Here is a 144,179-nt window from a genome sequence, read left to right as displayed (position 1 = left end):
CCTAATGCCTGCAGTAAATCAAATGTCTTTGTTGTTTAGATTTTAGCCGAACGGGTCCATATAAAAAAGGAGTTTTAGCACTATTTATAAGAAGAATTGTCTCTCCAAACCCATCCAACAATTTTTTCATTCTTTAGGTAAAAACTTCAGCAGGAACTTAAGTGGAGTATAGGCAGGCTACCAATAATTTTTGTGCCAGAAGTTACATAACAAGGTCAAATTTTAATGTACACACAAATGTACAGCAGCTTAAAAGAAGCAGTTGTTCAAAAAAAGTATTCGATAAATCATTGCCTAGGGGCTGGGAGGGACGGGAGGGCATCTGTGTTAAACCACAGCTCTGTCACTAGTATGCTGTGTGACTTGGATATATCACTTAACCCCTCTGCTTCTCAGCTTCTTCTTACATGAGCTCTCTAACTACTCGCCCTATGTTTTTCTAGGTCCAACTCTATAAGAACAGTCCATGTGTTCTTTTACATTCTTCCAAAAGGCATTGCCTCGTGACTCTACAAATCTGTTCTAAGAAGAGCATTATCCTATGGCTGTTCTTCTGTAGACAAAGCACTCCAAGTTCACTATAAGAAGAAAAATGCAAACTAAAACCACACTGAGATACCATTTTTCTCTCATTGGACTGATAAACATTTAAAATCTTGACAAAACATTTTGTTGGCCAGGTTACAAGGGGAAAGACTTTAGAAGTAATAAACCCTAGAAGCAACAAGCAGCATGCCTAGGGCCTCATTCCGTTTTCCTTACTTAAAGGAAACAGAGTTCCTAGGAGAAATGGCTGACTTTCAAGGCTGTCAGGAAAAGTGTAATATGAGCTTGAAATGTCTTCTTGAGTAGAAAAAAATAAGTGCTCAAGAAAATGATGAGAGCATATCAAAAAGACACTAGAACCATTTTGAAGGAGCTTCAACTAGCCAAATTATAATAATTCAAGCATGAAAAAAAATAAGGCTAAATAATAAATTATAACCCTTTAAATAAAATAGGAATTCATAAGTTAATATTGATAATAAATAAATAGGGGTACAAAGAGGGTCCTTCCTTACAGTAAAATTCCAACTGATAATTGTGAAGGGAGTAGAAGAGTTTAAAATCAGTATTTAACAATCATCACAGTAATAATTGGTACAGGTAAGAATCATCAAATGTTGCTAAATTTTGATGAGAAAGATATTTGTGTGGTCTCAGAATGTCTCCTCTATTGCATATTAGTTTTATGAAAGAAAATAGTAACTATGCAGTGGAGAAACCAGGGAATGCTTTGACCAAGTTGTCAAAATTAACATCACCAATGAAAAATAGACCAAATATCATGTACTTCCTGATTTGATAGCCTGAGAAAGATACATCCTTATGGCTGAAAATGCATAACCTGAACTAGATCATGATGAAACATTCAGAAAAATCCAAATTAACAGACATTCTATAAAACACTTGGCCCATTTTCTTCAAGAATGTCAGTGTTCTGAAATGCAAAAAAAAAAAAAAAAAAAAAAAAAAAAATGCTGAAGAACTGTTTCAGATTAAAGGAAAATAAAGGATCGGAGCAATTAAATGCAATATGTGATCTTAACTGAATCCTCTATTGAAAGGGGAAAAAAATTAAAAGGACGTTATTGGGGAATGGAAAAAGTTGAAGTATAAACTGTAAATTGATATCATCTTGATGTTAAATTTCCTAAAATTGATATGTGTACTATGGTTATATAAGAGAATATACTTTTCCCTAGTATATATACATGAAGATTTCAGGAAATAAAGGGGCGTGATGTATGTAACCTATTCTCAAGTTGTTTATGAAAATAATAAATTAGAATAGGATTTTTTAAAATATACAATCTATCACATAGTGGAAAGGGTAGAGTATGAGGTTTAAAGACAGACTTTGATGCAAATCCTGTCCTCATCACTAATAATAACTTTTGGCTTTTGACTTTTGACAAGTTTTAACCATTCAGAGCCTTAGCTACCTCGCTTGTTAAACTGGAATAAAAGGACCTATCTTATAGTAGGTTGTGAGTATAAAGAAGATCATCTATGTCTTAACAAAGTGCCTAGCAGCATAGAAAATACTGAATAAACGACAAGCTTCCTCTTTCGGCCACCTACCTATCCCTTCTAACTAAATGCTAAAACATTTTAGAAACTCATTAACTCTTTTAAGCTGCTAGGATACAATGAGGTATGTACTAGTATAGTTGTCATCAAATGAATAGAAGCAGCCTCAAACAATTAACACATAGTGTGTCAATCTAAAGTTCTGTATCATTTTCTGTGTAGAATAGTTTCATGAGGCATTGGAACATTCTATGATGAATTTGGGGTGACCTGGGATACTAGCTTTACCACTAAGTGTTAACTTTCCAAACCTCAATTTTCTCACCCATAAATCATACATAATATTACCTTGCATGACTGTTATAAGAACTAGAAAGAATGTATGGAAAACACTTAGTTCCTAGCCCAAAAAGGTGATACAATAAACAGTAGATATTACTATTATGGATACCAGTGAATGTCTACTGATTCAATTTACAATCCCTGACAAGAGATTTGTTTGTTTGTTTTTTCATGTGTATGAACACAGTTATGTAGAAATATAAAAGAACACATTTACATAGAAGAAAAAAAGTAAGTTATGGAATTTTCAGGGTTTTAGTGCTCAATTCTTCACATTTTCTCCTTAAGGCTGCTAACCAAGGGCACATAAAGTGCCCCCATTATTCATAGTTTCTCTTTCCTCTGTTCTATTTTATTACTAGTTATTATTGCTACTCTTTTACTGTGCCAAATTTATAAATTAAACTTTATTATAGGTATATATGTATAGGAAAAAACATAGTATATATAGGGTTTGGTACTATCCAAAGATTCAGGCATTCACTGGGGGTAAATAAGGGGACTACTGTAGTTGCTAGTCAAGAAAATAACAAATGAAAATTGGGTCCTGATTTATTAATTGCTGGGAGAGAGCCCAATAATCTACAGTTCCAGAAACTGCTGTGTATTACCTACAAAGGTAGCTAGCGATGTAACTAAGAACTAAAGAAAGATAAAGGATTAGGAACGAAAGAACTTTTAATTGCTTTCCTTAGTTAGGAGAAAGTAAATAGTAAAGGGCTAAGAACAAGAAAATGGCCACTCAGATAAAAGTCATGAAAATGAAGTACCACCCAAATGACTTGAAGGGTATTCTCCTGAAAAACTGAGAGCGGGTATCTGGAAAAGAGCCAGACATCACTAAAGGCTTCAGGATTTTCAGGACCAGAAAGTCTTTTGGTCTCCTTTAATGGCCTGAATGACCCCAGATGCTACTCCAAGATGAACTCTCAGTTCCCATGTATATTCCACAGATTCATTTTTTGGAGTGGTAAACAAGAGGGAAGGACTTTCTGCTAGTGTCTAAATCACTATTTATAGAACTAAATTACTGAGCTTTCCTCTTGGGTGGATTTTTCCCAAATGTGCTTGTGGAGACTCAGTCAATAAAGTGTGATTTCCCATCCAAGAGTCTATTATCACCCCTTGGTCTGAAGATAAGTGTAATTAGGAAAGTTCACAAAGTAGATGACCAAATTCCATTGAACACTAAAATCCCATGAACAGATATGACAAAACCACCAACTATGTAATTATAGATTCAAATACTAAAGAAATCAAATAATTGAAACTGAACCTCAGAATCTTTGAAAGATCACATCCAGAGATGTCAATCATACTGAGGCAGACAATACCACCATAATAAAGTAACTCAAGTGTGATATAAAACTCATCATTGAAATTTTAAAATATATTCACTTTCCAAATGTCAGTATAAACATCCAGGATATTAAGTGCCTCTTCCATTCCACACTTGAGATAGGCCCCATCCACTAGACTTCTTGGACTGCACCAAACTCATCCAATCTAGAGGGCACTTCAAGAAGCTAGACTTTTGTCTTTTTCTACACTATGGTTTCTTTCAAGCAATAATGCCAATTAGAAGAACAGGTGAAGCAATATGCACATTCAGTTAATGACATGATCTACTAAAACTGGATCAGTCAGTAGGAGAAAAAGAAGATATCTAGAACCCAAGAATTTCCTGATCAGGCAGGCTTAGTTTTACATATTTATATGAAACCATCTCACCTCTTCCTCCCTTACTTTCTTTTGACTTGATCCAGATGCCTTTTTTGTACTTGAAGATTATACAAGGTTACCCATCTTGGACATAACTAGGCCAGTTCTTCCAATTACTTATTAATATTATCATTTTAATTTAGGAGGGGTTTGGAGTCCCATTTAGTTAGGAACATATGTAGGACTTCCTTGGTAGCAACACTTAATAACTTTAAACCCAATTTTTTTGGTCCCCATATTATAATTCTCTGATCAAAACTTTAGAAGAGCTAGGTAATAATTGCATTATAACTTGAGATGTCAATTGGTGTGAAGCTATTTCTCACGGTCCTGTACTTCTGTTATAGTTTCCTGGCAAAGGTCTCTATTCTTAAATTATCTTTATACCTTGCACACATTGCTAACACACTATCAGACCCGCTTTATATTTGGTCTTACTCCTGTCACATGAGACTCTCCCATGTCTTTGGTCAGTTGATATTGGACCCTGGGTACACCAGATATTTTGTCCATATTGGACCAGTCAGAGAAACCAGAGAAGTTTGAAATCAGAGACAAGCTTCCAGGAGAGATTCAAAAACATAGAAACAGGTCACACTGGCAAAGCATTGCTAAGTATGACTCTGAATTAGATGCCTACTGCTTCACATACTTGAATTAGGCCTCAAGTAAACCATGATCATTTTTGTTTCCAACCAAGGCAGCTGTATTATCAGAGATTCTAAAGATAAGAATTCCTTCTCGACTTTCTAGACCAAGAGATCATCATCTAAATAGTGCTATGCATACCAAAGAAATGCAATAGTCATTAAATCCTTAGCCAAGAGAAGAAATTTATATTAGTGAGAACCAATAGAACCATCTGAAAAAAAAAGATATAAAGACAATACCTTTTAAGATGTTTAGTATAGCTACTGATCTATGAAAAGTACCACATCCAGAATAAGCACATAAAAAATAAAAGGAGCTTCTAAGTCTCCAAGTTTCTAGCCAAAATCAGTAAGATAAACATATGAAATAAAACAACTGTTGAATTTTAACCCTTTAACAGTTCAGCTGGAATACCTTGTGCTAGAAAGTGAATAATTCTGGAACAGAAAATCTCACTTCAGGTCATGTATTTGTTCCTGCCTATGAGCAAGGTAATCAGTTCCCCGTGAACTCATTTACTTTCATTGTCAAATGTTTTCCTATAGTTCTTTGAGTAGATCATCACTATCCATGTTTTTCAAGCATATTTTTCCAAAAATAAAATGGTTCAGAATTCATTTTTGGTTAAACATACTGCTTTCTAATAGAGATTCTTTTATAGTCTACATGGTCTCCTTATCCTTCCGGAACTTACTATTTATCATTCCAAAGCCTTCAGTAAATGAAATGAATGTGAGAAAAGTGAAAAGCGTAAACTACATTAGTACCTAAGATAGCTCCTAGGACACTAACCATCAAAACAAGAAGCCCTAGCCCTCTTCCCACAAGTTCATTACATACATATTTATGCCCCATGATGATTTATTCTTGAACCAGTGTTCTCCACCAAACTATGCTATCATACCCCAGCCCTTATCTGATTCATCACTCATTATATAACAAACAGTGCAAGGATTCATTTTATGTTGCTCCATGACTTGAAGAAAATAAATTTCTGTTGACCAGGCCAAGCATTAGCGTTCAGTAGAACATGATATTCTGCAGTGAAAGGTGTAGCTGGATCCAGAAATTGTTTCTCATCTATCAAACTCTATATGTTTATCAAAGATCTTTCATTATTATTCAACAAACATATATGGGAGTGAAACTTACAGGTCCCTCAAGGTTCCACCCATCTTCCATGCTTCCCATTTGAGTTCTACTTTTTCAAGCGCCAGGATAACCCAGGAGCCTCTCTACTACTGAACAAAATTAGGGGTGAATACCAGAAGATAAATTTTGGGTCTTGTGTAACAAATTCATTCTTCTCCCAGCACCCCTGACCTCAATCAGACTATAAGTTTCTTAAGGGTAAATTGCAGTAACCTATCATATTATGATTTATAATAAGAAATATACATTTGGTCTCCATTCCATTTCTGGCAGAAAGCTCCTAAAATCCCTGGAATTTCCTAAGTGATGAAAGTCTTAAAGGTCTCTTTTGTTACATTAATGAGGTGACTTTTAGATCCCCTTTAAGGATGGGGGCCGGTTGCCAGGAGACCCAACCATGGGATTAGAGGGTTGGAACTTGCAGTCCTACCCCGCATACTACCACCTCCAGGGAGGGGAGAGGGGCTGAAAGTTGAATCTATCATCAATATCCAATGATTTGATTAATCATTACTATGTAAAGAAGCCTCCATGAAAACCCAAATGGACAGAGTTTGGAGAGTTTCCGGGTTGGTGAATACACGGAAATTCTGGGAGAGTGACATGCATGGAAAGAACGTGGAAGCTCCTTGCCCTTTCCCCATACCTTGCCCTATCTATCCCTTTTGTCTGACTGCTCTTGAGTTATATCTTTTTATTATAATTTAGGTGATCTCGTAAGTAAAATGTTTTTATAATAAACTGGCAATAAGTGAAACATTTCTCTGAGTTCTATGAGATGCTCATTTCTCTGAGTTCTATGAGATTAAATCCAAGGAGCGGGGCCTGGAAACCTCTGATTTATAGCCAAGGGGTCAAAAGCACAGGTAACAACCTGAGCTTGAGACTGGCACCTGAAGAGGGGAGGGAGGGAAGGCAGTCTTGTAGGACTGAACTCTTAAATTGTAGAATCTGATGCTATGTCCAAGGTAGATAGAATCAGAAGTGAGTTGAATTCTCGGATATCCTGCTTGTATCTGAAAATTGCCCCTGCAGCCCCCAACCCCACCAAAACCCTGCTGGCTGGAAATTGAGTCTCAGAACACTAAAAAAAAAAAAACCTGTATACTTTATTCCTCTTTTCTCTCATATGGAAAAAAGAAAAAAGAAATTTATAATACTGAAAGATCCCCCAGAGTTTAGTTAATTAAGCCCCCTCCAAGAAAAAAAAAATATTAAATAAAAGAGATTACCCTTTCATGAGATTAACGTGATATTGTATGAAGCCAACTTTTTGAGAATATTTCCCTCATCTCCTGTCTTTTTCCTTATGCCTGGCTAATGTCCCATGTTAAAATCATATTCTTGCCTATGCCTAGCTGCCTCACCTAAACCTCTGTACTAAACCCTGTCTAGGATTCCTGAATACAAACCTTTGTCCACTCCACCAGGCTGCTGCAGACAGTGAGTTCTGCAACCTCTAACCATGGATTTACCAATAACCACTGCTCAGTTTGAAGCTCTGAATGTCCACCCCAAACTGTCTTTCAAAATCCAAAAAAGCCTGGCTTGGCTTAACCTCTGAGGCTCTAACCTCCAGTGTATCCCTAAAACTCTCATTAGTCCCTCCACTCTCAGCCATGCCTTCTTCTGGCCCTCTTCCTTCCTGACCTAACATTGTTGACTGCTTACCACTAAGTCCAGATGCGAACTTAGAAGACATCATAAAACTCTTCAGCCAATTCTTCAACTTAATGAAGAAATGATGCGAAGCCTCCAAATAGTTTCCATCAATTCTCACATAAGCAGAAAAAGGATCTCACCTGATCATTTCAAACAAGAGTTATAAAGTGACGTGAGGAGAGAATTGACAGAACTATATTTTTTGGCAAACAATTTTACCAGTTTGTAAAGTTGGGTTTTTTAAATGATTCAAAGAAAGTACCCTAGCCACATGTGTGTGCACATGTGTGCAACATGTGTATACACTTGTTAGAGTCAGGTTTTAATTGTTGTTGCAATATAAAGTGCTGCTTTCACAAGAAAAAAATGTTAATCCTTTTTAGGAAATTGACATTACATAACCACCAAATATTTCACCCTCATAGGTAATTTAAGACAGTTTTTAAATCTTGTTACATTCTTCCACAGTTTTCTTCATTCCAATCTTAACATCAAAGGTGAAATTCCTGAATGTGTAAGTCAGGTCTTTACATTACATTTTAGTAATACCTCTACACAACATCACTAAATCATTTCTTCCTCAAGGTTCACCACTGGTCATTTACTGTGTGAATAGTGAAATACACACTGTTTTGCAAATGGCACAATATCCCAGTGGAAGGACATAATGCATGGGCCCCTCGTTCCATCTGCTTCTGGTTTGTGTCAAGCTGACACTCTGTGGGTCAGTTCACTCATCCTTAATACATTGTTTAAATATACAGTAAAAGCAATACTCATAGAGTGGTATAAATATCATACACCTAAATTACAACAGTTTTATTTAAATACTTCCATCTTCTACAGAACTCACGGAGATTTCAATGTTTCCGTAATTTGAAATTTAAATAGACCAAAAGAAATGCTCTGAGATGGAGGATACGAAAGCAAAAAAGGACAAGTGACATAGGTGCTTTTTCTTTCAATCTCTTTTTCAAGCATCATTGCTTTGCAACTTTTGGGGAAAGTGCCAGTGAATACATGATCATCATAAGAGGTAAAAATCTGTTCTATAAAATATTTCTATTTGTAAAACCTTTCTCCATTCCCAATGAGGAAGTCAGGATGATGAAAAGAATGGGTATTAGTGTCAGCAATACCAGTCTACATTCATCATTAAGGAAACAAGACTACAAAAGAATTAAACTTCTCCATGTAGAATGAAACTACAGAGATTGTTAATTTGCTGTACTGATTTCACGCACAGGTGAATTATTGTAACATGTGATCAAAAAGTAATGTATATTATTAATTACCACTCTCACTAATGAAAAGGACTGAATTTCCATGTCCCTGCTGTCTGTCTTTGCTGATATTTAAACAATATGAAATTGACATCGAGTCACTGGACTTCTAGAAAATGCTCTGAAAGGGAAAAACATCTTCATTTTCATCCCAAATAATTGCTAAATAAATGTGTGACTTAGCTCAGAAATTAGAGAATAATTTGTTAAGACTCTTCTTGCAAATGTTGACCAAAAATAATCCCCAAATAAAGAATAAGATATTTCCTTACAATATGATAATTTCTGAAGCCAAAACCTATACTTAACATTTTGAAAATTGTTATATTTATCATAACACGTAAAGATTTCATTTGAAGAAAATATAATCAAAATCAAAATTAATGTAAATCTTAATGTTTCATTTACTCAGTGGTAGTACATACATTACCTCCTCACTTATGATGATTTATATAAAAATAACAACACAAATACATATAAACAAGCTTGGTCGAAACAAGGCACATTAAAGTAATGTTTATTTTGGGAGGAATGTATGGCATATCTTAACAAATAGTTTCAGTAAATGAAGAGCTTCTTGACATGAGATAGCAACAGATAGTCAATAAAATAAGGTAACACTGAGTCATAAAATAAAACTTTAGCTGAAAGCTTCAAAGACCCAAAGAATTACTAGTGAATAACATTTAAATCCATTGATATGAGAAGAATTTTAAGTATTTTTCAAATGCAGATGTCTGTAGAATAATGAATTCAGTGAATACTTGACTTTTATTGCGAAATTTTTAGAAGAAAACCTATCTCCTGATGGCTCATACAGCAAAATTTATTGAAATTCAATTGTTGTCAAGTGGGGCCCCCTTCCTCTGCTTTTTGTAATTGTGGGCAATCTAGACACAACATTTTCTTGAAGTGTAAGCCAAAGCCCCAGATGCCTGCCCAGATTCCATCCTTTCCAATTTACTTTGACATCCTCAGTTCCTTTCATAGGAAATGAACATTAGCCTCTTGTGCATCTCTCTTCTTTGGTAATGTCCCGTCTGAAAGACCATTGTCAGAAACCAGCCAGTTCTTACCTGACCCAGACATATAATTGAAATGCAATTCTACAGGTGTTTGGCAGATGAACTAAGGGAGAAACCTCTGCAATTTCCATTGTCATTCTATAACCCTGCTGTCTGGTTCTTAAATCATTTTTTCCCTTCCTCATCTTGAATTTAAGTGAATGTTAAAACAGTTAATAAAGTGAGACCGTATTGTAATTTCTGCCATTTACTGAAATCTGTCAAGTTCGTGTATTGTTTTCATCATTTTGTGACCCATTCCACATCCTGGCAAGGGCGTACTCTCAGTCTGACATGACAAGCGGTGGCATCATTCATGGAAGGATGAAGAACTTTCCCAAAGGTCAATTCCCTCCTAAGATGAAATATCTTGTAAAATTTGGCCAAGGCTTCAGGAAAGCCAGAAAAAAGGGGGAGGAAAAAGTTACATTTTTCTTCTTTATACAAAAGTTACCTCTGGTACAATTTTCTTATGAGCTCGAGGACAATGCTAAAAGAAAAGAGATTATTTTGTTCCTCTGTGGAAATTTTCAAAGCCACAGGATAATGGTTTCAAAGAAAGGAATGAGGAATGATGAAATAACAACAATGCTATTACCCTTTCAAGGAGAAAAACTACCAGCACATTTCAACTGGGTGGTCTAATTATTACAAATGAATATTTATTTTTTATTTGTTTGTTGGTAGTATGACTTACTCCAAAAGGATTTAAAGAAGCTTCAAAAGAAACTTATAAGATAGCAAGATAACTTTATGGAAAAGATAAAGGATAACTATATGGAAAAGAATCAAAGAAAAACTAAGAGGATAGAAAATGAGAGGGAGAAATGAATTCAGTAAATAAAATTCATGTTGTGTCCTTTGTCTTGCAAAAGGTGTATCACAGATTAGTACAATCATTAATTGTTAATTAACTATAAATTACTAAGTCCACTGCTTATAGAATGAGGATATGAGATTGAAGACCTCTAAAAGTTGTTCTCAATGTGAATATTACAGCATTCTTTGTAGGATAGCCACAGGTATGACTAACAGATGAACTTAGGTTACATTGGAAGCAAACGTGCACATGCTATGACTGAGATGCTCTTTTGCACCTAAATATTAAAGCTAACCTGAAAGAGTAGCTTTCTTGAAGCATACAAATTCCCCATACACATATTTATGATTTGTATCCTGAAAGCTCATATCCTAGTTTCTCGTGACAATTATAGATGAGCAGTGGCCCATCAAAAAAATGCTTGTGATCTGGAACCAGCCCTAAGGCTATTGAATGAAAAGCAGTTTCTTGTACACCTACAGAAGAAAATTCACTATTGAATTAAACATTGGGGGGTGGGGAGGAATTACTCTCCCAAAAGAGCAGTCAATACTCTGTGGGTTTGAATGATTTATTATTCTGCACTGTGAAATTGGCACCTAGGAAAATGACTCACTATTCATGAAAGCATTCTATTCAACAGTCCTGTGCATGACATGTTCTTGACATGGTGGGGTGATTTTTCAAAATTACTAGTGGCAGTTTTTCACTTTTCCCCTCAAGTGGCAAAGAGCTGAGAATTGCACTGGCTCCTCTCCCATTGCTGCTTTCTCTGTTCTCTAACTGGGCATGTACAAAACTGGACATAAAGAGTTCAACTGATTTTAAATGCTTCTTGAGGCCTTTTATGCTACTTTATCCCTTGATGACATCCTGGAACTGTCTATACTGGGCAAAACACTGGTAACATTTTATGCCAATGTTAAATTGTTCATCTTAAGGCATTGGTGGTTTGTACTGGCCTTTTTCTTGGCCCCAGTGGGGTGGGATGTGATCACACTCCAGTGAACATCAGCATGCTGAGTAGTGTCCTTGGAAACATAATGCTTCATTTCACAGTATAGAGCTGAGAGTTCCAAAATTGCTTCGAGATTGGTTCCAGCACAAAGTTGAATATGTCACAGAAGATGGCCAAATTCTCCTTGCTATGAATGAAATGCTCTGGTTATTTCCAGAGGCCTCTTTGGTATATCAAGGACCAGAATAACAATCTACCTGTGTGCTCTTTCACACTAATCCCGATTCACTCATCTATCTCTTGTATCCATGGAAGTAGAAAAAACATCTATATCAGTCTAGACAAAATAATCAAAACATAAATAATAATAGAAGCAATTCCTATTAACAAGTCTACTTATATACCTGGCACCATACTGGATGTTTTATTATATTATTTCAATTGGTCCTCATGATAGGTTTATGAACCTGATCTTATTACTCTCATTTTACAGAGGAAACCAAAGTTAGAAAAATAAAATGATTTATCTAAGATCACTCAATTAGAAAGTGCTTAGATTAAAAAAATGTGAAGCCATTGAAAACTTTTTTCAACTTCCTCAAGAAATGTACCATATAAATTATAAATTATTTGAAACTTTTGAATAAATGTTATCCCACCAACCACGACGTTATTAGGGAATATAATTAATGAAGCATAAAAGGCCACACGGACAGCAGAAGATTTGTCTCCAGTCCAGACAAGGCTGCCCAGCCTGGTACTAAGTTAGTGAGTCTGTTGCAAGTTGCCACTTGTTAGTCTATACAAATTACATAATGGCCAACTAAGTTTCAGTAAGCTTCAGGTCTTTCCAGTTAGGTAGGACCCACAGGGCACAGCACACAGTCAACTGTTCACCCAGATATTCAAACTAGCTCATGCTCCCTGAAAGCACATTATTTGTTTGAAGTAACCCAGCAAAAGTCTATCCAACTGAGGGCTTAGCAAAATGCCTACAACTAATCCAAGGCCCACGGGTTCATTGGGTGCTAGTTTGAGAGGTCAAAGCTTACACACAAGGAAAAACAAAACATGTGCAAATGTAGCTGAATCTTTCCTTCCAAAGCAATGCTGGAAAACTCATGTAAATATACAAATACACTGAGCTGCATTGTGAAAGGAGCCATTTGTTTTACTAACACAAGTTGGTATGGTGCAAGATTTTTCTTGGCAAATAAACAGAACACAACGGAAAAATTTGTAAACAATGGGGTTTTCTGGCAATTTTTTAAAAACTGAATGAGCAGCCTTTCCAAAAGGTAAAAAAATCTTTGCCTTTTCCTCAATCTCCCATGAGTACTACTCACATATAATGACTTTAAAAGTCAAAGCAGATGAAGAAATACAGCTCAATGATCATCACAGCTTGTTAAAAGGACCATTTGGTCACTAGTGAGCTAAACTGCCAAATGCTCAACTTGGGGAACTATGTAGGCCAAGTCATACTAGCCCAAATGAGAAGTCTCTCAATGACAGTCACATGCTACAGTTCAGAAGGTGAAAGTCAAAAATATAGAGGAAAAAAGTTCCCCAAAGATAAGGTATGTAATATTGGCTGAAGAAATCTTAGCCTAGTATGGCCACACCTGTCTCCTGAGCAGATTTCAGGCAAAATGGATGAAGTCTGTCCTTAGCAAACTAAACACCTTTCTTTCTGCTTAGTCATTCGAAATGGCTGAACACATACACACCATTTTGGAGACACTGTCTGATTCATTTCATTTTTTAACATGCTCTTACATCATAATTTATGATATATATAATAAAGATGCAAAGGACTATGAATTAAATCTTTTCTTAGGTCAATTCATGTCTGAAATGTTTTTAAGTGAAAACGTTACATACTCTACCATACATAATTGTACACAGCTACTCATAAAAGTTATATATTAGGTTTTACTGTCCAACTCTAGTTTCCCCTTCCTGAAGAACTGCTAATAGCCCTTAATGATTATGATTAAGGAACTAATTCTGGACAATTCTCTATATTCCACACTAGGCCTGTTCCACTTGGTTTGTACCAGGATATATTCTTACTTCAAGGTTTCTGCCATCAAAGTTCATCAATGCTACTTACATATTTAAAGTCTCTCTCCTCTCAGGAGGGTGAAGTGGGTAAAGGGGATCAAATATATGGTAGCTGAAAGAAACTGGACTTTGGGTGGTAATCACACAATAGAATATATAGATGTCAAACTATAATGTACACCTGAAAATTGTATAATTGTATTAACCAATGTTATCCCAATAAACTTACTAAAAAATAATAATAAGTAAATAAATAATTTTTTTTAAAAAAAGTCTATCTCCTCTCAACAGTGTAACCAAGGTCAACAATCTGTTAACAACATGTGTGTACATTTTATACTCTTCTACATGCTCATATATTCATATATAAGCACATATATATATGTGCATATACATAATTTGATATACACCAATATAGGGACCAGGAATATTCTTTGATTTTCAAAGATGAAGCTACATACATATATTTTTTCCTCACTTAAGAGTATATCATGGAAATCCTTCCAAGTATTAATTTAGCTCTTCCTTTTAATGGTTGTTTAATAGCTCAAAGTAAATATTTGCCACAATTTAATTAATCATTTCTCTGTTGATGGGGATTCAATTTTTTGCCTGTCTTTTCCCACTTAAAACAGTACAATTCAATTAAAAGTAAAATGCAATGGGATTATGTAAAAGCTTGATCTGTACAGCTAGGGTGCGTGAGGCCAACTACAAATAGAATACAAAAGAGGGATTCTTCAGACATCCCTTCTATTCCTTTGTCCCTCCCCAATTTCACATCACCACACAAACTGTGTAATAGTGCCCCAATTGGTCTTCATTTCCACTCTTGCCCTTTTACATTACATTCCACAGCAGGCAATGAATTGTGAAAATAACAAATCATCTTATTTTATTCCCTATTCAGAACCTTCAAACAGTTTCCATTCACAAAAAGAATGAAGTCCAAAGCCAACCAAGTCCTACATGATCTGGTCCTTGGCCACCTCTCCAACCTTATCACCAGACCCTTTCCCCACACTCAATTCACCCTCCAACTACTGACCTTTGCACCTGATGTTCTCTATGCCTGAACACTTTTCCCCAGAAGTCCTAGGCTCCCTCTTTCAATTTATTCAAGCTTCAGCTTAAATGTCCTTTCCTTAAAGAAGCTTTCTCTTTCCTTGTCTTTGAAGTCCTGATCACTACCTGACATTACATTACATAATTAAATAATTATACCTTTTCCTCCATTAGAATGTAAGCTCCATGCCTTGTCCTCCACAGTATGCGTAGGCCCTATAACAGTGCATGGCATGCAGTAGGTGCTAAATACATATTTGATATACGTATTTGTTGAAAAAAATGAATGAATGAAAGGGGTTAAAAGGAACACTATAATATAGATACAATACATGTAGACTTTGAGTCTTACGAGAGTTGTAATTGGAGGCATTTTGCCTGGATTGGCTCTAACATGTACTTCATCTTGTATTAGTACTGTATGTTACTAATCTTTTCGACAAGCATAAACAGTTAAAATTTTATATGAAGATAGAATGGTAGGTAATGGCCCTAAAGATTCATTATGCCATTTGTACTACTGCATACAGTTACTGGAGCTTCCACTTAATTTCACCCTTTGTGGTCTCCCTGAGCATGAACTGCAGAGTTATTAGTGGGGACCAATGACAACACGGGAGAGAAAAATATCCCTACATGTGAAGGGTGTTCTGTTCACTTTCGGAGTAATATGAAAAGGAACAATAGAAAATGAATGCTGAGTTGTATTGTTCCTCATGTTTCTTTGAGTCCAATATAATCCAAAAGACAGACATTCCCATTATCTCCTATTTAGAAATAGTCATACTTTGCATATAAATTTGAGCTTCAGTAAAAAGAGCTAGTTAACCAGTAAGTAATAGGCATTCTATGAAATGGAAAGTGGTTGAGGATTCCATTAAGCAAAATATGACTAGACAGGGTTAACTCTATTTTTAATGGAACAGCTTATTTGCTGACTTGTTATGGTTTTACTATTGTTTCTGTTTACAGGGCTTTCCTTCAGAGGAGGCAAAATTGAGCTGATTGCTTCCACCACAAGCTTTGTGAAATTCTACTTCTTATACTGAACAGACTAAGAGAAATTTCCCAGCAGATGGAAGGAAGTAGGTTTACCAGATGGCGGACAGACATGGGATTTGTATGAGAACAATCTGCCTGTGAATCCTTCCACCATTACTATCTATACCAAGTGTACTACAGCTGTGCCTTCCCCAGCTTGGGTTTTCTCCTTTCATCCCTACTCCTATCTGAAGACATCTTTGGTGATGATGTTGATTTAACTTCATCTGAACCAAGATGCTGACAAAGACAGTAAAGTGGAGTACACACATTTTCTTTTTAATTTATTAAAGAGTTATATAGCTTACTATTTGTCAGACATTGCTCTAAAGATTTTAAATGATATCTCATTTAATCTTCCAGTCAACCCTATTAAGTCAAAGGTATGATTAATTGGTTAATTGATTCATTCAAGTCACATAGCCAGAGACTAGCAGACCCGAGATTTGATCCTAGCAGTGTAACTTCAGGGTCCACACTTATAACCACAACCATGCTGCCCTGTACGCCACTTGCCTCTGACAGTGTGAAAAAAGCAAAATCTTATCTATAACTCTTTCTTTTTAACTGAAAAAGCTATTTGTAAAAATTGTCAATGAAAAAGTAGAATAGCAACAAAAAGCAACCACTACCTTCTGTTTTAAAGTATATTAAGTACTTTAGCAAAAACCCAGTTTAAGGAAAAAAACTTTGTATATGAAGAAAACATGGGTAAAATATTAATACTTAGTGTCCTGGATTTAGGTTACATCACAACTATTTGCCAAGGGTAATTTCACTTGCACTGATAATTTAAAAACCTGTTCCAGAAAGAGGTTCTATTTCATAGGAACACCCATTTATAAGCCTTGTAATCTGTGGTTAATTCCTATAGGATTTCATTTACCCCAATTTGTACAAACAAAATTAGGCTAGGTTTCTGTTGTATATATATTTGATTATATGTAATTAAGAATGTATGAGCTCAGTTTTCTTAATATATCTAATAATATTTTATAGCAATTTTTCAGAGTGTTCTGGACCGTAGGGAAGTTGTCTTATGCCAGGGATATGAGGCGAAAATTGAAAAAGAGATTATGTGCTTTGAGAGAGGAAAATGTTAAGGAGAAACTATTTATAAAATATATTAACTAAAATGATGAGTTGAAGAATATCATCCCACTAGCTGAGATCTCAAACAAGATCAGCTCTCTTCATGTCAAAAAGTAAAATTTGGTTACAGATTAATCAGTAGCCGGTTTGTGATAGAGTTAGGACTCAGATCTTCCACTGATTTTTAAAAATCAGTAAGAAATAATTCCTGCCTTACCAAAACAGCAATAATCCAAAGCATAATTTTAAAGCAGGTTAGAAAAAATGTTCAAAACCTATTTGAGAAAAATTATAAAAATTTCTGAAACTCACAAAAGCAGAAGAAATGGAAAGACATACCATGTTCTTAAAGAGACCCCATATCATATAGATGTCATTTCTCCCTACATTTATTTATAAATTAATAAAATCCAAATAAACATAGCAAAATCTTTTTCAAAAGCTAGACAAATTTGTTATAAAGTTTGAAAGAAGAGACAAGATAAACAATAACAGTAAGCAATAAACTTAAAACAAGAGCAATAAGGAGTGGTCTTACAGATATTAAATATATATATAAAGTCCTTATAATTAAAATTATATAATATTAGCTCATGAATAAACAGACAAATGAAATAGAAAATTTAGAAAGAGACCAAAGACATATAGAAATTTAATATATAATAAAAATAGCATCACAAAGAGGTGGGTGAAATGGGTTCTTAATAAGTGGTTTGGAGACAACTAGAGTCATATGGGGGGGGAATATATCCAACTCTCACACTAAGTGAATCAGAGATCTAAGTGTAAAACAACCATAAAAGTACTAGATTTTGAAAGCATGACCAAATTTCTGAATAATCTGGGAGGAAAACTTTCCTAACCACGACTCAAAATCCAGAAGCAATAAAGAAAAAGACTGATGTATTTAAGTATATTTTTTTACAAATTAAAAAATAATAATAATACAATAGTCCCCCCTCATCCATGAGAGATACATTCCAAGACCCCGAGTGGATTCCTGAAACCTCAGATATGTAGGTACCAAATCCTACATATACGTTATTTTCTATATACACATACCTATAATAAAGTTTAATTTATAAATGAGGTGCAGTAAGAAATTAACAATGATAACTAATAAAATAGAACAATTATAACAATATACTGTAATAAAAGTCATATGAATGTGGTCTCGCTCAGAAATTTATTTTTCCTTCTTTACAATTTCAAAAATAGGAAATTTGTTCTTACCGTAGAGCTTAGCAACCTCAGCATACGATTTTTTTTTCTTTCCTTATGAAGTCCAGGACGTTCACCTTTTCACTTGAAGGAAGCACTTTGCGGCTTTTCTGGCATATTCGAATTACCAACATCACTACTATTCCACTTTAGGACCACTATTAAGTAAAATAAGGGTTACTTGAACATAAGCATTATGATACCTCAACAGAACATCTGCAGCGTACACACCGTTGAGACGCTAGAAAAAGGGATGATTCACATCCGGGCAGAATAGAGCAGGACTCGCGAGATTTTATCACGCTACTCAGAACGGCGCCCAATTTAAAACTTGCGAATTATTGTTAGAATTTTTTACCTAATATTTTTGGACCACAGGTAACTGAAACCTCAGAAACTGAAACCACGAATAAGGGGGACTAATTTTTGCAAGGCAAAAAACTCCAGGAGCAAAGTAAAACCACAAATGATGAACTGGGAAGATTATCTGAAATCTCTATCACAGACAAAAAGTTAATACCTTAAGATAAAAGAATTATATCCATCAGAATAGGTTAGACCTTGTTCTAGTAACAATGTGAAATATTTCAATGACATAAAGCAACATTATTTCTCACATTATATGTTCGGTATTGGTTAGCAGGGGGCTCTATAATCATATCGCCTTACCAACCCAAACTAATGGAGGCTTCCTCTCAATACTTGCTTCCACAATGGTGGAGGCAGGGGAAAGGAGCATACCCAACAGAGGGCTGGTTCTTTAAGCATCTGCTGAGAATACCCTTCAGTTATATTGGGCAAAGCAAATCTCATGAAGATGCTGAGTTCTATAGGTAGAAGTATCAATTTTTGTGAATAGTGATAACAAACCCCACGAAGAGTTTCTAGCAATAAGGAAAAAATAGGAAAAAAAATTCTATACGAGAGATAATCAATAGATATGTTTTTTAATGTTGGCACTATTGACATTTTCAGCCAGATAATCCTTTGTTGTTGCCTTGTAAATTATACAATATTTAGCAGCCCCTCTGGCTTCTATCCATGAGATGCCAACAATACTACCCTCCCATTGTGACAACCAAAAATGTGTCTAGATACTACCAAATGTTTCCTGGAGGCAAAATCTCCTGTAGTTGAGAACAATGGTTTCAGAAAATGGAACACAATTGATCCTTAAACATATGGATATCCGCTCAATCTCACCCATAATAAAAGAAATGTAAATCAAAACTGCAACATACCATTTACCACTCCTAAAATCAACACAATCTTGTCACAAGGCTTCACTCCAGAATATATTACATAGAAAAAGCAAGGTACAGAAAAGTGTTTAAAATATGCTACCTTTTATCCAGAAAAGGAAGGAATACAAATGTATATTTGTATTTATTTACCTTTTTAAATACAAAACAATATAAGAATAAACCGAAAACTAAAAAAAAAAAAAAAGATCACCTATAGGGGGTGGGGGTAGGTGGAACTGGGAAAGAAGAGTACAGGGTGGAAGACAGACTTACCTTGTTTTAGGGTTTTGATTTTGGACATGTTAATGTTTCACGTAATCAAGAAACAAAAATTTAAAAAAAATAAATAAATCCCCCAACTCTTTTCCGGATCTGGTGGAACAAAAGGCGCCATCATGGGGCTTGACATCCGGCACAACAAAGACCGGAAAGGTTTGGCGCAAGGAGCTCAAGAGCCAGGACTTCTACCTAAGGCAGCTGGTCAAGGTGCACAGGCTTCTAGCCAGACGAACAACTCCATCTTCAACCAGGTGGTGCTGAAGCGGTTGTTCGTGAGTCGCACCGACCGGTCCCCTCTGTCACTTTCTCGGATGATCCGGAAGATGAAGATTCCGGGCGGGGAGGGCAAAACCGCTGTGGTCTTAGGGACGATAACCGATGACGTGCGTGTCCAGGAGGTCCCCACACTGAAGGTGTGTGCGCTTCGTGTGAGCAGCCGCTCCCAGAGCCTCATCCTTAAGGCCGGAGACAAGATCCTCACCTTTGACCAGATGGCCCTGGACTCCCCCAAGGGCTGTGGCACTGTCCTGCTCTCTGGTCCTCGCAAGGGCCGAGAGGTGTACAGGCATTTGGGCAAGGGCCATGAAACCCCGCACAGCCACACCAAACCCTAGGTGCGCTCTAAGGGCCAGAAGTTGGAGCGAGCCAGAGTCGTAGGGCCATCCACGGCTACAAAAACTAACCCTGGATCCTGCTTTGTTATTAAAAAGATTTTGGATGCGAAAAAAAAAAAAAATTAAAAAAATAAATAAATCTCTCAAATATAAAAATAGATAAGCTTAACCGAATATAAAGTTGATGGCATAACCAGATAGAGAAGAATTATTCCAATATTTTTAAATGCAATATTTGTATTATATATCAATACTGGAATATATCCTAAGGACGCAAAGTACCACAAAAATATCTTAAATTACATTTAACTGTCTTATTGTTAGTAGTGATATCATTATTATTTTGAAACTATTATATATAACTAATATTATATATAACTCTAATATTACATATATAGTAAATGAAATATTAACGTCATTAGGAATCGATATTCAGTGTAAGAGAAATGGATATTTGTAAAATTAGAGTTATTAAATAAAAACTGTAATTTTACATTTGAATATAAAATATTATATTGAATTCATGATTTACTTTTTTTCTAAAAAATATTTGAAGGTAGCTCTGACTACTAAAAAGGCCTGGGAACAAAGACAACACAGTAGAAATGAGCACACCTAACACTTAGACCTCTAAACACCACTTGTTGGGCAAGTAATATACAAGATGAGCCTAAGAACTTGTCATGCCAGAAATCAAGAAGATTGCCAGAGACCACCAGGGTCATGCCATAAGGACATAGAAACTAACTTGAATGAGCTGACTGGCTGAAGAGGGCTCTTAAAGAGTGAAGAAATTTTTAGAATGAATGAAAAAAATGAATGAATGAACATCAACTATATAAAAATCCATGAATTTATGAATACTAGATTAAAAAATCTACACCCACCACCTTCTTGGTCACTGTTGAACTTGTAGGGTACCAATTCATTCTGAAATACTCAACTGATAATAAAGGAAAATAGTTAACTATTTATCCTGTCTTTTCTGCACAAACTCTACTTGAGAGCAACCAAATTGTTGATAAGAGTAAGAATTCTAACTCTAATGTGGAAGGAATAATAGAACTATGCAATCATCATTAATGGCTGCAAAAACCATTAGGTAAAGGTCGCTGGGAAATTTTAAAATAGGGATCAGACTGAAAACACCCAAACTCACTAATCAGTTTTAGCATCATTAAGAGTGAAACAATTTGAGGTATGTGCCTCCTGATGTGAGGCGATTAGAAGTACACAACACCTCCTGTAAAATACTCTCGATTTTTTTTTTAATTTGAATATCATAGCCTCTAAATTTAACAACCAATTTACAAGAAGGATGTGAGATAAAGGAACAAACCAAATGATGCCATGAAGATGAAACCAGCCCAATCCAGAGTGACATTCATCAGCACCAGTGACTTCGTTTCTTCAAAATATTCATGGCATTAAGGAAAAAGGAGATAGAAGAGGAGAGACCTGTTACAGATTGAAGAAAATTTAAGAGACATCAATTAAACATAAATCTAGTCCTTATTTCAATCTTGCTTCCAAAAAGTCAACTGGAAAATTGGGAAATTTTTAAATGGCCTTAGTTTTTAGATTATATTAAAGAATTGGTGTTATTTTTATTAGGTATAACAGTAGCCTTGTGATTATATTTTTAAGCCATTATCTGTTAGCAATACCTACTAAAGTGTTTATAGATGTAATAATATAAAGTCTGGAACTTACTCTCAGTCCTTGGTGGGAAAGGGAAGCAAGCTGAGGCATAGAGGCAGAGATAAAATTGGCAAAGTGCTGGCAATTGTTGAAGCTGACTGATGAATAGTCTGGAGTTCGGTAAACTAATCTCTGCTTTTATGGATGTTTGAAAAGTCCCATAATAAAAGGATTTTTAAAACTTTTGGTCAAGTTCAGGTATGACATCGTCATTTATCAACAGCTTCTTCCAGAACCTGTCTAATTAATCTTCCCTGATATTTCTAAGAAACATAGAGCATGATCATGTTCTTGACACAGTCATATAATGGCTGTTGATCTTCCATCTTTCTTACTCATTGAGTATCCAAATTCTACATTGCCCCCAGGCCAAGAAAATAAGGGATTTAATATAGCTCTAAAAAATAATAGACAACATGAGTTCAGCTGGTGGCACAAGCTAGTGGCATCGTAAAAGCATTGATCGAGGGCCAGCCTGGTTTAGGGTACTATTGAGTTTACTTTGTCGGATGAGAAGTGTATTTTTCAGGACCCTTAATGCAGATGTTCCAGAACAATGAGAATATTTAGATATCAAAGCTAAATGAAAAATGAAACAGTCCCAAGATTCATAAACTGGATTTACAACCCCATTCTGGCACCACTGCTTTCTTTATGGAACACAACACAGAAGGATCTCATTAAAATGTAATACACAGACAGGTATGTGACAACTTTGCAATCCTCTAAGACTTCAGGGCTAGTGAGCTGGATGTGCAAACAGCGCTATCAAATAATCCCCAAACAACATCTTAAATATCTTTAGGAAATATTTGGTGCTGCTGAAAAACAGATAATTCTGACACAAAGATTAGCTCTAAGAACAGTTATACCACTTTAAATGATAAAAATTAAACTTCTGAAAAAATACTTCTGAGGCATAGAAAGCACAAAGATTTTGGAGTCAGGCAAAGCTCGATTTAAATCTCCTTTCCATCCCTTGACCGAATGTGTACTACATGGGCAGGCTATTTGACTTCTCTAAGCTTCGCTTTCTTCATTTGTCAAGTGGATGTGAAAATGCCAATTTAACAAGGCTGTTATAAGGATTAAAAAATGTTTACACAAGCTCACACAAAGTGCCTAGTAAAACACACAATGAGGACTAAATAAATAATAGTTATTACAGTTAAATGAGTTAGATTGATAAAACATTTCTAGCCAGTTAAGACGGGAGGCTCTAAAACTACTTTTCTACAAAATTAGAAAAAAAGAGTTCAACAAACCATTTTAAAGACTATTTCAGATGCATAACAAAACAAAAATACTTTATAAATCATTTATCGATGCTGAATACATGTCTCCTCTGATGTGGTGGGAACAGATATCTAACTCTACATTTTAAAAAAGCCAAAATTATATTACCGAAAATGGTAAAGAGAACAGTCACTCAGGAGAAATCTCAGTTCTCCAAAATTGCAAATCATGAAATTTCCATCAATCCATTTGCCACATCACTTTGCTTCTCATTGATTCGTGCCAGCCTGGTGTACAATTCCTATGGCTATGCCCACCTTGCATGCTCACACATTATCTGGCCTCTACAATGAATTTACCTTTTTCTCTGTGTCATTTAAATACTCGATTATTCATTCTTTATAGCATACCTTCATCAATATATTAGTAAGGTCATTTCTAATGTGTGATAATTTGAGTAGGCTCACTTTTATCTTTCCAACTGATCATTTATAGAACAAACTAATAGGGTAAACATGCCTTCACTTGGTTGTTCCTTTGGCATTTACAAAACACTATATAAATTTGTATTAATAATGATAATAGTGGGGTGGCTCCATAGTGTAGTGGCTAGCACATCTGCTTTACACGCAGAAGGTCCTGGGTTCGCACCCCAGGTGGAGCCACGGACCATAACCCCAGGTCCAGGCCCCAGGTGTGGGGCAGCACCAGGTCCCCTAAGTGCACGCTGCCAGTGTATATGAGGAGACGCCCCGCCTTCAGAGATCCAGTTCTTAAAGGGGAAACAGCAACATTCGTAGGTGGGGGGGGAATTAAAGAGGGGAAAAAATAATAATAATAATGATAATAGCTAATCTTTGTTGAGCATTCATATGCTGATAGCTAACTCCACTGTGTCTAACATGCATTAAATAGCATAATCACAACCCTATGAAGATGGTACTATTATTATCTCCTGTGTATAACGTGGAAACTGGGGCTTTGAAAAGTTGTTACTTTCTGCATTTCACATATCTAGTACATGGAGGAATTGGAATAAGAGCTCAGTAAGCCGGGTTTCAGAACCTTCTTGTTATTCCTATCACCTATTAGTATTTAGAATTTTATCTTGTAAATACTGTACAAGCTCTTAATATTATTTATCAAATAATAAAAATACAACTCCAAGCCACTAAAAATCATATTTATTCATCTGTGTGTCTCCAGTGCTTTAATCTAGGCCCTGGCACATATATAGACAATCAGTCTTTGAAGAATGAATAATTCAATTGATATTACAAAAAAAAAAAATGTAAAATCTTCAGTAAAATTGTTAGATTTTGCTTTGTTTTGTGTTTTAACCAAATCTGAAAATTTTAATATTACCCACTTACCAACAAGCTAAATATTAAGTTAAAAAACATTCTGATCTATTAATTTAATACAAAACCCTGAGAACCTTACGTGAGCAATATTTTAGTAGCCTGGTATTGTTTAAGTACTTCGAAGTTAATGCCCTTGCCCCTCTCATAAATCCCCAATTCTACTAAAATCCATCTCTCTGTCTGCTCTGCACATAGCCTGGGAAACTCATTGTGGCTAGAGAAAAGCCAACCACCATGCACTTTACACTTATTTCCAGTTACCGAAAAAGAGAGCCTGATGCTGCCTGGAAATTCTCATTTCCCTAGTCCATTCACTGTCCTAATCTCCAAGAGATCTATTTCACACTTCCTGTTCAAACAGCAAACACCCACTCTGCCTCTTCCCTATCAGTTCTAGGCATTAGTTCCAATTTCACTGAGAAAACAGATGCATAACTTCCACATATTCTCCTATCACATCTACTGCTCTATATACTCTGGCTTCCTTTCTGTTAGAAATGGCCAACTGCCTATGCCCATCAAGGGCCATTTCCTTCCTGTGTACACAGTTCCCATCTGCTCTCACGTAATCAAGGTCAGGGCTTCTGCTGTTGCTCCTACCCGCTTCTGCACCACAAATTTTGCTCTCTACTGGATGAGTAGCATTATTTTCTTCTTCTTGAAACATTTCCTTGGCTTATGAGATATCACTCCCTTTTGGTTCTTTTTCTACTTCGTGGGCTGCTCTTACTCAGTTTCCTTTGCTGATTTTTCCTTATCTTCCAAAACTTTCAATGTTGGCATAATAAGACCTCTTTTTTTCTCTATCTAATACTTATTCGTAGGTGATCTCAAGTCTTATGCTTAATAGGCAGATTAGTGAGTGTTAAGTATGAGAGACATACTAGTTCTGAAATCAAACTTCCTGCTTGATATATCAGAACATTTGGTAGAAACTGTAAGTGGATAACATTCTCATCAGATGAGTCCACATTATTTAATGACATGTATTTATCACCTACATCATCTTGTTTATGGTCTGCGGTATGTGCTCCATCCTTTGGGAAACAGTGGTTTAATGAATAGTCAAACAGTAGACACAACCAGCAGAAATTTCCATGAACCTGACAGTGCCAGTATAGACATTATCAATGGTTGTTTTTGACTTTACTTCTATGCTTCCAAGCCCTAGACTAATGGTCAAATTTTTTTCTTTGCAATGGCAATCTTTTTTTATCAGGAAATAGTCAAATCTTTTAAACAAGGAAAGAATTTGATCTCTTCAAGGTAAATCTCTAATCTGATATAGTATGTGCTTATTATGCATTTTAACTCTTAGAATACAATCTACTTTCTTTCCTTTTAATACATTTACAAGATCACTTACTATTACATCTGTTTTCTACTTAAAATACGTAATACTATGGCAATTTATTGGAGCAGAAGTAGGTAGGTATATGAGCAATAGCCAGATCTAGTGCCATAGAAAAGGTGACATTAGAGTTTAGGCTATAAAGATTAATTTGCTTTCCTTAGATGAAAAGAAAAAGCAAAGTTAATCTAGACAGAAGAAATAGCATGTGCAAGGGCATAGAATTATAAAAAATAAAATATATTCAGGGATTGGAAGTACTTAAATATAGTCTGGGAGGAGACAATTTCAATTTAAGCAGTGGATTATCAGAGGACACAGCTCCTGCATAAATAACAGAACCCAATTCATATAGTAGTAATTCATATAGTAGTAATTAGTAAAGCATGGAAGTAAAAGCCATCAGAATTTGGAATCAGATTTTTGCTATTGCCTCAGTTTCAGAAATTACTCTTTGTGTGACTCTGGGCAAATTACTTGACATTATAAGCCTACATTTCCCCACTTGTAAAATGAGAAATAATACAAACCTATTTCATAGAGTTATTATGAGAATTGAATTAGGTAATATCTTAGGCCAGTGGTTCTCAATCCCTGGGGCATTTAGTATATCTAGAGATATTTTTTATTGTTATGACTCAGGTTGAGGAGGAGGCTGTTACTGGCATATAGTAGATAAAGGTCAGGGATACTGCTTAACATCCTACAATGCAATGCACAGCACGGTTCCCTACAGCAAAGGCTTATTTGGACCAAAATATTAAAGGTGCTGAGGTAGAGAAACCCTAACTTAGCCTAATGCCTCATTTATAGTTGCAGTCAATAAACATTACCCAGAAAGAGGAGGAGGAAGAGGGAGAGGACAAATACTGTTGTACAAAGGAGATGAGTTCACCACAGCTGCTTTCTGTTATGGGAAATGTCAAGCCATCATGACCTGCTGTCATCAAGGGCACCCCCTAATCCCAGAACCAGCTGTCTTTGTACATGGACGATTGGTCATAGGATGTCTAGATAAGAATTACAGACTGGCAGGCCTTGAAAGAGCCCTGACCACGATGCAGTTTTATAAAACAAGAAGAGTGACCAGCTCTCCTTATAACTCTAACACAGCCACCATCTCCTGTTCCATGAACAGTATCTCAGGCCTGAGAACAACAAATGGCAAGATCCATGGTTAGCAATTCATTTGATCCACTAGCTTTGAAATAGTGAATCATCACAACCCAGGTCTAGCAGACTAGACATGGACATAAAAAGTACCATAGCTCAGTATTTAAAAAGTACCATAGCTCAGTCTTACATATAAAACCTGGGAGGCCAAAAGACTTCTGATGATTCTTCAGTTTGAAGGATGGTGTATCAAGGCTAAGAATGGCTGGGGATAAGAACAAAGGATGCCCTGATGAGTATATAGTAAGTGTCAGCTAACCACACTTTGGCAGAACAAAATACAGAAGCAAGTCTCCGCCAACAGAGGCTTGAGCCACAAACCAAAAAGCAATCTGCATGTATACATAATGTGGAAAGAACTGCTTGTCAGATGTTGGTTTTTCTCAGCCACAGCCTCACATGCAGCGGTATCATCTTCAAATTAGGAAAGACAGTTTGATTCTTTAACTATCCAGGCATGAGGGAAACTAATGAAGGAAAATGCCCTATGTTGACAAGTTAATGTCTCAGCAGGGAAGACCAATTAGGAAATGTGTCATTTAAGGTGCTGCCTATACTTTCAGAATCAACTCAAACAATGTTTTTGTTTGAACTGACATCTTGAGGTGATAGATAAATGCTGAAGCTCTGGAGTCAAACAGAACTGGGTTTGAATACTAGCTCCATCGTTCACTGACTACCTAATATTTCCTCAATGCTAGAATGGGGATGATAATAATGGCTATTTTGTGGAGTTGTAGTGAGGATTAAATGTGATATTTCAGGTAGAATTCCTACCATCGCACCCAGCGCAGAGTAACTCTTGGTTAAATACTTACTGTCTTGTGGCTCTGGATGTCCATCAAAGAAATCACCATATTTTCACTTGACATCTCCTATTTGAGAGCAAAGGACATATGCCCTGTCAATTACATCACATGTTGACAACTGTGAATTGGGGTACGGGGGTCCATATACACTAAAAATAGAACTGTAAATGAAAACTGGGACTCATGAATTTATGATTCTTCCCAGATGTGGACACAGCCTTTCTTCAGCTTTTATATATCTACTCGAAAGTTTGGCCTTCTATGGTTTTTTTTACATCCATATTGCCACATTTTTGAAAAGAAAAAAAGAATGTTTATTTTGAATGATTTCTTCCTCATATACTCTTCTTCCTTGCTATGATATTGGCCAAACATCATGGCAACCTTCAGACATCCATCAGCAACAGAAGTTCACTGGGAGAAGTATGCTATCAGTCGCTGTGATCACTGAATATCAGCAACTATATCACAGGAACAAAACCATCTCTTCCTAAAATTTGGAAGAAGCTAAGCTGTCCCAAACACCACATATTAGAATATAAATGCTTCTACTAAATTTTAAGAGACGGTTTGCTCCCTAAAGAAATACTTGGTAAAATATTTCAGTTTCATAGATAGAGACAGAGTACTAATAAAATACAAAAATACAAAAAAAGAAGGAGGAGGAAGAGGAAGAGGAAGAGGAGGAGGAGGAGGAGGAGGAGGAGGAGGAGAAGGTGGTGGGAGGAGGAAAGAAGCATGAACTTAAAGTGATATTTCCCGTGATTGTTTTGTGACTAACAATGAGTCAGTCTACTAACAATGTATCAGTCTACGTTAGTAATGGAAACATAATAAGGAATGACATGAAAGTTAACATTTTTGAGGGCTTACTATGTGCCAGACACTATTTTAATTCTTTTACATATATTGTCACAACAATTTTATGAGATGGAAACTATGGCACCCACATTTTGCAAGATAAGAAAAAGGAAGTTTAGAGAGGTAAAGTATCAAGATCACACAGCTAGTAAATAGCAGATCTGGGGTTTAAACTCAAGCAGTATGAATCCAGAGACTTCCTTCTTAACTTTCAAACTTTAATCCCTCTGAATAAAAGTAAAGGAATATTATTTATTAGACACTATTTAAATCTATACAACCTGTTTCATAAAATAACGTTACAAAATAAAATGATGCTCTCATTATATAACAATTTAAATAGTTTTGCTTCCAAAGATTACTGTTGTGTTTTAAGGAGAATAAAGAGAATTTTTTAATTCACTAAGCTTGGACAGTTAGTCTATAAAACATTCAGAATTTGGTGACTGTAATGATCTTAATGAGTATTTTTTTCTTCCAAGGGTTTAACATTTTTACCAGAAAGGAAGATGAAATTTTCTTTAAGTAGTCTAACAATGACAAAGAACTCTCTTAGATTTTTCTGGTTTTTCTACTTTATTCTATTTAACTCACAAATTTCCTTTGTTTCCCCTTAAATGAATAAACCATAAATTCAATCTTTTTTCTAATTGGCTCACAAGCACCACCTAGTGAAGAAATGGAATGATTACAGAACGATTCTGACTGGTGATCACAATTTAATCTATACTGAATAAAGCCTAAATGTGCACATTTTACTTATCATTGTTCTAAAACAGAATGCAACTGTTACATGAAGTTAAGAATATTGTTTATTTCGAGTTCTGTTATTGTTTTGAATTTTTTTAAATCAGCTTGCTTTCCATTTCCGCCTCCCATTGGCCTTTCTATTACCAATGACTATGGTTTCTCAGATAGAATTTTAAGTGGCACATTTCACTATACCAATATCCCAGGGTGGTTTTTTAAGTTTGGTTTTCTATATTAGCCCAAACTCTGCTTTCTTCCTCCTCCTTTTCATTTATCATACTAAAAAAAAAAAAAAAAAATTAACATATTCACCTAATCATTTATCAAGGACAATCTCTGCCCTCAAGAGGCTCACAGTCCAGTAGATGCAGACTTTAAGGAAATAAAGTATTACAGGTGTTATGACAGAGCCTACTATAGTGTAGAATTAATTATAACTAGAAGGGTTGGAAAGAGTTGGTTACATTTTGCAATTTCATCAGAGGGCAAGGAGTACATCTTTTTCTACGGTAGGAGCTCTCCTAGTCAACCTTCATTCAACCAACTCACCACATTAACTGACGCTCTCCATTACAGCTATAAAATATACTGACTCATGCCCTCTGCACAATAAATACTTAGGACTAGAAGGTTACCCTAAAACACTCATGAACTTCTGTTCCTACTAGCTGAGTAGAATGCTTAACAAGAGGCAATTGGGTTTTGTTCCTAACTACATTTATGCCAGTTTTAGCTGTAGTTACACAATATTAATCACACAATTTAAGTAAATACTGTATCGATAGATCAAACATGTTCAAAATTCATGTCAAATTAGGTGAGAGTGAAACAAGTACAAAGGACTGGAGAGGACTTATACAAACCTGGAAGGACGCTGATTCAGATCGGTTTGAAGATGTTTTTAGATTCTTGCTCTAATTTTTTTAAAACCTGGAAATCTTAGCTGATGCTTATGGGTATGTTTTATGCAAGAAAGACAATGCACAGCATTCCTCAAATTTCAGACTTTAAGAGGAAGTAAACAAAAGATGATAAAAGAATGCATTATCTAGAACAGTATTTAAAAGTGGCATAGAGGTAAAAGAATGGTGCCAACGAAAGCAAAGGTACAAAATGAGCTCAAGATTGTGGGAGAAAATAACAATAAGCTGGGCTCTGTAAATTGTATTTAGAGAATAATAAGAGCATAAAAGGTACAAGTCTATGGTAAACATCGCCATAATAACAAGGATTAGAAAGTTGATTTCCTTAAGTCCTGTTTTTTTTTTTCCTTCTTGTTCCAGTGAATCTTAGCTGGAAAGGGTAGAAGAGAGGACTTAATAAAGAACTTTCTAACACCTCTAAAATGTGTCCAAATGAGATTATTTCCAAGTATATATTATTTCCAAGTATTTCTCCAGAACATGCCTTGAGATTGCTGAATCTGTTGTCAGTCATCTTTGAAGAATCAAGACCAGCAGAAAACGTGCTGAGATTGATAGTGGGCAAATACATTCCTGACCTTCCAAAAATGGCAAGAAGTAGATATTGTAAATGGTGGACTAGAAATATACTGATCATCCTCAACTACATTCTGATCCAACTATTAAAATGTGAAGCTACAATCATTTAAAAAGGGAAGAGTGTTGAGTGTGAATTATAATTAGTTCATAAGAAACAAGTCCTACCAAAACTAAGTCATTTGTTTTTATATGTTTATGTAGTCAGTTTCTTCTTTCTTTGTATTTTCAGAAGACATTTGACAAAGCTTGTAAAGACATCCCTCTGAGCAAAAAATGAAGAAATGTGAAAAATAGATTCATTGCTGTTTGTACCTAAATTGTCCTGATTAGCAGATCAAAGTCAGCCTTAGAGAATAGTCTGTGGCATGTATTGTATTGTCCAGTTTCATCCTAAGCCCTACAAAACAAGGTTGTTATTTTGTCCTCATGAATTCAATGAAAAAATGATGCCATATTTGCAGGTGGCAGTTAGAAGGACTGGTCAACCCATTGAATGGCTGACTCAAGATCTTGATCCCAAAAGATAGAACATGGTCCCAAATGAGTCAAGGTTAAAAAAAAAAAAAACTAAAGAAAGCAAATGGAACAGAAATTAATTATTAGCATGTGTGAAAAAGAGTTAAGAGTCTTAGTTAAATCCAATATTTTAAAAAATAGTATCAAAAAGGAAATGTACTCATAGACTATTAATTACAGTAGTAGTACCCTAGAGAGGACACATTTTATAGTGGCTGGTCAGTGGTGTCAAATGTTACAGAGATGTCCAAGAAAATGAGTTCTGAGATTTATATCTGGTGATAAGGAGGCCACTGTTGACTTTCAAGAGGATGGCTTCAGCTACACAATTAGGATAGGATCCAACAACAACAGTTTTTGAGGAATATAGAGAGTGTGAGCAGAAATAAACTACCCATTTGAGAGCTTTGATTGATAAAGGAAAGAAAATAGCTTTTTAGTAGAGATGATAAACTAATATTGAATTAATGTTAATTTCTTTTGTTTTAAAAAACTGATAATTTTATGCAATTGAGAGCAAAAATGAAACTATAATTAAAACTCAAGAGCTGTATTTTAGTGCCTTGGATTATTATCCAATTTCAGCTGTGTTCTGCCTCTAATAATCAATAAGTTTTTGTGTTTTATTTTACTTTTACATTTATTATATAAATTAGCATATTAGAAAGACTGTCTCTGGGTTAATACAGAGAAACTAGAATATAGTTTAACAGAATTATTGGGCTAGGAAAAAGGAGAGAGGAGTCTAAAACTGAGCAACTGCAGACGGAAAGACAATTTTCTGCAAAAACTCGATCAGCTCTAACATAAAGAAGCAAACTCTGCAGGGAACATGGACCAGCTGGGACAAAGAAGGTCAGAAGATGATGAAGAGCCCAGATAATAACAAAGAGAAGGACCAGAAATAAAGGCAGGATGAAGACACTGCCCAAACCAGACTGGACTACAGGCTTCATAACTATCTAGGAGAGGAGGAATGGTAGTTAACACCAGAACCATCTGTGATTTTGTAGTTGAATGATTTGTAGCTCATTGTGTGGATCTGAATGCTTAAGTACATAATAAGGTCTACAGCTACACCATTGAAAAAGAAACAAAGAAAGAAAAGGAAAACTCAAGACCAGCCTGTACTTAAAAATGAGTAATTTGTCCTAGGAGTGAAGCACATGATCTCTATGGCACCACACCAAAATGACAGATTCTGTATTTCTAAAAGGTGAAGAAATCTTTCGGAAAAACTAACTCTGCCAAACACATGCATGAAGTTAAGCAAATGTCAAATTTGTACATTAAGCTGTACTTCTTTGCTTCTTTGTTTAGCAACCTGAAGAGTTTACAAATTACAAGTAGTTCCCAACTACCAAGAAGTTGTTTTCTAAAAGTTAGTGGCAAATCATTTCTGTGACAGCATAGTATTGTGGTTCAGAGTGGAGCCAGTCCACCCAGGTTCAAATCCTGACTCCACCACCTACTTATTCATTGGACTCTGACTTCCACAACTATAAAATAGGATACCTATTGAAAGTATTGTTCCGTTGTGATTTATAAGTTATTATATTGAAAGTTTTTAGAATCATGCCTGACTTATAGATAGGATTCAACAAATGTTCACTATTATTATAATTAATGCACATACAAGAGCAGGAACACCGTAAGTAGTTTCTAGAACAGGAAAATCAGGGAGACTGTAGTTATGGGAAAGGACAAGAGAGAAATGTGTCACTAGGGATTAGATAAGTGTCCATACCATTCCATATAAATGAAAGGAAACTTCTCTCTAGGTTATATCTCCCAAAGCAAGTAGCAAAACACATTTTTAAACTTTTGTGACCATAGAACCCATTTTTCTCTTATCTGCCATTAGCACCACATTTTGGGAAATGCTTCTCCAGGTCAATTACTTCCCACATATTTTAAATTGAAGAACAAATAGTAGTTATCCCTAAAGAAACAAAAGTAGCGGCTTTGACTCATAACCTTCAGAGAATTATAAAATTGCTATTCATAATTTGAATATTGATTAAAATATGATTGCTATGCTTGCTCAACCCATTCAAAGTTAGAATAGCAATGTTAAAATAAAACAAATATCCAACACATCCTTTTCTCTGCTCATTTTAGTAAACCCACTATAAATAATTTTTCTATTTAAGTTATTATGGATGTTAATAAAGATAAATCTGAGAATCGTAATGTTTATTAAAGTATTATAGTATTATAGGTCTTTCTTAATAAATACAAAATTGTTTAATTATAAAGAAAGGGAAGCTTTTAACTATTATTGAATGAAAAAACAGGAATAATATTTATGGCAGACCAGTGATATTTTGGCAATGCATGCTAGTACTCATGTTAGCTCTTACTAGTTTTCTTGCTTCTGGGAATGTTTGTCTCCATGGGTTCAAATGCATCAGGCTTTCTAAGGGAGCCCACATTGCTTTAATAAGTCTTAGTTTCAGCATAGCTTCCTTAGCTTTAATTTCCCTTCTTTAAATGTCTCATAGAGCTTTTAGAATGCCATGTACCTGTTTTCTTGCCCACAATAATAATAAAACACGTAGCCCAGGCACAAAACTTTCTGACATAAGAAAGCAAGTGAGAATTTAATTGTTTAGAATCTCAGTTCATTTATTCATTCACGTAGTATTAAGCACATTCCATGTGTCAGAGTATACACTAAGTATTTAGAATACTATAATGAACAAAAATAGACAAGATCTCTATCCCATTGTAGCTTATAGTCCCGGGGGTTATAAATGATTATATATAAAAATAGGTTGAAATGAAGTTGCTTTAAAGAAGAGATATTTGGTTCTATGAGCGCTTGTAATAGAAGATTGACTTAATCAGGGTGTCTGGGGAAACTTCAAGAAAGTATTAATGAAGTCAAGAGCTGAAAGAACAGCAGTAGTAAATTAGATGATAAAATAGGGGGAAAGCCTAGCAAGTAAACACATGGGCAAGGGCCTCTGACAAGCAAGGGCCTGGTACCCATCCCAGTCAGTTAGCCATTTTCTTGGAGAGCAAACAAACTAATTCTGGCTTACTGGTGAGTGACCAAAAATAAATGTGTCCAGGGATAGCTGCATGTTCATTCTTGAAGACGGAAATTCTTAGCTTTTTGGGGAGGTGTGGGGGAGATTATTATTTAAATAATGCTGAAGTTTCAGTTAGTAAGACAGGTTGATATGGAAGATATTCTAGAGTAAGCAGGGTTTCCAGTGTCTCCCAACTCATGTTGCCTAGAAGAATGACCATCCATGCTTCCATGGGAAAAGGGTAAGTGGAGACAATGGGAAGAATAAGGACTCTAAGAAAGGGGTAAAAAGAGAAATAGTCAGAACTAAATTATACCTAGTTGTTTAAAAAAAAAAGTTTGTTATTAATACTCTGTCATAGCTTGTTTCAGTCTTCCATTGCTGTGTAACAACCCATCCCTAAACAATAGGTTATTTCTCAGAATTCTGTTAGTTAGAAATTTTGGAAAGGTTAAGCTGGTGGTTCTCCTACTGCACAAATGTTGCTCGCGTAGCTGCCTTTAGCTGGTAGGTCCAAGACAAGCTCTAATCTAACAAGACTCTCCCCAGATTGCCTCTCATGATTCAGACCAAGTTTCTTTGTAGCATGACAACAGACTCCCAAGGCGGATGTTTTCAAAAGGGCTTGGCACAAGCATTAATCAAGCCTCAGGCTGCATGTCACATGCTAACACCCCACTGGACAAAGCAAATCACATGATCAAGCCCAGAGTCAAAGATGGATTGAGTCACGTATGCAAATACAAGTACTCTTGGAATTTCTAAAAATTGTGTAAGTCTTTCTCTGTATGTGTTCATATACTATTGCCAAATCATCATTAAAAATATCTAGCCTCCTTTTATCATATCTGCACACATCCTCCACACACACACCCCACTCCCTGCCACAAAGAAGCTAAATTTTACAAGTGTTTTCAAGTTCCTCATGTCGTTAAATTGTGCTCTTAAGATAAAGCAATCATTTATATAAGAATCACCAACTGAATTCATCATTCAATTCATTTGTAAAAGGTGGTGAAATGTGAGTCACCGAATTTTACAATTCGATAGGAGAAATTATTAAGACATTTAATAATTTGAAATTATTAAGACATTTGAGCACCTGTGATTTCAATGACATGCCATCCCAATTCCTTAAGGCCACTAATAACCACAAATCGGCTATGTTAGAATTCATGATGTGTTATAAGAGAGTTGTTACCAGTTACAGTGCAATCAAGGAAGCAGAACCACTACAAGTGATAGAGAAAAAGACTTACTAGGAATTCAACTTTACACAGGGGTGGATGCTGCGATGAAGGCTATGAAAGGCTATGGGCTATGTTTCTGGTGGTGGGTGTGAAGTGACTATAGGTGTGCAGGGCTGACAACTGGACATGAAGTAGCGGAGAGCGAAGACAAACTGCAACCTTTGTCTCTCACACTGAACCACACAGGTAATCTACAGAGGCTGGTGTCTTTCACCGCGAAGCTGCACATGTGCCTTGCCCAGACGTCAAGATGCTGAAAAGAGATCCAGCAGGAGCAAGAGGAGCTGGGGTCCCAGCTAGAGTCTCAGCTAGTGTGCAGGGCAATAAGTGGCCCTGGAGACCAGTCACAGTGTGCACAAAGATTCAGCAGTGCCTGAGACTCCGAACAAACCCTCAGAGTGAAATGGCTGCCGCTTCATTTCATCTTCCAAATCTCACTCAATTTCTCTTAGGGCTAACTGAAAATCAGACAAGGAAGGAAATTCTGAGAAACACACTTCCATTTTAGCTTAAGATGACACAAACTACAATAACTATGCTCATCACCCATCAAAAACAGGGTTGCTTCTGACCTAACAGACTGATCTTCTGAGATCATCCCAGAAGATAAAGAAACTACTACTACTGAATTGCTGCTGCCCAGTTTCAATTGCCTCAATATTTTCTTGGACACTTGAGCCTTCCATAATGCAAAGAACAGAGTTCCTCCTTCACTCATGCTCTGACAAAAATGAGGTAAGGAAAATACTAGAAACGGGGTTTTGTTTATCTTTTTGTTTTGTTTTGTTGTTTTGTTTGTTTGTTTTTGTTTGGCTTTTGCTTGAGAGCAGCATAGGGAAAGGAAGATTAGTCAGTACTAAAATCGACAAATGACTATTGAGAGGCATTTCAAAAAATGTGACTATTTCAAGAGTCATGACCCCAAGCCTGATCTTCACAATCACATAACAATGGTAGTACCATAGCAAAATAATTTTATTTAAAACATTAATAACTGTTAATTAAAAATCAATACTGTTACATATTTGAAGAGAATTGCTTCCTTTGCAATTTCTTGATTCAGTAAATTTTCACATGCTTTCTCCTCCATTTAAATGCCTGTTTCTTCCTTGTCTTATTAACCATCTCTCATTCATCTTCCAGAGCCCTTCTCAGCAAAAGCTCCCTAGAATTTCTCACTCTTACCCCATGCAACAATAACCAATCTCTTCTATGAGCTACCTCCACAATTTGCAAATCATTTGATTTTTTTACTTATATCACATTATAATTTTATTGTCTTTATATGCATTCCATATTACACTGCAAGGGATCATGTCACATATATCTGTTACCTGGCACAACACGTGACTGGTAATTAATTAATAATAAATGGTTGGGCTTGTCATTGCCATTTGATCACATATTTTATAGATGAGAGAGCAAACCATGTCAATGGTGGAGGGAACAGAATTTAAAATATTTCAAATAGAAGCAATTTCTTAAATCACGTTATAATTTAGAAAATGCCACTTACTGCTACCATTAGCCGTTTTTATGGCTTCTTCTCTTTTGATTTGCAACTCCTCACTCCACGTCCCTTCCAAAAATCTCATGCTAGTGGTCTCTGATTTGCCGCCCCTTTAACATCCCTTACCTCCATTTGAAATTTTTAAAAAATTACCATCATTCGCATTTCACCCATCTCATGAGTGCTCCTTTGGTCCTTCTCTTTCCAGAGGCTTTCCCCCAACACATTGTAGGAAGCGAGGGTTCCCCCAAACTCAGCAGTGGCCACCTCACTCTTTTCCTCTTGACAAGGCCCTCTCATCCCATAGGCTCATTCATTGGTAGTACCTATTATGCTAAGCTCTACCTTATTGCCCCATGTTTTCCCTTGTGTTTATGTAATGGCATGAAAATATTAAATCATGACTGTTTTAAACTTGTTTTCTTATTTCATTTTGCTCAACTTTCTTTCTTTCTTTGGGGAAAACAAATATTATTCCAGAGGAGCAAAAAAGCTTATGCATAACCATGACATTTATTGAAATGACCATCCACTTGTAATTTAAAAAAGAAATATAATTAATTGGCAGAAGTTATGGTTCTTGTTCCATAGGCCACAGGGCAATTATGGGAAGATTGTAATGTTTCTGTATTCCAATTTCTCCAGTGAAAATTACTATTAATAACATACAGAAATCACTATTTTAAAAAAATTGCATTAGTACAAAAAAATTAGATGGGCAGCAAATACTAACTTGTGTTCTTATAAAGACAATAATTATCAAAAGAGTTGTGTTTTGACCTTTCTGTCTTTGTTTCAGATGTGTTCCAACTATAAATGGTTCTTTTCAATTTTTGGCTATAGATTTAATACCAAAGCACTACTGATACACTAGTAGAAACTAAATGATAGAGCATTTTATATTCCTCACAGGATAGAGGGACCTTCCCCAGAACAACTCAATGTCCCACTAAATTTTTAAAAATACAGATATCTTATGCAATTCAGTCTCAGGAGAATAATTAAATGACTTCTTAAAATGCCTTTGCTTGAAGCATTTGGATCAAGTCCATTTCAAAACAGTTAAATAATAGAGCACCTACTACATTCTTTGTAAAAATAACATTAATATTCCATTTTCACACAAAAGCTTTAAAAAGTTTCTCTGCAAATATAAATTGTGGTAATAGGATTAATTTGTCCAAATATGTTGAGATTATCATACCCTCCGCCTTGTGAATTTCTTCCTTCCTATTCCATATTGTTTTAAACATTTTAACTTTTTAAAATTTCACTTAGACCAAAGAAGAATTAGAGAATGTCAACGTGCAAAGATATTAATAACTAAGATGAGATAGGACAACGTACATCTCAGAGGACGCCAGACTGGACACATGAAGACCAAGGACCCGACCCACTCCAAACCTTGATGCTGTGTCATTCACTTTGTTCTCCACCCCTTTGCTTCTGAGTGAAGATGTGTTCCCAGGAGTAGGAGGAGGAGAAGGAAACACCTTTAATTAAGGTCATCTCCAACACCATAAAAAAATGGGAGCTTGAGAGAAGAGTTAAGTTCAGTTACAGAAAATAAAGTCATATTTTGGCACATCTGAGTTTGTGGCCTGGGACATGAAAGTTCACAGCAAAAAGCTTTGGCCTGACTGGCTGTCAGGTGGGAAGGTGTCAGATGTCAAAGCAGGTATGGAGGTTGAGCTGGTATAGTCCTGGAAAGCAAAACCCAGAAGGATAGAAGATCTGCTGCAAAGCCTCCTCTTTCTGCTCCTAAGTAGAAGGCATCCTCAGGATTTAGGCTTTTGTGTATGAGACAAAAATGGCAGCAGGTGCTTAAAGAGAGAATGGTAGAAGGACAAACCATGACTGGACAAACACAGCTTTTGTAGTGTTATATACAAACAGCAGGCTCTTGTTTCCTCTATGATGGTGTTAACTTTTCTGTAGTCTGTAAGTAGTTGGCATCTTCTTGCTAAAATTTTAACTGGGTTAAAAATATGTATATTTAATTAGTTTAGTGTGATATGGTTCTTCCCTTTCATAAATGGCATCCTTTTTTTTAGCTATATCTAATAGACATCAATAAGTGGTTCAGTGGACCTTGCTTTCAGCCAGATCTGAGTTTGTTCCACTCTGCCACTTTCTAATATGGGAGGCACTGAAAATCCACAGGATGCATGGAAAAAATGTTATTTAGCACAAAATGAGTCCTCATTAACTAGTAGCTACTCTTACTATTACCCACTCATTGAGCTACTAAAATGAGGGCAGAGTCTTTCCATCTAGAACTTTTAAAAAGCTAAGATAAACTTGCAGATAATGAGTACTGAATGTAGAGTCAATGTGGAACACACATAATACAGTCTCCTCCCTCTTCCCTGCACAGCAATATATTTATTAAAATGCCTATATGCTTATTTTATCAAAAGGTGATACACTCTGACGTAACACCTTCATAGTGATGCCATTATAGAACTACTCATCTTGGGCTCATCACTAAAATCCACTCTTTGGTGCTCCTTGTACAGACAGTATTCAGGATAATGTATTATAGCAAGGACCAAAGCTAGCACAGGTACTCTGAAATTCTTACGTGTACAGAATCTTAATAATATTTTCTGTTACAGTCTTTGAATGTTCTATTAGTCTCATTTACAGTAATGATTCTAATCTCTATATGACCACATTTCTAAGTTACTATAATTATACCCAACACTAATGAAGCAGTTATCCCCAATCAGACATAAGGGTGTGGATCTGAAGTATGTCTAAACTTCTGTGCTGATTTAGATCCCAATGGTACAAAACCACAGAGCTAGCTATAATTTACAAGAACAAAATTTTCCATGAATCAGTAAAGCCCTGAATGCTTTAAAAGGCCTTTAATAGGAGTTAACTTCTGAAGCATAGTGTTCCTGTAAACTCAGAGAGTATAGTAGCTCCCCATATCTGCGAGAGAGATGTTCCAAGACCCCCCAGTAGATGCCTGAAACCATGTATAGCACCAAATCTCATACATACGGTTTTTTCCTATACATACATCTTCTTACTAAAAAGAAGCACTTTACGGCTTCTCTTTGGCATATTCGAATTGCTGGCATCACTACTCTTGGACTTTGGGGTGGGCTATTAAGTAAAATAAAGGTTACTTGAACACAATGTCAATCTGATAACCAAGACGGCTACTCAGTAACTGACCGTCAGGGAGCTTATACAGCATGGAGACGCTGGACAAAGGGGTGACTCACATCCTGGATGGGACAGAGTAGGACTCACAAGAATCCATCACGCTACTCAGAACAGTACACAATTTAAGACTCATAAATTATTTGTTTCTGGAATTTTCCATTTAATATTTTCAGACCACAATTGACCATTGGTAACTGAATCCATGGAAAGCAAAACTGAGGATAAGGGGGGACTACTATAGCGACAAAACATTCTAAAGATAAAACCGTGACATTCTGTTTCATCCTTCTGGGGAAGAAATCATCTCCTTCCTGACATAAAAAGGCGTTACTTCGTCACATTCTCTCCCACTTCTCAGGAGAGTTTTAGATGTGACCTTTCAGTTCTAAGCCAGTGATGATGCTGTGTGTGTACCAGGCGACTAGAATCAAAAGATCTAAATAGAATTAACCAGGCACAAGATCCTGCTGTATTAGTTTAAGCGCTGTACTCTCGTGAAAATGTACTCCCTAACTGGGTGGGGGTGGAGACAAGGCTGGCTGATAGCAACTCATAGAAAATCGTAGAAAAATCAGAGAAAATCGGTTCCAGAAAAAGACTGGTTTAGATAAAAGTTCGCTGGCTAAATCTGGTTCTGCAACTCATTGTAGAAGTTTCCAAGTCATGCTTTTTCTGTAGTAAACCAAAAACAAAGTAGGAGGACGGGGAAAAAATGGCCTTATTTCAATTTCTAAATGGTCCATTTTCATGGGATTTTCCTATTGTCTACATCATATCATATTGCTGCAGTGTTTTTCATCTTCCCAAATGCACCAGGAGGGAGGATGAGAAAAATTTTACTAGATCTTCATATTTGACCTTTACAGGGGGGAGATAAGAGCATCTCCGGCCCCCTGCTCTGAGTTCTCATTTCCCTCTTTCCTGTCATGGGGGTGAGGAACTAACCACCACCATCCCATGTGTCACCTGCATACCCCTAATCCACATCCTCTCCTCAATTCTCCTCCAAGCCCAAGACAACCACTTCTGCTCTTCACCATTCTGTTGTTGCCATGTGTACTTCCTTCCTGAACTCAGTCACCTTAGGTGAGCTACCTACTTTCACCTTCTCCATCCAGTACTTTCACATCTTCGTGATTCACAGTGACCCAAACAATGTCACCCTAGTACCTAGCTCTCCAAAGTTTTGGTCTATGGGCGATATTTGAAATATCCAGGGGCAAACTGGACTCTACATCCTTGAAGCAATCTTTCTATTCATCTTATTCTTTACAAATAGACTTTTGGAAAGAACTGGAAAGCAGAACTCAAGGTTGTAATCTTTGGCAAGAAGAGCAAATATTTTATATAGAACAAGGCAGTCATATGCTTTGACAATCAACATGACAGAGATGTAATATCTCCTTATTACTTAGGGTTCAAGCTTTTAAAGTTCTCCATAATCATAAACTGACTTTTCTCTACCTATCCACTACGATTTCCACTCTTGCCCCAAATCTACTATGATCTCACTACTTTTTCCTATCACTATCTGAATCGTTATATGTAAGAGTTTCAAATATTGGTCATTCCAATTACTGTCTCATTATCTATATCACTATTTTACTCGCATCCAAAATATTTTCATCTGGAATTACAGTATGCATCATGTTAAATTTCTATAATCACATAAATTGTGAAGAAAACAGTGCAATTCCTTAGCCCAATAAGTAACTGAGAGATAGAGTTTAAGAACAGCAATCTTAAGTGCTTCAAAATTCAAATGTTACCATTTCTACTGCTTTACTAAACCAACACTTTAAAAGTTTCACTTAAAAAAGTGGGTTTTTTTTTTCTCATTAATTAACCTCTTCTTTCCTTTAAGACTCTAAAGAGCAGCTGGATTATGCATGTTGCTGCCACTGGAGTGAAGAGATTGGTTTTTGTTTTGTTTTGTTTTGTTTTATCATTTTGACCCAATAATTTTTGTTGGCAAAGACTCTCAAACACCAGCAAGAGCTATAAATTAGATATTTGAACTATTCTCCCTAGCTGTACCAAAGAGCTGTCCAACTTTCCAGTACTAAAATGCTTTAATTCATAAGACTTATGCCATAGGGGACTAGAAAACTTGCCTCTAAGTCAGATGAACACATGGGTTTGTGAGTTATTAATTATACAAAATAAGGATATGGGATCAGATAAATTGAACTAAACCTTAAAGCTGACTGATACATAATACATCCCATATTTGCGTTGGATGAGAAAACAGCAAAATCTAAAAGTTAGGGTCATGACCTGGATGGAATCAGAAAGGCCTAGGCCCACGTTCCACATTCATTACGAAATACTTAACTGATATCCCCTGACTCAGTGAAGACCTGAAAATCTACTGCATGAAGAGATTAGTCTTCTCTATTAGTCCTCTCTACTCCAATCCCTAGGAAAAAAGAGTATATAGAATTTGATTTATATACCAGAAGACTGTCCAAAGTTAGATAGATGATGATAGATGATAGATACATAGATAAATAGATGATAGATAGATAGATAGATAGATTGATAGATTGATAGATGATAGATAGACAGACAGACATATGCATAATGTGTAAAAACTTACACATTTAATAATATTCACTCTTTCCTTAGATGAGTAACTTAAACACAAACTTCCAATTTAAGACAAACAAGAGAAAATAAAGGATGGTTAATAAGGCCTAAAAGACAAATCAATATTAGCATTTCACTAAGATATGATCCTTTCGTTGGTACCAGACTGTAGGATACAATGGATTTAAAACAATTTCTTATATTTGAGTATCAAAAAGATACAATGAGCAATACAAGAATAAAAATAAGTCATATCCATCAGTTGTATGACTGATCAGAAAAGGAGAAATAATAAAATAGGATGGGTGAAAATTATTTTTGTTGATTTTAGACTTCACCATAATTAATAATACAACACTACCAACCTTTTGGAATATTAATTTAAGAAATGTTTCCAAAAAAATAGTTTAAATATCCTAACAAAGGGTAAAATAAAGGCAAACGGGGCATAAATTTTCAAATCAATTAACTGGATTAGTGAGTATCAAAGAATGAGATCATCCTAAATTTTAAAAATATACAAAAATGCTTACTACAAATGATGAAAATAAATTAATAATTCCAAGTATATTTATTTTTTGTTTAAACTGAATGCAAGAATTACCTCAAAAAAAAATTCCAGTTGCTGCTTTCCAGATATATCTGCAGCTACTCTGAGAAAAGGAAAAGGGCATAAAGATACTACCTACTTTCGTGTAATAGAATTTTCATGATATGATTCAGATTTGAGGTTACTAATAACCTGAGATGCAGTAACAAATTGCATTGATCACTTAAAACTTAAAAGGAGTCTTTTCTGCTTTAAAATGCGCGCGCGCGCACACACACACACACACACACACACACATCTTAATTTCAGGCACAGCAGAACAGAAATTGATTACCAAACCAATAGATATTGTGAGTTGTAAACTCAGTAAACATGAGTATTATAGTAAAAAATATTGCGCCAGTTATTTCTTATTTGGGTTTAGAGATAGTTTTTGTGTGTTAATAATTGCTTCAAGAAACTCAGCGCCAAATTACACAGGAGACATATTCTAAGTATTCATCACACATTCAACCTATATCGAGTTTTCACACTGTAGCAAAGTCACAAAGAAAATCTATACTTTTACTGCAAAAAAGACATGCTTTTTACTAATGCTTATATAAACAAAGAGGTAACTAAAAAGAAGTGCCACCATTTCTCCCAAATACGATCAATTATGTAAGACCTCAAAATATACTCTGATTGTAGGAGAAAAAATCTTGAAAACAGTTAAGACAGATTAATTTCATCTATTTTATAGTAGCAAGTCTTCCCCAGATGTTAATAACAGGCAGAACTATTAGACTTTAGCCTTTTGTCGCCAGAGACAATTGCTACATCACTGTGCAAACATAATAAACTCATTTTATTAGGCAAATAGTTGAATTCCATTCAAGTGCACTTAGTACAGTACTACATATTATAAATTGATTGAAATTAAAGAGATCTCCAATTAGAAATGGGGTTTTAAAAAATACAACTAATACTGATTTCAAACTATATGTTTCGTTGGTATTCTAAACGAAACAAACAAAGCAAATTATTTAACTGTTTCCAGCATCTCTGGAAGATTATCTAGTCCTTTAATGTATTAAAACAGAAGTAGGAAAATACACCCCTGAAAACTAGAATCGAAAGTACAGTTTGAAAAACTGAAATCCATTCGATATGGTTGATTTTGATTATAGTTAAATGGTAAGTATCAGCTCAGGAGTTGATAAAAGTTTCAAATTAGTCATATTTGTTGAAAAAACAGTAATGCAGGTGCCTATAATGTTTACACTATGTCAGATTTTTCAGATCCACGTATAGTGTAAGTCTTAAAATCCTAAAGACTTTATTTCTTAAAACATTATTGGCTTCTGAGGAGGAATTTTTTAAAATCCAAATGGATTACATCTAAAATGAGGTTGTTTTTCTCCTTTTATAAAATACTTTTGAGTTATAACACAAAAAAATATGCACAGAAAGATGGTTAGAATTTTCAATCCTTTTTTTAAATTGAGGAATCACTGATCATGAAAAATCTCCCTGTCTTTTCTTTGCATTCTTCAAAGTCTTCCTTTTCTTCCAAGAGCTTTGCTACAGATATGTATATCAGCTATACATATTAATACTTTATTTGCCTGTTCCCACAACTGAAGAGGTGGCTTTGTTAGACAACAGCTTGATCTCTTAAATTTACTTCTGGTAGGATTCTCTAACTTTTGCCTGCAGTGCATCACATGTCTTCTTTGCATCTCCTAGAAGCATGGCGGTGTTAGGTTTGTAGAAGATTGGATTGTCCACTGCAGCATAGCCAACACCCAAGGACCTCTTCATAACAATGACCTAAGAACCAGAGTAAGTGACAGAGTGTATTAACAGACCTGGCTCAGATGTGTTAGGCACATAAACATTGCCTTGTCCTAACTTGAACAAGATATATACCACTATTAATTCTTTAGTACAGAGACTTTTAAAATACACAAGGAGTATTTTTAAATGCATATTTACATTGCATTAACTTTAATTTTTAAAATGTACCCATACTCATGAGAGAAAAAGTCATGTTAACAATAGTTTATGTGTGAGTGATAAGATTATAAGTGATTTTCTTCTCAGCACTTTTCTCTATAAAGACTATGTATAATATTTTCTAGTCAGAAAAATAAGCATCTTGTGAATGTGCTAAAAAGAACAGTGCAAAAGCTTCTACTACAAATCCTAACATAAATTTAGTTGAGTGGGAAAATGGTACACTTCCTATTCCATCACTTTAAGGTAAAATATATCAGAAAGTTCTAACACGACATCCCAAGAGCAGCCTAGCTTTTCACAAGGAGAGTGCTATAACTAACATCATGCTCCTACAGAGCAAAATGGAAGGGCTAAGTCCATCTCTAATATTGATGTGGTATAGACATTTATAATTACACAGATGACAGATGTTGCTGTCCTGTTAAACATCAAGTCAGTGCTTAATGAAATGAAAAGCCTTCCTACGGTTTTCTAGGACATATCGTCTATCCAAAAATGGAAGATGTACAAATATGTCCATTCAAGCTGCAAATAGCATTAGTACAATAATGCACACTGCAAGCTCTCAAATATTAATGACTGATACAATATATTTTCATATACATGTGAACAAGTGTATGAGATATCTACTCAACCACCACAAATACTAAGTTTTAAACTCACATATTTACAATAAAGGGAAACAAAATGAGAGAAAATGTATATTATGTAATTATGGTTCTTAAAATGCAGATACGACTTAGGATCGGTAAACATACATGCCCACTGCTGGGGCAGAGAAAACTTTATAAAACTGAGTTCTTTACAATCTAGCAATTTGCTTTTTCAGAAGTAATGTGCACAGACAAAGCTTGCTTCCTTATGCCATGTTGTTATTTGGATTTCCAAATCACCTTCTTTCAAGACACCCCATAACAACATACCAATTCTCTTTCAAAAAAATTAAATGAAAAAATGTGCCCGTCGTCATGCATGAAGGCGATGATACTGACGCACTGTCCCAGAGAAAAGCCATCTGCTTCACTGGACTTGATCTGGAATTCTTCCAAACTCATTCCAAAAGCTCACAGCAATTTTTTTAGCTGTGGTTAATCTGTCCACATAATATCATCTAATTCTACTCATCAGGGCATTCATTCGGATTCTCTGGTGACCACAGAACAGACAGAAGCTACATTTAGAGAGCTGGACCCTAAACATACTCTAACTCCTGGGCTTCCTAAAAAACTTTGTCATTTCTCATCAAGTGACCAAGGAAAGTGCTGTGTGTGTATTTTAAGAGATCTTTGATTACTGGAAAGAAACGCAAGTCTGAAACATTACCTGCTTTGATTTCCAGACCTCGAGAACTGGCATGCCTGCAATAATAGAGTTGGGGTCTTCTTGAGCAGCTGAATTAACAGTGTCATTAGCTCCAATTACAAGGACCAAATCAGTGTCTACATAAGAAAAGAAAAAAGAGAAAATGTAAAACTCAAAGGAGCTACTTTCATTTCTTTTGAGGCAAATTAGAGTGACCTGACTTTATAACAACAAAAACAACAAAAGTTAATATTTATAGGACCCACGCCTGTGTCAGGCACTGTACAAAGAGCTTTATCAGAGGGGTTGAGTAACTTAGCCAATGTCACACAGCTAAAAAGCAATAGGTCCTACATCTGAACCTGAGCATCCTGACTGCAGTTCGCATTATTATGCTTTACCTCCCCACAATGGAGCTATCTAATGTGACTTTATAGTTCCTTCATTATCCCAAATGATCTTGCCAGTTACATTATTTTATAATATTTGCATTCCATTTTCAACTTCTAAAATCACCACTTAAGATGCAATTTGATATCTAAAAGAAAATAGTTTAAGCGTCTGTACTATATTAAAACTGTTTCTATAATTCCTGGAACTGGCAGGCTTCACACATAATTTAGCAACAGTGAAATCTGAAAGGGGGCATAAAATTAAAATGGCCTAAATATCCTCTTTAAAGACTATAATATAAACCATCTTTGACTTTAATAAAAATGCCACGTGAATCCAGACATATACACAATTTCATTATTTTTCTCTAATAAACAGTATTTTTAAGTTTATGGTGGATACTTGCCAGAGGAAACTGGTTTAATTATAAACATGACCCTGGGCCAAATGTCACTAGCATTCAACATCTACCCAATGACAGCCATAAAATACAGTACCTTAGCTAATGAAGACCCAATACTTTAAGAAAACAGAAAACTACTTTACTGATCACGAACTGGTACAATTGGAAACCAGTAAACATTGCAAAAATCAGATGCTAAATTATCAAGAGAAGCAATTTTATAAATGAGGCACCTGAGTACCTGGTTCAAGGTTACAAGTCAGAACTTGGATTCTAAAGCCAGGTCTGTTCAGAGTCCCTCAGGTATACACTCCACTGCACTGCTCTCAGGATTTTCATGGTCCCTCAGCTCTCCTTATAGAAATAAAGTTACTCATGCTGCTTATATATCTGGAGCACCTTATTTAGTACTATGGTTCGCTTATTTAATTTCAAGTACGTACCTACTAGGAGCGGGTTACTCTACATCTGACTAGTGGGTCTTCAGTGATTCCACAGTTTATATCTTAAGACTGGCACTGCTTTCTTCACAATAAGAATAGTTAAATTCCACCATCACCCCCATCGCTCACCTGGGAAATCATGGTTGATCTCATCCATTTCCAACACAATATCATATGGCACCCCCGCTTCAGCCAGCAGCACATTAAGCTGACCAGGCATCCGGCCTGCAACTGGGTGGATTCCAAACCTAGACATGAAACAAATGAACAGCTGGCCTTATTTGATGGGCCAAAATGTACAGAGACCCCAATATCACCGCCAAATCTGCACACTTTGTTCTTGGCACCTCTGCTTCTTCTTAACTATCTGATCTCTACAGGCAGGAATAGACTAAGCCCAGATATATAGTCAATCTATAAATATTGAAGTTGGAGATTTAATATCTCAGTATACACAAACTATAACTCCTCTCAGAAAAATAAGTGTAATTTTAGAGCCTGACTCTTCTATATATGTTTTAAATACAATGAACTTCCAATAACACTAATATATAATATCACCTTACATTTAATAAGCATTGTGTTTTCTCATACTTTCTGATAAATCTTGAATTTTAAAAACTTATGTAAGTCAGCATGGAATTAAACATTTGCCACAAAAAATCAAGATTATTCCTTCAAAAGCTGACTCTACATTTGATTTTAATCCCTATGTTTAAAGATGGGGAAATAAAATATTGTCATGAAACTAAGCTAACAGCCTAAAATCTTAGAGTGATATGAAGCGCTACTCCATGTCACAGAAGAAATATGATGATAATACTCTGGCATGTTTAAGAAGCAGAGTAATACACAAATCAGAGCTCCATGCTTTATTATGGCAAAAAAAAAAGTGAAGCATCAAGTGATTTCTTTTAGCCACAGCCATAATGGGATCTTTAAAGTCATTTAATCTGACCTCTTACCCACTTTACTTATCTTTGTTTCCTTAGCACTGGGCACAGTGCCTGGCACATAGGAAGGACTCAATAAAAAGCAAACAAATGAATGAATTAATCCAACAAAGAAATGCATTTTATAGTATCTCTTGGTGGGGAGCTATCCAATCTCAGCTTAAATACCTTGAGTGACCAGAAACTTATCTCTTCCTAAGGTCTATTCCATTACTAGACAACTCTGATATTCTAAAACATAAGCACACACACTCACACACACACACACACACACACACACACACACACACACGCGCACACACTATATTAAGCCAAAGAGAGCCCTTATCTCATTGCTTTCCAAGGTATGTAGTTTGGCCATGTAGAGCCATGAGTCTACTCCCTTTTTCACATGTATGTTCCTTTCAGCTCTCCTAGGATGCCTGCTAAGCATAGCATTCTCAATTCTTTCAACTATTCAGTGACTGACAAGATGACTATACCCATTACTCTCCTAGTCTCCTGTTCCTACACGGCCAATGCCCAGCTCAAACCTCAGTCCCCCAAAGTGAATGAAATATGCTGGATATGAATGATCTAGATGCATAAGGCACAGCCAGAAAATCACATCCTCAGATCTTTCATTGATGAAGCCTAAGTCTGAATTAGCATTCACAGTTAGCACAATGCATTGCTGTCTCAGCAAAACTTGTGCTCATTTAAGAAGTCCTGTTACTTTTCCCAGGAACTGCTGCTAGGCCTCCCTCCCCACTCTTAACACAGGTCCTGTTAGGAACAGAAGCATAGAAACTGACCCCTCCCAAAAGCAGGCCTGAAAAGAGTTATAAGATGCCATTTATATTGCCCAGATAATTGATAAATTGTTTTCTACACCATTAAAACTGATCATGAAAAGCCTGAATTATTATGAGTCTTGCAATTGGGGGAAAAAAGACTTAAAGTGACAGGTATTCTCTTTTATCAAATTCCCCTTTATATAACCTTCTTCCTGGGATCACTTAATGTTTCTAACTAATATATGTTAAAAAAGAAAAATAGAAACTTGGGGCTAAAAGTAAACAAAACAGTTATCTCTAGGTGGTTGTACAACAAACAGATTGTCATTTTATTTCTCTTCTTTTTTTTAAATATATTTTCCAAATTTTCTATGAGAATGTATATTTTTTATAGTAGGAAAAAAGTTAACTTCATTTAAAATAAATTAAATGTTTCATGCTTTTATATTGTGGCATAATTTCTAAATAATTTTTCATTTATTATTTCATTCTATCTCTAATCATCTTCAACAATCACCATCAAGAATTAGCATTTAGGGCAGCCAATTCAAATCTAGTACTTAGTTAAATAAACTGGATTTTAGAGCTGAATTCCTATATAAAAGAAGAAGAAGAAGAAGAAGCAAGCAAGCAAGAATGCATATAAGAGGGGCTGCTGGAATACATTTTGACATAATAGCTAATACTGACTCTTTCGGATGTGCTATGCAATTTGCACAACCGTTTTAGTAAATAGTCCGGGATTCAAACTCACGTCCTTCTGCTTCAAGAGTCTGAACTTTTAACTATTATACAATAGTCGTTCAAGTTGAGCAATTTAAGAGATGGTTTTGTTTAGTTAACAGCTCAGGTTAACCAGTTGTGTGATGTTGGACAAGTCACTTAATGACTCTCTCTTTCAGTTTTACCATAGAGTAGTAACCAGATGTTTTTATAAGCTCACAAATGCCAAGGGCTATATAAAACTATGTAGAAAAGATCTGAGAAATACTGATCTCTGTTCGAATGAATAAAATAAGGAGTGACAATAATTCAATTTATAGTGTGCTTTAAGAAAAATTGAGAGCCAAGAAATTTTCGATGATGCTATAAATTATAAAATTTTTTAAAAATTAAATTTTTGCATGGATAAATAGACACAGGAAGGAAAAAAAGATCTTTTACTACAACAATGTACAACATTGACCAGCACCTTTTAAGTGCTGAGGATGTAGAATCTGAAAAAATTACTAGGAGTGGGAGGTAAGAATGAACAATATAGAATGAACTATTAATAATCTAAGATTCTTTTTAAAGGAATTCATCCTCTCTTTCCTCAGTGGACTATCTGTAGTTTTATTTTAGTGAGAATAAAATTAAGAGCAGTCATAGTTTGCTCCAGACAGCGATCACCCAATCTCACCATCTCATAGGTTTTAAGTCCCTCAACTATAAATTCACCTATCTTTTTTGTGAATGTAATAGTTCAACACTTAAGTAAAAACTTTAAAATATTCCCTAAAAACAAGATTGCTTTTTTTTTTAAACTAGATATTGCTATCCTAATGTCATCCTCTGTACCATACCAGAGTTTTCAACCACTCCTGAATACAAAAGAAATGAGGCAAAATACGAACAATTTATGTTCACACTTTTCGTGTAGCTATATTCAGCACTACTGCAGCTGTTTTTAAACTGCCTAAGAGAAAACATTTCCAAAATGTTACACAGATTCTTCGGTTGAAATATCTAATTTAAAAAATTAATGTTTTTACAGTGGCAATAAAACAAATGAAAAAAAATTTCTCCAGGCACCAAAGCATATGTTCATTAAATGAGAGTTATGATAACTAAACCTCAAATCGAAACATAAATATCATTTTAATATTTTAATGATAATACAGCATTTTAAGCATGAATATAAAAAATAACTTGGAAAGAAAATGAATTATATCAAAATAACCAAAATATACAATTTTATGTACAAATTATATACAAAATATAAATTTTAATACAAAAATTAAACCTGCTGATTGCCATGAATTTAAGAAAAGAAAAGACATGATGAATGAAAGATTCTATGAACAAGCAACAGTCTTTTGGGTTCAGAGCTTTGAACCTTTTCTTCTATGATGGGGATGGCTGAATAATCAATCCCTTAGGTTCATGGGCAGTAAAAGAAGCAGTAAGAAAAATCAACAATCAGGCTCAGAGAAAGTAAAGTTCAATTAAGTGTAATAAACAATTCAAATTTTTAAATAGAGGAAACATTGAATTTGTGCAATCTTTGCATAAAGTGAGAAAGAGGGTAGAGCACAAAGCAAAATAAATGCACATAAGAGTGTGGCACGAATATGTGGCTTTAAAAGCACGCGTGACATTAAAGTATGTAAAAATAAAGTAATATGAACATTGAAATAAATAAGGAACATTGAAATAATAGATTATAAACCCCTGGAGAAAATGGAAATTCATGAGGCAAGACTGATAACAGATTCATAAGTCAATAAGGAAGGAATGAAGGGAAGAAAAAAAGGAGAGAAGGAATGGAGAAAAGAAGAGAAGAAGGGAGGGAGGGATGACTCACACTCTCCCCGACAGTGGTAGACATCGACTGATAATTATGGTGGGGTTACAAAACCACCATTTTGCAATAAAAACTGGTTCATAATAAAAACTGGTTCAGATAAAAATCATCAGCACATGTTCAATCTAGGGAGTAAAGTTGGATGAGGAGCAGGATATTTGCAAGGTCTTAAAGAGAGCTCAAAATAGTTTGCCCCTGTCCCTTACTCTTACCTCAAAAGAGAAAAGAAAAACAAGGCTTTTGATGGTTTCTCTGAGAGCTACTTTATTGAAATTAAAATTGATTAATAATGAGTAGTTGTTAGAAATAGTAACCATCTATACTTTTTGCTCAACAGGCATTTGAGTAAGCAGACAGGGTCCATATTTCTCTCCCCCTCCAATTAATGTTCTTTGTAAATACATAATAAAATAGATTACTGAGATTAACAAACTAAATCTCAGCTAAGAAGAACTTAAATGGAAACTTTTATGTGTTTTTTTATGTGTTTTGTGTACTCATGTATACCAAATGCACTGTTTGGTATACATGAGTACTGACAGAACATTTTAACTCGATATTCTTCTAAATATTGAGTGGGGGAACCAAAGACAAAGAGAACATTCCCCAACAAAGGCAGAGGTCTTATAAATAAATTTTGGGGCCCTGATCTGTCATTTTTTTTGAATAATGATATAACAAAATAATTTACAAAAGAATATAGCTTAAAATCAAAAATTTTAGCTTGAAATGTCGTTCTACTTTATGCAGGTTCTTACTGACTAATATATCTAACATATTATTAATCAGCTGATTTTCATTCAAAATTAATGCCAATTTGTATTTCAAATTAACTTTCCAAATTAACACAGTTCTTTCCTCACATGCACAAAAAGGTATTCTAACTTCTATCACTGACAAGACTCAATGATATAATTAAATCACCAGTTCAGGGAGATGCTGCTGAAAAGGATCAGACAATACTTGGATAAGGTACAAGAGAAACACAAAATACCTAACAACTTAGAAAATAACCCCCTCTAAGTTTTAGAAAAACTCAACTGGCTAGAAAGAAGGCAAAACTTCATTTTCAAGCAGATCAAATAAAACAGAAGTTGACCAAATAGTCCTCATTTTCAAAAAACAGAATAAAATGGTCTTCAAATGCAAAAGAAAGAATTGGAATTAAGTTTTGAAAAAAAGACTTTCTGTTAATTTAAAACAAATGCCCCAGTCAGGGAAAGTTTCAGGCTTCTTTTCTGTTGATCAGGGAGAGAGACACTCATTATTAATCTGAGCTGATATACTAACCACCCGTTCACATAAAAATGTGAAGGACAGTTGGTTGGCAGTGGACATAATCAAGACAATTACAGTAGCTGAGACAGCCTTTCGTGTGCAGGAGGAGGGCGAGGGATCAAAACCGATGGTCTTGATATGAAAGAGTAGCAGCTTAGGTGCAACTCAGGACTTCCAGAACAACGTAAGACATTGCTCTACCTCACTCCTATAGTACTAATTGCTATGAATTACTCATTTGTGCTCTTTTGAGATGTAACAGTAATCTTAGACAACAAAAATTTTCTCTTAATCTTAACTTCTGATCACCAATAAGTTTCCTGCTTACCACCTTAGGCTCTTGCCTTTTCCCAAAACCTTATTGGTGAGATTTAAGAATGACTAAGACTCACTGTACGACATGATACTTAAGGTTTATATAGTCTCCTATTGCTGCTGTAGCAAATTACCACAGATTTAGTAGCTTAAAACAACAGAAATTGATTCTCTGACAGTTCTTGACGTCAGAAGTCCAGAATCAGTTTCCCTGAATTAACGTCAAGCAGTTGGCAAGACTGTATTCCTTCTTGAGACTCTAAAGAGAAATCTATTCCTTGCCTTTTTGAGCTCCAGGAGGCTGCCCTCATTCCTTGGCTCGTGGCTGCATTACTCTGACTTCTATTTCCATTGTCTCATTTCTTTCTTTGATTCCAACTTTCTTTCCTCTCTCTTTTAAGGACCCTAGTGATTATATCCAAATATCCAGGATAATATCCCTATCTTAAAATCCTCACCTTAAATCTGCAAAGTCTCTAAGAATTAGAAGGTGAACATCTTTCGGGGCCATTATTCAATCTACTTCGAACTCCCTTTCCAGTCCTCAAATTCCATGAACTAGGGCTTATCTTTTATCTGAATAAATCAATATATATACTTTGTGATTTACTTATGGATTTCAAGTTTGTATCCCTCCTTAATTCCAGTATGTTTTTGTTTAATTTTATTTGTTTTTAATGCAGCCTTTGCTTATCTTTAAATTAATCTATCTGGCTATCATCTTTATGCTTTAACTGAGGTGTCTTGGACCAAATTAGAAATCAAAGACCTCTAAATGTATTTGTTATTATTGTAACATTTGATTAGCTGCAGACTTCAAAAAAACAATGTTTCCTGCACTAGTTGCAAAGGGTAAATAATCACGAAGCTAACCAACATGTTATGCTGAATATCCCAAAGGACAGACCACTTTATATCTGTTTGCATAATAATTTATTATACTAAACTTTAAGATTCTAAGATTAGAGAAAAATATATGCAAGGCTATTACCAGAGAATGCCAATGTTTGGGGAGAAATAACAGAACACGCTAAATTTATAAAACTATGTATGTGCATGTTGATGAGTCAATGTGAATTTATAACCATCTTGGCCCATGTAACTGGCTAATCTCCAAAGTATGTATTAAAGTTAATTATATCAGACATTGGTGGGCCATGACCAGCAATTTCCAGGAACTGACGGCCAAAGCTCATCAAAGTTCCATCATCACATGAAGAATATCCAGAATTCCAAAATGCAAAGCCTACTAGCCTTTTAGTTCTTCCCTTTGAACTATGAAAATTATTTTTATTGTGTGCATGCTTAACAAAACAGAGCCAGCTGTCCCTGACCACAACAAGATTCTACAGAAGGGAAATAACTACTAAAATGAGATCACAGAATGATCTTCCATGCTCCCAGAACTTTTTCCTTATGTACCTCCTCCTTACAAGGTACTGCATCATAACAACTGGTTGACATGACTGTGCCCTCCAGACTGAGAGGTCCTTGAGTACAGGAACCATGTCTTATTTATCAATTCTCACAATACCTAGCACTCTACTGTAGGTACTCAATTAAAGGTGACGGGGGGAGGTATGGGTTTTAAACAACATAGTGTGCCCAAGAAGGTATGCTGACTCATAAACTTTCTAGGCCTCTTTTTAGAGAAAGAATTTAGGGAAGTAGTATAGGTAGCAGTTAAGAGCTCTGCAGTCCCACTGCCTGGGTTCAAAACGTTTGGACAATTTACTCCTGTGTGCCTCACTTTCCTCATGTGTACACTGAGACTGACAAGAAACCCTCTTCAGAGAAGTATTGTAAGATTTAAGTGAGACAGTTCATGCAGAGAGCTTTTTATGCAAAGCACCTTAGACCAATGCTTGGAACATAAGCCTTTAATAAATGTAACCTGCAATTATGATATTCTACTCAAATACATTTTTGTAATATAAAAGTTCATCTGTATTTTTCAAATAAATGCATATTTTTAATAATCATTTATATAAAAAGAAATAAGTTTTTCATTAAAATAAGTTTTAGTTTGATATCAACATTTTCTAAGTTGGTTTTCTAATTTTTACCTTGAAACCCCAGTAAATCTCAATATAGTCCACTAAAAGCCAGATATTCTTTGTACTCACAACTACATCAAAAGAGTAGAGAAATTGTACAGTCAATAGAGGTTGAGAAAAACAATTGAACACTGGACTCTTTGAGAACTTGGTCAAAACTAATATTCGAATAGTTAAATTGATACATTTAAATTTCGAAAGACCACATTTAAACCTTCCACAGATACTATTAAGCAAAAAGGTATTGTTTCCTCGACTGACAACAAATGTCATCAAGTCAGGGCAATCTCTTCAATTATCTTGAAGCAAGAAAAATTTTAGCACCTTTTGATATGTTCCTCTCTCATATATGAAAGTGATGGTTTTCCACAGAGCATTATATAATAAAAGCTAAGGCCTTGGTCACCAATTAAAAATAGACCTAGGCAAAGTTTTAAAAAAAGTGGAATAATCTACTCAAATGAAATAAGCTAATCTTCACAGCCTTTTAAATTAACCAAGAAAAAATAAAGTAAGAGTATATAAAAGAGCTATTCATGAATACTGCATGACCTAAGTAAAATTTTTAAAAAACCATAATTTGTTAAGCCTCTTTTATAATACATTATGATATAAATTCTATTCTTAAACTTTTTTGCAACTTCACATTAGATTTCAGACACCACATGTTCTAAAGAAGACATAACAACGAGAACTCCCATGATCATGGGCAATGGAGACAATATGTCCTGACCAGGATGCACTATAGCAGTTGTGGACACGTGGGACTATTAAAGAATATAAAACATTCACCACCTACAGCCATGCCACCCTGAACAAGCCCAATCCCATCTGATCTCAGAAGCTAAGCAGGGTCGGGCCTGGTTAGTACTTGGATGGGAGACCACCTAGGAAGACCAGGTGCTGTAGGAGTAAAAAATAAAAAATAAAGGATTATAAACTAACAAGGTCCTTGCAATCTGTGAGGTCAATCAAGGGTTGCCTGCCTAAAAAAATTAAAATAAAAATAAAACATTCACTACGTGGATCCTACCACAACTGTTCAAATAAACTATATTTTCCTTCTTGCATTATGGAAATATCCAGATTCAGTCTAGCGATAAACCAGGAAGAAGAGTCAGGTACCCCAATTCGACAATAAGACAAACTACAGGGACAATTGCACCCTGTTCTAAAGTATTTAGAGTGTTTTCTCCATTTTGAAGACTCTTGCTATTATAAATAGTGAAAAGAATCTCCAGATTAAATATATATATATATATATACAGTTTTACAACCTTCTACTGTTTGGTTAAATGTTTTCAGAGTCACTGTGCAAAATCTATTTTCATACTCAAGATTATTCAATGGGTTAATTTCTTTTCTTTTACTGTGTTTTATATTTTAAAATCAAACTGTATACAGGACAATGTACATTGATAGCATTCTGGAATTCTGCCTTCCCAATAACATCATCCCACAATTTACCTAAATATCTTATTCTCAGCTCCTTGGAGGAAGATAAATTAACTAGGAAAAAGACATGACAAAAGGAAAATAAAAAGAGGGTTCATTTATTAAAAGCCTACTTATTCTTCCTGTTTTTAAACATAAATATTTACAAGTCAATAAAACCTTATGAGTTAAAATAGAACTTAAAGATTCTCCAATACAACTGCTTCCTAAGTAGGAATTTTTTATTTATAATACCACTAAATATGTGTACCTACTGTTCAGTCACAAAACAGGCTGGAAATTCCCCTGTAGATGCAATAAAGAGTCCCCTGTGGGGGTGACACGTTAAGGACCTTTGTATCTATGTCTGCATGTAGCAGTGCTCCATTCTGAGGAGGATCCATGGAGATAATGAAAAGATGTGTTACTACATTCACTATTTTTTTAATTTAATTGTACATTTCACCTGTGAAAAATATGACAGGATCTGAAAAGGCAAGTTTTTTTGGTTTATCACATTCTGATCAGAACTTCTGATTGACATCTACACTTATTAAAAGCACAAGAAAAAAGTTACTTTTTAAAAAAATAACTTCAGTGAATGTAGTTTAGAATAAAACCTTACAAAACATGAAGCAGGGTAAATGTGACACAAATTACCCTTGCTGATGAAAAGGCTGGGACCAGCCTATCCATCTGAAGGGAAACATGGTAATGAAGTAGAAAAAATCTTCCTGACAAGGCAGACGCTAGCCACAAAAACTGGTTAATGAGAAAGGCTGTGGAATTGACTTTCTGGCAAAGCATCTTAGCAAAAGGATAGTCACCCAGCTTTCTAAAATTGTGAAACTCCTTCTAAGAAGCAGTGGTTCAGATGAACTCACACATACAAGTCTAAATGAAAAAAAAAAATGTTCATTTAATTTCCTAGAACTGTCCAACAGCCAGGATTTGAGAACATTATGTACCTTTCTTTCTTTTTTTTGAAGGCAAATGAGGGCTGATCTGCTTAGTCTGATCTGAAATCTGGTGTTCATGGCCTGCCTTTCTTCAGGAAGAAAATTATGAACACTAAAGAGCTTATAAAAATGTCTCAGGGGCACAATTTTTCTAATACAGAATAATAGAACCTGTTCTATGTGGATGAGAAAATGTTTGACAAAAGGCAATGGTTACATTTTCCATGTGTATGCCGAGGCTACCCAAAGAATGAGAAGTCACTTAAAGAGGATCACATTAGGTGCAAACACTAACGAAGTCCTCTGCAGAACTACGTCACAGTGCTACCCTTTTCCTCTCTAAGGAGATTAAAGGTTGTGTCCAAATGTGGCTTTTCCATCACTGAACCAAATCTAGCTACCAAACCAGAATAGAAACTGTATGACTATTGACATAGTTTTTATTTCAAAATAACCAATAAGACTATGAAGAATGATATCAGAGAAGAAACTAAAATTCTAATTTGTCACTAATGGTCTGGAATATTATAACCTGGCATAAGACATAGATTTAGTAAAAATTACGCCTAATTTCATCTCCTGTCTGAATAACTTTAATGATGTTGTTGAATGGCTCTTGGGATGCAATGGCTAGTGAGAACCATAAAATGTAAATTATTAGCAAGATAATGAAGATTTTGAACATGAAATGAGAAGAGGGCTCTTATTTTATACTCTGCCATGTTTACATGAATCTTACTGAAGAAAACCAGCTCCGAGAGTTTATTATGACTAACTCTAAAACTAAGAACCAAAAATCACCCTGACGGTCAGAGGCAGTGGTTTCATCAGTTGTGAGAGTTTCTACGTCGGACCATTGGAATGCCTATGACAGGGTTTCCAAGGAATGAGTCCTAGAATAGTACATCTGGCAGAGGCTTTACAAAGCACCTAAATCATAGGCTTTTAACACCGTCTACTTTCCACCATGCCAACAAGCTATGGATGGTATAAAGCCGAAAGTAGCCTGGTCAACAGTCGACATCTGGGAGGAAGATGGCCACTTTCTAGGAGCGCAACAGATGCCTTTGGTCTGAGAGATTACTGCCAATTCTATACATAGGTCGAACATAGATGTCAGTGAATACACGTACTTTTTTTCAGTTTTCCTGTCTTTCACCAAAAATTTCATTCATTTGACCAAATAACTTTCATCACCATGTTTTCCAAGAAAGCAGGCTCAGTATAAAGTGCAAAGAAACACACCATATTCTTTCAGAAAATCAGAAGCACTGGTTAATTCATTACCAAATAGTGCCAATTGTAACTCTGCTATCGCTCTTCAATTATTTCAGCTAGTATCTGAATTGGAAACACAATGGAATTATAAATGTCTCACAATTCAGGATATCTTAAAACCTATTAACGAAACTCCCAGTGAATGTAAACTTCGCAGGGTCAGGAATTTTTATCTGTGTATTCACAGATGTGCTCTCAAGACCTAGAACAATGACTGGCACAAAGTACTATCTAATTATTTGTTCAATGAATGGTCATTAACATAAATAGTCATGTCTAAAAAAAAGCATTACAAAGATGTCATGAAGCTGCTAAATAATGGCTATTTCTACACCCAAATACTATAGTGGATCTTTTCTCTAGCCTAATTTCTATTCCTTTCAGAAGCATAAACCTTTATTGCTCTACAATACTTCTCTCTGCATCCCAAAACATAACAAATCCAAAAAGGCTGAACTCTGTTTATTTGAAGTATGTTTAATGCATAAAAAATAGAAAAATCCAATTAGATTGATAAAATATTCCATCTTCAAGTTATCTTCAAAGAATAGATTTTTTTAGCAAAAATAATATATATTTAAACCTAGTATAGCCATGTCATATAAGACCATAAAACACTATTAAACTGTAAAGACCTTTGGCAGCTAGATGTGCTTAGACAGGGGATGAAAAAATAATATTTATTTTTTAAAACCTGTAAAAAATTTCATGTTATTAATATAAGAAGTTTGAAATGTCCCATGGACAATTAACTACACTTCTACTTTACTTTCCTTCCCTACTTAGCATATTATCACATTAAATGGAAATCATTCATCGATTCCTTTGTTTATAGATTTGTTTTCTTTAAAACTCTAAGCTTTTCAGAATGGGAACTAGGCTTATGCAGCCCTGTATTCTCAGTACCTAGTAGTAAATTTCTATCAATAAATTATTAATAGAAAGATACAGTTGAATATTAGCATGAAAGCAATATATAATGTCAGTTAGTCGATCGAAGAAGTTGAAAGGTGGTTTCATAAATTCAAAAAACTTCTGTGATAATCCAAGCAATAATGCTTTATAAAAAAAATTTTTCCACCTCTAAGAAATATTCATTGGGAACACTATCTCTGCTTTATAATGAAAAGCCTATCATACCAATCCAAAGATTGGGAAAAATTGGAAAATTTTTACTTTGTATCATAAGATTTTTGCAACAAAATGCATTTAGAAATCATGCATAAATTAGGTAAGCTACAGAGGCATTATGGGCAACTGGGAAGCAACAAAATCCTGGCCAGTAAAGAAAGTCAGTGAACTTTCATGATGGGCTCTTGTCATGAAATGTCATGTGCTTCATTATATAACCTCAGCTCTCTGCGAGCATGTTATGACTATGGCCAAAGAAAAGCAAAACAGGAGTGTCTCTAAATCAATCATGGGCCATGAAGTCAGACAGACTGTATGACAGATGCAATTTTTCTTGGCACCACTTGGGCATAACTAATTGATGACAATCGTATGTCCACACTGGCACATTTCCACAAGGATGTGTGCGAATATATCACCACATCTGGATGCTAGGCATGCTGGGATCCTGAGGCTCAAGGATCTACCAAAACCAGAGGCCTAGCAGCTGTGCTCAATGAACACTGTGGGAGCTCCATAGAGTGATGAAAGAACTAAATTACCGCAAACTATAAATACAGATTTATTTCATTAAAAGACGAGGTAACTGCTGCAGCCATTTCTTGTTCAAATAGACATTTGTCTCTTCAAAAAAAAGGCAGCATCTATGTATATCCATATTCCTAACTTCATAAAGATATTTTGCATTTCTCCCATGAAAAGACGACAACACGCACAAAGCAAAACCAACAGTTTCTATAATTCTCTTTAAATAAAAAAATCTTCGCACAGAAGCAAGAAAGGAAAAATATGATAATCCACTGTCATCATGTTAGCAAGAATAGTTCTCTTCCATTTCATTCAAATGTGAGATTTACATAAATTATTACAAAGCCCATGTTGAAAATTCAATATACTATATTAAAAAAATCTAATATACTATTATATAATCTCATCTTTAATATCAAATATTTAGATCAATTTAAATGGCTAACTTTTCCTAACTCACAAATAGAAAAATCAGGCTGAACAATAATTTTATTCTGATCCTACATAATAAATTAATAAATTTATTATTATTAATAAGTTATTTGAACAATTATGTGAAAAGAATGAAAAGTTTTCGCACAAAAAACCTATGATCTAGTCACAAATCAGTTCAATAAAAAAATGAATTATAACTGAGAAACTATTCATATATATTTAATTAAATTATCTCCCCCAAATCTTAAGTCAAATAATTACTTTCCCCATGCAATGTCACAGAAATCATCATAAATTAACAGCAGTTTATATTATGTCCTCATGGATAAAATTCAAATTTTAATCAGATTGGAAACTGAAATTTCATTTGTCTTACATCCCTTTTCTGTTCAGATCATCTTTCTCCTACCCTTCTTATTCCTTTCCTTTCATGTCCTGCCTCCTGTCAAGCTGCCCAACACCCTTATGATGCTCTCCAACTTTGCATCCACCTAACACTGTTTTTCCAAGATGTCTGGTTAATGTAGGCTGATCAATGGGTAATAAGAGAGGTAGGTCAAATTAATCATTCCGTTCCCTAAGTATAACTAAGACATAAAAGCCATCTTTCTCTATTTTATTATGATTGTCATTCATCTCCTAAACATTATGTGGTGACAGAAGGCATTACTAATACATTTGATTTTTCACATGTGGATTGAATACAGAAAAACAATTTCTTTTTAGAAAAATCATAAAACATTCTTTAACACATCCTTTCCACTTATAGGTCTGCAAATACTTTGTGGCAAGGCTATGATTAAAAAGGAAACACAGTTTAATACCCTATAGGAAAATAGGAATGAGTTACCAAAACAAGACTGCTTATGTGAAAACTAAAAAAAATAAAGTCGATGACTTTTCTCATCTTCTATCTTCAATTCATCTAAGAGTATACTAAACGTGGGAACCACATACATCACAGAAATGCTGGTCTTACCACAAAATAGTATTTTAACTCTATTTGAAAACCACAATTTATAGATCACAGGAAGATAGAGATTGGGAGAAAGAGAGAGAGGAGGAAGGAAGGGAAAGGAAGGGAAGAAAGGACAAAAAAAACAAGAAAAGAGAAAATGCAGCTGACACTAAAACATTTTCGATAACCCGCCAATTTCATCTAAGTCTCTTTACCACTATTAAAAGCTGCAACAATCGAGCTGCAGAAAGGGATTCTGCATCCAGTTAGCATGATACTCTCTGACTAGTTCTAGGCACACTGTATGGCTTTTCTTATCACCTGCCCCCAGACGAAAAATGTAAGATTGGCACCTAAAAGGAATTTTTATTAACAGACACTAACAGTTTTGTCAACATACATTAACATTCTAGAGAATTAACTCATTTTACTTAATAACAGTTACCTTGTCTCTGTGACTTACGGTACCATATCAATGAAACTGCTAGTGAAACAGCTTCCCCCACAGAAGAGACAGCAGTGATCCTCCCTGGGGGGGACTGCAGACAGTCCCATCACAGATGCCCAGCAGCAGAGTTCCAGAATAGGGATCCAAAGGTGTGCAGGGCAGTGCCGCAAAATGCCGAAACGGTCATCACCTACTGGCCCCCATCTTTACCTGCCTCAAACCATCTATGCAAGGTCAGGAGGAATAATGCAGAAATGCAGAGTCCTCAACTTTGCCATTCTGCCTAATATCCTCCCAATAGCAGAGTCCAGTGCCCAAATGGCACGTGACAGGAACAGCTGCTGCTCGAACTCATATTTCAAAAAGTGTATGGTTTTAGAAAAAGAAAGTTTTTTCTTTTTCTAAAAGACTGTGGGAAGACTTTTCCCCTCTGAAAGTGTGAAAGCTAAATGAGTCAAACAGTAATCAGCCCACAGGTTCACCATTAGGTCTCACTCTTCAAAGACCTCTCATTTGAGATATTTTTCTTCAGTGTGAAAAACAAAAACCAAAAGATACGACTTGATGTGGTTCAAATGCTTTGCTTGACCTCCTTCCACAAATCAAACCACAGAGAATAGGACTTCTGTTTTTCCCCATTAATCAATGAGCCTATATTCTCTCTAAATATGAGCCCGTAATTAGGTTTGATGTTTTTAGAGACGGTGCAAACCAGGTAGTAAGACAAAGGCTAGAACGGGGTTTTCACAACTTAGTGTCTTTACCTAAGATTACATGTTTACAGCTCCACTTTAATAAATACTTATCAATGTCCAATCACTACACTATACACCTGAAACTAATATAATATTGAATGTCAACCATAATTGAAAGTTTTTTAATTTGTTAAAAATTCAAGCCTCGATCTAAGCCCATTAAGTGCTCGATAGCCACACAAGGTCAGTAGCCACCACACTGCAGATCTGCAGCGTTTCCATTTTCACGGAAAGTTCTACTGGACGATGTTGGTGTAGACTGTGAGCTGCTCAGCGCAGGCCTCACAAACAATATTCTGAGCCCATCTCCTCAATTCACACTCTATTCTCACCATTCAAAACAAATGGCAGAGAGACAAGTACTTCCAGGGATCATGTCTACAGCTCGTTCCTAGAGGAGGTGCTCTGAACATGCAGAGCACCAGAAACGGGGTGTGGCTGTTCAACAAGTTACAGTTATGTAAGAAGTGTTCTTACCACATAAAATAAGATTTTAAGTGGTAGAAAATTGGCCGAAATGCTAATAGTACTTGTCTCCAGGCAGTGAGACTAGGATTACTTTTTTCTTTGTCCTATTTGTGTGTTTTCTGATTTTATTCAATAAGCACAATATTTCTTTTTTAATTAATAGAAATTACATTTAAGATTAAAAAAAAATCATCTAAAAAAAAAAAAACCAGTCATCTGTTTTCCTTTTCCTTCCCACACGCACTGCAGGCCTCTCACAGGAAGCACTTACCTGACTTTTTTGCCCTGTTCGGAGAGCATCTTCACCAAATCGGCGATAGGGTATTGTGCTTTGGCAGCACAGAGACCATAGCCTACAAGGAACATTAAGAACACAGAAGAATGTGGTTTTTATTTTGAAATTTTATGAACTACAGTTTCTCTCCTGATCAAAACATTTTTATGCCAAAAAAAGGCAATCAGTAAACAGGACTAGAAATGAAATCAAATTTATAATATGGACTTTTTAAAATACTGGACTGTATTTCAAATTCTAAATCTAATGTTCCCTCCTCAGTCTTCTGCAGTGTCTGATACTGTTGGTTACCCCTCCCCACACACCACACCACACTCCACACCACACCACACACATGCCTGGGTTCTCTCCTTCTCCCCCACCTCTCCTTCTCCTTGTCTCTGTCTGTCTGTCTGTCTGTCTCTCTTTCTCTCTCTCTCTCTTTCTCTCATAACTGTTTTCAAACTGTCTTCACACTTGGCTTTGATTACAGTGCCGTCCCTGGGTTCCCCGCCTAATTTGTTACTACTCTTCCTTAAATAGATCTTCTCCTTTCGTTCTCCCCCTTAAATGACGAAGCTCCCCGGGGGCTTTAACGATGGCCCTCACACTCTCCTTGGAAAATCTCAGCCCACCCCATGGCTTCAACAACCAGCAGATGACTCCCGATCGGTTCCCATTCGGCCTGTCATTTGAGCTCCAGTATAGTACATCCATTGTCCCATCTCCACCTCAAACTTAATGTCTCCAAAAAATAACTTAAAAATCTTCCCCTCTGCCAAAATCAAAAAAAACAAAAACAAAACAAAAAAATCTCTCCATATTTCTGATATTACAGATAAGACCAAAAATTCATCTTCCTTCTCCTTTAACTCCTACAATTCTGTCCATTCTCCCTGTACACCGACTAGCACATATGTTCCCACTTTTCTACTCCCATTTTCCCATATACTAAGTCTCTCATCAAGCTATTCCCTGTGCCTTACCCCACCCTCAACACCATCCATCCTCCAAGGCCTAAAAAATCCTCACCTCCCGACAATCCTTCTTCGGTTCCCTGGGATAGAAAAATTGTCTACATAGTCCAACTTAGCCCTTATCATAACCCACCTTGCATTATTTATTGATCTGACTTCTTCACTAGCTGGAAAATGTCTCAAGGGGAAAGAGGGTGTCCTGTACATCTTTCTACCTTTACACTCCAACACCATATTTCTCAATAGGTAACACCAATGCCACTTTGGTTGGAATAATTCTTTATGCAGGAATGTCCAAGGCATTACGGCATAATAGTTTACCTGTTCCCACGCAATAGCTGACATTAGCAGTCCTGTCTTTGACACGACCAAACTCCCAAGCCCACAGGTTTCAAATGTCTCCAGAAAATGATATTGCCCCAGTTGAGAAGGCTTGCATCTGAACATTCAATTCTGCTAATGTTTGTTATTTATATCTAAATATATAACCAACCAACAAACTACCCACATGACAAATCAGCAGACCTTCTTTATAGAAAATTCCTATGACATAGCATGATAGAATTAAAATCTTAATCTGAAACCAATGTATTGCCTGTAATATCACAGCATCCTGTGATCACAGTGAAGAAGAACTGAACTAAACCTCAGAAAAGAAGGAAATTGAGGCCTGGAGATATTAAATGATTTGATCAATGTCGTGTTGACTGTTAGAAGCAAACTTAAGAACCACGATGAGATGCTATAATTCCCAGACCGAGCTTGTTCTACTGGGCCATGTGACTTCATCTTGGTAGAAACCACAAAATTCTCAATGATTTTTTAAATATTTCCTTTTGAAAAAAAAGAGATTAATGTTTACTAACATTTATTAAGCTAGTCTAAGAAGTGAGCTAGACACTTCCATTTACTATATTTAACTTAATCTTGACAATAGGCCCAAAAATTATCAATGAGAAATAAATGACCAAGGCTAAAGATGATTTAAACATTTATACAGAATCACAGAATGACATTGCTAGAACCACTACATCAATTTGTAGAATCTCTACATGAGCCCCAAAATATTAACCTAACTTGAAAATTCTCAACATTTTTCATTTAGTAATGATAGGATTGCTTCTAAGTTTCCATTACATTTTCAAAAATGAAAAAGCCCGAATTAGATTTTTTCCTATTATAAAAAACTGTTTTGATGTAATTAATCACAACAGGTATTATAGGTGGTTTGCATTTTGTTGTTTTGTTTTGTTTTGTTTACCTGGAGTAATAATAATGCTATTAGCTTCTCGAATCATGTCAATTGCATTGTCAAGGTTAATTTCTGTATGTGTGCCAGAAATTTCCATGGGTTTCCCACCAGCTGTTGAAGTGGTTCCATAGCCTCCAAGAATCACATTAGCCAGGGAGCGATTCATTGCCTGAAAAGCAAAATTATCAGCTGTGAGAGTTTAATCCGCCTTTTGAAAATGATATGACTTGTGTATATGATATTCAGAATCATTTTTAAAGGTTTATTTGAACATCTAAAACATTTTAACCAGATAAATTTGATCTAGTTTCTGAAAATTATTTCAAAAGTTTCAGTGAAAAGACATCTGGGAAACCCCATCTGGGAAACCAAATGAGCTAAACACTGATATATTTTCAGTAAAAGAGTAATTTTTTTAAGTATTTAATGGAAAGTTGCTAATAAACATTACGAAATTAATGAAAAATTAATTTCGCTTTACTGGCTTTACTGTCTGCATACTGACTGAGCAAGTTCTACATCCACATTCACGTATATTTCACAAGAGTAAAAGGGAACAACAGGAATAAGGGATTTTACAAGGTGACCCTACAGATCTCTCAGGTGGATTCTGCTACCAGCTGCAAGCTGTCAAGAGGCAACCTGGAGGAATTCAAAGCCCAGGTAGGGATTCATTTCATTTAGAACTCTGCTGCCCTCTGCTGTCAAGAAAAAAAGAAATGTGGAAATTGAGATCTATTTTCCAAATCAGCAACATGAAGAAACTATAATAGAAGTGACTGGATTCATTATTCAACTCACTCCTAAATATTTCACTTCCAAAAAGACAGATGAGTAAGTTTATACATTGTGTCACTAAATTTATACCTACCCTTTTAACTACAAAAATAATCTTGGGGGAAAAAAAACAATAGGAAAGCACTTCTCATTACAAGCTCATTTATAATCCCCAACGATGTACTATCCAAACACTACTGCTGAAATGTGATGATAACTCATCTGGTTTTGAAAACAATTCATTTGTAGACCTCTGGAGGTAAGGTGGTAAAAAAAAAGAAAAAAGAAAAAAGAAAAGCTAGACATTTTGAGTAATCAAATGCAGTAAGAATTCAAATCACTATACGTGATTGAAGCAGCCATTCTACATAATCAGAATTGAATTTATCACTTCAGAAAAAAATTCCAAAAAAATTATTAAACCTTATTTTAAGGGTTTTAATAAATGTGTTATTGATCCATTGTTTATATCATTTAAAAGCTATATAATTGTCAATTTATTACTTTTTTAAAAAAAGACAACACTTTATCATTAAAAAGCAAAAAGCCCCTGGAGATTTTCCATGCTAAGTGACACGTAAAGGAGAAAACATGACCACTCATCCAAAGACAGCCCAGCCTGCTACCACCTTAGGGGAGACATGTGCATATACTGCTGACGGGGGACAGAGGTAAAGGCAGGGAGGAGAAGGAATGGAGAAGATGAGCAGAGAGCCAAACTTGATCAAAGGCAGCATATCAAAAACCTAAGTTTCAAATGTGATGGACAAAATGTTGTCAGAATTTTTTAACCTGTTCTTTTGACCTAAGCTCACTGATCAGGTACAACACTCACATTTTACAGAGCCCAAAGTCTAGCAATCTTGTCTAAAATTATTATATATAAAATAAAACCCAAAATACCTTTATATATGTTATTAACAGATAAGACAGTCAGAGAAAAACTAAGTAATGCTTCTAATTAAGTTCATAGTCCAAATCTGACATGAAGTTTTAAATTCTCAACACAACATTCTCTACTTAAATCCAAGGTTTAACGAAAATCTAAATAGCCACCCTGAGACTTCCTAAACAGTCAACGTTTATTTAGATAAATACTTTCTAGTTTTGAATTACAGAATTCTGAAATTAAATTACCAAAAATGTTTCATAAAATTTTCACCCTTTAAAATAGATTCAAAGGACTATTTTAGACATTAAGATATTTCTGTTATAGATAACTCAAAAAAAGTTCAAACATAAAAAGTCGAACATGCAGGTTCCATCGCCTGCATCACACAATCCTGCAGAGGGACCAATGACATGATGTAGAGACAGATGTAGAGGATACAACCACTTTATTCTAACTCAACTTAAAAGGAACTATTTTTCCTATGAAACTGAATGAAAGAGAAGGAAAGAATTTCTAAGGACATTCAACTAATGTTTACCCACTTTTGATGGCATCTTAGGGAGAAAAAAAAAGGAACCACACAGTAGTTCAACAATCAAAGTCAACTTGTTAAACACATATCCATAATTATATCACTATTAAACTAATTCCATGTGGTTTCTTAAAAACTAAATTATTTTTCATCTCTGAATTTACCATTGCAACATCATATTTTCAACAAATGTTTAGGGGTTATGGCCTTGTTTTGTTTTTTGGTTTTTGGGTTTTTTTTTTTTTTTCTGGATTGCTTAAGTGATTAATGAACTATCCTGTGACCAATGATCCACAGATTGAAGAGTTCCCAGCTTCCAAGACAAAGTATTTGCAACACTGTCCAAGCCTGTTCCTTTTAAGTTATTAAGCACTATAATGAAAATTGTATGCTACATTAAAGAGATCCTTAATTCACATAATTCTAAGCAAAATGTAAGAAAAAATCTGAAAACAAAGGAAAGGTCATAAAATAGACAAAACCAAAGTGACGATAACATATATACCATTTATGTTATATATGTCTTTTTTCAGTGCTTTATAGGTGCTAATTAATTGGTGGCAAACGAAAAAAAATTGGTTTGGCTTTGATCCATTTTGTTCTGTTCTATTTTCATTTGGAAACAAGTGGCAAAGTGCAAAAAATCAAAAACTTTGGTCTGAAAACGCTGTTCCATTTTTGTAAACCCTCTATTTCCCAGGCAATCTGGACACTATCTCAAGTAAATGGACTATAAAATTATAAAGAGTTTAATGTCTAATGACATCTGGATATAAAGCAAATCATTTATTGGAGCTGGTTATTTGGACACTGGTGACATTTTTCAGTTTTTATAATATCGGGTGTTGTGTGACCACATTAAGCTCAGAGAACATCCAAAAGTATTTTTTGTCGGAAAAATTTTAATTTTAGGGATTTCTAATTAGCCAGTTGGGATACATTCTATTCCCTCCTACATAACAAAACCACTCTGTTCTTTTTGGGACTTACCATGTTTCCTTTAATAAATAATAAAATAGTAAAGGTAAACATACCAGTAATATTAATGAAATTGATATTTGTAGTATATCTGCTACTATAACCCATCCAGAGGATTCCAAAATATGAAGTGAGCTAACAAATAGAATATTCATGTAATGTTCATTCAAAAATTATTATATTAATTTGAATGTGTTAGGTCCTAAGTCAGTTTCCATAAACACAAAAGCAAATAATGAATGGCATATTAAAATAGCTTCCTTATAAAATGAGAGTAATAATACTCACCTCCAGAATTATTGTGGGGATTAAATGAGCTAATATTTGTAAAGTATCCAGTTTTATGATAGCAGTATTGTAGTACGCTGAATTACAAGTAGCTATTTCATCTTTATTAGTATTATGAACTTTTCTGAGCTGCTAAGCACCAGCCATGAAGAAACAATTTCTTATAATAAACAAGCACAGGCTAAGAATCAATGAAGATTAATGTGAAAAGTCAGAAATCGGGAAAATATAGAAGGAATGAAAATTTCTATCTTCAAAAGTGAAAAATATGGCAGGCTTGTTTTCTTGTTGTCTTATTTGTTTTGCAATAAGACATAGGAGTACAGAGTTTGCAGTAAAACAAGCACTACATATATTACTCACTGCTGAGAGCTTTGACTAGAGAATCCTCCGTGGAGATCAGTTTATCAATATCAATAGCCAATAGAAAGATCTTATACCCTTTGACCAAGTTAATTGTACTTATAAAAATCTGATCTAAGGAAATAATCTAAGATGCACAAGGAGAATGTACTGCAGGAAAAAAGAAAGTTTAAAACAACTAATAATATAGACTTGGATAAATAAACTATGGTATAGCTACAATTTAATATAATGGCATCTAAAAATTATTAGAAAACAGAAAATTGTTAGAAAATTAAACAACACAGAATGTAATGAAAAGACTTGAATTAGACTATTAAATGTTAACAATTTAAGTAGGAATGAAATTACAAATAATTTTATTTTCTTATTCATCCTTTTCTATTTTCTTCCGAATTTTCCACACTAAACATCTTTCATTTGTAATTGAATAATTTTTAAAATAAAGCTTCGACTGTCCTTGAACCTAAATTAATACAATTTGCTATTACAAACAGAGTATCTGTCTGACCTGGTGTATACCTATGGTCACAGACAGCTGTAAGAATACCTTGTTAGCCTTATACACAGTATAGAAACAAAAAATATCTGTGGTATGCTGATGGCAAATGGCATTCCTGAGGCAGTGGAAATATAAAGAAAAGAAACGGAAGAACTAAAGAAAACAGATCAAGAAATAGAAAAGAATAGAAAAAATAAAAGAAAGATGATATAATTACAGCACTACACGTAGAAAAGAATACTTTCAACTAGTATCTCTTACTACCTTATTCTAGTTGCTTTTATAGAACTGCTTCAGTAAAAGTTACTGTAGTTACTATAACCATCAATAATATAAGAAACTAAATGGTGAAGGCAAAGAAGAGGAAATAAAAAAGACAAAGACACGCAGAAATTTGGGAAATACTATTAATAAATTTAAGAACCTAAAGAAAACCATTAAAGAAAAAAAAAAGATAAAGGCCAGAAGTATCCATGACAACACTCCAAGAACTAGATAGAAGTCTTCCCTCCTCTCCCCATATCAGGATGCCACTAGCTTTGTTAAAATTCAAATCCTCTCATTTAATTTCAAAATCAGTATTTAACCAACCAAAAGAATTCATGAAAATCTGCTGCCCCCTGCTGTTCATTCAAATTCACCAAATGATGCAAAGTCAAACTAAGGATTAAAGTTCATTTTTAGAGGAAACTATTTCTAATACAATTGAATAATTTTCTTCTTCTTCATAAACATTTGTTTTAAAAAACCCGAAAGCCTGACATTTTTCAAATAGGAAACACAGACCTCCACTTTTCCAAATTTCCTGAACAACTTGGGGGATTTAATTTTGAAAGTTCTTAGCTTGTTTTGAGCTCAAGGTATCAAATCCTTTGTTTTACAATATGACCAAAGAAAACTAATTTTTTATTATAAAAAATAACTTCAACATTCAATTTGCTGTGAGTTTTTCAATTAAAATGTAAGAGAAATTCTGAGTTGTAAAATAGGGGGGTTTTTTATAAAAGAATGAAGGTGGGGTATATATCTTTTTTCTGAATTATTAATCAGTATAAAGGTCACAATCTGATTTTACTGTTTCATGTTTATTTTTTATCTTTTCACAGTCATCCAAAACTATTATTTAGAGAATAATATCTATAATTAAGAAAAGGTTGGTAGTCAAATCTTTAACTATTTGCAGGATACCTTCCTGCCATCAAGAAAAGAAGTGAAAACAAAAAGCTAAAAAGTATTTATCTTGTTGTTTTTTTTCTTTTCATTTTTTTTAATCATTCTGACCATGAAACTTGAAGACAGGCACTCTCACAGAGGACCAGCAGGAATGTAAATGCAGCAAGCTTTCTGGAAACAACACAGCAATAAGTAGAAAGAGCCCATGAAAATAAGCACACCCTTTCACTCCAGGAATTGACCCTAAGACAAAAATCAGAAGTGCCAAAGATGTATTTAAGTACAAAGAGTAATAAAAACCAAACAACCTAACACATACAGCATTAAAGAAAAAGCAAATAAATTTTGTATATCAATATGATGGATTAGTATGAGGTCCCTTAAAATAAAATTTAAAAAGCATTTTTAATGATAAAAATGGCAATAGTTCGTAAGATTTTTTAAAAATAAATATAAAACAGTGTACATGATCAGACAAGTGAAATATGCAAATATGTAGTACCCAAAGAAAAAGAATAGAAGGAGATAAACCCAAATCGTAACTATTTATCTCTAGATGGAAGGAGTCAGATTTTTGTTTTTCTATTTAATTCTCCTAATTATCTACACTTGGGTACTTTAAAAGCAGTCTTGCAAATTTATTTGAACTATACACTCTTAAATTTCTGATGAAGAGAATAAAAACTGAGTCATTTTTACTGCAAATTAAAGAAATGACAGATGCATCCTTATTTGCAGAACACCATTTCCTTTTCTTTCAAACACATATTTCTTACCACACACATGATGTAGGACAGGATAGCACCAGAGGAGCCAATAAGTGCGCCCACGATGGTCAGCAGGTTATTGTTGAGCAGGAAGCCCTCCGCACACAGGGCCCAGCCTGAGTAGCTATTCAGCACAGTGATGACGACGGGCATGTCAGCACCGCCGATAGCAGCCGTCAAAGTCACGCCCTAGGATGAAAAGCAAAGCATAACTCAGAATTAATAAAATGAAAATAAAACCTCTAACACTGAACACCTTGGTTCTTAATCATTCGTTTTTCCAATTAATATATTTATATATGAAGTCCACCAAGCACCTATCTGACCAACTCTCCTGCAGATATAACAAATATTAATACTGAATTACCTCCCCCACCCCCCACCAAAAACAATCCCTAACTCTCTAAAAGACAGTGATGAAAAGCAGGCAAAAACTGGAGAGAGGTCTACACTTGGAAAAAAGTAACAGCACTGAAGGAATTTCCAAGGGGCGTAAGCCTCGGGCAGACTCCTGTCGGTGCCAAGTGAAACGGCTAAAACTAAAATATAAGCCCACAGTTTTACTAGTTTGAAGATCCAAGGATAAGATTTAGGGTGACTTAAGTAGTTAGAAAGTAAGAAGGGAAATTCTGCAAAGAAGTAAGCTAGAGAAAGAAAGCCCCAAACTCTGTGTATAAACTCTGCCCAAATCTCTGGCTGACACCTGAACTAGGTATATGTGGGCTGATTCCAAACAATTCTGTTAAGGATTAAAAAAAAAAAGAAGAAGAAGATTGAATCTGCCCCCTACCATAAATTTCAAACCAGAGTTTGAAATTTAGATCCAGTCAAACAAGCTGCCTACAAAAACAAATAAATAAAAAATAATAATCAATACACTTTGGAGGAATATAACAGAATCCAAGGTCTCTATAATATATCATTCAAAATGTCCACGATGCAACCCAAAATCACTAAACACAGGAAAGGAAAAGGTGTGGTGTCGAGAAATATTTTTGCTTTTTAATTCACACACTCTTACATATTTTGAGTTTGTGACGATGGGAACGTATTCATGTATTACTGTAGTCAAAAGCAATTAAATTAGTCCACAAAATATTTTATCTTACTCAGACATTCTCATAGAGATATTAAGTATCTTTTAAACATCAAATTCACCTCTTCTCAAAAATAACAATTATTTTTCTTTTTTCAGTTTTAAATGGAGTTTACAACACTAAAAGATAAAGGGTTGCTGACAAGCACAGTAACAGATGGACATCTGACTGGCTGAGGCATTATCCTGGACACACTTTTTTTGTGTATCCTCCGTTCCTAGCATTCAGACACAGAGCCCCTGCTGCGCAGTGTAAGAACATCTGAAGAGGCTGTATCAGAGTGAAGCTGTTTAACAGACTGAACCTTTTTAGTAAATATGTTCCATAGGAAAACAGTTGAACTGCTGAACTGGCAGGGTAGAAGGCAACTCCACTAAACACTGCAGTTAAAGCCCCCACTTTAGTGTAGTTTCACCCCTGCTATCTGCATGCATGACACAGGAACAATATTTAAAGATAAAAGAGGCACTCTGTGGCAACCACAGCAATCAAAAATAATAATTCTTGAAGTTTTATATTTCAATGGTTCAGGTTTGAGATTGTCTTTTTTTTACCTCTACTGCCCTATTAGATTTTTTAAAAATCAAAACTGTTTTTCTTTTGTTTAAAATAAAACAAAAATCAGTGCTATATAAGTCAGAATAAAATTAGATCATCAGTAGTCATATAAATATAGAATTTTAAGTTATTTTTCAGTGTTCCAAACGTTCTACATTGAAATCACGGCCTGACTCAGGATTACATAAAAATCAGTATCATTGTAACACTGTTAATCTTGTGTTTCTAAACCAAGCAGCCAGTAAGTGTTTGATAAGCAATCACTGTACGTCTAACTTTGTGCTAAGCACTGTAAATTATTTTAAAAACTTAAAACATAAACCTTGTATATAAAGTATATAATAGACAAGTTGAACAAGAAGCAATTTGTTAACAACACAAAGCTGTATGCAACAGCATTATGTACTGATAAAATAAAATGTTAAATTGTAATATATACACAACTGTGTAATATATATAAAAAATACTGTATGTATCAATATATTAAATGCAGAAAGTAGAGAGGAAGAGGAGGATTAACCTATCACGAAAGGCTTCACTGAACTAACTCCCTTACTGAACACACAGAGTTTATTCACTGCATTTCATTTAATTATTTGACTTGGTAGCACAGTTTCTAATGGTGAGAGCAACTAATGGGCAGGGACTATCTTACGCTTATTACATAAACCCCAAAGTGCTATTCTGTAGGTCTTGTCACACAGCAGGCACGAAATGAATGGAATTTAAATGCTTTGCCTTTTTAAAATTCCTATTCACCAACACATTCATCCAGTGAAAAGATTCCACAGCAATAAAGATGTTACATGTGACAACTTGAAAGGAAATATTAAGTGGTGAAAAAGTGATTTTTTCTTACACTTTTCTACATTTTCCAGATTCTAAAAAGATAAACAAGTAACATCATTTTAAAGCATATTTATTTCCTCAGTGGTCTTTAAGAAATAGAAATATGATTAGACAGTAGTCTAACAAAATACTCCCAGTTCCTTGCTTGGTATGTGCTTTCCATCTCTGGCTTCTTACCATGATAGCAGAGAGAGCCGACACAGAGCCTAGACAGACAATGCCCGTGGTAAAGCTGGGGTCCATCATGAATGGGATCATTCCACCCACACTAGCAGCCAGCAGGCCTGCATTGAGTGCATGCCTTCCGGGGAGCAGGAGAGGGGCAGATTTCAGAATACCTAGAACCAAGCACATGGCAGTCAGAATCTACTAGGATGTGTAATAAGAAATCCCCACACATACTCTTACGTATGTCATTTAATCCTACACTACCAAAATATAACATTAGAATTAAAACTGGTATTTAAAATATCCCTTTCTATCACCAGATACTGAAACATAAAAGCAAATCAGAGTTCTTACACATAGCAAATATTAACAGAAATAAGAAAAGTATGGCTCGACTTAACTGTTCTTTACTCTGATCATACTATTTCTTTACTCTTTGTCATGAAACCTTGAAAAGTCACTTTTTTCCCATAGGACCAACAGAGGAGTTATTCAGTGTGGTTTTATTTATTTAAAACTTCAAAACAAAGTCCTAGCATTTTTGATTCTATTAACTGATCCCAAGTGAGTAGCATCTGATTAGCCAGTTGTCTCTAAAGCATGAGACAAAAATGTCATAGGCTTGAAGATCTTTTTGTGGTTTTTAAGTTTCATGGAAGTTCCCCACTTAATTTTAATGACTTGATTACTGAGAGATAAGATCACATTTTTAAATCACAACTAGTTCATCTGGAGACTCCCTTTTCAGGAGAACACTGAAAGCAGCCTACGTGGGTATTTTTTCCCTCCACTCCTATTTTCATGATTGGCTTCAGCAATAGCAAAGTTGCCAAACTGGAGCCCTAAAATCTGTATTTGTTTTCAAGATAAGTACTGTATACTAATCACACAAACTTATTGAATAAGCTTCTCTCTAGTTTGGAAAATGTATAAAGTTCATTTCTGTGAACTCCACACAGGCATCTCTAACCAAGGATAATGATATTACTTTGTTCATTTGCATTACCAAACGTCAACTAGTCCCTCTCTAAAATTTCTGTGTACTAGTTCTGTCCCTAGAAGAAATAGCTTCAAAGCTTTATGAGTATGAGATTAACAAGGATCAATAAAAGGAAGCCATCTTTATGGAGAGAAGAAATTTATATATTTCTGAGTGATATACAAACTCTTCACCTAACAGATTCTACTGTTAAGCTATTTTCTGATATTCAAATGGACACCTAAACCCCCTAAACAATAGATATTTACCTCTACGTTATATTGAATCACTTACCCTGCAATTTTCCATAGGCAATAAGAGACCCACTAAATGTGACACCACCAATGTAAGTACCGAGGTAGGCCACGATCTTGGTGAGATTTGCTGCTGGATCCATAGCAAAATGTGGATATTCTATAATATACTCAGCTATGCAAGTAAGCACAGCTGCCAAGCCTACTAAACTGTGGAAAGCAGCAACTAACTGAGGTAAATCAGAAATCTGGATGCGCTTGGCAATTGTCAATCCTGTTGGGAAATGAAGGTCAAAGAGAAATTAAAACTTGACAGACCCTTGGGAAGTAAACACAATGAAGACTACACCTAAGAGTTCCATCCTTGTCATCAATAAATACCTGCTTCCTAGTATGGGCAAAATATATTCTATAGGGACTATACAAGAGGCAAGGTCACTGGACATATATACCTTTGCAGAAGAGTAGGTTTTCTCAACACATCTAACTAAGGCCCAACTCCGAAGAACCCAAACACACAGCACCATCGCATGCCTCTTCCCCTCCAACCTTCAAACACCCCCAGCCAACCGCATCTTCAAATTACTTAAACCTCCAATTAAACCTCTTTAAATTCTCCGCGTGGAATGAATAATCCAGGCCCTCTTCCCCATAAGCCAACACTTGTTCCTGAACACCCAGAAATAGCTGGAATATAAAGAAGGCCTAGGTTTTTAGGTAGGTGGGCGTGAGCCAATCCCAAAAGTAAAAAAAAATGCAAATATTTGTGCAGTAAATATCCAAATTAGGAGACTCTAAAGGAGTTGCATGGCTCCAGGTGGGTGATATAGAAGGGGTGGGGCTCAGGATATTTGCTAAGATCATATCTAAAGGTTTTCCCGCCATGAACCTACAGCACAGGCATTCTCCTTCATGTGCTTTCTAGGCACTGCCAAAAAAGGACTCAAAGCTTCCCTGGGGAAGCATGGAAGGGGGCTGAAGCTAATGTTGTGCTGGTAAATGTTTAACCACCAGCTCCTCAGGATAATAGATACGTGAGTTTTTACTGATATACAGATATGCAGCACACAATTTTCAAATAATAATAAAATATACATTACTCTTTATTGTAAACTCTACATAGCCAATTGATTTTCACAGAAGGCTTTTGTTAATTTTTGCCAGTCTCTTGTATCTGTACCCAACCTAGTGTTTGCAACCGATGAATGAGCGACATTCCCACATGAATGCTGGTTAATATTTTTGTTTACATTAACGAGTAAGACGAAAGTGAAACAACGAGATATATAAGAGAATGTCGCTCATTGTCAACCATGTGAGTGACAACTTCATTGAACCTGCTATAGTTTTCAAATACGAGAAGAATATTTGCTCAATTTTGGGAGCTAGTCACAATGTAACGGCTACAGACACAACATATTTTTAACTTTAAGCTGCATTATTAACAATTTCTCCATCACTTTCTTAAGTCTGGGCAATCGACAAAACAATAAATGAAACCCAGATTTGTAGAATTTGTTGATTTCCATGGCACAAATACAACTACCATGGCCACCTTCAAGCTACCAATGTGATGTCATTAAATATTGAGCTGGGGAGAGATGTACAGTAGCTCACCATTACATAGTATTTCTACCATACGGATACAATAAACATGGATAACCTCAAGAGCAGAGATAATAAAAGCTAATAAATTAATTAGAAAGTTATGGATAGTATTATTACTTTTATTTCTAATATAATTTATTTATTTTATTTTGGTGAAAAGTAATCCTAATCGGTATAATTCTCATTCAGACACAAACATTTTAAAACATTGAATTGAGTATGTACATCAACCGAATCAAAAGAATGGGCTAAAAAACGGGCATGGGTTCACATAAAGGCAGAAACCCACAAGTGCTTACCAATGGTACCGCCCAAAGCCATGGCTCCAGACATCTGAGCTAACAATTCTGGGCTCGGGTTTAGGCCTCCAAGGGTGGCTGCCAGGCCTCCAGACACCCCAATCATTCCCAGTGCATTGCCAAGACGAGCTGTTCCCTGGGTGGAAAGGCCAGCCAGGGCACCAACACAGCACAGTCCTGAGCCCAGGTACATGATCTTTTCAAAGAAAAGGGAAGAGAGAAAGAGAGAGGCTATCAAAACTTTCAGTGTTATCATAGAGAGGCCCTCTCTTGAGATGATTCTCTGAGGACAATTTTAAATTCGGAATATAGAGGGATCAGCATGTGCTCTTTAAATATTTCAACATACATACGTTCCTATCCATTAGGGAAATTAAATACTTTCAATTGTACTTGCAATTATACCATTTATGTAAAGTAAGTTCTTATGGATTTGAGAGCACACCAAATGCATAAATTCATTGTGGGATTCAGACCTGACCAAGTGCTATAAAGGTGCCAACTGCTGATGTTGTCAGTGCCAGGGACTGTGCCACAAGCTTTGCTTATGTTGTACTCAGTCCCACGGGATTCACAAGAGGGAAGAATCATCAATCTCATTTTGCAAAAGAGAAAACCGAAGCCTAAAGAGGTTACATCGTTTTTCCAAAGTCAAATGGTTAGTAAATAGCAAAATCTGGGCCAGACATGGGTCTCTCTGACTCACTGCTCCAACTTTTCTCAAAAAAGGTTTTGTTCACTCAACAAATGCTACATGTTGGAAACTGGAGGAATCCAGAGAGACATGATTTTTCTGCTGTCAGAGAGGGTGCAATCTAGTGACAGCTATTGAAAAGAAATGGAAAATACTGAGTTCAAAGTTTAGTCTCTATTATAATTATATTTAGACATGGAAATTTCGAAGTTCAACTTGATTGCTTGTTTTTCTATACAGTATTCATTTCCAAATTATCTTTTTTGAATGAATTGGCATAACATCTGGCAAGATTTGTAGGGGAAAAGTAAGAAAAAGGACAAATAGTATTTAATAACAGACATTTTTTTGAATTTTTTACTGATCATTTCATTAGATTCCTACAACAATCCAGCCAAGTACATAAAGGGGATACTAATAAACTTCTCGACTCTTTACACATGGAAAAACTTGGGGAAAAACAAGTAAACCCACATTTGCACATTCAGTTAGCAGGTAAATCTAGAATACAACATCCTAATTCTTAGGGTATAGGAAGGCTTTTATTTAACCAAGATGTTTCTAGAGTTACTGTTGTATTTGCTTGATAGAGCTTGAATATTGGTAATGATAATGTTAAATACAATTGGGAAAAAACTCAGTAGCGAAAATAGACACTTTCGAAAGAGCCTCTTACTTGCTCAATGTTATAACCACTGTAGAGGGCAGATAAATATCCTCCAACAAAGGTACCAGCAGGGAGCAGATACAGATAATTGTACTCTGGGGGATCGGTGGGACGCTTAAACATGTCCAGCATTCTCTGAGTCACCAGGAAGCCACCTTATTAAAGTAAATATAAACGAACAGATTATCTCATTGAGCAACATGATTTTTTAAAGTGCTACAACTTTTCTATTTAAGCACACTTTTATCATCTATGGATAAATATCATTTTAAGCAACATTTTAGAACCTCAAAATTATTTTATTACTCAAGCCAGTTCCATTGAGGGGGGAAAAAAGTACCTAAACTTGTTATCAGTGCAGAACCAGCTATTCCTGCATGACTAAAAGTAAACAGCCGTGTAAACAGCTTGGGAATGCAAACTATCAAAGGCCAGTATTTATTTTCTAATAGGTTATTCTGTTTGTTAAACTCTATAATAAATGACAAAGGAAAAAATTTCCATATCAACAGGCACTGGGTTTCTTAGACCCATTAAAGAATTTTTAACTACAAAATAGCATCAAATGGGTTTTGTGCACAAGGGATGTGCTAAGCTTCCAATGTTCAGAAACAAACAGAGGCCAGGGCAAGGCAACAGGCTAAAATTTTATCTAAAATTGTACTAATTTACAGATGTTATGGTGATAGAGCTCTAAGTCAACTTAATTTCAAACTATGCATTCAATAACTTTCCAGTTACTTGTAGCAAGACATTGTTTGTTTGTTTGTTTGGGAATACTAGAGGGTGGTTTTTATCAAAAGTTTCTAAAAATTACAGATGGGCAAAATAACTAATTTTCCTTCACAGAGAGCATTTACAATCTGAGCAAAACATTTTCTAAAGCACAAATTCTTAAAATCACAATGTTCATGTTATACTGGTTTATATTTGCTTCTTGTGTCTCCATTAATTATCGCACTCTGGCTTCTTTTACCATCATCGTACCTGCAATGTTGACTGAGGATATGAATGTAGCAAGAGCAGCAAGGCCCTCAGAAGTTGTGGAAGGATACAAATGTCCTCCCATCAGTGCCAACCCACCAACTGCAGTCAACCCTAGGAAGGAAGCATCGATGTGGTAAACAGTTATAGTGACACCGCCAAATCAAATGTCATAGCTGAAGGATCTCACAGGCACAGATTCGTAAAGGACAAAGTTCTCATACACCAGTCTCACTGAAGTACTATCATGGGCAAAGAGTTAAGAAAACTTTTTCTCCTTTTGCATAAGAATTTGACTTTCCTTTAACTTTCTATCTCTGTTCCCCTGCTAAAAGCATAAATCAATAAGGTTATGAGACAACACCCTGTATGGTAAAAAGGGACCGCTGGTGAATAAATTGCATCTGAACTGGAAGGAACTATTCATGAATTATAATCCATGATGGCGAAGCCATAGATTTGGGCTTTCCTTCTTAGAATTGGACATGTTCCCTGTGGAGGTCCTGAAAATCATGTCTATGGCAATGTTCTAAGAAACATTGACCGAGGCCATGAGGCTTCCAAGCAGGACAACTCCCACATCTGTCCAGTATGGGTCTCAATCCTCAGCTCTGAGCCCTCGTTGGGTGCCAGAGAGAACAGCTCCTGGGCAGTGGTGTGGACTGCTGCATGGATCACTATGAAGACTCACACAGAGAAAAATGCCTGATGGTAGCCTAGTAGCCAGCTGTGTTTCCTGTCCCATAAGCTTCCGGGTAAACTTGATGTCAGGTGTGGCCTACTGTAGACTTGTTAGGCTGAATGTTTTGCTAAGAACCCCAAAAGGATGCTGCAGCTGTGATTCTGCACTGGTTTCCAAATTTTGTCATAGGAGTCCTTTCTTTAAAGGAAATCATAACTAAAAGAAATAACAATGGCTCTGTACTGCTTGAAATGGAAGTAGCCTACACCCTGATACACTCCCTTAGCCTCTAACTTCCAACCCCACCCCTTTACCCTCTGAGAGCCCAAGTCACCACAACCACTACTTCAGATGCCAAGCCACACAATTTGAAAACAGACTTTATAGACCTCCTTGAAAGCACTACTATAAGCCCACGAAAACCTAAGATCAGAGAAAACAAGAGAGGAGCAAACCTGAGATTGCATTAGTCACAGACATCAGTGGTGAGTGGAGGGCAGGAGTCACTCCCCAGACTGTGTGGTAGCCCACAATGCCGGCCAAGCCAAAGGTGGTTACCATCTGGGAAAATGCTAAATTGGGAGCTGCAATGCCCAAACCCAATATCCCAGTGAGACCTAAAGAAAGAGAGGAAAGAGTGTGAGCTGACATCCAATTATCTCAGGAAGATTTAAAGCACACACATACCCACATATAAACAAACATGTGGAATAATGAATGCTTTTAAATTCTACACCTTTGCTAATAACGAGCAAGTTTCTTAGACATTTCATAATGGAGAAGAGGGGAAAAGGAGTTAAAGGTACTATGGACAAATCTCAACTTCTTGACCACCAACCTCCAACACAAAATAAATCGTAAAGATCTAGTAAAATTTATGAGTCACCTTAATAACAATATGTACATTTTCCCTTGAATGGTTTGTTTTCTTCTGTTTTAAGTTTCATTGACAATGCCACGTGTTTATACAAGTGTTTTTATTCCAGAATCACAGGCCTATAGAGGGTCTACCAAAGCATTTTCTACTTGGGCAAGACACACCTTCATAATTCAGGACTTTCGTGAGGCCAATTTTATGTCACTCCCAGATTTGGCTGAATAAGAAGGATTTGAAAAGAGTAGGAAGGATTTCATTCACTCCAGCACCTCCCCAAAACATATGGCTTCCACCCACCAGGGACAGAAGTTTTGCAATTGCTCCTGAATCTGGACTGGACTGCTGGCCAGGGCAGTCAGCTCCAGCCTCAACACCAGGTCAGCAAACAGGATTTTACAAAGAAAAGAAAAAAAATAATAAATTAAATTAAGAATGTGCAGAATACAGTCAGTTAGGAACATACATCTTTAATTATCACCTTTCCTGATACCAAACATGTGGACAGCTTTTTTGCAATAGAAGAAAGGGTTACCTAATGGTCAGTAAAAACAGAATAATGGGTGACCAGGGAGTGAGAATTAACTTTCCTGAATAAGATACTTTTCTTCCTTGGTATGAACTATTTCTTTATAAGTGGCACGGCTGGAATATCTAGGAACTGACATTAATTTACCTTAAATCATTCGATAAAACTGTAGTTTTAACTTAAATTTTCCTATCCACAAATAAGATTTCCAAAGTTCTAATGCATGGCCTGTTAACCATCTGTGGAGAGAGTTAGAGAGAATACTGTTTTGTGTTCTCAGTTAAAACATTAGAGAAGCTGTATAAGGCTGTGGTTAAGAATATCTTTTCTAAGCCAGGCTGCCTGGTTCAAATCCTGATTCTATTGCTTGCTAGCTTTGTGATCTCAGGCAAGTTACTTAACCTCTTTGTGCTACAGTATCCTTATCTGTAAAATTATTTACCCTTTTTGTCCTTGACTGAAAAAAGATAGAAACCACACTTCTGAATGTTTTCCTATCAACTATTTAATAAACTAATGTCTTTTCTATAATACATTTAATGTCAATTGTGCTATTTTTATAGTCTGTATAACAAGAAAAAGACGAAGCAGAGGAAAAAAAGGGCGAGAACAAATCAAATTCTTTGAAGAATGCCATTCAAATAAATTCCTAACACATATATAAAAAAAACAGTTGTTTTTATTATAAATGAGGAAATTTGAGGTAAAGAAAAACAAATATAAGGCCATCCTTTTATTCACTGAAATATTCCATTGTCATATCTATTAAAATGCAATCAATTTTGACTTAATGTAAGCAAAATCTAGAAAAATAAATCATCATACATGCTCGCTGTATTTCTTCATGAATTTCAAAGAGAAATGGAAATTTCCAATCCTACTGATAATACTCTCCATGTCTCCATGTACAATACAATAATCTGGTTTCTTTTTTTTAATAAGTAAGTGCAAATAGGGATGCTGCCCCATCTATTGACCACGTTCACAACTAGAGGGTTTTTTTGGTTATTCTGCTGAGACTTGCTCTTTATTGAAGGAGATTTAATACTTAGCTTTAAAACATCTGGACTCACTTGGGAATTAGGAGAATGCTGAAGCTACAAGAATTCTCTGTGACTGGTGCTGGTCCTTAATTCTTTATAGTTTGCTTTTGTTTTTGGCTCTAAGCAGATATAAACATTTTAATTCATTCTATGAAAAAGAAACCAATTTAAAATCAAATATTCACATTTCAGACTCTAACAGTTCATAGCCAGAATGAATATTTACCCTTATTTTACAATAATTCTTTAGTGTTTTCACAAAGATGAATTTGAAAAGAAAGAATTTATGTTAAATTGTAAAGAAGAGATAAACATTTAAAATTTAATTTTTTTACTAGGTGAATAACTTAGAATGTTAGTCAAAGAATCAAAGACTATATTTGTATTACAGTGCTTATTCTTCAATGTAAACATTTGGTTCCTCAGTCTTACCCAGCTGTGCGGATAATCAAGACTGATATTTTATAAACCATAAAGTAATAAACAAGTAAATAAATAAATAATCACATTTATGTGCACTTCACGCCAACACGCTCTGAGGTATGTCATGACTCAATGTATTTGATGTAGATAAAAATATTATATTTAAAATATTTTTTATAAAAAGAAAAGTATCAATAGCCTGTATATTATTTCACACATATTCATTCTAGTATTTAGCATAGTGCCTGTATCTCTTAGGGTAGACGATCAATACAATCTCCAATTCCACAGAAAAATTGCTTCTATCAGGCTCGATTCCTAATGAAATCCAAAGAAGGACAATGATATTTTATTTACTAATTTTGACAATTAATATACTACTTTCAAAATTCAGATAATCAGGACTAATCCTGATAAATGGGATCCTCACCTGCTGTATATGCAGAAGCCGTGGTCATCGTTTTCCTGAAGGGTGTAATAGTAGCCGCTTTTTCAGCTTCCAGCTCAGCCACTGTCTTCTGTTTTACTGGGGCACCTTGAGGAATATTTTTAGGTGTGGGAGCAGGGAAAATCACTTCACCATCCTAACAGAAATTAGAAGAAAAGCACTTTTTTAAAAAGTCAATCCAGTGTTTCAAAAACACAGAAAATAGCTATAATGTTGGGGAAAAAAAAACTTCTTTGAAAAATAATTTTATATAAATTCATATAATTTATAACAGTATTTTCTGTACATAATTAATACATGTGTATATAAATACATGTTTGTATTATGCATACATGCATAGATACATAATTTGTATGTGCATAGAACATATACAGAAGAATACAGATCAAGCCCTTAGAAGCAGAATAGTTAGAGAAATACTTTTTACTTTATTCAATTTTAATTTTTTGTTTTGTTTGTTTCCGTTTTTCAAATACAATGCATATTTTAGGTGAGTCACATAAAAATATATATATATATTTAGGTGTGTACATGACTTTGCAATATTTTTATTTAAATCGTTCTGCATTTTTAAACAATTTTTATTGGCATAAACTCAATACATCAATGCTTTATTAAAATATGTCTCAATTCCAAATAGGATTCTTCCATGAATAGAAATCATAAAATCAATTTAAAATGAAAACGCAGGAAAAACAAATCTCTTTACTTACCTTCATCACTACAGTTCCTCTAATGACATGACCCATTGTACCAAAGTCAAAGTCATCTTTCACTTCAAAATAAAAATTATCTTTGTCAGGGCTGATGGCCTTCAGGAGCTTGGTGATGTTATTGGAATACAGGGTGCTGGCTTGAGTAGCCATTCGGCTGGGAAGGTCCGTATAGCCTATGTGAGTAATTCCCTAAATGAATAAAAATATGGTCAGAAACATCTATTACTGTATGCTCACATTCTTTCTAGGACAATGCTTGGCCACAGTCAAGGCTAAGCTTTGAAATTCTATATCTTTATAAATACATACATATACTCATAAACAAATATATATTTCAAAAGGAGCTTTAAATGTGCCTATTTTTTATTTTAAAAAAATTCAGGCCTCAGTTAAATATTTAAAGAAATAAACACACTCACACAAATCACTAAGGATGTGAAAACTGGTTCATAGAAAGAAGCTTTTTGATATACCTTATGAACATACAGTTCTCCTGGCTTAGTGGTTTCAAAGTTTCCGCCAGCCTCAGCAGCTAAATCCACAACAACTGAGCCTTCCTTCATTGACTCGATCATTTCTTTACTAAATAAAACTGGAGCTTTTTTACCTAATGAAAATCAAAAAAAAAAAAAGTACAAATTATATTCATTTTTTAAAACTATATTTTAAGTGTTACCATAGTCTCTAGATACTCAGGAATTTGACATCTGAAATTTATTTAACTCTTTCAAGAGACCCCTAAAGTCCAGAACACAGGAGAGAATGGTCATTCTCCTAAGAAAACAGTGAGAGTGTGAGCTGCAGTGTGCAGGAGGAAGCCATTTAGCTAGCGAGAAACCCTCGCCATATGCTCAACACGGAAATCTCAGTGCTGCTCTTGGCAAATGGTTTACATCCAGTACCACTCTCATGATGACATAAACATTTTATTTGGGTTTTTTTTTTTTATGTATAATAAGCAATTAAAGAAACTATGTGCAGCCGAAGTGGACAATTCATGAAGATCACAAATATCAAGGGAATATTCAATAGTAATTTGTGAATTACAAAATAGAATATTTCTAATCATCTTAACAAACGTCAGCAGATATTTCTACATGCTATATTAACCTGCCTTACTTTAACACAGGATAACTTTGAGTAGAGTTAAGGAAGTACCATGAAACGAAAACAGGGGAATACCTGTTTCTCAACTCCACCACAACTCCAAAAGGCTTAGGCATCACTCATACACTTTTATTCACACTCAACAACTATTCTGTGCGTCTGGTGAGTCAAGCCCTATTCCTGGTGATGGAATATACTGGTAGATAAACAAAAGATCCCTATTCTCATGAAACATTCTCCTTATGAGATGTTTCACATTTTAAATTCATTCACTAATTTTTACACAGAAGATAAAGCACTGGATGTAAGGATTTTTCAAGCTAACATACATCTATGTGTTCGATGGGGGCCCACCCATTAGCATATTTTAGAGTTCAAGTTTCATAAATCGACATAAGTATGTAGGTCAAAGGGAAAAAGAGATAAACTGTGACATTGGTAGCAGGAAAGCAAAGAATTAATCCCATAATTACCTTTATGTCTTCTTTTGAAAGTTTTCAAATCTCTGTTCAGAGAATTTTAGTAAAAACACATTTTATAAATGAAAGCCTATCAAAATTTGCATTGTAATCTGTTTTTCAACCTACTTGATTGGAATAAATGTGATTCAAAAAAGAAAAAAACTTTTATAGCACACGTAAAAAAAAGTTGTAAATATGATACAAGTGAGTGTTTATATGGTACCTCCTTCTTTCTCAAAGTAAACTTTATATTTCCAAGATAAAGTCCAAATCCTAAACCTCCTTTTACTGAAGGCCTTCTCCCCTGGATTGGAGTGCTCTTTCTAACATCCTCTCTCATTACTGCCCCACTGGGACTTCTGCTCCAGTCACACGGGGCTGGCTGACACATGGTTTGTTAGATGATCTCTGGTCTCTCTTTTGAGTCTCCATGAAAGAGCAAGAATGAGGGGATTACTTTCCCCAAGACAACATCCTAAAGTCCTGATAGTTTCACCACTTCTCAAAATTCTCTTGTAAATATTCCTTTCTTCTACCCTCCCCACTGTAGTCCAACAAAGGCATCTTGAATATTTAAAACTTTACTCAGGCATAAGAATTTAGGGATGCAAACCATACAGATCTGAGGATTCTTCCCAAATAAAGATCTGTTCAGGTCTGCCGTGAGTTAAAACTGTGGATTATATGGTTGCATCCACACGAAGCGGCAAATTTAAAGTGCTAACCTGTACTCTCCAGGTATTTACTGTTATCACCCTCCCCACCTCAGGTCCAGAGACTCTTCTCGATTAACTAAACTCTTGTGTGTTACAGCTTTTCCTCCCACCTTATGTATACCCTCTAGTCTTAGGTTGACATGGCTTAAACTACTCTTTTGGCTATATCCAAATGAGCTTCAGGTGCACCCCCTTTGTCTTCTAACTGCGCCAACTTTACAGCCATTGCCTCGCAAATCTGATTTGGCATCTAATTTTTCCTGCCCTTGAAATTCTGAAATTTTTTCTTTCTTCTGAGTCATCTGTAGCTAAGGATCCATCTCTGGACTGTAATGCTACCCACTTTATATCAAGTGGCTAAAGCTATTTAAGCTCCCTAGAAAACATCCGATATACCACCAATTTGTCTTCTTTGATTTTACTCATTCAGGTTTTACAAATCGGTTATGCAGTTGCTAATACAACTTTAAACACACACACACCTACACACATTTGCATCTTAACAGAGGTTAAAGGTGTTCTATCCCTATTATCAGTATGAAATTCCATCACTTTTGAAAGGATAACATATTCTTTCACATAGAGTATTTATTTAGTGTGTAAGTCAAATGACTGGAGTTAAAAATGTTTACTTAATTCAAAGAGGAATATTGTAAAGACATGGAATTATTATAAGTAAAAAGCATGCAACAAAATAGTACATATATGATGTTCCCATTCAGTAAAAATAAAATGTATAAATACATACATAAATGTTTCACATATAGGTATATTTATATACATTAAATAGTACATATACTTAAAAGTTTCTATTAAATTCTATATAGTATAATGTTTAACAATACAAGTACCATTACCAGAATATCTTTGAGTGGTGAGGCTAATTTATTTTCTTCTTTGTACTTTTCTTTGTCTTCCAAGTTTTCTATAAAAGTTTGTTTTAATTTTATAATTTAAAAAGTTCAATAAACGCTATAGGGAATATAATGAATTTAACGGAGCAGCTGCCTTTAAGCATTCACATGTGGATTAATTTTTTGAAAATTCTGATAAGTGCAAAGATAAAAATTGAAAACAGAAGGGGAAAAAAAAACAGAGCCAAAAAAGAAGCAGGGTAGTACATAAAAGTTCCAAATAAACAAATCCTTAAAAGATTAGATCAAAAGAGAGAAAAAAAACTGAGAAGTCAGTTTCAAAATACTATCTTACCCTGATGGCCTATAAAAAGGTAATGTATGATAAATGTGGCATCACAAAACAAAACAAAAAGAATAAGATGATTCATTAGGTATGGGGGGGAGGGGGAATCTACCAAAACCTAATATCATACTGTGAATTAAACTCCACAGTCTATATAGATCAAAACTAATAAAAGAAGAGAAAGCAACACATAAAGAAAAAGAGAAAAAAAAAAAACCTTGGTGACTATCTCTCTAGTCTTTGGATTAAAAGGCTCTTCTTAAACAAAGCAGTGAGGAAAATTACAAAGGAAAACATCAATCGATTTAAATATAAAAATATTACGATCCTCAAAAAACACAAATATGACAAAAATATAATTAAAAGCTCACAGAAATTCAAATAAAACAAAACATTAATATCCTAATAGATAATTGAACAACAAATAAAAGTGGTCATTTCAAAGTTATTTGATAACAACTAAAGGAAAAAAAAAAGTCAAAACCTTCAGTAAGAATCAAAAACATTTGAGTACAAAAAGTGAGATACTTTTTTTCCCTCTCCAACTGAAAGAGTAAAAAAAATCATAATAATGTTGAAATAAAACAATTAGCTGGAAAGTCCACTGATGAGATTATGAACTGCACAATCTTTCAGGAAAGCATAATTTATCAAGCCTTTATCAACTGGCCAAAAATGTAATTCTACTTCTAAGATTTGATTAATCCTGGGGAAATGAATGAAAATAAAGACACAAGAATAATGCAGAAAAATGTTAGATCATTATTTTAATTGACAAAAACTAGAAATAAAACCCAACTTTGGGGGAACAGTTAAATAAAATACAGTACGTTCAGAAATAAGAAAATTCTACAAAACTATTAAAATATATTTACCAAGAGTTCTTAATGACATCATATTAAGGGGAAATTTTATGATATCATATTAAACGAGGAAAGTAAGAAAGATATTGTATTTTGATCTAACATGATAAAAAAAAGAATGAAAAGAGAGAAAATGGTAAAATGTTTTTTCACTTCAGTGGACCCTCTGTGCTATATTATGTTTTACCAAACAAAGCATCTTGCCATCAAAAACCACAGTCAAAACACAAAGGTGAGAGGAGAGTCTAGACAAAGTTCCGCGGAGGCGGTAGCAGGACCGGAAATGAACACAACAGACTGCGGCTTCCTGTGCCAACCTTTTGTGTACCGGATTACCCGAACGACATAATCCAAGTCATTTTAGTTTAGTCTGGCACGCATTGCTTTACCTTTTCTGACAACATCTGTACCCTACAGGTTGTTTATTTTGGCCTAACAATTAAACGATTTACATTCTCTGAGAGAGGAAATGGCAAATGGTGAAGGATGGCAGCAAACAAAGAGAAGACTGGCTCTTGTGAACACCAGTTTTAGGCAGAAATGGTAAAATGTTAATAGTATTTTTCACTGAGTAGAGGAATGATGGGAAGTTTTTATTGTCTACTTTGTAGTTTACAGCATTTCCAAAAAATTCACATACTATTTTTATTAAATAAATAAAAAAAATACTCATGCATAATCACAACTAGTTTCTGCTTTAGATTGAAGGCATAGATTAAAGAGTTGTACTAGAAAAATTAAAATAACTTAGAAATGCCATTAGACCTATCTATTTACTTAATAATTGAAAAGGCTTCACTCAAAGTAATCTGCCATCCCTGCTACAGCACATGAAGCTATACAGTTAGGACAGCCTTTCAAGACTGAGAATGGATAACAAACAGGAAAATGTGTACAGATTTTGTACAATATAGAACATAGAAAAGAATATATCCAATGTTTAATACAGATCCTTCAAATAAAAAAGAGGTATCCTATATACCCAAGAGAAAGTCTGGTGCAGGTCCTAGATACAAGAATTAAAGATCAATGGGCATATCAGGTGTTTTAAAACATAACTGTAGAAGAAATCAGAAGAGTTAATTTTTTTAAAAGGTAGATAAGAGAGGTATTTTTTAGAGGCACAATTGCGCTTTCCCCTCTTGACTGCTCGCTCCCATTAATTTTATCATTTATCTGCAAAAAGATGAGATATACAAAAAGACCAAGATTGTTACATTTCTTCAAATTACCTCCCTAAAAAAAAAAAAAAAAAAGTCACTACAACAGTAAAAAATAACAAGGAGAGAAAATTTTTAGAAATATATTTCCTGGTACCATACAAAATATAGATGAAAGATTTGGCATGATGTTCAACTTCAAGAAATATTTCTTGGTTCCTTCTGCTTAGTAGCTATTAAGTTCCCTAGTAAGTTTATTCAATTCACTCCCAAATGGGAGTTTATTTCTATAATTTTGCCAAAACAATTGTGGGACATCATTCACTGGCAGTCATCATTTAAATATCCATTCATTCATTGACTCAGTTAATACTTATTTAGTGCCTACAGTGTACAGGCTAGATGGGGGAGGAAAACTTTACTTATAGCTATGAGGTCTAATATTTTAAGCCTGAAATAGGCTGCATCCAAGGGTTAGTGAACAGTTTTATTACTAGAATAGCTGAGGTATTTAAAGCACTCATCTAAAATTTTAATTATAGTTTTCCAGGTGGTTGGCCATTACTTGGGGTTAGTAGGGATGTCACAAATTAGTATAAGGTATCTCTGAATCTCTGTGAGCACTGAGAATTGACTGTAGACAAAAAATGCCTCACACTCGTACCATTTCTAGATGTATGCATATAGTACTGTTATTCATACAAATTCATTCTTAAATGTAATTCAATTCATAGTTTTTTCATAATATATTTTCTCATTAATTGAATACTAAGAATGCAAATATAAAAGTATTAAAATTATAAACTTCTAGGAAAAATTACTCCTTTCTAAAAATAGCTTTAACAACTTATCGTTATGTAACGAAGGAATATATCACTGGCCTCGCTACAATACTAAATTCAAAATTAATGATTTAGTTTAAACTAAATACCAACAGCTAATAACTTACCAGCAAGTTTTACAATATATTATACCCCTCTGAACAAATCGAGCCTAACATGACCACCTGAAATCAATAAGTTCTCGGATTCTATCTTACTGGGAAAAAAAATGAAGCCTTCACAGACAACTTTAATGATATCAAAATAAAATAAAATAAAGAAATTAAGAGCAAACCACTAAAAATGTTAAGACCAACAAGACACCAAGATGAAATTTACCACAGAATTTTATGATTCCAAAGAGCATTTAGTATTATTCACTGGAATTATTCATTGGCATATAATCAGATGGGAAAATTTCTAACTTCCTGGCCTGTAAAGCATCAAATTAGACTGGCTTAGAAAAACTTCCTGCTTTAACAAGAATATGGTATATTTACCAATATAGTAGCAAAGAGATTAATAATATAAATTATAGAATACATTCATCCAAACCAAAATAGATTTCTCATGAACAAGTACTAGGAAGACAAGGATAATTTTTAATGTAATGTAATACTAAACACTGACTAAATGCAAAATAGAGCATATAAAGACATTCTGAACTACAGTATTTACACATTAGGAAATATCATCATAAGAATATAATTTTGCACTAAGCATTGTTGGTGTTTACCCAGCATCCATTTCCTCCTCTTGATTTCCATTTTCTCTACAAAGTCCATGCGCTTCAGGAGAAATGACCTCAGAAACTGCTCCAGAGGCAAGCCTGGCTGGGCTGAGTGACTGGTTCAGAAATCTAGGTGAAAGCCAAGGGCATCTATTGCCCTGCCTGCATGGATTGGTTCAGAAGTAGGTAGGCATGTCACCCAATTAAGGCCAATAAGAACAAGGGAAAATTTGCTAAGGGCTTCTGAAAAAGAAGTTTTCTTGCTCTTCAAGAAGAAGCCATCAGAACTGTCCTGTCTCATCCTCTGGATGTTGTGTTGTGCAAACTGGAGGCCTGGAACTGTTGCTGCCTTCTACCACTAAGGACGAAACCAACTCAAGAGGAGAGTGAAGCTGAGAGAGCACAAAGGAGCACAGCCAGAGTCCCATGCCGCACGAACCTGTCCATGGTTATAACTGGACTTTTTGCCGTTACAACCTCTCTTGTTTAAGGCAGATTGTGCTGGAATTTCTACTTCTGGCAGCCAAAGGCATCCTAATTGATATACACTAAAGGCTCTTTTGGAATTTCAAAATCACAAATCAGGTTAAGGTATTTGGTTTAAGCTATAAAAGTGATCTAGAAGAGGACAAAAGGAATTTTACACACATATGTATATATATGAAAAAAAGAGATGATTATGTAATTGATAGAATATGGCAAGAATATGCTGAATATTTGATCCATGGATCTAGTAGTTAATGGGTCTCTGATTTAGCCAGCCCTGTGGTACACAGAGCAATGTACCATTGCAACTCCTCCATGTCTATTAAAAATCACTAGAGGCTAACACAGCTGCGTTCATGAACATAAAGAGATTCTGACCTATCTTAAACAGTCAAGCAGAATACTTTATATGTGAGTTCCATCCCTGGAACTATGGGAAATTTTTCTCCACATAATAATTTGTTTAAGGAACCAGAGAGAACGTCATACTGGCAAAAACTTGGCTTTTGCAAATTGAATGCCTTGAGATACTTCTAAATGTAATGCCTACAAAATATGATTGATTGACAGGATATTTTAACGGACTGCATAAATCCCTAAAGATTTATTTAAAGAAGAAACCTAAAAACAAGCTTTTACCTAATAATTAAAGAATGCAATCCTTAAAAATTTATCTTAAAAATTTACCTCTAATAGCTGCAAGATTCTGTACAGGTAAAAATCAAAATTAATCAAGATCTTACTATGGCTTTATAAGCTATGAAAATCTTCACAAAACAACCTACCAAACTTAAATAGTAGCACAAATAAGGAAATACATGATATTCTTATATAAACAATAGCATCTTTGTGTTCCCTACAATACATGACAAAAGAGGCTTAAAAAATGGATATCTTCAAAATATTCAGATAAAAATCAAGTATGTTTCTCCACAGAGAAACCCATGCCAGACTGCCGCCTCATGGGTGCTGGATTTGTAACTTCATTAGAATGTCCATAGCCTGACAATCTCAGGGACCATCTTCGACCTTCCACATAATCCTGAGAGTATCTGGGCTTTTTACCGCAAAAGTCAATAAGCTTTTCAGTCCTGAGTACTTGAACTGTGCCCTCCGTAAAGTCATCTGTCGAAGCCCTAACCCCCTCAAAATGTGACTGTATTTGGAGGTAGAGACTTTAAAGAGGTGATGAAGTTAAAATGAGGCCATAGGATGGGCCTTAATCCAATCTGACTGATGTTCTTAAAACAAGAGGAAATGTGGACACAAAAAGTGACACTAAGACCATGTGAGGACATAGCAAGAAGAGGGCCATCTACCTACAAGCCAAGGAGAAAGGCTTGGAAGAAACCAAACCTGCCAACACCTTGACCATTGACATCTAGTCTCAACATTGTGAGAAAATAAATTTCTGTTGTTTAAGCCTCCCAGTCTGTGATATTTTGTTACAGCGGCCCTAGCAGGATAATACAATGTTCTTTTATTCCTGAGTACACAGTGAGGCAATAGTTCTCAGCTTCCCTCACAGTTAGGTTTGGCCATGTGACTAAGTCTCAACAAAAGAAAAGTGAGAGGGACTGGTGTGTGCCACTTCCAGGCATCCCACTCACGCTCCTCCATGTCCTTTTCCCTGTGACTGGCTGGAATAGACACAGTGCCCAGAGTGGCCTTCACAGCTTTATAATAATGATGGTGACATTGTTATACCTGAATATCCCAGCTGCCCATCAATATATCAGCTCTGAGCCATTATACACTTTTGGGTTAATCTGTCATAGCAACTAAACCACTCTAATACTGAAGCACAAGAAAAGATAGGGACAGTAAAACGAAGAAGATACAGAAATGCATATGGTGGGAAGTACTAGTTATTAGCAGTAACTCTATCGGGTGCTACTTCACCAAGGACAGCCTCAGCCTCCCAATCTTTTCTTACTCAGGAACTACCAGCAGGGGAACACAATGCTTCCCCATCTTGCAACATACTTTCAGAGAAAAAACAGACCAAACTAGAATATAATTCTATGTCATAAATTTTCCTAACAGAAGATTTCTTAAAGTTAGCCCACTCCCTAACTGTGCTCAAACATACTCTAAGAAGTCAAGGTTGATAAATGGCCATGGAAAACCACATTTTAGCATTCTCCTCATTATGACAAGTTGTCCTTGGTAGCTAAAAGCTACCAAGAGGTACGCAGACAACCAGTTGTTACCAATCTTTGGTAATGATGTTGCAACATTTAAGTATTTCTCTCTGCCTTTCAAAATTCTCAAAACCATGAAACTTTGTAGAAGTAATATTACAAAATTCTATACAACCATACTATACAACAGTACATTTAAGGGAGAGGAGGATGGTAGATGAATTAGATTACTCAGTAAAAAAAAAAAAAAAAAATCAGTAATTTTAAAAAAAGGTGGAAATCACTGGTCTATATAGTTTTGTCCTGTAAGATCGTAATGCTTACAAAAGAAGGAAAAGAACAACCTAAAAAAATAAATCTTGGGGGAACATTTCGTTTAGTTACCAAAACAATATTATCTTTGTTGAATTTCAAAAACGGAGAGTATATCACTATAATCAATGATTCTCTTGCCTAAAAAAACAAGTTTGAAAATTACTGTGGATTTATTCTTTTGCACTATATGTCTACTCCATGTGAAAGACGGATTCCAAGAGACAGGCAGCATCAAATGCAGAACCAGTGTTGATTTTCCAGGAGACTGTGAAATCTCTCAGATTGGGTCTCATATGCATAAGGCACTTGTATATCATGAGAAAACAACCCCCCTCTCAATTCTCCAGAGTCATGTAAAATGACCACAAAGGTCCTTTGAGGAGTCTATTCAACAGATACTAACCACTATAGATTAAAAAACAAAAGTACTATTACTCTTTTGGATAATATAGATTGTGCCTAAAAAGAGGTCCAAGTATATATGGCCCAAGGTATTACAATTTATAATCAAGCAATCGATATCTTCCTTCCTCATTAGATAGGACACTTTCTGACTCCTAAGCAGACCTTCCGCTACTTCCTAATTCTATCTCCTGAGAAGTCTAACTAACCACTTTATATTGCAAACTGGGCAAGTATCCCAGTTTTGATCATTTAAGAAAGTTAGGTTCCCAATCTTTTCAAAATTAGAATTGGCATACAATATGATATTAGTTTCAGGTGTACAACACAGTGATCCAACATTTATATACCATACAATGTGATCACCACACTAAGTCTAGTAAGCATCTGTCATCATGTTTATTTATCACACTATTATTGACTATTTTCCCCTTCCCCTTTTTTACCCATCCCCCGCTCCTCAGCTTCCTTCTGGAAACCAAGAGCTGGTTCTTTGTTTCTATGAGTCTGTTCTTGTTTTGTTTTGTTTGTTTGTTCATTTTGATTTTTTTTAATTCCACATATAAATGAAATCATATAGTTTTGTGTTTCTCTGTCTGACTTATTTCACTTAGCATAATATCCTCTAGGTCCATCCAGGCTGACACAAATGGCAGGATTTCATTCTTTTTTATTGCTGATTAATATTCCATTGTGTATATAGATACTACATCTTCTTTAGCCATTCATCTATCAATGGACACCTAGGTTGCTTCCATATCTTGGTTATTGTAAATGCTGCAATGAACATAGGGGTATCTTTTTGCATTAGTGGTTTTTTCCTTTGGATAAATAAGATAATGAATGATCAGAAGGAGAAATTGAGAAAACAATCCCATTTACAACTGTGTCGAAAAGAATAAAATACCTAGGAATACATTTAATCAAGCAGGTGAGAGACCTATACTCTGAAAATTGTAAGACATTAAAGAAAGAAATTGAAGATGACATAAATAAAAGGAAGGATATACCCTGCTCATGGATTGGAAGGATTAATATCATTAAAATGACCATATCTCCCAAAGCAATCCACAGATTCAATGCAATTCCTATCAAAATACCAATGGCATTCTTCCCAGAACTAAAATACATAATCCTAAGATTTACATAGAATCACAAAAGACCCCACATAGCCAAAGCAATCTTAAGAAAAAAGAACAGTTGGAGGTATCACATTCCTTGATTTCAAGCTATAATACAAAACTATAATAATCAAAACATATTGTACTGGCACACAAAAACAGATACATAGATCAATGGAACAGAATAGAAAGCTCATAAATAAACTCTCACTTATATGGTCAATTAATCTATGACAAAGTAGGCAAGAATATACAATGAAGAAATGATAGTCTCTTCAACAGTGGTGTTGGGAAAACTGGATATATGCAAAAAAAAAATGAAATTGAATGACTCTCTTAAACTATATACAAAAATAAACTCAAAATAAAGACATAAATATAAGACCTGAAAACTCCCAGAAAACTCCCAGAAAAAACTATAAGTAATAAACTATTTGACATCAGTCTAACACCTTTTTAAATATATCCTCTTGAGCAAGGGAAACGAAAGCAAAAATAAACAAATGAGACTTCATCAAACTAAAAAGCTTCTGCACAGAGAAGGAAACTATCGGCAAAATAAAAATACAACCTTTTGAATGGGAGAAGCTATTAGCAAATGACATTATCTGATAAGGGATTGATATCCAAAATATATAAGAAACTCATACAACTCAATAACAGAAAAAATAAACAATCCGATCAAAAAAAAATGGGCAGAGGACATTCAGAGATATTTTTCTAAAGAAGACATATAGATGGCAAACAGACAGATGAAAAGATCCTCTACAACACTAATCATCAGGAAAATGCAAACCAAAACCACAATGAGATAGCACCTCACACCATTCAGAATGGCTATTATCAGAAAGTCAACAAATAAGTGTTGGCAAAGATGTGGAGAAAAGAGAACCCTCATGCACTGTTGGTGGGATGGCAAATTGGTATGGGCATTATGGAAAACAGTATGGAGGTTCTTCAAAAATAACTAAAAATAGAACTACTATATGACTCAGCAATTCCACTTATGGTATTTATCTGATGAAAATAAAAACACTTGGTTCCCAGTCTTAATTTAGCTTCCGTAGTGTTCCATCCTGAGCCAACAGAGCATTCTCTCTTTCCTTGGATAGCACTGGAAAAGTAAAAGACCTAAGAAAAGCACCCAGAATTATTAGCTCAGCAATATTTACTGAGCCACTGTTGTGTACAAGGTCATATGCTAAGCACCCACCACCACAGAGATAAACCAAACACTCCAGCTGCATGCACAGGGAGACACAGCAACTCGGGGCAATGAGACTGAGAACTACTGGAATGTGAGGCAGGCATAGACCAAGTGATATCAACGCAGAAAAAAGGAGTGTTTACTACCAAATAGGAGAAAGCAGAAACTACAGAGGAAGTGGTAACTGAGTGAGTAAGATTTCAAAAAGTAGAGAAGGGTGGGGACAGCATTCCAAAGAGAAGAAACATTTGTGTAAAAGGTCTGAAAGTCCTTGGCCTATCTGAAGTGATCATAGTAGCCAGCATGACTGAAATCATACCCAGAAAGAAATAAATCAGTTTAACGTGAGGCCTGAAAGCTAAATCAGGACTAGAAACTGAAAAGTAAGGAATACCTTACCAAGGAGTACAGACTTTATAGCATAGCTGGGGGGAGGGGTTAATATGATTCAATCCTGATCATTTTTTTTAAATGCCAGTTTATTTTTTTTTCATACTATATATCCATAAATTTTTTTAACGTTTTATTTTTTTATTTTTCCCCTCCCCCCTGCCCCCTCCCCATTCTGGTAACCACTAGTCCATTGTCCATGTCCATGAGTCTCTGTTTGTTTGTCCTGTTCATTTGTTGCTTTTAGGTTTATATCCCACATATAAGTGATATTATGTGATTTTCAACCTTTTCTGTCTGGCTTATTTTGCTTAGTATGATTATTTCAAGGTCAATCCATGATTTTGCAAATAGCAGTATTTCATCTCTTCTTATGGCTAAGTAACATTCCGTTGTGTATGTGTACCACAGCTTCTTTAGCCAATCATCTATCATAGGACACTTCAGTTGCTTCCATGTCCTGGCCACTGTGAGTAATGCTGCTATGAACATTGGTGTGAAAATATCTTTTCGAATATGAGTTTTCAAGTCTTTGGGGTAAATACCCAGTAGAGGGATTGCTGGGTCATATGGTAGGTCAATTCTTAGTTTTTTAAGGAACCTCCATATTGTTTTCCATAGTGGCTGTACCAATTTGCAGTCCCACCAGCAGTGTATGAGGGTTCCTATTTCTCCACATCCTCTCCAACATTTGTTATTACTTGTCCTGTTGATTATAGCCATTCTAACAGGTATGAGATGGTATCTCATTGTGGTTTTGATTTGCATTTCCCTAACAGCTAGCGATGTTGAGCATCTTTTCATGTAGTTGTTGGCCATTTGTATGTCCTCTAGGGAGAAGTGTCTGCTCAAGTCCTCTGCCCATTTTTTGATTGGATCGTTTGTTTTTTTGTTGTTATTGAGCCATATGAGTTCTTTGTGCATTTTGGATATTAGGCCCTTAGGGGAGGTGTTGCTTGCAGATATATTTCGCATTTGGATGGTTGTCTCTTTACCTTGTTGACAGTTTCTTTTGCTGAGCAGAAGCTTTTTATTTTGATGTAGTCTCATTCATTTATTTTTGCTCTAACTTCCCCTGCCTTTGAGGTCAAATTCATAAAATCCTCTTTAAGCCTAAGGTCCTTGAGTTTAGTTCTTATGTTTTCTTCTATGCATTTTATTGTTTCACAATCCTGATCCATTTAGATGCCTTTATCTAATGATGCTGGGAACCCAAGTGGTCCAAGATAGTGTCATCATTACTAAATAAAACCCCAGGCTTTCCAATAGCTATGGTTCAATAACAAAATAAGGACAACGCCTGAGGTGAGGAAGGGGCGAATGCTAGATGACTATATGATGCTTATGATTTTTTCATAAGGTGGTCATCAGGAAAGGTTTTAAATGGAAAAGGTTGTTTCTGTCAGGGTAGCCTTAGTGTATGCTTTAAGTACTCTTAATTCTCACTGGAATTTAGGTGAAATGTGCCTAATACACAGTCAGTGCTAAACCATTATGATTCTTCCTCTCTGCACTCCAACATTCCCCTCCCTAACTTAATTTAAACCAATCAGATTTCCAACCTGATTCAGCCTCTTCCTGATTAAATATTCCAAGTCTATGAAAAGTCTTTCTAACAATAAAGATGCTAAAAAACCTCATGCTCAAAAGATTATGAGCACAGTCTGAACATTACCAGAGTGGGGCTGCTTCACTTTTTATTGATGATTCCAAAGGTCAAGGAGCTAGACAGGAAGGATGGGAGCATTCCTTCATGTGCACAGCACCATAAAACAACTGTTAGCTAGGCCCTATCCTGAAGCTACTCACGTTAAGTGAAATTCTAGCCTTTAACCCAACACTCAATCCAATCTAGGGAGTCTTGATCATGGTACAAGCATGTGGTACAAAACACCAGGCAGAATAATAACTAGCTGGCTACAGAGATTTCATTCCATGTACAGACTTCATAAGTATAAGATTACTGTTTTTTTAAGTCCACTGACTGATGTGCACCTGAGAGAAATGAAAATTTACCAACTCCATAAGATTGCTATCTGAAACTAATTATCTGTGTCCCTCTCTCAACATTTTTATCTATGCCAGGCCTTCGGTACAACCACGAGGATCTTGGTCTAAGGAATGTCAGCTTGGAGAACTTCTGACATTTGACTTAATCCCCTTTGGCTCCAACTCAAGGAAAACTTTAGAACAACTTCTGCTCTAAGAGTCTTTCAGGAGCTAGATACACCATCAGGTGACCCATGTAAAGTCAGGACATAAACCTGGAAAGGTATAATGCTAGAGATACTGTTTTTCAAAGGGCATTTGTACTATTCAATCTTTTTTTTTAAATGCTCATGCTTTCAGGTTTCAGTCCCCCAGGGATAGGAAAGATCTTTAGAATGATCATTTTCTTCCTTATAATATTCTAATTAACTTTTCTTTCTTGGGTTTTCAAAAAAAACTAACAGAAAAGTCCTTTTCAGATCAGCCTTCTAACTACAGGCTCTAGATCAATCCACTGGTCTCTGTATAAGTTTAATGTGCTCATAGCTTCAGAAAAGGCTGAAAGCAGTAAGAGCTCAATAGACTAGATCAGTAAAACTTTTTCAATAAGTCTTCTTTAAGATTATTATACAATGTGACCTTTTCAAAGTATACTTACTATAAACTACTTATAAAAAACAAGGTAATATGGGAGTAGGCCCTAAAAGCAAATATGTGTTTTATATAAGAAGTCTTGAGCCCTGTCACTCATTTCAAGCTTTACAATCAATAATAATTATATATACTAGATCCGAATTATTCTGTTTTTAGTAAGAGTCAGAGAACTAAAAATAGCTTCATGTCCTCATCATTTACTCCGTGTTTTTCAGAAATTCGTGGACATGGACAATGGACTAGTAGTTACCAGAGAGGAAGGGGAGGAGGGAGATAGATGTCCCAGGAAGGAGAGGGCTAAATGTTTCTTCAATTAAATAAATAAATACATACATACATAAATTTTTAAAGCATTTTATCCCCCTCTGCTGGCCACTTGTTCCATCTAGTCAGCTCAAAACTCTCCCCAAGCTACCTTTCCAAAGGTCAGATGGTAGCACAGTAAAGGCCATCCCATCCCCCATTCAAAGCCACCTGTGCAACAGCTGAGTCAGGAGCCACTGCCACAAAAGTAAAGGACAAATCCTGAAGTGCTCTCCTGCCACTGATTGTTCATGAGTCCTGTCAGCACTGGCAGATTTCACAATCACCACCCTGGGCTCCTGGCTTACTGATCTGCATACACCTCCGGTAATCAACCCCAGTTTATTTCTACACTCACAGATTCTTCTATGGGCGAACCCACATCATCCTCCTGCCTGTCTGTTTCACCTAGCTAGCACTGGTGGGATGGGGTGTCTGGAAAGACCAGCTCAGCTATCAGGTATCACCTAGGTAAACAGTGTCCAGAAAGAAAGCTTGGGAGGCACATTTTCTCCTACAAGTTTGTAGATATGATGCCAATCAACTTCCTGCTCATGCTTATACAATAGCCATATTTTGGGGAAAAGGATGCCAAGAGAGAACTTCTCCTCTCCTATGACCTCATGACAAAGCAACTTCTAATTTCTACAGTCCCTTAGAGAAAGAAAGCAAGGCTCCTTTAGTAGAATCTAACACTAGTAACCATGGACCCTGCAAGCTATCATTATCTAGTCTACTTTCTTTCAGAAAGGAAAAAAAATTAGTCAGTATGGTATTCATTATTCAATAACAAAAGGAAAGGACAAGAGAAGAGGTAAAAATATAAAAGGCAGAGAGTTTCTTCACTCCCAATCTTGCTAGATCAATCTAGTGTTTGCTGATTAATATGTGCTTATTGGTTCCACATCAATCATCCATTCAGTAAAACATATTCTTTAGAAGAAGATGTTGCAATGGACTGAAAAGTAATTCCTACCATCGAAAGAGCTCACAATTTGGTTGCAAAGACCAAATATGTCAAAGGAAATAACTAGAAAGTGACAATATTATATTCTTTAGTAAAAAAAATATATACTGGAAATTCCATATACACACACACACACACAAAAGCTCCCCTCTCTATCTCGTATATTAAATTCAGTGATCATCTCTGATAATTACTGTCATTTCTGATGGAACTTCAGAGCTGTCCTTTTCTCTATATATATTTTTTAGTACTGTTTGAATTTTCTACAATAAGAATGTAGCATCTTAACAAAGAGAACAGAAATCAATTAAAAACCAATTTATCGAGGGTATAAACAGAGGAAATTGCTTACAAATATAATTTTGTACACAGAATATGATCTATGAACACAGATAAAAATACACAGAAAAAAAACTGGAAGAAAATACACCAAATTATTAATGACTGTTTTTCTCTAGGGGCTGCAGTGATTTTGCCTTCCATGTGCTTTCTCATTTTCTAGAAAGTAAATCAATCATTACTTGAAGAAATTCAAATGTTAAACAATTACTCACTCTCATTTTAAAATCTCATTAGTAACACTGCTACACTAGAAACCTAATGACATACCTGGAATAAGTGCTGTGCTGATAAGGATGTCCACCTCCTTGCACTGCTGAGCAAAGAGCTTCATTTCAGCTTCAATGAACTCTTTAGACATCTCTTTCGCATATCCGCCTTGTCCCTCACCAGATTCCTTCAAGTCTACCTCTAAGGGCTCAGCACCAAGAGATTTGAACTGCTCCAAAGCTGCAGCTCTGGTGATTATTGAAAGGAAAGCAGTGGTGATTTTAGGTCCTTAATACAGGAATTAAGATCATCATTTACATATATATATATATACGCTATATATATATATATATATATATATATATATTTTTTTTTTTTTTTCCCATCCAGGTACTAACCCTTAGCTTCCAAGATCAGATGAGATCAGGCACGTTCAGGGTGGCATGGCCGTAGACTATATATATTTTTTTAGAAAGGAAAAACTATATACATTTAAAAGTGGAGACTTTTCTTTCTTTTCCCTGCATAGAGACTTTCTTTTGATGTCTCTGGACTGTTTCAATTTTTTTCTAAAGGAAAGTAACATGATAAATTTTTTTCTGGGAAAAAAAAAATTATGGAGAATTTCAACTTCTACTTAGTTAAGTTGCAAAAGGAATTTCACTATTGCCAGCCCCAGTAATCCATTATGTTTCTTGTGGCCTCACTGTCAATGATGATGTGAGATCAGACCTATATTAAGATTTGACTTCATTCAAATCACTCAAGTTAAGGTTTTCATTTGCAAATATTCTGACTTATGGGAACTTTCGCCCACATAAATGACTCTTAGAAATAGTTTAACAAAGTGATTTTTGCCCCTAGTCCTCATTAAATTGTGTTTGAAAAAAGCAACTTGTAAATGGTATTAATGGTAAATGTGAAGATCCAACACATTCAGATTATGTAAAAATACATTCAGTTTAAAATAAATGAATAAACGAATGAATGAATGAATGCTGGTAAGCATTGTACCAACAAAGATCTCAGCTCTGTGGTAGACTGTGTGTTTTAAGTCACCAACACTCATTCCACTACAGTGAATCCCAAACCCCCGTAGTGACAACAATCACTCCAGGTATGTGTTAAAAATTCAAATTTCCAGGCCCCTTCCCATACCCACTGAATTACAACCTCCAGCGTGAGGCCAGAAGTTATATTTTCAGCAAGAGATACAGGTAATCCTTGCCATCAGGGAACTCTGGGAAACTGTGGTCTGAGCCCATCGGTCCCTGGCAACTGTCACGGTCAGGGAGTGGACCCAAATGGTAGGACATAAAAGGCAGGACAGAAAGGGTAAGAGACGGTTAAGCAAGAGGTTCTCTCCCTTTCTGCTGGTTTGAACAAGGAAGCTTGTGGTCAACTTATGACCACAGGTGGAATCAGCCAAAGCTGAGGACAGCAGAGAAGAGAGACAGAAAGACCCTGGTCCTGTCTAGCACCGGTGAGCTGCGAACTCTAGTATGAAACAGGAGTTCTTCCCATGAATTTTCACTTAGGAGAAATAATACATTTTCTTATAGTTTAAGCCAATCAGCTTTTGTGTTTTCTACTCCAAAGGAATAGTTTTGAAAAGTTTTAGAAATGTCTACTATTTTTAGTGAAGATGAATTCAAAATGATATATATGCATGTGTTATATGTAAAATGATCTCGACGTTATTCAAAAGGTAGCTCCAAAAAAATCTTTAAGCAATTACACCAAAAAATTATTAGCAATTATACCTGGCTGGTAGTATTATAAAAGATATTTTTTATTTTCTTCCTTATGGTGCTCAGTATTTTTCAATAAGGAACATGTATAATTAGAAACACAATGCTATTTTGGAATTTTGCCCTCAAAATAATCTCATTTTAAAATATTACATCAAAAATTTAAAGGTGAATATCTTTTGACCGAAAATTCCATTTCTAGGCATTTATCCTAAGAAAATGCGATATCTCCAAATACACGTTTATATATATATACATATATGTGTGTATATGTGTGTTTACACAATATTGTTTATATACAATAAAAATGTCCATTTATAGAAGACTAGTTAAATAAATCACTGTCCTTCTATACAATGGACTCTTTTGCAGCTATTAAAAATATTTACAGGTAAAGATCTTCATGATCTACTATTAAGTAAAATAATGTTAAATAGTACCATTAGTAAAATTACATTTTTAATTTATGTGTAGAAAAGGGAACATATATTAGAATGTTAATAATTATCTCTAGGTAGTAGAATTTTAGAGTATTTTATTTTCATTTTTTATATTTTTCTGAATTGGAAGAATAAGAATATATTATTTTTGTGATCAAAAAGAACATAAAATGGACGAGTTATAAAATTAATGTATATTTCCTTTTATAATATGTAAAATATAAAGGGCTAATTAACCTTACTTCATAGAATTCTTGAAAAGAACCAATAAAACAAAGCATATAGCACAATTCCTGGAAGAGAATAAGCATTTAGTACAGATGTCTGAAAACTACAGCTCTTGACCTGCCAATTATTTTTGTAAATAAAGCTTTACTGGAACACACACATACACACACAATGAAAGATAAAAAAGAAAGTAAAGCTTCTATATTTCTAAACTTTGTAATACAGGCATTAGGCAAGATAGAGGAATCTCCCAGCTATTTGAAAGATTTCAAAAATCACACCCTGTTAATGTCACTGGGTGATGAGTTGTCCTTAGGTTTTTGGACGTTTAACTGAAAATGTATACCATTTGGTTTTCCAAAAAGAGTTTATAATCAAGTGTGTTTTCTAAACATTTGAATTATGTATTTATGATATGATGCCAGTCTCAAAATAGTCATTAATGAGCTACATCCTTAGAAAAGTATTTCACCAGTTCACCACATCTTTCTTCATTTGGATTTGAGTTATCTTAATAAAGATAAATTAAAATGGAGTTAAGCTACAGCCATATTCTACCTGTCTACCCTACATACAATCTAAACCAAAGACATTAACTAACTTAATAAATTCTTAGCAGTTAACCCATCACCAACTTTCAAATCATCTCTTAGTCAAATATATGAATTTCCACTTCAAGACTATTACCCACTACAATGAAAATTTGAACATGCTTTTCTTCAGGTTTAGAGGTCTTCGAAAACTTCACATCAGCAAACATTAAAAATTAAAAGACAGGACTAATGGCATTCTTAACTCTGGCTTTCCTTGGCTTGTGTCCTGGTTACTTTGGAAATGCCTTTTCTTATTTCAACAAGACAGCTTATCATTAGTACATCACTTTTCCAAACTGCAGGTAATCACTGTAAACCATATTCTTTGGAACATTCTTTACTCTGAAAAGTCACATTCCTTTCAATCAATGCTAAATCAGCATGAAGAAACAACACTGAGTACAAGTTGTTAATTTTCAATTCTTTTGTTGTTGGTTTTCTTTTTCATTATTTCTGCTGTATTGCATCTGGCTTCTAATTTTTTTCCCACTAAGTAATACTTTTTCACTTTGAGCTAACTTTGAAAAAGTGGCAACACTTTTAAATGGCTTATCGAGCAGTTTTCAATCTGCTACTTCACTTTATAAATTCTAAGGAAAGTATAACATCCACCTGAAACAAAGTGTTTTTACCTCACAGCAATCTCCAGCAAAACACTTACCTCGTGTCAAATCCTCGAACAATTGCACCCATTGACTTGGCTGCGCCTGCAGAAGCAAGCCCAGCAACTCCACCGCCGACTATCAGAATCTAGGGGAAAAGACAGAACCGGTATGTTTTTCATAAAGTTCATTAACAACTGATTATGAAAAATCATCAGCTAATAACTATCAATGCCTGCTACACAATTAGCAGCCAAAAATACACCAGGTGGTGGTGGTGGTAGTGGTGGTGGTGGTGATCACCCCTCACTAAATTACACTGAAACAATAAACTACTCTTTAACTGAACCACCATTGCTTTTTAAAATTTATCAAAGTTAAGCCTGACAACAAAGGCCAACAACCTTCACTAAAAATAGCCTGACAATCAGCTTCTCAATGAAAAAGCTACATACAACAGTGATCAGTGTTTACATTATTTTAAAGATTAACAAGTTCATTCACACCATATAAAAGTTACCTCTAACATTCCCAGTGTAGCATTCTAGCTACCCTATCCCTCTCAAATTTTAAGGTTTTACTATGGTCATAAACTAACAAAATATGTTTCAAAAATGAGTACAACTTTAGTGAAACATCTACTCCTACCCCTATCTTGAGATCATATGCTTCTAAAACAGCGGTCCTCCACCTTTTTGGCACCAGGGACGGGTGCTCCTATGAGAATCTAATGCCTGATGGTCTGAGGTGGAGCTGAGGTGGTGATGCTAGTGCTGGGGAGCAGCTGCAAATACAAGGGAAGATTCTTCGCTGGCCTGCCGCTCACCTCCTGCTGTATGGCCCAGTTCCTAACAGGTCACGGACCAGTACTAGTCTGTTGGGGACCTCTGCAAAGGAATAGCAAGTGGCCAACCACATCATTTTGAACCATTCTGAATGAATTGTACCTGAAATCCAAAGCAATGTAATTAATCTCCCTAACCGTGGAAGGATCAGAGCCAAGGAAATCAAAGAATTCCTCAGAAACAAGAGTCTTCCCCACGTTCTAAGAAACCAAATAAGAACAATGTTGTCTCCAGTCTGGAATGAGCCATCAGAGAAAAGTCCTACTATACTTCCCAGTCAATTGAAAGCAACTCCTTGTTGCTATAAAAAAAAAAAACACAATCATCCACAGAAACAGTGAAGCTTATAAATTCCTACCCACCCATCATGCCCACACCTCCTTCAGCCACTTTAAAAAGACTAGACTGGTCAAACTGGGCTCCAGAGACCCGTAGGCAGTGTCTCAGGAATCCTATTAATTGCTTTCGATGATGATGGTTTGTTTCAGGGGATAGGGGGAGTCAACAGGAAAGGAAACTAAGAGGGACCAAAGGGAACAAAACAGGTTCTGGGTTCCAAGGCACTAACCCCACTCCACACACTGAAGCGCACCACTGCTAAAACAATGAAATAAAATAAAATCACGGGACCAGGCCAAGTTATCCTGAATCAAGAAATAGCAAAAGACCCCATAATTTAAAGGACAGAATGGCACAGAATAAAGCAAATGTAATCTTACAAAAGGAAATTACTCTTTCTCTGCCGAAATTACTCTTTCTCTGGGGTGAAGGAAGACACGGACTGAATCAGAGAGCTTAGGTGCAAATCCGACTCCGTTACCAGTTAGTTCTGGGAGAGAGACCTTCAGCAAGCAGCTAGCAACCCCTTCCCAGAAGGTTGTTACATTAAATGATGGAATTAAAAAGACTGACTGCTGTTACATCAGAGACATATATTTTAAAAAAACAGTAGGGGAAAGGGCAAGGGAAAGAAACAACCCTCAGAATGTTCTTGAATTCCAGTCATGTAACCTGTTCCTCCTCTCAGCTTCCCCATCTCCGTAAAGGGCACTAACTGCACACACAATAGCTCACACCAAAATAGGGAAGTAATCTTGAACCCTCCCTTTGCACATATTCCCTCCTACAATACACAGCACGTACAACTGGCATTAACCTGCAAATACCTCTCAATCCAGCCCCTTCTCTATCTCTCTATTGCCACCACTTTCCCAGGGCACTATTTTTGCAACCAATTCTAACAGATCTCACCTTCACTCTTCTTCTTACTACCATTTGCCCACAGAACAGCCTGATGATTTTTTTAAATCCTTGTGAGATAATAGAAAATATACATATATTGGTCTCTGCCCTCAGTTCCTGGCACAGGGCTCCTAAAACCCTTGTAATTTCTTAAGTGAGAAGAGCACTAGGAGCATCTTTTGTTAATATATGGTCTCTGACCTCCGTTCCTGACAGATTTCCTGAATACCTTGGAATTTCCTGAGTGACAGCAGTGTCTTTAATTCTAATGAGGCGACTCTTAGTGGGCTCCTAGATGGAGACTGGTCACCAAAAAGACCAAGCCATGATTAAAAGCTTGGAATTTTCAGCCCCACCATCCATTCTCCAGAGAGAGGAGAGAGGCTGGAAATGGAGTTAATGATCAATCATGTCTGCATGATGAAGCCTCCATAAAAATACCAAAAGTACGAGGTTCAGAGAACTTCTAGGTTGGTGAACACATGGAGGAGCTGGTGTGTCGGAAAGGGCACAGAAACTCAGAGCCCCTTCCCACATACCTTGCCCTGCTCATCTTTCCCAACTGGATGTTCATCTGTATCCTTCAATATATCCTTTAATAATAAACTGGTGAACAGTAAGTAAACTGTCTTCATGAGTTCAGTAAGCCACTCTAGGAAATTAATCAAACCCAAGGAGGGGGCCGTAGGAATCTCTGATTTATAGCCAATCTGTAACAACCTGAACTTTCAATTGGCATCTGAAGTGGAGAGGGGCAGTCTTATGGGACTGAGCCTTTAACCTATGGGATCTGATATTATCTACAGGTAGACAGTGTCAAACTTGAGTTAAATTATAGGACACCCAACTGGTATCACAGAATTGCTTGGTCTGGGGAAAATCCCCACACATTTGGTGACCAGGAGTATCAGAAGTGAAGTGTTCTATACGAAAGGAAAGGAGGAACACAGAAGAATGGGGTTTTCCCAAAACAATCCTAAATCATTTCCCTCACCTGCAAGAGGATCTGAACTCTATAACATGACCTATAAGAGAGGCCCCACCTCATCCAACCCCAACCTACCTGTCCACATCATCTCAGATCACGCTCTACCATGCTCGCCACACTCCAAGACTAATGGCATTCTTTATTCTTCTAGAACACAATGAATTCTTCCCATCTCAGCGCCTTTTATGTGCTGTCCCCTTTGCCTGGAATCCTAAATCCCTGGTTTCTTTCTTCTCATCTTTTAGGTCTCAGCTCAAATGTCAGAGGAGCCTTCCCCATCAGCCGAACTAAAGAAGCTTGCTCCCAATACTCACTATCATATCATCATGTCCACTTCTTTTATATCTAAAATTACCTCATATATCTATTTGATTATTTATCTCCTCTCTGTAGCCCCTACTAGAATAAGTTTCATGTGGCAGGGATCTCGTTTGCTTTGTTCATGCCATATCCCCAGCTCCTAAATAGTGCTTGGCATATCATAAGCCTGCAGCAGATTGATTTTAGCTCATTCTAGACAAATAAACCTCCGTGTTTAAAGGAAAACCAAGTAAAATATTATGCAATCTACCTTGATGAGTCCAACTAGCATCTAATTCTTCAATATCAAAAAAGCTATTTCTGACATGTAACCGAAGTCCCTAAAGCTGCAACTTAAATTCTCAGTAAAGACAGTGCCTTTTCCACCTTTTTCTACTTTTCCATCTTTTAAATGCTGATTGATTCTCCTTCCTTTAAGCCTCTTCTCTTTTGTTTCACTTTTTCATCACATATATTCACATTATTTCCTCTCAACTTCTGCATATTTCAAGAAACCTTCTAACCAAAACTAAGTAGTGGATTTCTGCACCAAAGCATTCCACCATTTTAAGAACAGCCTTGAACTTCTGGCCACCATGAGTGCCAGGCCTTTTCATATGACCCTGAGAAAACTCAAAATGTAACCACTTCACAAATACAGCTCTGCGTTGCTTGCTCACACTTTCTTAAGTATTCTGGTCTCTACTCCACTTGGCATTTTCTTCACCTGGCCTGTTTTTAAAGCAATTAACTAGATTTCTCGAAGCTGCTATTATCTTTTTTTCATTTTTCTAGGTGATTTATTTTGTGTGAGAACTCTCGGTTTATAGTGACTATACTTAAAAGCAGAGAGCACCAAGTAAATCTGTCTTCTACAGACAGACTACACTCTTCAGGTAGATGATAACATTTAAAGTCCTGTTTCCTATGCACTCCTATGTTCATGGCAGCACAATTTACAAGAGTCAAGATATGGAAGTGACCTAATACAGTGCAGTATTACTCAGCCATTAAAAAAATGAAATCCTACCATTCACAATGACATGGGTGGACCTAGACGTTATTATGCTGAGTGAAATAAGTCAGACAGAGGAAGATAAATACCATATGATTTCACTTATATGCAGAATCTAAGGAACAAAAAGAACTAATTGAAAACAGACTCACAAATATAGAGGATAATCTGGTGATGGCCCAAGGGGAGGGAGATTGGGGGGCTGGGAAGAAGGGGTGAAGGGTTAAAGAAGTACAAATTAGTAGTTGATAGACGGTCACTGGGATGGGGAGCACAGCATAGGGAATGCAGTCAGCAGTATTGTAATGGCTAGGTGGAGAGCCAGAGGAGAGAATGAGCAATAAGGGAGATCATTTCATAAACGATATAAATGTCTAACCAATGTGCTGTACACTTGAAACTAATAAAATAAAATTAAAGTCCTGTATCCTATGTCGTACTTATATATTGTCACTTAGTGTATGAAGTTTTGAGGGGTCACGACACAGTCTACTCTTTCATCTTCCCATGCCCACCTCTTGTCAACGGCTCCTCTCTGCTCTCAATCTAGATTTTAGAAACTGCACCCTTTTCCTCAACTAAATATTCTGATTTACACAATCTCCCATTTTCTGTCCTCTTGACCCAAAATTTGACAAAAAGTGAGGAAACCCATAATGTCGCAAATCATTAGGAAATTGAGTTGTTTTTTTTTTTAATTAGTAATAAGTGGGCTACATGGAACAAGTTACCAAAATTCATTTAAGAATTCACATTAGTAAGTCAAAAACAGAAAAAAAGACTAGAAAGTCTAGAAATGTCAAAATTCTTTTTTTTAAGCAATATTAAGCAGCTTTGAGGATCTACCATATATTTGTATCTGCCACATAAATCACCAGTATAAAGTTAACACATAAAAAATATTTTAAATAGTTGTATTTTAAAACTATAAATACCCTGCCTTTAATTCATATTATAAAGAAATATTAAAAGTTGTATCTACCTTAGCTGGAGGAACTTTTCCAGCAGCTGTGATCTGACCAGTAAAAAATCGTCCAAAATGATTTGCTGCTAGTACAACAGCCTTATACCTTAAAAAAATAAAAAAAATAAAAAAGGATAAATAAATGGATAAATAATTCCATAAAAGCCCTTAGGCTTATATATTATAAGTCATCAATTACAATTTAATCATCAAAGAATAAGAATAATCACTAACATTTCTAAAGTACCTACTATGTGTCAAAAGCAATTCTAAGTGCTACATATATATACACTTACACCTTTAATCTTCACGACAATCATATGAATAGGTAGAATTATTATCTTCATTTTATAGATGAGGAAATTGAGACGCAGAGAGATGAAGAGACTTGCCCAAGGTCCCTTAGCTATTAAATGCCAGAGCCAGAAGCCTAACCTGGCATCCTGCCTACAGGTGCACACTCTTATCCGTGATGCCCCCTGGCCTTTTATAACAAATATTACAGAAGATTAGTTGTGGTTTAAAAAAAGAAATGAAGGAAAGACAAAAGAAGGCTAACAATGGTTTTCTTTGGGTACAGATACTTCAAACTGTCTGTTTTACTTTATTATATTGTCCAAATTTTCTTTGATAACTATACAGTATCTATATACTAGGGAGAAAACTTTACAATTACAAAAATTAGATCAGCTATATGCTTGTATATAATAAAATTCCAATCTCAGAACAAAAAAAAAAGCAAACAAACAAACACTTCCCTTTAATTGCTAATGGTTTTAACCATTTCTATAATTCTCTGATCCTTGGTTTCCTCTGTGTAAAGTGGGGACAAAAAGAGCATCTCGTAGTGGTGTTGTGAAGACTAACTGAGTTAATGCACATAAAAAGTGCTTAGCTAAAGCCTGTCATAGTAAGTGTTGACAAACGTTAGTGTTTTTAGCTAAAGAAACACTCTAACAACAAAAACTAGTAAAATATACCATCTTTTGTTTAATAGGATATTTTTAACATAGTACATTAATTTAATTTTCATATCATTTTACACTTAGAAGCACATTCACACATTCTCACCTGGTAACACACACTCTACCTTAATATTATTATGCAACCATTTAATAATAAGATCCATCTGCTAGCTGACGATAAAACCTTTCCCTGATCATATTTTTATAAAATGATACTTGATGTAATAATCAATACAAAAGCATGTAACAGTTACTACTATCACTTTAAATCATATTAGAGCAGCAAACAATATTTTAGAGATTGCATGATTTGTTAATCTTATTTCTGAATCCAAGTGATAGAAATTTTCAAAGAGCAAACATGACAAAGATCCAAAGGCCTCTATAAGAAATTAATTTTGGAATTAATGTTTGAAAAAATTGTTACAATACTGAAAAAAAAAACGAGACTAATTACACAGAAAATGCACAAGAAAGCACTGAGAGTGAAAAAAGTAATAAAAGTAGATCTTTTTTATGAGAGCAAAAAAGAATGAACATCAATGAACTGGAAGGAGCACATTTTCACTGTAATATAGCTATGTATGAGCTAGACAGATCATGATTTATCACACATGTGGCTAAGTATACAAAATGCTTCATCTCAAACTATGCCCTTCACCCATATTAGCTGAGGACATAAGACAGTGATTCTTTAAATCGTGTCTCATGGAGGTTCACATTTCAGCCAACTCTGGGGCTACACCAGGTGGGACAGAGAATAGATGTGCTTCTGAACACCCCTCCACCCCTCAGTTCTACTCAGGACACTGCTCTTAGCCAATTTGTTCATATTGCCTCATACTATTTCATTTGCTCTAAAAGATTCTGCAGCTAAAAACCACTGGGCTAGAACTACTGGTTTTGATAATCTTGCATTTGTGCATTTTGCATGACAAAATCAATAGCATCCTTAAAATTTTACATTGTACATCTTCTATATAAAATTTTAAGTCCCATATTGCATAACATAACTCTCCTACAAACTAAATAAATATGGCAAAAATTTATTTTGTCCCTTATATGTAATTTACATCACCAAAAAAAATCTTCAAACCAACCATTTGCCATATTACATTAAGGACAACAAAATGTGTTTTTACCTCGTCATTTTTGTTTATTGCATCTCATTTATATCCAAAGTAAACAGCTGAAACCCAAAGTAGAATTTGTGGCATACTTAATATGCTACATCTAAGATGTAAAATCTAAGAAAACTTTCAGCTCATGTGTCAGGCCATGAAAGAGTTTATTCAGGTTAGTCTTTCCTTTATGCACTACTTTATTTTTTAAACATTTTCATTTGTTAGTGCCTCATTCTGTCACTACTAATAGTTTTTGTGCTTAAAATCTAATTCAACTAGCTTTTTAGATGAGCTGATTTCATAAGCATCATCTGATCTCCGCATTTTTCCCACTCTTTCTAGGCACAGTAAGCAACACACTGCACTCATACAGCTATTCCTATCCCTCCCCTATGGCAGGCATGATTACTCAGTCATAGCCACATTCTTCTCTGCACCACGGGCCTTAGAATTGTTCTCGGTGTAGCACTCCAAGCTATAAACAGGGAATGCATTAGTGAAGGCAGGCAAATGACGCTTACTGCCATTTTGGCCTTAAAGATAAGAGGACATGGTTTTCTCTCAGTTATCAATAAAGGTTTTGACATCAGATGAAAATTCTTCAGCTGCAGACATTTCCTCCATTCATTAACTATTTTATGAATTTACCTAAGCAAAACCTAATTATAATGGTAAATCTGCTAATATGTATATATTAGATTGAACCATATGAAATTGCCATTATACAACCATTTCTGACCTATAAAAACAGAAATTTATGTTAACTAAATTTATTGTGGTAATCATTTCACAATCTATACATGTTTTAAATCATTATGTTTACACCTTAAACTTATACAAGGTTATATATGTCAATTACATCTCAAAACTGGAAAAAACAGCAGTTTCAACCCAATGTATACATGTATATGAAATACAGTATATTCCTCATACATATATATAGGAAATACAGTATATTCCTTATGCAAATAACCTGACAGTCATTTCCTTTTTTGCTGGAAGAAAACACTACTTCTCTTCTATCCATGAAGATTAAAAAGGAGCATACAATAGAATACAATATGAAAAATCATTTCCTATCTGATGACTGTAAAACAAAAAATGAGTCTTAAAAATAATTTAAGTGCACTCTCAAATGGCTGCAATCTCCAACAGTTATGCAAGTAAAATAATTGTAACAGAGAAGAGCTACAGTGAGCATGTTTCTGTAGCACCACTGTTCTTTTGTTCAATTGAAATTGAAAAGAACTTACCCAGCAATGTTGGCCATGGAGCTTAGCGCATCATATCCCTGAGCAATTGTGACTCTTGGAACCTGGTCCATTGCCAAAACTGTAGTTTTTCTTTTGGAAAGTTTATTTAGCAAGTCTGGATTTTGGGCTGGATAAATAAAACTAATAAGTGTTCCCGATGTCTTTAAAAGGTCCGCTTCATGACTATTTAATACTGGATTAATCATGGGGGCTCGCACCTGAGAAAAAAGTCAAGTCACCGATTAAAAATATAAACACTTTTTAGCATATTTTTAAGTAAACAGGACAATTTAAATAAGATGCCATGATTGAAATAATGCTCCAGAAGTAATCTTTCAGCAATAAATTTCTGACCAAATTCCTAACCAGGGTAAGGCACACAAAGATCCATGCCACCAAAGATCCTCTGACCGATGAGCTGTGCACCGTCTGAGGGTACACACCTGAAAATGTAGGGACACATTTGACAATCAACTGTAGAGCAATGGGAAAAGTATGTAAGTTCTACAACAAACCTCTCATTCCAAAACCTGTTACTCTGGTATGATTAAGAGACATTAGAAAAAACAAGACAGTTTTTGTTGTGTATTTAAAGATTCAATTATTGCTAATTTTAACAAGCACAAACATTTGCAGTGTTGAGAAGAACATTACAAACTAAAATCTCCATGGTCGTATGTATAGATTCATGTCACCTTAAAATTCCAGACAAATTTTTATAGATGAACACAATCATAGTAGCCTTGCTGAATTGCTTTTAAGCAAAAAGCTACAACATACTCTGTTAAGTATCAAGTCAATGAATATACATTCCACCTGCTTGAAAGTTTCAAACGTCCATGCTTTAAAGCCAAATTGTTTAAATTCCATTTTTAAAGTGTTTTAAAATGTGTTTTATATCCAAGTTTAAAATCAGTTTTCAATGAAAATATACCATTTCATTAGCTCCCAGTTCGTAGTAGTGCCGTTAGGCAAGTAAGCACAGTAAAAAACAGCTCTGGGACTTAAGTTTTACAAGGAAATACAAACACAGACACTGGGTCAATACTTTCATTTCACAGCATTTCATCTCAATTTCTCTATGAGACATTTTATCTTTTATGTACTTTTGGTTGTTGATGTGGTGATGCATGTGATTTTAGGTTCTGGACTTTAATTAAGACTCTCTGATGAGGTCTATCTTTCTTCAGTGAGACTCTATAATATAGATTTAATAAAAATTAGAGGATGGTGACAGAGAGAAATTTAACTATGGAAGGTGAACACACCATGTAAATATATATATGCATTACTGTTAAAATGTACAGCTGAAACTTACCAGATTTCACTAACCAATGTCACCATAAAAAAAAAATAATTAATTAATTTTTAAAAAATTAGAGGACAACTTTGAATTGATACTACTGGCCCCTATCAAATGCTCAGCTGAGACTATTGGCAACTGAGTGACTTAAGCCAACAGAATGATCCCATGAACGTGCTTTTTAGATCACTAGTTCCTCGAGATGTTAATAAGTTTAACTCAAAAGAGAGGCCCCAAGGTCAAGTAATTTATTAATGCAAGTATAGCTATATAAGTTTCTATACTATAGGATTCCCCGGTGCTTTTTACATGCCCACACACATCATAAATCTCTAAAAGGAACACAGACCATTGCCAAAAATTATGTGCACCCTACCAACCCTTTTTTTGTGGACATCTCAAAAGGTTTTGATCCCTAAAACATACATTAGAATGAGTTGTACTATTTTTCTATTTCCCCTAAGTGCTTTCACTCTACCAAGTTATATATATCACCAAGTATCTGTACAGCTAAATGCTTTAAAAGCTTTAGCTAAATTATAATTTATCCCCATGCCATAAATTTTACTATTAATTTTCAGTAGCAAAAAACAGTTTTGTCTTCTGCAAAAACCACTAGTTAAGACTCTATCAAGATATTCAGTGGACTTTATGTTTAAAAAAAAAAATGCTATGTGATTGATTTCTGAGAAATGAACACAGGAGGAAAAGCTCAATTTTCCCCAAAAAAAGTAAGGAGTTTATTTTAACCTGATAATCATGCTTATACAATCCATACTTCCCTGTCAGCCTTGGTTGCAGAAAACAAGATTTACATTAACATTCAACTCTAGTAATTATCTATACTGGATTGCAGAAAATTTAAGATTTAAATTAATGTTCAACTCTAGAAATTATCTATACTGGACTCATAATACAGTCTCTCTTCCTTTCTCTACATGATTTACTTCAGATTTATTTCTAAAGTTCTTCATCATATAGATTTCTATTATATATTAAGACTTTTTATTAAAGTTGGTAAGGCTACTTGCCACTCAGCCCAATGCTGCTTTCTCAGAATAGTCCTGCCCTTTCTAAAAATAGCACTAACGGCAGTTAAATCACTGTTCCTTCTAAGTAGCAAAAGATCACTGTACATTCAGTCCCAGGAGGAGTTGAACTGCTTTCTTTCTATTTTAGTAGCAATTAAATACTCACCTGTGGGTATTCTGGATACATATGAACCATATAGTACCTATTTTCCCTAGCCAATTAAAAGGGAATTTCCACATAGCAAATGTAAAAAGAAAGAACACTTTTTCTCTTCCCATGGTTAAACAAAGATCACCTGACCTGATAAAAGTTCTACTGGAACATGAAGAATATTCTCAACATGCAATCATATCTTTGAAAGAAAGGCATCACTTGAAAATATGAAAAGCTATAACAATAGAGTCATTTAATTTTTCTATGAAAAGATTTTGAAAAGTCAGCATTCCATAAATGAGAGGGGAAAGGAATAATTACTTTGACCACCAAATCGGAAGCCAGCACTTCCTTCGTCCCTTGGATTTGGGCACCTGCCGCTCTGTAGTGATCATCTGAGAACTTAGAAGCTTCTCCCGCACCCGATTCCACAACAACATTAAAACCCTGCTTGACCAGGATCTGAACGCCAGCAGGAGACAAAGCCACTCGCTTCTCATTTTGGAAAATCTCCTTGGGGAGTCCAACAGTCAATTGTTTATATGGAATTCCTACAAAGAGGGGGAAAAAAAGAACATTTCATAAAAAATGATATCTTAATAACAGAGTTTAGGAAATGGAAATGGGCAATCTACTTGAAATATACTGTATATACAAGTTACTGTTCAAAATGATGATCCTGATCCATAATCATAATTCTTTGACTATTTTTTGATTGATGAGAAGTTTTTATGCCCACTCTGCTGAAAATTCTAAATATTTTATTTAACCAAATGGCTCTCTTCAAGGCACATGACTGGCTTAGTTTATTCTTAGGGGAAAAAAATGAGTTGAGAGACCACTCAGCATGCTAACACCCACACTTCAAATTAACCCTGTCAGATTTACGATCTCCTTATCCTTATTTATAAGGAAGACAGGAGTGATTAGCTGTTTTGAATGACAACCCTAACACTAGATACTCTAATAGCCTGTCACCCCCAAAGTCCCTTTCCTGGCAATTTGGCTACAGGTAATTCCTCATAGATTTCTAAGTGTTGTACCTTGAGACCTTACATTCTTGGCCACAACTAATTAGACCAGGGATTAGCAGTTGGGTGAAGGATAATAGTCTATAGGACAGACGTGAGGAAAACCAGCAGCCTATGAGAGGACTTATACAGGAACTTAGCGAGAAGACACTCCATGTTGGCCAGTGACTACCCAACCCAATCAGGTTCTCCCTCAGGAAGTCTGAATGGGAGACTCATGGAAAAGGACGGAGAGAGCAGCTATTCGTAAGCGCAGCCATAATGTATTCAAAGGAAGGTCAGCAAGCAATGGTAGTAGAAACATGAGTAATCAAGGTGCGAGGAGAGAAGATGAGTCATAGCTACGAAATCCAGAATGAACCTCACTTCTCCAAGAAGTAGATAAAGGGTTTCCTGGGCTTCCATACTTCTCAAGGATCCATGATAAAACCAAAATATAACCTGATGCGATTCTATTCCATGCAACCCAAAAGAGCCGCTGTTATGCAGAGTTATTTATGCACGGTTCAGACCAGCTTTAGCTAAAGTACTTTACTTTCTTCTGTTGTTTTACTCAACAAGTTGGCATAAACAGATTCTTTTAAATCAAAAGGCTCTGTTTCTATGTAAGTTTTACTAAAGTTTAGGAAATCTACTCTAGCAACATAAACTCTAGATATGTATAATAAAAAAAAATACACCAATTATCTACAGAGTGATTTATTGAGACTTTGAGAGAGTATGTCAACCTAAAAATATATGCTGAATCTTGTTCTCTGTTTGAAGGAGAGGGAGGAAAATAACAGAAAGCCGACAGATATTTTGCATTGATATACAAAGTTATGTCACATATATTTATGTGGAGTTCACTCATCTGACAACCTCAAATTATCTAGGCCTGACATCCTATAAGTTTCTAGATCTAGCTAAATGTTACAGAAAATACAGGGGACAGAGAAATTGGTTAAATGATACCAAGGAATTCAGTCAGGTAAAACTAGAATGTGAAATTCCACAGGGCAACAACTAAATTCTTCAACAAATAAATTAAAAAGAAAAAGGAAGAGGGAAATTATAGCTCAAAAGAGCCCTAAAGACACGGCAAGTAAATACAACATGTGGACTCTGTTTAGATGATTATGTGAAGAAAGTAACTGTAAAAAAGAAAGAAAAGAGAAGTGAAAAAAATTGAATAAATAAGTTGACCAGAGCTAGAAAGTGATAGAGATAAGGGGAGAGCCTATAAATCTGTTAAGAGAGAGGAAAAGAAAAAGAGAGAAAGAGACAGTGAGAGAGAGAGAATGAATACTGTCCGGAATCACTTTTCATGATTTTCAATGTGATAATGAAATTGTGGTTTTATTAAGGAAAAAACAGAATCCTTACCTTATAAAGATAAAAAGTAATTATCTAGGAAGTAATCTAGAACCAGAACTTATAAATAAAGTCTTAAAGTCAACATAGAGAGGTTGATGTCCACGCGTTTACTCAGGACAACTGCCATGTCCTCATTGCAGTTATTTACTTTTATTTTGTACACGATTTTATCATACTGGATAATCTGACTTTCTAGGAAACTTAAAAAAAAATCTGGAGATAAACTTAAGGACTCTCAGGGGCAGGTACCCTACCAATAGTGACTTTTCATGTGAGAACAAGAAAAGAGGCTGTGAAATCTACTAAAGGCAGACATAAGAACTCAAAGAGCCCCCCAGTTTAGAGTCCTTAATGCACAACACACGGTCCTACAAACTTAAATTTAAAAGAGCATTATTCTATGTGGCAAAGACTTCTGATTGCCCCCAAATATCCATCCTGTTCCTCCACCTTAGTGACAAAATGTTATTTTTAGTTAAATATGCTGCCATCTGGAAGAAATGATGAAATGCCCAAGTCTCCCTTACAGCAATATATGGCAACCTGTCTGAATTCTGGCCCGTGAGGTACAGACAGAGCTGGGAGGGTCTTTGGGCAAGATGCTTAATGGGATCCGAATCAGCTTAGCTGATCCTTCTTTTAAGCTCTCCTCCTCCTGGCATACACTCCAAAACAGAAGCAAGGAGTGTGGGGAGATCCTAGTGGAGAAGGCCTTGTAGGACACTGAAAGACTTCAGCTCTTCTCTATATGAGCTAGGAAGCTAATGGCAAATTTTGAGTAGATGACTTTCATAATCTTTCATTTTTAAAAGATTATTCTGTCATATGCAGAACAGACTGTAGGGGAACACAGGTAGAAAGCATTGAAATCATTTAAAACAGCAATCCCCAGCCTTTTTGGCACCAGGGACCATTGCTCCTATGAGAATCTAATGCCTGAGGATCTGAGGTGGAGCTGGTATAGTGATGCTAGCGCTGGGGAGCGGCTGCATGGTTCCTAACAGACCACAGACCAGCACCAGTCCGTGGCCTAGGGGTTAGGGACCCTGGATTTAGACTAGTGCAGGAGTCCAGGTGACAGATGATGGTGGTTGGACCAGGATGGTAACAGTGGTGATGCTGAGAAGAGGACAGATTCTAGACATAAGGTCTATGAGGGTCTAGGATGACTTCAAGGTTTCTAACCTGACTGAGATGAAGTTATCATTTACTGAATTGAGAAGCACTGCTGTAGATTAATTGATACACTTAGTTCCTAACTCTTGAGCATAGATGAGCCTTATATAGTACAATTCCCTAACACTGACTAGGAAAGAGGAAATGGTTACTATGAGCAGTAGTTTCCAGGGTACAACTCATCTGTTTTATCATTTTTCTTTTTCTATTATCTTTTCTTCTCTACTAGTACTGACCATCAGGGACTTCTATACATGATAAATGCAAAAAAAAAAGTGCTCATTAGGTTTCTTTATTCAAAATGATCACTTGCAAGCACCAGGCTGTAAAACTGCATGCATGGCTTCTCCTTTATCAATCATCAGGAAATCGATTAGCTCCTATGACTTGAAGGTGTGCTTTATATATATTGAAATGAGACTTTACCTGGTTTTACAGAGGATTTACACAGTGCCCGATGAGTATGAAATGTTCGTAAAACATCCTTCTTCCCAGGTAGAACCTTATAGGACCCCAAATTGCTAAGTAAAGGACACGAACAGCCAGTCACCACTGTTTTCAGTAGGTTCGCCATGTTCATATGAGTTCCCAACCTTCAGAATCCCCAATTTTCTTGAAGGTCAATCACTAAGAGGAAAGAGAATAAAATATTTATGTGCCAAGAAACACATACTTTGTCTTTTGAACATCAAAAAATAAAAACATACTAATCCAAAGAGCTTGGAATAGAACAGTTATATGTGGGCATCCACAATGAATTTATTTGTCGAGTCTTTTACTTACAGAAGATGCTTCAAAAGTTTGTTTCCAATTCAGGTATTTAAAACTTGGAACTCATTTTCCCACTTAAATTATAGTTATAAACTCACTATTCATTGCCGAGCCTAGATCACATAAGTCTAATTGAGCCTTAATGTAGTTGGAAAGTTAAAAAGAAAATTGCTGTAAAGTCCAATTACTTCTTACATGAAAGTTACTTCTAAGTCTGCACGTCCGACAAAATTTCCATATAATCAGTTACCCTTGAATATCCCTTAAACTGTCTAAAATACTACACAGTACAGTTGTAACCTGTTTAGATGCCATGTTGTACAGAAAACACTGGCATCCTACTAAGCACAGCAGGATGCTCATCCTGTGAGACGCCCCCAGACTGAGACTGAGTGAACACAAGATTCATGTTTGCTAAGTGCACATCTCAAGAAAATTAAATTTTTTGAAATATGACTCCAATAAAAAAGAAAGCAAAAATATCTGCAGTTATCTTTATCACATGGGTTTGTGCTTGCAGACGAGAGCATAATAGATGCTCCTCTGTCCGTGGTTCTTACAAGTGTCCACTTTTTGCCAGCTCTAACTAGGCTAGGTGACACATCATTGACCTTTGCTGTTATTGACGTAGGCTTCAGTGGCTATCTACACTGCTCTCCATAGCAGATCCGCAAGGTTCACGGAAGGCACCCCACCATCCCCAGGAGTCCCAATGTTCTCCCTATCTTTCTTTTATTTCCTTCGTTATTGGGAAGAAGCAGAGGACTGGAGCTCTGACAGTCAAGCTCAGCTAACTCCACCAATTACGCCTTTAGACTCTGCCCCATCACACAGGCCTCTGCAGAGCTCAGCATCTAATCCCAGCAGACTTCAAAAACATTCTTCCAGACTCCAGAGGAAGAAGCGCCTAGCTCATTTTTAATTTCAGAACTGCTGCCACAACTCCGTAAAGCAACTTCTTGCAAATACCAGAAAGCAACATTGGGAATGGAAATCCTCAATTCAGGTGGTGTTGATTCTTAAGATGCCCTTTAATTCAACAACCAGGTACCAAGCGCTGAGTCTCAGAGGCACAGCCGTTAAGAGAATCTATAGAATCAAAATGGAATAGGTCACACCCTTGGAGATAAGAAAAGTCAACAAATAATAATGCTAAAAAGCAGAGTAAGGCAAGTCCAAAGTTCTTGGAGGATTAAAAGGAGATCATGTCTTCCTAAAAGGCTCAAAGCAGAAGAGAAAGACATCTGAGATGAAGAGAGTAATACAAACAAAAGCTAGGAAAACTGGAACATGCAAGATGTGTTCAAGCATGCAATCGAAATGTATATGAATAATTCTTTGCTTTTAAACAGAAGCTTTGATATTTTCAAAGTGTTGCCACATTTCAGTCCTAAAGCATTCCTGAGTCCCATAAATACTCTCATTCATCCATGGGTCACTTCTAAGGTTATTCATGGCTAAAAATGGAGAGCAAATGAGTTCAATATTCAGCCACTCATTCAAAACACTCACTGAATCTATGCCAACCATGTGAGATACAAAAGGCAATTTTGTTATTTCCTCTATTTATATATAAAAGGTAATTCTTGTCTTGAGGAAGATTTTGTCCTACCATTACCAATGACCTAGTCCTCTCCTAACCTCCTCACCTATCTTAGTTTCTCTTCTTGGATCATCCCAGCTGCCCACAACCACCGTTCTCTTGGGCTGACTTGGCTTACCCAGACCTCATCAACGAGAAAACAAAGCTAGCTATAATAGAGCCTATGTATTGCCTAAGTCTGCCACTCACTAGCTGTTTGACCCGAATCTGTGTCTCAAACTGCTCCTCTATAAAAGGAGCATAGGAAAGTTCATTTGTTAAGCTCTAGAGATTTTATGATTAGATGAGATTCTCCAATGCTTTGCAAAGCTGAAATCCTATTTCTCAGCCTGGACTCTGGAAAATTTGCCCTACCTACTTGGAAAATGATGTTGAGCAGATCCCTGGCATCAGATGTCAATAGGGCCAAAGTCTTCATGGACCAATTTCTTCCAAAAATTCTACTCAATTCACATTGTGAGCATACAGCACAGTAAATCAGGAGGTCTATTGACAAAAGCAGTCTCTCTCACTCAGCCTAAATCAAATACAAATGACCTTGAAAGATATTCAGAGAATATGTGAACCTATCACAGGCCAGCACTTGTTACCATCTTAATTGTCACATTTTCCGCCATCTTCTTTTTAAAGCTTTCTGCTGTTTTATTATCCATGTGCTTCTATGGCTTTGAAGCAACAGTGGAAAACTTTACAACTCAAAATTTTTTAAAAAAACAAACCCCGTTAGTATGGCATTCATATGACCATTTAATGTAAGTTATTTGGGTAACTAGCTCCCCTAACATATATTAAAATCCATGAGGGCAAGCACCTGAGAGAGATAGCACAGAGGTTAAGAGGGTAACTGTGGTTCAGAAGCCCCCAGTCTGCAATGTCTGACCTTGGCAAGTCAGCCTCTTAACTTCTCTGTTCCTGATTTCCTCATCTTTAAAATGGAAATAATAATAGCAACTATCTTATAGAGTAGTTGTGAGGATTAAAAGGATTCAATATCTTTACTCTTATTATTATTCACTTCGGAATTACCTCTGGCCCAGTGCTTTGCACAAAAGAGGAAATAACAAGTATTTTTTGACTGAACGAATGAATAGGGCTAGGAGATCTGAAGCCTAGGTATCTATGGAACACATTCTCCAAGGAAATTTCTTTAAATTTCTTTAAATAAAATTCTGGGTAGCCTTGTGAAGACCGATTCCATCAGTAAAGGTAAGTAGCCCGAGCACACTTGCTGATAAGTAATCCTAAACTGTCCATTCGATCTTTAAAAAAAAAAAAAGCTAAAGTCCGCAAGTAAAAGGAGTGCAATGGAGGAAAGGTGAGCATTTTAAATAAAAGTAGGAAGGCAAGCCTCATCTTCCGGAATAGACCCTGTCCTGCAAGACTCCTCAAAAACGGATCGCTTAAAGACTGCCCTCACAACACAGGACAAATAAAGGACATGCTGCGACCGTAAACAAGTCATGCTTTTAAAGCGAGACATACCAACCAAGGACGCGTTACCCTACAGAAACTTAGACTGGCAAGCAGGGTGACCTCGCCCAAACCCACCCGCACCGCCCCTTTCTCGGCAACTCAACAGACACTGGCTGGCATCTGCCCGGGACCGCTATTTATAACCTTCCCTGGAAGCCGATTGGCTGAGGCTGCATAATAGTCATTCCGCCTTTGAAGTTCGAATACCCCTTCATCCCCCTCCGCTGGTCTTTGCCGGCCTCGCCAGCCCCAGCCTCACGGCCCGCTAGAAGCTTGCCCCCACCGCCACCAGCCCACCCCCCAACTACACTCAAAACTTTCACTCGCCACCTCCTATGTCTCCAACCCGTCACCCAACTCGTATCCCCTCACGGTTCAAGCACAGTTCGGGGCATCGCGCATCCACCTTTCTGGACGCACCACCTATGAAGAGTCCTCTATGACCTCCTTCCAAAATGACCCCATACAACTCATGCTGCCTCCAAAGCTCCAAAACCTGTACCTGCACAGCTGCCGCCTGGTTCCCTGCTCTCTGCAGAGACCCAGTTCCCGAATCCACCCTCCCACTCCTTTCCACGTCTCCCCAGCAAGAGACAAGAAAGGACTCTGCGCCCCGGTCCTTGCCGACCCCGCCCCCTTCTCCTTGACAGGTCTCCTTCGCGGCGGGGACCCCGATCATCGCTGCCAGCCCTGCGTCTCTTCCCCTGCGCCCCAGGCTGCCGCCACGCTCACCTTGGCCAAGAGGCCTGGCTGTCGCGGGCGGTGCGCAGGGGGCGGTGAGGGAGCACGCCGCGCTGGCAGCCCCGGACTCGGGTCCCGCGGCACTGCGCCTCCAACCCGGAAGAACAGCCCCAACCCGGCAGCGACGGCCACGTGACGGCGACGCCCCCCCTCCATACACACACACACACACACACACACACGCAACACCCACTCCCATCCGTCGCGCCCATCTCCCCCCCCAGGCCCCTTTTCCCCGTCGGTCCCCTCCGCCCGTGCGTCCTCTATGGACCGCAAAGAGATCTCACAAAATGCTTCCTTAGAGCTCAAATGCCAGTTACCCCAAAGGGCCCTTCACCCTCCTCTGTGGCAGCCAAAACCTCTTTGTCTCTGACTCGACCCGCGGCTCTCTGCCCCGCCTCCGCGCTTTCCCTCGTCCAGTCCTTGTCAATCAAACCCGGAGCCAAACCCCTGAGCTGAAGTTTTCAGTGCTACATTTGATCTCTCCCCATGGAGAGCCAGCTACAAAGTATCATTCCCTCTCTAGTGACCCTCCAGAACACATAAGAGGATAATATAACTCCATTCTTGGTACCTGACTTTCCTCCAGCTCTCTAGGGAAAAAAATCAGAATTTCTGTAACAGAAGAGGACCAAAAAGAAAGTGGTAAGGAAGCCTGGGGTGGTAAAGTACAGGAATGGAGGCGCTGTTTTTTCATTCTTGGGGGAGAGGTGGAGTTAAGGCCCTCGGAAACGCTATCAAGGCCCGAAAATTAACACACATCTGCGTACTTGTCTTCCAATGGCTGGCCCAAAGCCGTGTGCTAATGTTAGTATTAATAGCCAGCGGCTGGAGAGTGCCTTTGGATGTTAAGTGTCCTGACTGAACCTAGGCTGATTTCAGCAAATCTATTAAAGGACTCCAAAATAAAATGAGCTAGTTGTTTTTTGCACACAATTTTCTGTTACTTAGTCTGCAGGTGTCTTCTGATTAAAAGTGAGAGGAATAAAATATAGAGTATAAAATGGCTCATTTACCCAAAGCTGAATCATCATAAAGTGTCAGTATAGTCACTGCTTTTTACTTTAATTGAAGTATTTAAGATGAGTCAAAGAATTATGAATCTAAAAGGCAAAATAGATAATCTATATTCTTAAAAAAAAAAAATTGCAGAGAAATCCTTATTTTGAGTTCTCGTATTTAACCAGCAAAAAAGGTCATTCAACTAATGGACTCTCAGTGCCATCTAGGTGAGGTGAAACACTATCTGGTAAGAGTTCACAGACAGGAAAGGACACAGCCCCAATGTTTTAAAATAATAATGAGCCATGGTAACTGCAACTGTAGAGACAGGTTCAAGATACTGCAAGTACAAGTCAAGAATAATTGGTAAGGATTAAAATGAAGCTCCTTTAACAATACATGAAAGTCAAATCATTATGCAATATACCTTAAACATATACAATGCTGTATGTCAATTTTATCTCAATAAAACAGGTGGGGGGGAGGGACTAAGCTCTTGTTTTAAAAAATTGATGATGGTAGTGGAGGTGTCCAGAGTTTGCTTCTTTTCTCTTTCAAGGCTTAAAAATCTGTGGTTCTCCCAGCTAGGGACAATTTTGTCCCATGGTGTCTAGAGACATTGTGGTGGTCACAACTGGAAAGGGGAGTCATCTAATAGAGGCCATGGATGCTGCTAAACACATTGCATTACACAGGACAGCCCTTTACAACAAAGAATCCTCTGGCCCCAAACAGCAATAGTTCTAAGACTGAGAAACACTGGCTTAAATAAATGCTCAACAGGTTATTTAATATGACTTACTTATACCACAAATCCAAAGATGGCATACAACTTATCACTTTTTCTGTTAAATTGTAACCCTATAGTAATATTTTACATTTATTCTGTTCATTTGTCTAACATAATTTGGGTACTATTGCTCTAGATGAAAACATTTGTCATTTGGAAGGTTCTGTTTTAGACCTTAAATTCCTACATAGTAATTACAATGTATCCATAGAAGTCCCCAAAGAAAATTGGATTAAGTTCCAAAAGTTTGTAAGTTAATTGCTTCTGAATCTTAGACACTGTCTTGTACAAAATTTTTGCAAAGAGTTTTATAATCCCTGCTAGGTTGGGAGGGCTTTGTTCATTTTGATATCTCCACCTTCCTCCTTGGCTTTCTTAACCTCCAAACTCCATTTAGAACGGTAATTCTCATATACGTGCAAGTTTTCATTACACATTGTTTTATGATTGGATACTTAAATTTTTAATATATTTTTAAATTAAGATACACATCAAAATTTAAACCCTCTGAAATTTAGAAGACCATGTACCCACAAATGCTTAAAAATAGTATAATCAGCATTTAATATTTAGAGTCCTAATCTGTCAAAAGCAAAGAAGATTAAATCTTTAGAAAACTGTAATACACCGTAAGGGTCTCAACAGAGAGGTGCTCAACAGCCAAAAATCAAAATGTGAACTGAGCCTGTGATCAAAAACTGAACTCTAAAGATGACTTGTTACCAAAACCCTACATCTAGTTAAAACCAGGCCAAAGAACAGGTCAATTTAATGTGCTTTCATTGTGTTTATGTTAAACAGTTATCAGCAGTTATTATTTCAAGCTTCTCTTTTACGAATAATTATTAACAAAGTGAACAATTCCAATGAGAGAGTATTTCTAGATGTTGGGGATTTCTAATAACGTAGACACTTGACAGATTTTGAGGCAACTACCACTAAGCTCAATCTCAGCACTCTTCTCGCAGGCAGACCAATCAAAAGTGTGTTTGATCTTAGGAAAAAAATATTAACCAACTAAATGCACTTACACTAATCAACACTAATTAATTGATTAATCAGTTAAAGATTAGAGAAGAACGGGCATTAAACTGCCAACGCAAAGTTAAATAATTGACATTTTTGTTCATTTATGTAAAACCAATTCGTACTGAGAATTGTTATGAGTATCTTAAAAACTAGATCTTTAGCATAGCTTTGTGAATATTTTTCTTTCCATATGGTAAGTGCCAATGATAAAAAAAAAAAAAAAATCTATGGTTTCAAGAGGGGGGAAAATGGCGTAGATGATAGAAGTTCTGTTCATTCCTCTGGCGACCAAATCGAAGTTGTGACGGAAACAAGGAGCAAGCAGCAAGGAAAAGTCACCTGGGGTCTAGATGAACAGCAGAAGGTAGGACGGGGCGAGGACACCAGGCGAGAACACAGGGCGAGAACACAGGGCAGGGCGAGAACACGGGGCCGCGTGGTCTCCGGTGGCTGATTGAGAAGGAAGCTGCAGCAGCAGCAGAAGCAGATTCCTCTTAAAGGGGCCACGTCTGCGAGTGGATTTTTGCGGTGATGGACCTGCTCACTCTGAACACCAGTGCCAATTCACCTGCACACAGGGTACACCAGGGATTTACAGGGAGACATTGTTGGAAGGCCAAGGAGAAACCCACTGTGTACAGAAGTACCGGCAGTACCCATTGTTCCCCATTGAGCCCTCCCCTTTCCCAGTGCCCAGTGCGCGGGCACAGCGTCACCATAGCCGAAACGTCATCAAACTGGATAACAGAGGTCACTCTGCCCAAAGGATTCCCTGAAACCCCACCCCCCAACTCATGGCCCCACCCAAGCCACATCCAGGTATATCCTCAGGGAGTCAGGTGCTCCTTGCTGAGCAGCACCTAGACTCACACTGGAGGTAGCTGGCCTCGGTTTCTAGTGTTGCTTTTTGAGGCAACTATAAGCACATCATCTGTAAATTGCTTACTGTATCTTAACAGGTGGCCCCGGAGGGGTAGAGGCTTGGGCTAAGTTTGGCCTACAGCTGAACCCCTCTCAGAACTGTACCACTGGACAGCTACTTCACAAATCCACATTAATAAGACCAGGAGACTTAAGAAGAACTTTGCTTAGTACATAGAAACAGTCACAGAAAGGCAGTCAAAATGGGAAGACAAAGAAGCAGAAAGCATATGAGAGAACAGAACAGAGATCCAGATATAATGGAGTCAAGTAATCTAACAGATGCAGAGTTCAAAACACTGGTTATAAAGATGCTCAATGAACTTTGGGGAAATGTAGAGAACTCTAACCAAGAGATAAAAAACATAAAAATAGAAATAGAAATTATAAAAGAGAACCAGTCTGAAACGAAGAACACATTACCTGAGATGAGGAGTATACTAACTGGAAGAAACAAAGGAATAAATAAAGTGAATAAAGAAAAGGATCAAATGCTCTATCTAGAGGACGGGAAAGCCAAGGTGCAATCAGAATGGCAAAAGATAAGATACCAAGACTATAAAAATAATTTAAGGAGCATGTGGGACACTCTTAAGGGTCAAAATATCCATCTGATTGGCATACGTGAATGAAAACAAGATGTTGAACATCTGTTTGAAGAAATAATGATGGAAAACTTCCCTAACCTGGTGAAGGAAATGGACATAAAACTCCAGGAAGCTCAGAGAATCCTAAAAAACAGGGACCCAAAGAGGCCCACACCAAGACACAACATAATTAAAATGCCAAGGGTTAAATACAAAGAAAGAATATTAAAAGCAGTAAGAAAAAGAACAGTTACCTACAAGGGAACACCCGTAAGACAGGCAGCTAATTTCTCAAAAGAAATTATGCAAGACAGAAGAGTTTGGCCAAAAAATATTCGATGTGATAAAGACCCAGGATCTACAACTAAGGATACTTTATCCAACAAAGCTATCACTTAGAGTTGAAGGACAGAAAAAGAGCTCTCCAAACCAAAAAAAAAAAAAAAAAAAGTTAGAGGGACTTCTTTAAGAAGAAAAAATATGTATCAAAACAGAAATAAAGGATGGTAACAACTACATTCCTATCAATAAGTACCTCAAATGGAAAAGAATTAAGTGTTCCAACTAAAAGATAGAGTGGATGAATGAAAAGGAAAACAAGACATGTTGCCTATAAGACACTCACTTCAGACTAAAAGACACACACAGACTCAAAGGAAAGGGATGGAAAAAGATATTGCTTTGATGGACCTAGAAGGTATTTAAGTCAGACAAAGAAAGATGAACACTATATAATTTCACTTATATGCAGAATCTAAGGAATAAAAAGAACAAACTAATCAAAAATAGACTCACAAATATGATGGATAATTTGGTGATGGACAGAGGGGAGAGGATTTTGGGGAGAATGAGTTGAAGGGTTAAAGAAGTACAAATTAGCTGATGGATGGTCACGAGGATGGGAGCACGGCATAGGGAATGCAGTTCGCATTAATATGTTGGCTAGGTGGAGGGTCAGAGAAGGGAGGGAGCAATTGGGGGCATTGTTTTATTAACTATGTAGATGTCTAACCAATGTACTGTATACTTGAAATTAATTAAAATAAATAATTTTTTAAAAAATCTATGGGTTTTTATGAATATTAAAAAAAATACTTAATGATACCTTTGAGGACCTGAGAAGATGGTGAGGAATAGGGACTATATTTGTTTCTTAGGGCTGCTGTAACAAATTACTACAAACTGGGTGGCTTAAAACAACAGAAATATATTTTCTCACAGTTCTGTTGGAGGCCAAAAATCCAAAATCAAGGTATCAGCAGGGGTGATTCCTCCAGAAGCTCTGAGGGATAAACTGTCCCTTGTCTCTCCTCTAGGTTGTAGAGAAAGCTTCTGGTTATCAACAATCCTTGGTGTTCCTTGGCTTACAGACACATCACTCCAATCTCTGCCACCTCTTCACTGTTGCCAGCTTCTCTGTGTCTCTCTGTGCCAAAATCACCCTCTCCTTTCTCTTATAAAGACACCAATCAGTGGATTTAAAGTTTACTCTAAATCCAGGATTATTTCATCTTGAGATCCTTAACTAATTATGTCTGCGAAGACTGAATTTTTGAGTAAGGGTGGTCATGAATTTTGTGGGGACACTATTCAACCTACTGCAGGGGCATTCTGTGTTTTTAAGGGTACTGCAAATAAAGAGAGTTTTTTTAAAAAACATGGGTAGATTTACCATTATTATTTGGGGGAAATTTGGGCAAAAGTCGTTTTGTATTAATAATTAGAAGAACTTCCTTATATACATGTTTTGCTCTCTTACTACTCAACCTAATTAAACTTTTCCTTCAAATAATTATACATATTATATGGTTATCACCATTATCAAATTACTTGATTATAAAACTCCATAATAGCAGTTATCATATCTATATTTAACTTTTTAAATATTGCATTCGATGAGAACTCTGATTCAAATACTTTTTAAGCAGTTTTGTGAAACATCATCTTTTAATAGATCTTTTCTTATACTAGAGATTATCCATAACAGAAAAGCTAAAACCAGAATTTATCACTTCCATTGGTTTTCGTTATTGCACTCTCCTATCTCCTCCTTCTTTAACCATTCATTCTCAGTTCTTTCACTACCGAAACGTGCACATGTTTCGAATGTTCCCTTGACCTTCTTTCCCTTTAACTCTAATACTTTCTTCCTGGCAGTCCAATGTCAACGGTGCTATGACAGCTTCTAAAGCTTAACATCCAGCCCAAATCTTTCTCCTGAACTCCAGATTCATAAAGCCAACTGTTTGTTGGTCATTTCCATTGAGATATCCATAATATCTTAAATTTTTCAAGGTCGTGGAAACTCCTCTTACCCCTTTAGTTCTTCTGGCTGGTCAAATTATTAAAATGCAGATTAACAGGAGAAAATCAAACTTTAATACATGTGCATGAGGGAATTCACATAAGCATGAAAATTCCAAAGACAGTGAGGCAAAATGAGATATATATGCCACTATGGGCTAAGGCGAAGGAGGCAGGTAATTCAAGGCTGATTAGAAAGAGCAAACATTTGGTAAACAAATCCTTACAGGACCACCCAGGAACAATGGGACACAAAGGGAAATTTGATGAACAGAGTTTTACTTAGATCTTCCCTGTCTGCCACTCTTAATTCATGTGTGCAGGTGAACAACATAATGAGGGAAATATGATAAACTGAATGTGCTAAGTAAGGTTCCCTTCCCGAAGCAAGTTTTTCTATCTGAGTCTCTTTAGGCAAAAAAGGAGGAAGTTAAAAAAAAAATTCTTCTTGAGCTTTCTGGGCTTTGTTTTCATTTCAAAATAATCTGCATACCAAGGTAGGGAAACTTTCTTTTGACCCCCCCACAAACCCAATATGAGAAAATTCCTGCCTGCTCTCCTGCTTTTAGCAATAACAAAATGCTTACTATTTCCTAAATATACAAAGCTGTTTCACCCCCCTACCCCTTTTACATGCTTTTCTTTCAGTATGGAATGTTCTCCCTGCCTTTCATATTCTTTTCAGATTTGTGCTCATCCTTGAGGTCTAGCTTTTGTCTCTTTGTCTACGAAGCATTCCAGGAAACCTAATTTGTCTTATTTCTTGGCACAGAACTTAGCACAGAATAACTATTAACTAAACAACTATTTTGCATGTTGTTGTAAGAGGAGAAAAAAATTGGTATAAAGAAGATAGTCCATAGTCTGAGGCAGAATAGATTTTCAAAAGTTCACCCAGTTTAATTTTGGCAAAAGTGCAAAAGCAATTCAATGGAGGAAAGATAGCCTTTGCAATGAACAATGCTGAGGTAATTAGACACACATAGGGAAAAAAATGAATCTCAACCTAAGTCTCACAGTTTACACAATAATTAAATCAGAATGAAGTACAGACTTTAGTGTAAAACCATAAAACTTTCAGAAAAAAATAGGAGAAATATCTTAGAACCTAGGGCTAAACTTGACACTAACAGTATGATTTAAAAGGAAAAATAGATAAATTGAAGCTCAAGAAAATAAAAATCTTTGGCTCTGCAAGAAGACTCAGTTAACAAAATAAAAAGACAAGCTATAGACTGGGAGAAAATATTTGCAAAACACATATCTACAAAAGACTTGTATTTAGAATATACAAAAAACTCTTGAAATTCAAAGTTTTAAAAAAATACAAGTAGAAAATGGGCAAAGGGCATATTTTACCAAAGAGGAATATTAGAGTACATGAAATGATGTTCAATATCATTAATCATTAAGGAAATGAAAAATTAAAACCACAATGAGACATTACTACACATCTGTAAGAATGTTTAAAATTAAAAATGGTGACAGTACCAAATGCTGACAATGATGGGGAGAAGCTGGATTGCTCACACATTGCTGATGGAAATGTAAAAGGATACTAGTCGTCCTGGAAAACAGATTGGTGATTTCTTAAAAAAATAAAAATAAAAACTAAACATGCAACTGCCATATGACCCGAGAATTATACTCCTGGGCATTTATCCCAGGGAAATGAAAATTTATGTTCATACAAAAACCTGTGCACCTGTACCTGAATATTCACAGTAATTTTATTCATAATGGCCAAAAACTGGAAACAATCCAGATGTCATCCAACAGTTGAATGGTTGAACAGAATGGAACATCCTTACCATGGACTACTTCTCACCAATGAAAAGAAATAATTCACTGATATACTCCAGAGAATTATGTTGACAGAAAAGATAGCCAATCTCAAAAGGTTACATACTATATGATTCCATTTATATAACATTCCTGAAATAACACATGGAAATAGGGAACAGATTAGTGGTTTCTAGAGTTTAAGGAAGAGGTGAGAGTGGTTGTTACTATAAAAGGGCAACACGATGATGGAAATGTTCTATATCTTGACGTATCAATGTCAGTCAGTATCCTGGTTGTGACATTATAATATAGTTTTGCAAGATGTTACCATTGGGGGAAACAAGGGAAAGAGTACAGATAGTCTCTATATTTCTTACAAACTGCATATGAATCAACAATTGCCTCAAAATAAAATATTTAATTTAAAAAATAAGCTTGGCAGGTGTAGTAAAATAATAATAGTAGAATATAGGTAGTGGGTATACAGGTGAGTATATAAAATTCTTTCAAATTAGCTGTAGTTTTGAAATTTTTCTTAGTAAAATTAGGGGGGAAATTTTAATGTTAACTATTGCAATCATATTGAGACAAAGTCATAATGTAAAGGATAAAAGTAACAGAGATTCAACTCATTAAAGGTATTCCTACATGCCTCTTTCCCTGTGGCACACATTTGTCAAATGAGTTTGCCTATTGAACAAGAAACCAATTCCATGAAATGGTTTTTCATTAGTGGGACTTTTCTGAAGTAAAAGAAGCAAATGTTAATGGTAAAAAAAAAAAAAAAAAAATGTTAATAGTTCAAGAAGCCATCCTATATTTGGGGTTAAAAATGTTTTTCCCCTCCAGCCCTTCCCCTCCAGCCCTCCTCATCTTTATTCAGCATTTCCAATATTTATTAGGCCTGCTAATTGTCAAATTCCACTCTCTACTGATTGTGTTTTTCAGAGCACATTTAAGAGTGCGATACAAAAGGCCCAAATACATTGAAGAAACACATTCCCCCATTAACACAAACCACAATGTTCTTTAAACATGTGCCTTTTGAATGGAATGGAAATTTAACAAATTTCACTACTAAAAAATATAACACAGTGAGTCTCATCACAGCCAATATCCTTATACAATCTAGTTGTGAAATGAATGTTTATAATGCTTCAAACTGTTTAAACCTGAGGTTTGATACCACACCTTCATGTTTGTACAAATCTCAATAATTATTATCTATAGTATTAGTAACCATTCAAAGAACAAACCATTGATTTAAACCACATTGGTTTAGGCCCAATCATGTAATATAGAGCCCCAAACTAAATAGTTAAATATATGAACTACTTGTACTTATAGCTATTAGTTGAATTTCTCATAACTTTTGTTTCTTAGCCAATAAATCCTTTAAAGGCAAAATTTACCTCATATGAGTTTTGACCCAGAAGTTCAACAATAATCACGAAGTCCACAGTCTTATTGGTGAAACTGATATAATGACTCTACATCACTATGCTCAGGGTTAAAGAGCAATGCATATTCCATTTTTTAATTTTGCTGGAATTTTACATCTTCGATTCATGATTTTAAGTCTCTAGGTTTTCTTTTGATTCCTCCAAACTGTCTGAAGACACATGTGCCACATACTTAAGACTTCTGTTTCTTCCTCTAGTTCCTTCAAACAGAAACATTTCTCAAGTGCCTACATGTTCTAGATGAGGAATTTTTCAGAGGTGGCCATTTCTTTGGAATAGTCTGACGTCATCAGGCCTCTATTGGGTGTGAACTTCCAGATGCTCAGCTCATTTGGGCTTGTTCCAGTTTGTCCTTATTCTGTTCCAGTTCACCTTTCATGTTTAGGAAAAACAAGTTGACCTCTGTTTAGCAAACTTGATCTCAGTTGAGCAAAACTAGGCGGCTGGACTTGCTTCAGGTACCAGATTTGAGTAGTACACTCTTGTATCTCTTGATCCCTGGCTACTAGTCACATTACAAGGATGTTTGCCCTGCGTTCAGATTCTTGCTGTTGTTGATTTAGTTTTTCTTTTGATTCCCTTAGGCTGGTTACATCATTAGAGTTAAGATCTGTGTGTGTACTTGCCCTCCAAAGCTCACACATATGCTTTAAAGTGTTTCATCTTAGAATTAACTCATCTTGTGTCATAACTTTGAAGAATATTTCACTCAGTAGAAGTTTTACGGGAAGAAGTTCCTCGCTGGTCATCCTGAATTTGACCAGTAGCCTCCCAAGGTGGCTGCAACCACTGAGCAGCCGCCCAGCCATGCCGCTGGAAGGAAAGAAGGAGGGACTACCTATTACTAGGGGCCTCAAAGTGCTGAGGGAGGGGCTGTAACTCAGTGGCAGGCACCCAGCTGTGGGAGCACAGCAAGCTGGGTGGAGGCCTCCCCTGATCTTTTTATCCGTAGAATGGCCAGGGTTTTAAGGACTGCATTGCTCCCTCTACCGCTAGGTGATACTTTAGCTGCCACATCTACTTTGCGGTGACTTTTGAGTAGAGGACCAATCACGATAATTTATAGCATTAACCCAAACATTTGAAGTAGTTTCAAGGAATAATTCACTTCAGATTTTAAACTTGATAGACCCAAAAAGTTCCTATAAATCCATAGTGATAATTAAGGACTCTGTTTCTTAATCTCCTTAATGAACTCAAGCATACAAAGACATAGGCATGAATGCCACTAAGAATAGTTAAAATCTAGGTAATATTTTACAGTTTGCACAAAATTTTCACATGAATTACCTCATTCAATTATTTCAGTAATTGACACAAGTATTGTTATTCTTGTTTTAAGATAAATAAACTGCTGTGAATTTAACTGACACATCTAAAGTCACAACGACAAGAGATACTGCTGAGACTTAAATGTAGATCTGGATCAGTGATTCCTGATGGGGAAGAGTATCCTCCAGGTGGGATATGACTGGCCTGTGAAGATGAAGGTACCAAGAGAAGCAAGGAAAACAAAGGCCTCTTCAGAGAGAAAGATGCCTCTGTGAACACCAAGAGTCCCTCTTATTTGCCTAGATTATACCTACTATTATATTTCATTTGAGACAAGGCCATCTGATAGAAGCCTTTCCTGACTTCTCAAGATTGAATTAGGAAACCTTCTATTAAGACCCAAGTTTTAACATAGTTATTGTGTTTTTCATTTTATTCTATATTATTATTGCCTGTCTGATTGTCATACTTAAGCTTCCTAAGGATAGATATTTATTTATCTTATCCATAGATATGTCATCAACACCTAACAGACTGCCCGGTTTTATTAAGCAGTCAACAAATAGTTGTTTAAAGGAATAAAAACATTGTAAGAACACTGTGAGAGTTGAAACAGAAAGAAGATACTGGCTTTTGACCTCATGCCAACAAAAAGGGCAGTGAATAGATGGTACCAGAGGATAAGGAAACAGAACATGCAAGTAGCAAAAGATCTCTTACTTGACATTTATACATTAAATATTGATGTTCCTAATTGTCTTTTTAATGCCAAATCTGGACTCTGAAAATAGCATTTCCAGTTATTACATTACCTTGCTGCTGGCCAGCAAGTTCTTCAGTTTAATTAGTTGAATGGAGCAATTAGTAGAATATTGCCTGTATAATTATTCACCCAGAACATCCTCTAAAATGCTCAACTTCTTTATCTCATGCTCTGACTACCACTTACTTTCTTTCCAACTCTTATTTCTGTCTCTAGATCCCCTTTTTCTTTCAATCTACTACTTATCTTCATCCTCAACCTTTTCTGTATCTAGCTTAAACCATGAAGAGTCACTTCTCAACCCCTTCTGTCATTACTTTTCTGCCTTAACTGCATAATGAAATTTCACTCCCACTAACAAGTTTCTCAGTTCCTACACCAGGCTGTCAAGAGTTGATAGAGAAAAATCACAAAATTGTTCAGTATTGTCTCTATAAATCCTGATCTCCAATCTCAGCCAGACCTTCTGTACCTCCCAGCAGTTCTCCTATGAACATTCACCCCTTCCTAGACAGCTTCCTCTCCCAGAGCAGCTTTGCAGTCATTGCCACTTTCCTCAAGCTCCCTTGTTTCATGTCTCCCACTCTGACAGCAAAGACATTTCCTCTTTTTATACTGAGAACATGGAGATCATCTTAAGTTTCCAGCACCCTACAATTTGTACATTTGCCTTGCAAACTTCCCATCTCTCTCCCATTTACTTCACTGTCAAGCTTAGAGCTTGTCTATACTTCCTAATACAATTAAATCACTCACAAATCTATATTATTCCCATAATATGTTGGGATGCCTATTTATTAATTTATAGTGACAAATATAACTCAAACAGAATAGAATTTTTGCATCAGTGTGATCCACTAATTCCGGAGACAAAGTGTAGCATATTGTTTCAGCTTGTGGACTTTTGTTAACAAAACTGAGCTGCTCATTATGCGATTTTAGGCAAGTTAAGTAGCCCCTCTGAATCTCAGTGTTTTTATCTATAAAATGAGGTAAGTAATAGTACCTACCTCAGAGGGTTGTTTTGAAGATGAGATAATTAAATGATATAACCTGGGTAAAAGTGTTTACTTGAAACATAGTAAATTCTAAATATTAGCTATTATTATTGTTACTGTTCCTCTCAAAATACAAATCTAGACAGATAGTCAAATTTTACTCAGAAGACTGCTTGGTAAAGGGTACTTGGTTCCCAGAGGCAGTCGTTCATTCAAGCAGGCAACCACCAAGGTGACTAGACTGTGCAAGCTCGGAAAATGGTGCACTTCTATGGATTCTTTAAAATCCCATTTTTATTTGCTATCTCTGCAACATTTGACACTCTTGAACTCTCCTTCTTTAACCTTCTATTCCCGACTGGCTTCTCTCAGTTTTAGTCCTATGTAAATAGGAGTAAATAGTCTTCTTCTTCAACCCAGTCATTTAATTTGGTGCTTCCCTTTCTTATTCTGCCTCTTACTTTTCCTAAGTAACCTTATTTCTTCTCGTAGCTTCAGCTATCAAATCTCTAACTCTGGGCAACATTCCTCTGAACTCCAGCTCCATAACTTAACTGTGCGCTGAACAATTCCACCTGGATGCTCCAGGTGCCAAATGAAATACTCCAAATGGAATTAGTGAGAGTCCCTTTTTTAGTGGGAGTCTGCTCCTCCCGGCATTCCCAATCTTAGGGCTTGAGGCATCTTGGGAGTCATCTGTATCTCTGACCTCTCACTCAGCTTCACAGATATCTTTCAGCTTCTTCCTAACCATCTCTAGCTTGGCCCTTCTCTCCAACCTCACTACTACAATCTCAGTAGCCATCATCATTTCTCTCCAGAATTTCTGCTACACTCATCAAACAGGTCTTCCTGCTCCTAGTCTCATACAACTCACACCCACCAATCTCACACCTCTGCATATCCTCAGAATTTAGAACAGTGTCCAGCACAGAGTAGGCATGCAATAAATACTTATTGAATGACTGAGTGAATGGATGAATTCTTATTCTCATGGAGTTTACGGTCCAGCTAAGAGATCAACATCAAACAGTTAAGTGCACTAGATGTTAGGAAGATCCCAAGCAGCATTGCTTGCTATCTTGAACTCAAAGATATATTGAAACCCTAATCCAAATGGGAGTCAAGTGTTGACTGGCTGGGGCTGCATTTCATAGCGTACCCAAGAGACTAGGAGAGGAAAATAATTTACAGGAATTAGACCCAAACACATCCATTAATTCTCTTCTCTCTCTTAGTGATAACCCCACTGATCTATATTGATATGTAAGTTGCCATGACTATTTGGACAGAGGAGAGTGAACTAAATGATCTGGGAAATAGTTGAGAGTGTGGGATAAGATAGAACAAAGTTTATTTATATGTGTTTGGTCTTTTAAACTTTTTTTAGACATAATTGTAAATTCACATACAGTTGTAAGAAATAAAATATAGCTCATTTACTCTTCACACAATTTTACTCAATGGTAGCATCTTGCATAACTATAATACAATATCACATCTAGAATACTGACAGTATATAATCTACCTTACCTTAGTTTAACATGCACTCATTTGTGTGTTTATGTGTTTGTGCATGCCCACACACGTTTAGTTCTATGCAATTTTATCACATGTAGTTTCCTAGTATCCCCAAGTCCATCGTTCATATATCTTAAGAATAAGGCTGAAGTTACATCATAGAAAATAGGAAGAAGGCAAAGGATACCATTTCAATTATCTAACTTATGTAAGAAAAGGGGGCTGTAAAGATGGCCTGATGTCACCACTGATGCAGAAAAGAAAATCTCAGGTGTAGAAAAGGTGCTATGCATCATAAAAGTTCTATGGGGAACAAAAGAGTAATGAGTGCAGACAAAAGCCTGGGACAGGACTGGGGCATCAACTTCAATGGAACATACAAGATAACACACTCTCGCTGTTTTCAAGTGAAAGAGAACAGGATATGCCACCCCAAAATATGCCACTTTGGCATATTGATTATTTTGAATTAAAGTTATTAGGAAACAGCCAGTGCAAGAAAGACACTCTGACCCTCTTTTGTCCCCTGGAAACAGGAAATAAATCTTCCACGTGAAGGAACCTGCCCTATACAAGGAGAGCAGAAGGCATTTTTATTGCCAGAGACAAGGAATTCAGGGCCTGCTGAGAAAATTGTATAAATAAACCTTATTACTTCTTCAATAATTTGCTACCCCAAGCTTAAACACCTTTGTTTTGTCAATTCTTCACAAATTTGTTGTTTCTTTATCTAAAAAGTATAAAAGCTGCCTGTTTTGGTCATTTCGGGGTCTATTTCTATGGGCTCCTATATGTAAAAAATTAAATTTGTTTTTCTCTTGCTCATCTCTCTTAGTCAATTTAGTCATTAGCCCAGCCAAAGAACCTAGAGGGGCAGAAAGGAAAAGTTTTCACCCCTATTTGTGCAGTTTGTAGGTCTTTCTCATATAATAAAAAAAGTCCAGGCAAGAAGTGACTGACAACTACCTAAAAGAATGAATTTTAATGATATGAGCATTTCCTCATCTAATTTGTAAATTGTAACCTTGTCTCATCTTTTTAATATATGCTAAATGCTACAACATACTTACTTTGTAGGAGACTGAGGCCCAGAGAAGTTAAATCCCTCATTTACCTAAGATTACACAGGTATTAATGGTCAAGGCGAGGACCCAAACCAACTTCTGGCTTCCTTTGAATACTACATTCTTTCTCAGCACCAATAAATCACACTTTTTGTTTGCTTCTTTCCCCAACTTCATTATTTTTGCCATCAACCAACAGCATCAATCATTTATTCATGATTGCCCTCATTAAAGCCACTTTTTCTTATTCATTTGGGTGATGGTGTTAATGTTTTCTGTATTAGCAAGAGGATAAAAGGTTAACATGAGCTTTTGTTCTTAATTGAAATCATTCTCAAGTTGACGAGATTGAAAAACATTAAGCCCTGCTTAAAGTACAGGGTTACAATCAATTTGTGGAGATGTTCCAATTTAACAGTAAAGAATTAGATTTTTTTCTCCTTTTCTCTTCATTACTTACATTCATCCTTCATTTGGCTTTAATACTGTCAGGGCCTGACAAAAACGATTTACTCATGTCTAGAACTTTGCTGTGCAGTGCGATAGCCACTAGCCACATGTGGCTATTGAGCACTTGAGATGTGCCTAACTAATCCTAACTGCCATTCGCAGAAAGCGTAAATGAAATATACATTTGATTTTGATTAGTGTGAAAAAGAAAATATCTTATTAATTACATGTTGAAATTATATCATTTTGTATATATTGGGTTAAGTAAAATGCATGATTAAAATTAATTTCACTTGTTTCTTTTCACTCACTGCGGCTTCTAGAAAATGTATAATTACATAAGCGGCTTGCATTTGTGGCTCGCACTATGTATTTTTTATTCGACAGCGCTGGTAGAAGAAAAAAGAGAGGACGTTTCATTGTAATGTTAGTGTATTTCCTTAAAATTTCGGGGCAGAGGAGGAGAGATTGAAGCTTGGTCGCAATCGGTGTTTTACTGTGATAAATAGCTACTGCGAACTGAAGTGAGCCAGGGGCGTATTTTGATTCTCTTTCTACTCCTCCCCCCACCCCACCCCTTCTAATGAAGCAGGTGGCAGAGCTTCTTCCAGAGCCGGGTTCCGAATCAGGCCTCGGGGCTGGGCCGGCGGCGGGTCATTGAACACACCTGCGCGCCCACGGAGGCGCTCGTCCGCGAACCCTGCGCTGGCTCCACGCCCCCTCCCCTCGTATTTTTATTTTCCGGGCCTCAACCGTCAGTCTCGCAGTTCTCTCCTGAGAACAACCGCGTAGGTCGGGCCAAGCCGGGGTAAGCGTCCCTCGTCCCTTCCAGCCCGGCCCCTGGAGCCGAGACGCCTCCGCCCGACGCCCTGGGCGGCAGGCCGTCTAGCGGTCCTGTCGGCTCGCCGGGCGGCCTACTGGGCCGCGGCTGCCCGCCCGCCGCAAACGCGAGGCGCCGCGGCTGACGCGCCTGGGCCCTCCGGGCCGCGGGGGGCCGCTGTGACCCGCCTTCGCCCCCTGCGCGCCGGGGGCGGGGGAACGGGGCTTCAGGGGGAAATCGGAAAGCGGAGGGGAGCGGTGAGGGGCGGGCGCTCGGAGCGGTGGGTGCTCCAGCTGCCGTCCGCTCCGCCTGAAGCGCTGAGGAGCCAAGCAGGGGCCGGCCGCCCTCCTCCTCCATGAGGCACGCGTGAGCGCAGAGGCGACAGCCGGCCCGTGGCGCCTCCCCCCGCATCCTCTCCAGAGCGCAGCGGCAGCGGCCCCCGGAGGAGGCGGAGGAGCATGTCGGACGGTTTCGATCGGGCCCCAGGTGCTGGTCGGGGCCGGAGCCGGGGCCTGGGCCTGGGCCGCGGAGGGGGCGGGCCTGAGGGCGGCGGTTTCCCGAACGGAGCGGGGCCTGCTGAGCGGCCGCGGCACCAGCCGCCGCCGCAGCCCAAAGCCC

At 36.2% G+C, this 144,179-nt stretch overlaps 2 protein-coding genes and 3 pseudogenes across 7 annotated transcripts in view; 3 read left to right on the top strand and 2 right to left on the bottom strand.

Annotated features, from left to right (window-relative positions):
- Positions 1-19,852: 19,852 nt before the first annotated feature.
- On the top strand, positions 19,853-20,418 carry LOC120614283 (60S ribosomal protein L18-like; annotated as a pseudogene).
- A 24,033-nt stretch (positions 20,419-44,451) lies between these two features.
- On the bottom strand, positions 44,452-129,969 carry NNT (nicotinamide nucleotide transhydrogenase). 4 transcript variants are annotated; one of them, XM_039877090.1, is made up of 22 exons: positions 129,953-129,969; positions 122,631-122,831; positions 118,963-119,192; positions 116,154-116,371; positions 112,830-112,917; positions 107,517-107,605; positions 103,904-104,091; positions 86,732-86,865; positions 86,256-86,447; positions 85,525-85,678; positions 82,681-82,842; positions 81,547-81,657; positions 80,569-80,714; positions 79,199-79,394; positions 77,332-77,565; positions 76,068-76,228; positions 73,396-73,575; positions 67,124-67,283; positions 64,883-64,964; positions 48,402-48,520; positions 47,055-47,170; positions 44,452-45,542 (listed from the first exon to the last, which is right to left on the bottom strand). In XM_039877090.1, exons 2-22 carry the CDS (start codon positions 122,782-122,784, stop codon positions 45,393-45,395), a joined length of 3,264 nt encoding a protein of 1,087 aa, XP_039733024.1. In that variant the 5' UTR covers positions 122,785-122,831; positions 129,953-129,969; the 3' UTR covers positions 44,452-45,392. The 4 variants fall into 4 exon arrangements, with proteins under 4 accessions (XP_039733024.1, XP_039733023.1, XP_039733022.1 ...); XM_039877089.1 differs by lacking the exon at positions 129,953-129,969 and adding an exon at positions 127,367-127,384; XM_039877088.1 differs by lacking the exon at positions 129,953-129,969 and adding an exon at positions 127,113-127,216.
- On the top strand, positions 57,011-57,129 carry LOC120614298 (uncharacterized; annotated as a pseudogene).
- Positions 129,970-136,909: 6,940 nt separating the features above from the next.
- On the bottom strand, positions 136,910-137,422 carry LOC120614289 (pre-mRNA-splicing regulator WTAP-like; annotated as a pseudogene).
- Positions 137,423-143,394: 5,972 nt separating this feature from the next.
- PAIP1 (poly(A) binding protein interacting protein 1) overlaps positions 143,395-144,179 on the top strand; it is a 26,649-nt gene continuing 25,864 nt past the window's right edge. The window contains exon 1 of one of the 3 annotated variants that reach the window (XM_039877093.1): positions 143,395-143,549. Coding sequence is in view for 2 of the 3 variants with exons in the window: in XM_039877091.1 (XP_039733025.1) it covers positions 144,020-144,179 (160 nt within the window). In the remaining variant the exon portion in view is untranslated. Of the gene's footprint in view, positions 143,550-143,796 lie in introns of those variants that run through there. The other 2 variants (XM_039877092.1, XM_039877091.1) reach the window with 2 other exon arrangements.

Source organism: Pteropus medius, unplaced genomic scaffold (genome assembly GCF_902729225.1).
Source record: "Pteropus medius unplaced genomic scaffold, Ma_sr-lr_union100, whole genome shotgun sequence".
Taxonomy (NCBI): domain Eukaryota; kingdom Metazoa; phylum Chordata; class Mammalia; order Chiroptera; family Pteropodidae; genus Pteropus; species Pteropus medius.
This window is presented reverse-complemented; position numbering and strand designations above follow the sequence as displayed.

Excerpts from the sequence above, each read along its gene's own strand:
- NNT (XM_039877090.1), bottom strand. The coding sequence starts at position 122,784 with ATGAACATGGCGAACCTACTGAAAACAGTGGTGACTGGCTGTTCGTGT. Across the intron at positions 82,843-85,524 it reads GGCTTCTGCATATACAGCAG|GTCTCACTGGGATATTGGGT; the intron begins GTGAGGATCCCA and ends CTCTTTCTTTAG. Across the intron at positions 76,229-77,331 it reads TGCCTATGGAAAATTGCAGG|GTATTCTGAAATCTGCCCCT; the intron begins GTAAGTGATTCA and ends GCTTGGTTCTAG.